Source organism: Mustela erminea, chromosome 9 (genome assembly GCF_009829155.1).
Source record: "Mustela erminea isolate mMusErm1 chromosome 9, mMusErm1.Pri, whole genome shotgun sequence".
NCBI classification, from domain to species: Eukaryota; Metazoa; Chordata; class Mammalia; order Carnivora; family Mustelidae; genus Mustela; species Mustela erminea.
In genome coordinates, this window is record NC_045622.1 from 65,214,845 (window position 1) to 65,359,023 (window position 144,179).

General features: G+C 42.8%; 3 protein-coding genes across 11 annotated transcripts in view; 1 reads left to right on the top strand and 2 right to left on the bottom strand.

The window, feature by feature from the left end:
• The first annotated feature begins 24,368 nt into the window (after window positions 1-24,368).
• AMPD3 (adenosine monophosphate deaminase 3) lies at window positions 24,369-70,535 on the top strand. 7 transcript variants are annotated; one of them, XM_032359487.1, is made up of 16 exons: window positions 24,369-24,454; window positions 34,179-34,404; window positions 44,555-44,759; window positions 48,339-48,501; window positions 50,685-50,904; window positions 52,831-52,960; window positions 57,069-57,263; window positions 58,604-58,735; window positions 59,251-59,414; window positions 60,149-60,275; window positions 62,427-62,477; window positions 62,891-63,054; window positions 64,215-64,335; window positions 65,654-65,827; window positions 67,401-67,511; window positions 68,592-70,535. In XM_032359487.1, exons 2-16 carry the CDS (start codon window positions 34,184-34,186, stop codon window positions 68,766-68,768), a joined length of 2,355 nt encoding a protein of 784 aa, XP_032215378.1. In that variant the 5' UTR covers window positions 24,369-24,454; window positions 34,179-34,183; the 3' UTR covers window positions 68,769-70,535. The 7 variants fall into 7 exon arrangements, with proteins under 7 accessions (XP_032215378.1, XP_032215377.1, XP_032215381.1 ...); XM_032359486.1 differs by having other exon boundaries at window positions 24,375-24,718; XM_032359490.1 differs by lacking the exon at window positions 24,369-24,454 and adding an exon at window positions 24,727-24,832.
• A 1,695-nt stretch (window positions 70,536-72,230) lies between these two features.
• RNF141 (ring finger protein 141) lies at window positions 72,231-108,732 on the bottom strand. Of its 3 annotated transcripts, none has more exons than XM_032359494.1 (6): window positions 108,623-108,732; window positions 97,086-97,278; window positions 94,500-94,608; window positions 86,100-86,281; window positions 80,695-80,802; window positions 72,231-75,384 (listed from the first exon to the last, which is right to left on the bottom strand). In XM_032359494.1, the coding sequence occupies exons 2-6, from the start codon at window positions 97,226-97,228 to the stop codon at window positions 75,234-75,236; spliced, it is 693 nt and encodes a 230-aa protein (XP_032215385.1). In that variant the 5' UTR covers window positions 97,229-97,278; window positions 108,623-108,732; the 3' UTR covers window positions 72,231-75,233. The 3 variants fall into 3 exon arrangements, with proteins under 3 accessions (XP_032215385.1, XP_032215386.1, XP_032215387.1); XM_032359495.1 differs by lacking the exon at window positions 108,623-108,732 and adding an exon at window positions 108,380-108,616; XM_032359496.1 differs by lacking the exon at window positions 108,623-108,732 and adding an exon at window positions 108,256-108,372.
• A 22,825-nt stretch (window positions 108,733-131,557) lies between these two features.
• Window positions 131,558-144,179, bottom strand: part of LYVE1 (lymphatic vessel endothelial hyaluronan receptor 1) — a 16,002-nt gene continuing 3,380 nt past the window's right edge. The window contains exons 3-7 of the mRNA XM_032359493.1: window positions 143,098-143,269; window positions 142,852-142,991; window positions 136,371-136,685; window positions 133,502-133,580; window positions 131,558-132,961 (exon numbers count right to left, since the gene is read on the bottom strand). Of these exons, the coding sequence (XP_032215384.1) occupies window positions 132,775-132,961; window positions 133,502-133,580; window positions 136,371-136,685; window positions 142,852-142,991; window positions 143,098-143,269 (893 nt within the window). The 3' untranslated portion in view covers window positions 131,558-132,774. The remainder of the gene's footprint in view (window positions 132,962-133,501; window positions 133,581-136,370; window positions 136,686-142,851; window positions 142,992-143,097; window positions 143,270-144,179) is intronic.

The window sequence follows — 144,179 nt, forward strand, 5'->3', positions numbered from 1 at the left end:
ACTGGCTAAGATTTACCCGGGTTAACTTTCCAGACCTGAGTCCTATGGGAGCCCATCAAGTTTCATAGAGACCACATGGATTCATTTAATTTTCATAAATTCTGTGGGGCGATTATTCATTCCACTTTTTTTCCACTTTAAAAAAATTAGTAAGCTTCATTTTCTAGAGAGGTTTTAGGTCCACAGAAAAATGAATGGAAAGTGCAGAGAATTCCCATATACCCCCTGCTGCCACCCATTTCTCCCACTATCAACACCCCCCATCAGAGTGGTTCATTTGTTACAACTGATAAACCTACATTGATGCATCATCATCACCCAACGCCCATAGTTTAGGATTCACTCTTGGTGAACCCCACTCTATGGGTTTTGACAAAGTATAAAGATAGGTATCCACCATTATAATATCATGCAGAGTAATTTCACTGCCCTGAAATTCTTCTATGTTCTCCCTCTGCCCAAGCCCTGGGAACCACTAATCTTTTCATTGTCTCCATAGTTTTGCCTTTTCCAGAATGTAGTTGAAATTATATAGTGTATATAGCTTTTTCAGGTTGGCTCCTCCAGTTAATAATATACATTTGAAAAAAATATGCATTTCCAGGGCGCCTGGGTGGCTTAGTGGGTTAAAGCCTCTGCCTTTGACTCAGTTCATGATCCCAGGGTCCTGGGATCGAGTCCCGCATCGGGGTCTCTGCTTGGCAGGGAGCCTGCATCCCTTCCTCTCTCTCTGGCTGCCTTTCTGTCTACTTGTGATCTCTGTCTGTCAAATAAATAAAAATTAAAAAAAAATTAAAAATGCATTCCTCCCATGTCTTTTTATGGCTTAATAGCTTATTTCTTTTTAAAGCTGAATAATATTGCATTGTCTGGATGTATCACAGTTTACTTATACGTTGATCTACTGAAGGACATCTTGGTTGCTTTCTAGTTTTGGCAATTACGAACAAAGCTGCTATAAATGTTTGTGTGCAGGTTTTTGTATGGATAGAAGTTTTCAGTTCACGTGGGAAAATACCCACAACTACTAGGTTGTATAACATGAGTATGTTTAATTTTGTGAAAATCTGTAAACCATCTTCCAAAGTGGCTGTACCATTTGGCATTCTCACTGGCAATGGATGAGAGCCCTGATTGCTCCACGTCTTTATCAGTGTTTAGTGTTTGGATTTTGGCCATTCTATACATGCGTAGTTGTACCTCACTGTTCTTGTTTTTGTTTTTAAAATATTTTATCTATTTATTTGAGGTGAGGGGAGCACAAGGGGGGAGTGAGAAGCATACTTCCAGTCAAGCAGGGATCTTGATGGGGAACTCGATCCCAGGATCCTGAGATCATGATCTGAACCAAAATCAGAAGTCAGATGCTTAACTGAGCCACCCAGGCACCCCTCATTGTTGTTCTAATTTGCAATTCCCTGATGAAATGTGACTTTGAACACCTTTTTATATGCTTCTTTGCCATCTGTGTTTGGTGAGGTATTTGTTAACATCTTTTACCCATTTTTAAATTGGGTTCATTTTCTTATTGTTGCTGGGATAACAGTGCTTTATCAGATACGTCTTTTGTAAATATTTTCTCCCAGTCTGTGACTTGTCTTCCCATTCTCTTATTAGTTCCACTTTTATAGATAATAAATGCTACAAATTACTGGGAGCTTGCCATACACTAAGCATTATGCTAACCACGCCACATATATTACCTCATAAAAATTCTATGAGGTATTGTGTTTATTGAGGTTCTTTGGAATATAAGCAGCAGAAACCAACTCAGGCTTGTTAAAGAAGAAGAAATGCACTGAGAAGATGGATAATAGGATATCTCATGGGATAGGAGGAAGAGTTGAACAGTCAAAACTTGAAAGGATAGGATCTCACTCTTGCGTGGTTTTGTAGGCTCTTTAGAAGGTGGATTTGGGGATAAACCTAGTGCAATCCTATTGGTTTCTAGTTGCTGCTGTGTTTCAGAAGCCGCATTTTTTTTGGAGGGAGAATCTAATTGGCCCATCTTGAGTTAGGTGTCTAGCCTTGAACCAGTCGGGTTGAAGGGGACACGTAGTACAAGGTCGACCACATTTGTATATGAACAGTTCTCAAACAAAGAGACTCACTGTGAACCTGTTAGCTGCCCAAAGGTATATCTACTGTAAGCATGTAGTTGTACCAGTCGAGGTCCCGGCACTCAAAAGTGGGTAATTGAAGAACACTTAATAAGGGGGTTAAATAGGAAGAGTTTAGGGAAAGCAACAAGGGATGTTAGAGTATCCTGGGGCTAATGATAGTGGGGAAGTGTTCCCATGCCAGGCCTGAAAAGGAAAGAGGAGGTGGTGGTTTTTGGAACCTGTGGAAACAGTTATAAGGAAAAGGCTTCCTGGTAAGTAGCTGTGGTCTTTGGGAGAGGGTTACAACCGGCCTGCAGCAACCCAGCGATGTGGGATGTAGGGGAATGATACCAAGATTTCACTCTCCTCCCACCTGCACATTTCTTGGACCCAACAAGAAGCCAGAGAGCAATGGAGTCCCTTGATTCAGTTGTTACGGGCCAGCCTCCTAGGACGTAAGTCAAGGTGTGCCGGGGCAAATAGAAGCCAACCAACAAAATAACATAAATACCCGCTTATGGATAAAAACTTGTAGGTGTAGAGGAGTTAGTGACTAGTTTAGGCTCACACAGCTAATGCAGGGTCGGAGATGGAGTCTGACTCCCGAACCTATGCTTTTAACCACGGGGCTCTACCACCTCGCAGATGAAGATGATGAATTCAAATACGGGATTGACCACACTGGGCTCAGGTCAGTCCTTTATTTCTCTGGGCTCCTTGCTGATCCACCTCTGCTGCAGCTGCAACAAGAGTCCATAATCCAGCCCCCTCAGAGGGAAGTGGATAGAGTCACACTCACTGGGCTCCCTCCGGTCCCTCATTCCAAGCTTGGCTGAGCCATGGGGTTTGGAGTATCAGAGGTAGTTGAAGTGGAGTCCAAGTTTCTTGCCACTGTGCTGGCAGCTCTGTTCTTCGGGGAGGGTTGCGATGAGATTTCAATTGTACTCCAATTAAGCTTTTCCACTCTAAGTCCTCAGGGAGCATTCACAAGCTTGGACCATGCACTTGTAAGAGCTAATACCATTATCAGACGCCTGTTCATCTCATATAAATAAGCCCACTAGTGCCTCTTCTGTCTGGCCACGTACTTTCCTGCCACTGCTTGGAGCCTCCAGACAAACACATTCCCAATCAGGCAAACAGAGGAAAATATGAACAGCAATAACATTCACTGTAAGGTTTTATTTCCTGTCTCATTATTTTCCAGCTTTTTAACTAATAATCGGTAACATCTATTACATACTTACCATGTGTAAGGTACAGGGCTGTTTTACATAGTTTGTCTCATTTCACCTTGACAGTAGATCTAAAAGGTAGGTACTACTTAATCCTCACTTTACAGATGGGCAAACTGAAGTTTACAGGGGTTAATTTGGTATCTTTGGTGACGTAATTATATTAAGTAGTAGATTTAAGATTTGAACCCAGACATCCTATCCTGACTCTAGAGCCCACACCACATAACCATGATACCAACTTCAGTTCTGGATGGCCTAATTTATAAAATAGTGGGTTCTGATCATGCTTCTCCCCTTTCAAAGGTGAAATTCTGGTATGTTTAGGGAACAGGAGTATGGTAGAGACTACTGGCAATTGTCAAGTATCGATGGGTTCCCATCAAGTTTTCATCTCTGTTGCAACTGAGTTGGGGACATGTGACTATGTCCGGCCCATTAGGTGTGGGCTGAAGGGATATGTGTTATTTTCAAGCCTGGCAATAACCCCCACCCCCACCCCGCACTATCAGCCACTCTCTGTGTCTCATAATGGGTCATAATGAGATGGTAAAATTGCCACCTGTAAGTTGCTCCTTGCTCCTTGGAGAAAGCCATGTTGGACAGTTCCCTGACCTGCATTGATTGGATGGTGACATGAGTGAGAAATAAACTTTTGTTAGGTTGGACCACTTAAATTTTGAGGTTTATTATATTGTATCTTATCATACTCCAAATAATGTAATTATTTTACAGAAGGTTCCTGTCTTATGGTGGTTCGACCTAGAATTTTTTGACTTTACGATGGTGTAAACATACCACCATACTTTGGATTTTGAATTTTGACCTTTTCCCAGGTTAGCAATATATAGTACAATACTCTCTCATGACGCTAGGCAGTGGCAATGAACCATAGCTCCCAGTCAGCCACACAGTCAGAAGGGTGAACAACTGATACACCAACAACCATTCTGTTGTTCACTTTCAGTACAGTATTCATTAAATTATATGAAATATGTAACACTTTACGGTAAAATAGGCTTTGCGTTAGATGATTTTGCCCAGTTGTAGGCTAATGTAAGTGCCGCTAACAGTCGGGGATGAGAGAACAATTAGGCACAAACAAGTCAGCTGCAAAAGACTGGGAGCAGGGGACAACAGTCAAAAAGGACGGCTGCCCCGAGCAACTCCACAGTCTCACTTTTATTGGATAGAAAACAATAGCCAACAGAAGGATTGATGAAGGTCAAACATTAGTCGTGTCTTGCAGGCAAGCAAGGAGGAGGGTAAGGTTTATAGTTAAACAAGCACATTCAAAGGACTCATCTAACTAACAACGGGCACTTCTGGGATGAGAAAGGAGCGATAAGGGATAAGGGAAGCAGGAGGTTTTCGTTCCACCCTGAGCTGACCGGGCGTTCCCGGGTGCTTGGCTTCCCTGAACCAGGCGGCGTTCGGCCCTGGGCGGGCCAGGCGTTCCCGGCAGCCCGGCTTCTGTGAAGGGGCGGCCTTCTGCCCTGAGCGAGTCGGGCATCCCCAGCTGCCCAGCTTCACGGTCGTATATCGTCCTTCTCCCCAAAGACCTGTTGCCAGTATATGTATTTCTTAAGGCCATATCTAAATGTGCTTGGTAACCAGTAAAATCCTCCAGGGGTTACAGTTTAAGTAACAAATTGTTCCGAGGGGCAGCAGCGTGTAAGTGTTCTGAGCACATTTAAGGCAGGCTAGGCTAAGCTGCGAAGTTTGGTAGGTTACATATAGGACATGCATTTTGACTGATATTTTGAACCTACAATGGGTTTATTGGGACAGAACTCATTGTAAGTTGAGGAAGATCTGTAAGAATACACAAAGTGGTATCTCTAAGGCCACTGCTATAACAGCTTATTGGTCTGAGAGGAAAACTAATGTTGGAGACTGGAAATATCTCAATGCATGCCGGGTCTTAATAAATAAATCAAACTACTTTTATGAAAGTAGTTTGATTTATTTATTTATTAAAAATATTTTATTTATTTTACAGGAGAGATAGCAAGAGAGGGAACACAAACAAGGGGAGTGGGAGAGGGAGAAGCAGGCTAAGCCACCCAGATACCCCTAAAAAAACTACTTAAAAAAAAAAGGATAGGGGCACCTGGGTGGCTCAGGTGGTTAAGCATCTGTCTTTGGCTCAGGTCATGATCCCGGGGTCCTGAGATTGAGTCCTGCATTGGGTTACCTGCTCAGCAGGGAGCCTGCTTCTCCCTCTGCCTCTGCCTCTCTCTCTCTCTCTCTCTCATGAATTAAAAAAAAAATCTTTTTTCAAAAAAAAAGAAGATATAGGGACTTGAACAACAGCATAAACAAACTAAGCCTGGGGCGCCTGGGTGGCTCAGTGGGTTAAAGCCTCTGCCTTTGGCCCAGGTCATGATCCCAGGACTCTGGGATTGAGCCCCGCATCGGGCTCTCTGCTCAGTGCAGAGCCTGCTTCTCTCTCTCTCTCTCTCTCTGCCTGCCTCTCTGCCTACTTGTGTTCTCTGTCAAATAAATAAATAAAATCTTTAAAACAAAAACAAAAACAAAAACAAACTAAGCCTAACATAATAGCAAAAATATCTTCCACTCAACATCAGAATATACATTCTTATCAAGTGCACATGGAACATTCTCTATAATGGGCCATATGTCAAGCCATAAAACAAGTCTCAATAAACTTAAAGGTTTAGAAGAATACACATTCCCTGACCACAATAGAATGAGATTAGACATCAGTAACAGAAGGAAATTCGCAAATATGTGGAAATGAAACATATTTCTTCTGAATAGTCAATGGTCAAAGAAGAAATCAAAGGGAAATTAGAAAATGATTTGAGATGAGTAAAAATGAAAACATAGCACACTAAAGTCTTATGGGATATAATGAAAACAGCGCAAGGAAAATTTATAGCTATAAACACCTTTATTGAAAGAGAAAAAAGATGTCAAATCAAGAACCTAAGCTTTCATCTTTAGGAATTAGAAGAAGAGCAAGCTAAACTCAAAGCAAGCATAAGGAAGGAAATAACAAAGATTGGATCAGAAATAAATAAAATATAAATAAGAAAAAAACAATAAAAAGGGGCTCTTGGGTGCTCAGTCATTAAGCGTCTCTGCCTTCAGCTCAGGTCATGATGCCAACATCCTGGGATCTAAAAAAAAATAAAGAAAATTAACAGAAAAAAAGGTGGGTGTTTTTTTTTTTTTTAAGATTTTATTTATTTATTTGACAGAGATCACAAGTAGGCAGAGAGGCAGGCAGAGAGAGAGAGGAGGAAGCAGGCTCCCTGCTGAGCAGAGAGCCTGATGCGGGACTCGATCCCAGCATCCCGAGATCATGACCCGAGCCGAAGGCAGTGGCCTAACCCACTGAGCCACCCAGGCGCCCTGTTTTGTTTTTTAAAGATCAACAAAATCAACAAAATGACAAGCCTCTACTTTGAATGACCAAAAAAAAAAAAAAGAAAAAAAAAAGAAAACTCAAATTACTAAAGTCAGGAATGAAAGAGGGGTCATTACTGCCCACCTTACAAAAATAAAAAAGAATATAAAGGAACACCATGAACACTTACATGGCAACAAATTAAATTACCTAGATGAAATGAACAAATTTCTAGAAAGGCATAAATTACTGAGAACATCTCAAGAAGAAACAGAAAGCAATTTTTAAAGATTCATTTATTTATTTGAGAGAGAAAGAGCACATTAGCTGTGGGGAAGGGCAGAAGGAGAGGGAGACAATTGCAAGCAGACTCCCCATTGAACACAGAGCCTGATGAGGGTCTTGATCCCAGGACCGTGAGATCATGATGCTGAGCCGAGATTGTGACATGAGCCGAGATCAAGAGTCTTAACCAACTGAGCCACCCAGGTGTCCCAAAAAGAAATAGAACACCATAATAGACTTCAAACAAGTAAAGAGATTGAATTAGTAATTAAAAAACAAAATGAAACAAAACTTGCCACATAGAAAAACAGTGGACAGATGGCTTCACTGGTAAATTCTACCAAATGTTTAAAGAAGGGTTAACTTCAATACTTCACAAATACTTCCAAAAAATATAAGAGGAGGGAATATTTTCAAAGTCATTTGATGAGGCCAGTATTATTCTTATAGCAAAGGCAGAGTAGAGTAAGGTATTCCAAGCAAAGAAAACTACAGACTAATATCACTTATGAATATAGATGCAAATATCCTGAACAAAATACCAGCAAACGGAATCCAGCAGTATGTACAAAGTATTATATACCAAGTGGGATTTATCTCAGGGGTGCAAGATTGGTTCAACATACCAAATCAATAGATATAGTATACCATATTAATAGAATAAAGGACAAAAACCATGTAATCATCTCAACAAATGAAGAAAAACATTTGACAAAATCCAACACTTTTTCATGATTAAAAATGCTCAACAAACTAGAAGGGAATTTCATAATCTGCTCAAAAGCACCTACACCCCCACCCCCCCACCCCCACCCCCCGGCTAACACAGTACTTAATGGTAAAAGAATGAAATCTTTATCCTTAAGATCAGGAATTAAAAAAAGAATGTCCACTCTTGTAACTTTTATTCAACACTGTACTGTGGGCTCTAGCCAGGGGACTTAGTCAAGAAAATGAAATGAAATGAAATGCAAAGCATCTAGATTTGAATAAAGGTAAAATGATCTCTGTTTGCAGATGACATATTCTTGAATATAGAAAATCCAAAGGAATCCACAAAAAATCTCTAGAATATAGGGTATAAGATCAATATACAAAATTAGTTTGTATTTCTATATATTAGTAATGAAAAAATGAAGTTAAGAAAAATGAAATTAAGAAAACAATTCTGGGGTACCTGAGTGGTTTTAGTTGGTTAAGCATCGAACTTTTTTTTTTTTTTTTAAAGATTTTATTTATTTGAGAGAGAGAGAGAGAGTGAGCAAGAGAGCTTTATGGGGCAAAGGGCATAGAAAGAGGGAGAAGCAGGCTCCCTGCTGAGCAGGAAGCCTGATGTGGGGCTTGATCCCAGGACCATGAAATCTTGACCTGAGGTGAAGGCAGATGTTTAAGTGACTGAGCCACCCATGTACCCCAGTTATATTTCTTTTTGGGGTGATGAAAATATTCTGAAATTAGATAGTGGTGATGGTTGCACAACTCTGTGAATGTACTAAAAACCACTGAATTATACATTCTAAAATGGGGAAACATTACTGTATGTATAAGATTTAAATTTAAAATTTAAAATGAAAATGAAAAAAGATTTATTTAAAATGAAAAAAGAATGTATTTGGCTGTTTTGTCAGCAGAAATTAAATGGTATAGACAAAGTCCAGAATACTGAGGTCAGTCAACTTAGAAAAGCTGGCCGTGTCTAGGTCCCAAATAGTAAGAGAAGGAAATTTAAAAGGCTTTGCGTGACAAAGGCCCAAGAAGATGTTTCAGCTGATTAAAGTGAATCATGGAAAATATCTGATTAAACGTGTGTTCTTTATTTTAGCTAGCTTCAAGAAAATCACTATCACGTTGAAAGAGAGAGCCTGGGGGCAAGAAGGCATAAGAATAAAGCAAATTTGAAGACTGAGTGTTACAAAAGAACACTGAGTATGGATATGGGCAAATAGAATGGTCTGGATGCCAACAGACTAGAAGCTTTACAAGTTTTTGAGAAAATTGTATTGTTAAAGAAACCCATGTTTGTGTAAAAAGCCTGAATTTGTTATTTAAGCCTTAAAACAACCTCTGGCAGGAAGTTGCACAGTCCCTAGGGACAGCATTCTCCCCATCTCTCTCTTTAGATGTAGCCAAGGAGAATAAGGGTCCAGGAAGGAGCCAAGGATCACAAAGGATGAGACAGCTCGTGCCCCAGGCTAGGCAGCTTTGATATCTGCCCTTTGGTATTTCAGAATTTTAATACCAGTGTGTCTGTGGAACAGTGACCTCTGTAGGTCTCTCAGGCAACCCCTGCCCTTTTCTTTTTTTTTTTTTTTTTTTTTTTTTTAAAGATTTATTTATGGGGTGGGGTGAGAGTACGTGTGCATGAGTTGGGGGCTGGGGGTGGAGGGGCAGAAGGAGAGGGAGAGAGAGAGAGAATCAGGCTCCATGCCCACATGGGTGCCCTGTGGTCATGGGGCTCAATCTCATGACCCCGACCGAGATCATGACCTGAGCTGAAATCTACTAACCTACTGAGCCACCCATGCGCCCCTCAGTCTTCCCCTTTCTGAATGGGAGCGTTTACTGAAGTTATCCTATTCCTGATCCATTATTGTACATTTGTGTGTTGGCATGGGTTTGAGGCAGACGACTTGCCTTTTTAGTTCCCAGGGCTTCAGCCCAAGAGAAACTGCATCTGATCTTGATGGAGAGGACTACGAGAGGCAATGGCAGATTGGACTTTGCATTGTCTTCCACAAGGACCAGTTGAAGGTGTTTTACTTGTAGGAAGAAGAGAACAAACAAGTGTTTAAAGACCAGAAGAGTATACTCTGGTGGAGACTGTTGTCGCTTACCACATGGGTTCACCGGGGACTCCTCTACATTTCCCGGCCTGCAATATTGGCCAATAATTTTCTTTACTTGTTTTTACTTTCATTGTCTTTCTGATACCAAGGTATCAAGTTTGGCAAGCCTTATAAAAATGAGTTTGGATATTTCTTTTCCTCTATTCTCTGGATGCATTTGTTTAGATCAGCATTATTTGGACTAAATTTTTGTAAAGCCATTTGGATCTGCAGTTTTCTTTGTGGGAAGAGTTTTAGTTTCAGATTCAATTTCTTTGATAGATATAAGACATTCGGCATTTTTAAATTTCTTCTTGCAGTAATTTTGGTAAATTGGTTTCTAGGGAATTTGTCTATTTCACCTTAATCTTCCAGTTTATTGGCATAAATATGGGCAGAGTGTCAATTTATTAACATAAAGTTGTTTATGATATCCTCTCATTGTCCTTTTAATGTATGTAAGATTCATAGTGATATCCCATTTTCAATATCTGATTTTGGTATCTGTGTTGTCTCTCTCCCCCCCTTTTTTCTCCCCTCTAGATTTGTCTTGCTAAGGTTTTTTTTTTTTTTAATATTTTATTTGTTGATTTAATTTAGAAGGAGAGAGAGAGAGAGCACGAATGTGATTGGGGGAGGGGGTGAGGAACAGAGCGGTAGGAAGAGGAAGAAGGAAAGAATCCCAAGCGGACTCTGGAGACTCCCCATTGCTCAATCTCACAACCCTAGAGATCCCAACCTGAGCTGAAACCAAGAGTTGGAGGCTTAATCGACTGTACCACCTCGGTGCTCCTTGCTAGGGGGTTATTAATTATATTAATCTACTTAAAGATTAAGATTTTGGCTTTGTTGATTTACTCGATTGTGTCTTTTTTTCTTAAATTGATTTCTGCTCTTACCTTTTTGCTTCCCTTCTGCTTTTTTTGGGTTTAATTTGCTGTTCTTTTTCTAGCCTTTGAGTTGGAATCTTAGATCATTGGTTTTCAACCCTTCTTGTTTTTTAGAATATAAATTTAAAGGTTTATGCTTTCTTCTAGGTACTGCGTTAGTAGTGTCCCTGGCCACACATCAAGTAGTCAGGGGCTCCTAATGGTGGAAATGTGGGTTGGGACCTGCAGGAATCTCTGAGTCATTGGAGGAAAGCCATGCAGAAGAGCTGCCTGGCCTGCATTGGCTTGTGATATAAAAAACAACTTTGAGGTATCTGGCTGCTGAGTTTTCCATCTGGTTTATTTGTTTGTTTTGTAGTTTGCTGTAGCTTGGCCCGTCTTACCTGATACAAGAGGACTTGTCTTATATCAGCGCCTGTGTTGGTCCACATGACAGTTTTCCAAGACCTTTTCTCTTTTACATCCCCAAATATCAATATTAGGAGATTCTTGCTGTCACACAATTTTACTGAAGATGGGGGAGGGTAGTGAAGAAGTATTAATACAGAAAAAATCCCTAGGAAAGGGAGGGGGAGGCATGTTAAATTTATCAGTGTTTCCATTATCTTCTGTACTAATACAGTACAGTATTAGTACAGTATTAGTATCTTCTGTATTAGTACAGAAGATAATGGAAACACTGATAAATTTAACATGCCTCCCCCTCCCTTTCCTAGGGATTTTTTCATTGTCTTTTCAGTCTGACCCCGCCCTGTTGTCAGGTTTTGGGGTTCCCTTCTCTGTTTAGACTCTTGCCATCCCTCCTATTCCAGAGCACCCCAAACTCTCCAACTTTTACATATAGCTTTTCCTTACCTTGGATAAAATAAAATTCCTAGTAATGGTGTCTTTTCTACTGATCAAGGCACACCCAGAGGTCTGGGACAGAAGTGTGGCTGGGGGCCGCCTGACAGAAAATCAGAGGAGGCACTCTGAGTTGAGAGGACTTTCCCCCAGAACCCAGAGTTGTATTTAAAAAGGTTTTCTTGGGGCGTCTGGGTGGCTCAGTGGGTTAAGACTCTGCCTTCGGCTCAGGTCATGATCCCAGGGTCCTGGGATCGAGCCCTGCATTGGGCTCTCTGCTCAGTGGGGAGCTTGCTTCCTCTTCTCTCTCTCTCTGCCTGCCTTTCTGCCTACTTGTGATCTGTCTGTCAAATAAAGAAATAAAATCTTAAAAAAAAAAAGGTCTTCTTACCACCTTTTTTTACATGCTCAAGTTTTTACTTATTTCATTTGTTTTATTTTTCACTTAGTTGAAATCCTGCCCTGCACCCTACTTTTATGGCTTAATGTTCTATCATGAGTATTTACTGTATTACTATATGATCTTGGTAAACATTATTTTACATTCACATTTTTTTCCCATTTAAAAACCCAATGATCAGTCCTAAAGGGCGTAGGCGGGAATTGGCAACTTCCTGAAATCCCAACCACTGGACAGAGAGCATTTAACAAATTGGGCTGCATGACTTTGGCACTGACAGCTGATCCGAAAGAATATTAGAAAGTCTGTGGGACAGGACACCTGAGTGGCTCAGTCGGCTAAGCCTCTGACTCTTGGTTCCATCTCAGGTCATGATCTGGCAGTTGTGAGATTGAGCCCTCCATCCAGCTCCTGGTGGGACAGCCTGGTGTCCTGAGAACCAGGATTGCCAGATTCAGATGCATCCGGGTATGTCTGGAGCAGTTTTTTTTGGCGGGGGTGGGGGGTGGGGTGGGGACCAGGCAGCAGTCTGTTGTCAGAAGGGTTTCCCTAGGAACACCTGGGAAAGGGTCCAGCTTGTGAATGTGGCTCGCATGGCCCTGACCCCGCCTCAGAGGCAGGGGCTCTATAATGGTGAGTGAATAAAAGCAGGGCAGCTTCACTGAAATTTCTGTGGGGGTATCAAAACTTCTTCTTTGGCGTTCTCTGCAATAGTGACCCACAGAGGAGGGAAGGGATGGTGGAAAGATCCTCCACCCCCAACCCCCACCCCCTTGATGGATAAGCCTGGGAAACAAATTGGATACAGCTGCCGAAGCTGTCAACGGAACCAGCCTATGGAAAAGCAGGGTCTCTGAAGAGTTGCCTTAAGAACTGGCAGGATAGGAGTGCCTGGGTGTTTCATTTGGTGAAGCATCTGCCTTTGGCTCAGGTCAGGATCTCAGGTTCCTGGGATGGAGTTCCCCACTAAGTGGGGGAGTCTGCTTCTCTCTCTCCCTCTACCCCTCCCCCCTAGCTCATGCTCTCCCTCTCTCGTTCTCTCTCTCAAAGAAATAAAATATTAAAAAAAAAAATCAACCAACCAAAACCAAAACCAAAACAAAAACCAAAACCAAAACAAAAAACCAACTAACCAAACTGGCCATGACTTCCAAGTTCAGTCTGATTAAGAACAAGTCACCAGCTAACCAAAAGGCAAGGGAGGTCAGAGGACCAAAGTGGTAACTCAGCACCATTCCCAGATCCTCAGCTGAGGAGGAGAGAGAACCTGGGAGGGGCAGGTGGGCTCAGCCAGGTGCCTGCAGCCATCAGGTTCATAGGAAGGCCTGAGGTTAGAGGCAGGAAAACCCCATGCAGAAGAGTAGGGGTTTAGCGAGGGGTCTGCATACATAGACAAGGCTGTGAGGAGGAGAATCTGGCTTGGAGTCTGGCTTTCCTGGAAGCCTGCCATGTAATTAGTGCCGCTGCTCTTCAGACTTGTTCTTTCAGGCCCAGGAAGGTAACACCTTGATGTTACTAGCCCTTGAATGTTGTACAAATACTCATGGTTTCCTCCACCCTTCTTGCATCTTTGTCAATAGTCCCTCTATTAAATTATCTGTTAAATCAATTATCCCAATATGAATGTACCATCCATTTGCTACTAGGACTCTACTGATACAGGGCTATTCTGTTGATGGCACCTGGAAGGCCCCCTGGGACTCTGGTTCTCAGCAACCAGCTCTGGAGACAGGATGAGGCCGAGGTTTAAGTGGTGGACCCCTGCAGGGGAGTTGTGTGAGGAAGACACAGCGGGTAAGGAGAGAGACTGATTTCATTGTCATACTCCAGAGATCCCTGTTAGGAATGGAATTTGGCAGTGCAGTTAGGCAGGACACATCGGGACAGGTAGAGATTAGATAGATCCATTTGGAAGCAGGGTGAGGTGGTGCTATTAGGAGGCAGTGTAACCGTCCCTCAGAACAACGTACTGCCTAAAATATAACCCATGAGAAACTATACTAGCCATCAAGCATGCTTAGATTCAGCCTTAAGAAAAACATGTACTGGCAACAGGCCTCTGGGGGAGAGGACAATAGATGTCCTTGAAGCCAAGCAGCTGGGGACGCCTGGCTCGCTCAGGGTGGAATGCCGCCTGCTTTATTTTCCCGTTATCTCCCCTTCCCCAGAGAGCACCTGCAGTTAGTCAGACAATCCTTCCATTTGGGCTTGCTCACTGCAGGTCATGTACTATGTGACCAGACATGTTTTGCCTTTCTTCTTACGTATCTACAAGACTCATGGCCAATGTCTAATTAACTCCGGCTTCTTTGTTGGTTGTTACCCACTTTCTAATAAATTTGAGACCAAGGAGTTGTTCGGGGGACAGACTTTTCTACTGTCGCCCCCTGCTCCCTTTGTCTTGCAGCTGACTTGTTTGTGCCTCATTCTTCTCCCAAGCACCTTCTGGAAGTGGCAAGGCAGAAAAGCTAATGAAGCAAGACCACAGCCCAGGATCACTGGTCACCCAGATTTTATTCCACTTGCTCTCTGGAGAAGAGCTGAGCAGAAGGCTAGACTTGGGTTGGATGAGTGATTAAAGTTAGAGCTCATGAGGAAGGAGTAGGGTGGGTTGGCAGCTCCCTGAGGCTGGAGGTCCTGCACGGGGTCTGGCATTCGTGGACGCCTCTGCAGATTTGGCAGAAGAAATGAAGATGCTTAGGGACACCTGGTTGACCCAGTTGGTTAAGCATCTGCCTTCGGCTCAGGTCATGGTTCCAGGGTCCTGGGATTGAGCCCTGCATCTGGCTCCCTGCTTAGTAGGGGGTCTGTTTTCCCTCTGGCTGCTGCTCTCCCTTCTTGTGCGTGCTCTCTCTCTCTCTGACAAATAAACAGATGAAATCTTAAAAAAGAGAGAGAGAAATGAAGATACGTACAAAACAGCATAGGGAGGACATTCTTCTCCACTGACTACAGAATATACTCTCATGGAGGAATGTTTGAGACAGTTACTGGAAATACTCAGAAAACCCAAGGGGTTGGGGAGGGTGGGCATGAGGAATTTTAAGACAGCTTTGTTATAAATTTAATAAATGCTGGAAAAGTGACAGGATTTAGAAAAGTTAATTTAAAAAAACACCACCCTGGAGCACTAAATCTGGTTTTATTTACCCAGGCCATGTGGTACTTCCCTTAGTAAACTAAAGAATTTATAGACATTGGAAATGGAGGTTTTATTGTGTAAACTTAGAACATGCCATCATGAATACATGACAGAAATAACTTGGGGGGGAAATGGCTGCAGTATTATTCCCTTAAATTCTCCCAGGGCCTTTGCACATGCTGTTCCTAATGTCTGGAACTTTCTCATTCCTCAGGTCAGGGTTTCTTGTTATGCCCTGATATAATTCTTGTTCTTTTCCTTTAAAGAACTAGCACTATTGGAAGTCATGCTTTTTCTTTCTTTTTTTTTTTTTTAAGGATTTTATTTATTTGCCGAGACCCACACACACACACACACACACACACACACACACAGAGCACAAGCAGGAGGAGCAGCAGGCAGAGGGAGAAGCAGGCTCCTTGCCGAGGAAGGAGCCTGATGCAGAACTTGAACCCAGGACCCCAGGATCACGACCCGAGCCAAAGGCAGACACTCAACCAACTGAGTCACCTAGATGCCTGGAAGTCATGCTTTCATGGGGTTGTTTGATCAGTGGCATTTTTTACTCCATAGTCGATAGCCTCCAGGAAGGCAAGGGCTGTGTTCTGATCACCATTGTTGCTCTAAAACCCAGGGCCTGACACCTGCCAGATGCTTAATAGGTATTTCACAGATGACTGCCTGAAGAACTTTTAAAGCATGCCAAGTTAAGATGGGCTTCCCAAGTAAGAGAAGGTAAAACATAACATAATTTTGGTAACCTGGGCCTATGTTGTCTGCATTTGTCCATGTAAAGACATTCTTCTGACACCATACTAGTAAAATGGGAGCATTTTATACCAGCATGGTAACTGCCTACACTGGGACTTGATGAGGTGAGGGTAGAATCCTGCCCTTGTAGCATGAAACACAAATAACTCCTTTGATTTCCCCCAAATTGCCAAAAGGCTTTCACTTGACTCAGAGGTCTTGGATCTTGGAATGGCTGCTACAACTATGCAAACATCATGGCGTCCTGACTGACCCAGAGAAGTTCTGAGGTGGTGAGGAGATCAAACTGCACTGTGTTGGTACGTTTCCTGCTTTCTTTGATGTGAGATTTTAGGCCTGTTATCATCTAGTTAATCACGAAAGTCTATGGCAGTTATATTTGGAAAGGAAGGCTATGCCTGGGCAGAGTTGTATGTGAAAGAAGAAACACCAGGGTCATTGGTCAGTGATGCTACGAAGCTGCTCAGTGTGGCCCATGGGAGTTAAGCGGACGTGTGATATGGTGGCTTCATTAAAAGACATTTGGCATATGCCTTCTGACTTTAACTCTCCCTTCCTTCCATCTCCTTTCCTCCTCCCTCCCTCCCTCTCTCTCTTTCCTTCTTTCAAGAACACTTACCATGAGATTTACAGTCTTGACAGGTTTTTAAGTGTACAGTACTATTATCTATAGGCACAATGTTGAACAGCAGGTCTCTAGAATTCTTCTGACTTGCATAACTGAAATTTTAGATATGTAGTATTTGTCCATCTGTGTCTGGCTTATGTCACCCAGCCCAGTGTCCTTAAGGTTGATCCATGTTGTTATCCATTTCAGAATTTCCTTCTTTTAAAGGCTGAGTAATATTCCAGTGGATGTGTATATCATATGTTCTTCACCCATTCATCCCTTGATGGACATTTAGATTTTATCCGTATCTTGGCTATTGTGAGTATCGCTGCAGTGAACATGGGAGTGCTAATATCTCTTGAGATCCTGATTTCAATTATTTTGGATAAATATGTAGAAGTGGGATTGTTGGATCATATGGTAAAAAACTTAATAACAACCCCCTCCCCCCTACCAATAACCTGATTTTAAAAAGGGCTAAAGACTTAAATAGACATTTCTCCAAAAAAGACCTCCAAAAGGCCAACTTGTAAAATTGCTCAACATCACTAATCATCAAGGAAATGCAAATCAAAACTGGGGGGATTCTCTGGAATGTGATGGAGACATGAAATATGCAGATGGGCCAGTGACTGGGACTTGTCTTTCAGGGACAGTTAACAGATGATAGATACTGGTGACTTCCAGATGATTTATTTTTCTTTCTCAAAGGCTCAATCTTGAGAAAAATCACGAGTGATGGGAACTTCTGTCCACCTTGAGCTGTAAGGGGCTTGTCCAGTAATCTGTCCAAGATTTCTGAAGGTTTCTGGGAAGAGCTTTTGTATCATAATGACCTTTGGATTCTCTTTCCTTGTTATGTGATAAGTCTTTTTTCTTCTGACAACTGCCGTTTGTTTTCTGGGTTCTTTCAGGGTGGAACAGAACTCTTCCTTCTTTGTTCCCTCAGAGATTAAGCAGCTTTGCCTGAAGGTTTGTGGAGTCAGACGGCTGACAGAGAGCCCTTTGCCTTGTTCACACTTAATGATGCAAAGCTGTGACGTAACAGTTTTTTTAAAATTCAATTTTTGATTTTTTTGTTCTTTCACCTAGTTTTTCAACTATTTTTTATTGTAGTAAAACATATAGAACATAACATTTGCTATTTTTAACATGTACAATTTGACATGCATAATTCAGTGGCATGAATTAGGTTCACAGTGTTGTGCAACCATCACAATTTTTAAAAATATTTTATTTATTTATTTGACAGAGACACAGTGAGAGAGGGAACACAAGCAGGGGGAGTGGGAGAGGGAGAAACAGGCTTCCCGCTGAGCAGGGAGCCTGATACAGGGCTCAGTCACAGGATGCTGGGATCATGACCTGAGCTGAAGGCAGAAGCTTAATGACTGAGCCACCCAGGCATCCCAACCATCACAATTTTTAAGTTATTGATTTCCCAAATCAAATTCTTTTCTTTGGAAGATTTATTTATTTATTTGAGAGAGAGAGCGAGAGCGCGTAGACGAGCAGGAGGAGGGGCAGAGGGAGAGAATCTCAGCAGACTTCTTGTCCCACTTGGGGCTTGATCTCATGACCTGAGCTGAAATCAAGAGCCAGTAGCTCAACCAACTGAGCCCCCTAGGTGCCCCTCCAATCAAATTCTCATACAGAGTCCTCCTTTCTCACCCAAGGTGTTATTATCCCTAGTGAGATCATAGTTAGGCTCATTCCAATGACAGGAATTCAGGAACTGGAAAAATCCCTATGCTTCCCTCTGATAAAATTTTAGCTACTGCCATTCCTCCGGATGTTCCTGGTAGCACCCACGGAGCTGAGGGTGGATTGGGTGTTGAGTACTGTCTGGAGTTTGATGCTCAGCTGGTAAGCAGACATGGAGGGAGAGGATAGCTGCACACTGGTGCTCCCGGCTCAGCCTTTGACCCTGTCACTCACTGAATGGTTGGGTGGGCAGTTCCAAGCCAGGGATTGGGAAGGGTACAGCCTGAGTTAGCAGAATGCTAGAAGCTACAGGCAGGAGGGATCTTGGGAATGAGTATGACCTAAAGGAAAGGGGTGTGTGTGTGTGTGTGTGTGTGTGTGTGTGTGTGTATGCATGTGCAGGGGGCAATGGGGAAGTCTTTATCTCTGGGAGACCGAGGTCACAGCCTCATCTGAGACTATTCTGCCCACCACCCTCTTACCCTTCCCAGATAATTCTAGAGGACCACAGTCATGCTAGAATTTGACATTTGACTTTCAAATTATAAGGTAAAAGATGAAGGGAGTTGGGGGCAGATGATTTGGGGAGTTCCGACAATCGGTTAAATGTGCAAGGCTGTCTGAGGCTGTGACTTTCGTTGTAGAAGTTCAACTGCAGAGTCTCACCAGAATGGTGTTATGGCTCATGGGGGAGTTTTGGAGAGTGTGAAAGACACACGACATGGGAATGAGCTAGGGGTGAGCTGGAGCAATTGCTTAGGAGTATTTTGTACAGAGTCTTGGAGAGAAGGCAGAGACAACAGGCCATTCTTAGATGGGGAAGGGAACTGCTAATTGCCAGAGATCATGTGTCTATGAGCACATAGGTGTGTTCTGGGGAGTGTCATCCCCCTGACTACTGAGAGAGAGAGAGAGAGCATTCTGTGGCCATATGCTGGGGGCTCGCGCCTTAAACACCCACTAAAACACCCTCCTTACTGCAGTGCCAACAGGAGTGACTCTAAGCCCAAGGTCTCCAGTCACCCCCAGACTCAACACCAGTCCCACCCCTGAACTCTCCCCTCTCCCTCTTCCTGTCACAACAGCTCCATTTCCACGACTGAGTACATGTGCTCTGGGTCCAGGGCCCAGCTCTCATTCACACTAGTTTTTTGAAGTACTCAGTTTTGACTCTCTCCTTTCTAGAAACCCATTTCAGAAAGAAGGAACCAGCTGTTAACTGTAAGGGGACTGTTCTGCCAACTGTCCATCTCCAGCTTGCTCAGGGCTGATTGATGTCCAGAGACTTAAATTCCTGGGGGAAGGATATGAACCTCAAATTGGAGCGAGAGGCACTGGCACGACACTGGCAAGGGGCCACAAGCCCCTTCTGTGCCCAGAGCCAGGAGAACTGCCTTGGGCACTCTTCTTCCAGCCTCCATGTACTCCTGATATACCTATTTCTGTCCGTTGTTAGACCATATGCCATGATTTCAGTCCACTCAATGAGTAGTAGGAATAAGCTAGGGGTGAGGCACTTGGTTTGAAAACTGGGTGTATTTGATGAGGCTCTGTTAACACACTCGGAAGCAAAGCCCCTTTCTCACTGTCCCCTGGGGGGAGGTTTTGGCTTCTATAACCCAGGAGACTATAAAATGAGACAGAGAAATTGCGTATTTGGAGGCTGGTACGGCCATCTTGGATGTGGGTGTACGTTATGTAACAATCACCCAGAGGAGAGCATTAGTGGGGGTGGAGGGTGGAGCCAGATCCCAAACACCTCTGGGTTGCCAAAAATGCTCGAATAACACCCACCCCCCAGTGGTATTAGGACTCAGAGCACTGTTGGAGGTAATCCGCAGCTCTGATCCCAGTGCTCTCCAGGACGTTCAAGTCTGAATGACTGGAGCAGATGGGAAGAGAGCAGGAGAGGACTCCAGATGTCTGCCACTGGTGGCAGAAGCATGGAGAGAGACTGGTGGTGGGTCTGCTAGGGATGGGAGAGGGGGCTGTATGGGCAGCGACTAGTTACGTGGTATTCACATGGAACCGAGGCAATGGCAGGGATGGATTAAATCAATGGTCTTCAAAGTGGGTGTTAGGATGATCCACTGGCATGTAAAAGAAAAATTAAAGCTTCTATTTATATTTATGTTTGAGACTCAAAATAAATAAATAAATAAAGGTTCACCTATACTTACTATGTGGATTGACATAGGGGCCATAACTTATCCCTTGCTTCCGGTGGTGTCCACATCATGTAGTTAAGGTGTCCTCAGGGAAGAGGGGGGTTCTATTCCCCAGGGGAAGAGGTGACTATGGTGCTTTCACTGGTTCAGTTGCTTTTAAGTGAATCCTGAAGTATGATGAATTATTTGTATCCCAGGTGGTAGAAAGATAGATTATGTCATCTAATTATCATTTAACTAAGTTAATTCTCACAAAAGGAACAAGTGGCTTGAGAAGAGTACTGCAAAGACATCCACAGATTGAAAATAACATGAACAGGGCACCTGGGTGGCTCAGTGGGTTAAAGCCTCTGCCTTCGGCTCAGGTCATGATCCCAGGGTCCTGGGATCGAGCCCCGCATCGGACTTTCTGCTCAGCAGGGCGCCTGCTTCCCTTCCTCTCTCTCTGCCTGCCTCTCTGCCTGCCTGTGATCTCTGTCTGTCAAATACATAAATAAAATTTAAAAAATTAAAAAAAAAAAGAAAATAACATGAACAGTGTGAGCGAAATCAAACTCAGAAACATGGCAGGGCTAACAGTTTCCAACTACTCCTATGAGATCCATTATGATATATCAGAGAAGGGAGTAGACCAGAAAAAGCTGAAATTTATGAAAGAGACTGCTTGGAATACTGATCTACATCACTGTGATTAACTAACCTAAGGGTGTATTGGGCCCTGAGGTATCGGCTAATAATATAAATGCTCCACTCATAATCAACAAGACGTGTGAATTCTACGCGACCAGAGCTTGAAGACAAATCTCTACAATTTAAAAAAAAATTTTTTTAAAAAATTTATTTATTTGACAGACAGAGATCACAAGTAGGCAGAGAGGCAGACAGAGAGAGAGGAGGAAGCAGGCTCCCTGCTGAACAGAGAGCCCGATGTGGGGCTCGATTCCAGGACCCTGGGATCACGACTTGAGCCAAAGGCAGAGGCCTTTTAACCCACTGAGCCACCCAGATGCACCATAATCTCTACAATTTTTTGAGGAGGAATATTCCAAGTCCTGTAGCACTTAGTTGTGTACTTTGTGAGCTATCATTAAATGCAATAAACATGTCTAAAAATCTCTTTTGAGCAAAATCCCTTTTACTTAATAGTAAAACGCAAAATGTCAGTTAGTGTCATTGGGAAAAACCTCTGTTGTATTTGCCATTGTTAAGGGGGATGGAATTAGTACAGAGAGAAGAAAGTGATACCAAAAAAATGTGTTCTGTTGAAAGACACACAAGAAACACTATTGAAGATTTGAAGAAAAGGTTTAGAACACATGATGTGTGTACACATTGCTGACATGTTTCCCCTTACCCTTTTGCCATACTTTTCAATGATGATATTCATAAAGAAATACTTTTTGTAACCTACTAAAGGAAAGATGTTTACAACCTGAATGGCTTAGAACATGCTGTGGGTTTTTTTTTTTTCTTTTAAAGATAATTTCTACATTTGAGAGAGAGAGAGAGAGAGAGCAGCAGCAGCAGGGGGAGGACCAAAGGGAGAGAATCTTCAAGCAGACTCCCCACTGAGCCCAGAGCTAGAAGCAAGGCTCAAACCCAGGACCCTGAGATCACGACTGAGCCAAAATCAAGAGTCAGACGCTAAACTGACTGAGCCACCCAGATGCCCAACATGCTATAGGCTTTATGTGTAATAGGAACCACTGAGGGAGTGGCTGCCCTGACTGGAACACAAAACTGGGAGTTAGGAGCAGCGAGGGTCTACACACGAAACTCATCCACTGCATTACTCATTCATAAATTCTTGATTGTGGGGACGCCTGGGTGGCTCAGTGGGTTAAAGCCTCTGCCTTCGGCTCAGGTCATGATCCCAGGGTCCTGGGATCGAGCCCCGCATCGGGCTCTCTGCTCGGCCGGGAGCCTGCTTCCTCCTCTCTCTCTCTCTGCCTGCCTCTCTGCCTACTTGTGATCTCTGTCTGTCAAATAAATAAATAAATAATCTTTTAATAAATAAATAAATAAATAATTTCTTGATTGTAATTGAAGTTGGAAGGGCACATAATACTATATGACGTCAATCACATGGCTAATTTGAACAAAATATATTTTTTTAAAATTTTATTTATTTATTTGAAAGAGAGAGATCACAAGTAGGCAGAGAGGCAGGCAGAGCGAGAGGAAAGGAAGCAGACTCCCTGCTGAGCAGACAGCCCGAAGCGGGACTCGATCCCAGGACCCTGAGATCAGGACCCGAGCCAAAGGCAGCGGCCTAACCCAATGAGCCACCCAGGCGCCCTGAACAAAATCTTAAGTACAGTAGCATCTTTACAATACTTCGTAATGAAATATGGAATGAGACTATGAAATCCTTCATATTACTCAAAGGTTTACTGATTATCTCAGGGTGAAGAACTTAAACACTGTGGAATTTAAGATGAGCTTAACAGAAGGACCAAGGATTCCAAATGTGCTGACCTTTGACGTGTGCTGGCTTGTGACTGTCACAGATACATGCATACACATACACACACAGAGTGTATCGTTTCAGATAAAGGTGATATTTTTGCCGTGAATATAATTGTGTTTTAAAGGAATCATGTTATAGGGAAAGACTTTTGAAAACTGATGTTTGGAACTGTTTCCATTGTCATGTGATTTTAGTGCGTCTACTTATCTTTTGAGCTATCTTTTTTGGGGGGGGCAACAACAGCATTAGGACTAAGTATTGACATTAACTGAACTTAAGAACATACTTTGTAGATTCACAAGATATTAAACTAAGATTTATTAAGACCATTTTTAATCACGTTGCTCTCCCTCAACAGATTTTTGCAAATAACTTTAAAGTGAAAGGAAAAAGGTCTATTGTACCATTCATTAAACACGAAGTATTTTTTTTTTTTTAAAGATTTTATTTATTTATTTGACAGAGAGAGATCACAAGTAGGCAGAGAGGCAGGCAGAGAGAGAGAGAGGAGGAAGCAGGCTCCCCGCGGAGCAGAGAACCCGATGCGGGACTCGATCCCAGGACCCTGAGATCATGACCTGAGCCGAAGGCAGCGGCTTAACCCACTGAGCCACCCAGGCGCCCTGAAGTATTTTTTTTTTTAAACATGAAGTATTATCTTAACCACATTCTTTGACATCCGTTTTAGGTATGCTGCATAATATTAATACAGTTGCATGTGCATATCATTTATAAATAAGTAAACTGTAAATACCAGTCTGTGGGGGAGAAGGAATAAAACTGGGTGCTTAAGGGAGGCCACTTTGTGACAGCAGTTGGCACAGGGAAGACACAGTGGGTGCTCACTAATGACTGGTTCCATCTCCTCCCTTGGTGATAGGTTTGATGGGAGAGATGATAAGCAGGGAGTCAAGGATGGCTTGGAGAGGAGGGCCGGGAGAGGAAGGTGGTGCTATCATTCACTAAGACTGGAAACACAGGAGCAGGAGCAGGTTATGGCACATTCCTGGGCGGAAATTGGGAGTTTGAGTTTGGGACTACAAATCTCCAGTGGAGATGGCCCCCAGGAAGCTGGATTTGCCACCTGCAGCTCTAGGACCTTTTGTGTTGGAGGTGAGGCTCAAAAGTCATTAGGCAGAAGGAGGTTGCTGGGGAGGCCTGCAGAGTGATCGAGGGGACAGGCTGCGCAGGTACCTGGCGGAACACCACAACGAAAAGCTGGGCCTCCAAGGCCGAGAAGGTGTAGTCACCAAGGTATGTAGGAAATTTGGAGAGAAAGCGGCGGGCGCCAACTCTGGAAACTTTTGTACTTCAAGCGTTCCAGAAAGGAAGGCGTGGTCAGCAGGCTCAAACCCTGGAGAGAGCAGAGGGGCTACAAGGCACCCGCTGGATTTAGCAACTAGGAGGTCAGTCGGGACTCGGAGGAGCAGGTGTACAAGCTGGAGAGCAGGGGAAAGAGTAAGTATGGGAGTGTGAGGGCGTGTGTGTATTCGCGCGTGTGTGTGTGTGTGTGTGTGTGTGTGTGTGCGCGCGCGCGCGCCCGGGCGCGCGCGTGCTGGGAGGGGCAGGAAGGTGATCCAAGGAACTAGGCTGACACCCGGCTGATGCTTGCGGGTTCGTTCAGCTACAGGGAGTAAGTCACCTGTTTGGGGGCCGTGACCCCAGACTCTCACCTTGGGAAACGTCATGGCGAGGGAGGAGGCTCGGGCAGGTCCAACCACCGCGGTGAGCGCTCTCTGGGCCCGGCGTGTGGCCGCGGAGGCGAGTTCGAGGAGCCGGGCTGGAGGCTGACCCCGGGCTGCGGCGGGCGCGCTTCCGGCCGGCGGGGGGACAGGGCGGCCAGCGCGCCCCCGGCGCTCTCAAGTTTCCTGTTGGCAGCGCCGCCCGGGCGCCTCAGGTAGCGGCGGGCAGGCCTGGTTGGTGGGTGGCGGGCAGGCGGACCTGCGCGGCTGCGGCGGCCCGGCCCGCGCCCTTCTGCTGCCCGCTCGTCGCCTCTCGGCTCCGCGCCCAGGTAGGGCACCGACCCGGGCGGCGCGCGGCTGGCGGGCTTCTTCTGCGAGGAGGCGGCTCACCTCTTCCCGGCGGGCCGGCCGGGGGTTCAGGGATACGGGGGTGCGGGCGCTCCGGCGCCGCGGCGCTGAGCCGGCAGAACACTGGGTCCCCGCCCCCGCCGCGGGCTGCACGGCCAGCGCCCGCTCAGCTGGCTGGGGGCGCGGCCTGGCCCCGGCCGGGCCGGTACTGGCTGCGGTGCGGGGCAGCCCCTCCGCGGCGCTTGCGGTGCGCCCTGCCCGGCGTGTCCAACTGCCCTCCAGCCCCGCGGGCCGCCCCCTTCAGGCCCACGGCTGGGCCCTGGCCCCGGCCCCGGAGCCCATGAGTGCGCGCGATGCTGCATTGCTGACCTTGGGCCAGCGGCCCGCGGCCCCTGCTGCCCAGGACGGGAGCCCGAGCCCCCGGAGGTCGGAACCTTGGCTCTGGGTTTCCCAGGCCACCCTGGCGGCGGCGCCAACCCCGGACTCAGCCCTGCCCTGGCTCTTCTCTGTGCTCCTGCTGCTGTCTCTGCGGTGGCCTGGGCTCCAGACACCTCAGGTGAGCCAGCCTCATCTCAGTTCCCTGGCGGCCTACGTTGGATTCGAGAGGTTTATAGAAATTAAGGGACCCGGGACAAGCTGCCCCTTAAGGTCCGGTACAAGTTTCTAGGTGTTTGACGTCCAGCCAGATGCCCACTGCTGAGGTCGGCTTTCCACCTAAAAGGCAGGGGGATGGACAGAATGACAGGGTGTGGGTTCATTTGAGGCCTTCATCCTTACCTCTTTGGCTGCCTCCCAGCATGGGAGGTGTACTGGTCTATGAAAGTCTGCTTTCTGCCCTTGAACTTCCTGGTAACTGCTTTGCCAGCAGAGTTCCTAATGGCTCCTCTCCCCTGGCAGAGGCCTCTGGGGGAAGTTTTGAGAGACCCTGGAGTAGGAGAGGCTTGCCAACTACCGTGTCATTACCCCAGACTTTTAGGTCCTTGCATGTGTCTGGAAGCTTGGGGATGACAAATTAGCAAAGGAGCCAGGTGAAAGCTGGAAGGAAAAAAAATTAGCATGGTCCTGAGCCTATGATGTGGTGGCTAACATTTGGTCAGCTTCAGGGAAAAGCTGATGGTGGCTGAAGCCCTCATGGGAGAAATTCCTCCCCTGGCTGTGAAGCATTTTGGCTGAGTGGTAGTTGAGCTACTGAGTCAGAAAGACAGAGCTCCTATTAGCTCTCACCTCTCCGAGTGTTGGCAGCAGGTTTGGAGTCATAAGCCTGGGCTGGCTACTTCCCTGGGTGAAACTCTGAGGGGCTGGCTTGCTGTGTAGTTGATGGAACTGGGCTGACCTAAGAATCATGGAGTTTGCATGAATGGGTTCCTGGGAGCCTCTTGGATCTCTTGGCCCCAGCCTCAGCACACCCTTAGTCCTTCTGAGATCCGAGATGATGGATGAGTAGCTTTCAGCTAGGTCAAAAAGTTCTTTGAGAGGTGAGGCCTCTTTTTCTTGTCCTGACACTAGGTAAATACATAGCTCTTCAAATGGCCTCAAAGTCAAACCCAGATCGTCAAAATATCACGAGCAGATAAAATATAGATAAAATATAACCATGGGATGAAGCAGGAAGATATCTTTTCTCCCCTAAAGCTCATTGGCCTTTCTGGTTCTTCTCCCAAATATATCAGTCCCTTAGATCTTCTGTGTGCTGGCTGCATAGGGAGGAGAGGAGACCCTATCTTTGGGCTTTGATATATAAGGGGCCTGGGGCGTAGAAAGAGGGGCTTGTGGCCGGAACACTGGCCATGCAAAGTCAGCAAGAAGTATCAATCATGGAGGAGAAGGCTGTTTCTCCTGATCTGGTTTCACATTTAAACATGGTTTCCTTCTCTTTGCTCCCAAATAAGAGCTTGAGAGAGTGCCTGGCACATAATAGTGCTCCATAAGTAATATTGAATAAAAGGATTCAGTGCCTAGATGAAACTTCACTTTTGGTTACTTGTACCTGAAACCATGATGACGATGACGTTGATAAATGATACTTATAAAACATATACTATGTGCCAGGTACTATTCTAAGCCTATTCTAGCATATTTGCACATGCTAACTAACTTAATTGCCATGGCAACCTACAAGGTTGGTACTGTTATTATCCCCATTTTATAGGGAATAAAACCGAGCCAGAGAAACTGAGTAACTTGCTCAAGGTCATGCAACTAAGCCGTAAAATAGGACTCAAACCTGGGTAGTCTGGCTTGAGCCTATATACTTAACCATATACTGTACTGACTCTTGAGATTGCCATAGATAGATTAATCACTTAACTCATTCACTCATTCATTCATTCAATGATTATATTGATACCTACTGTTTTCTAGGCAAGAGAGAGAGAGAGATATAATAGTGAATGAGGTGGTCAAGGTCTGCCATGAAGCTGGTATTTGGCCGTTAAGCCCCTTTGTCGCACTCCCATGAGAGTCATGCACACCTCAGAAAGATGAGAAGGAAAAATGAACCCTTAGAGGCAAGCCCAAAGCATCCTTTCAGAGGAAGTGAGAGTACTATCTTCCTCGGTGAGACACAATTCGATTCCAGCCTTTCCTGTCCTGGTGTTTGTAAGGGATACGTAAGCGGTAAAAGTGAATGCAGTCTGGTTTCCTGGGCAGGAGATACAGGCCCTGGGCCCAGTTGTCACATCTTGCCTTAATTTTTGTTCAAAAAGGAAATAAGGCTTTGAGCTTGGGACCCGTGCTCCTTAGTCCAAGGAGACTTCTAGGCCACATGTTGGGCTCAAGATGGACTTGTGAGGTCATGAGCGTAGTTTGCCCTCCCAAGGCAGAGTCACAGTTGGCTTCTACACTGCCACAGTTCTGGAAGCTCTTCTATCTCTTTGGCTCTAGCAGGACCCTTGGCCATTGTCCCAACCTCTATTATCTTTTTTTTTCTTTTAAGATTTTATTTATTTATTTGGCAGACAGAGATCACAAGTAGGCAGAGAAGCAGGCAGAGAGAGAGGAGGAGGTAGGCTCCCTGCTGAGCAGAGAGTCCGATGCAGGGCTTGATCCCAGGACCTGGGATCATGACCCGAGCCGAAGGCAGAGGCTTTAACCCACTGAGCCACCCAGGCGTCCCCTAACCTCTATTATCTTGACTGAGCTGCTGCCCATCTCTGTCCAGACCTGATGGTGTGGATCGCACATCCATACCTGAGTGTCAGGAAGGCAGCTTTCTCTATGCTGGAAAATGAAGGCTCAGGTGGAAGGCATTTTCCAAAGTCTGTGCCACAGATATTAATAGGTCTTTTTTCCTATGGTGGCAGTAGTGAGAGGCTCAAGTCTTAAGTATGTTGGGCTCAACAGAGTCAAACAGCTTGCTTTACTAAAGGACTTCTGATGTTTAGAATCTGCTAGTAGAAATTGTGCATGAATCCCGATAAGTGATCATGGTATGCAGTATTTTCTAAGCCTTCTGACCTTATATGTTCTACACACCACACTTTGGAAAGTGCTGGTTTAGACTGAGGCTGTCCACGGTCCGGTTACAGGTGCAGAATAGAATTCCCTGAACTGAATCCAGGTAGATTCTCAGATGCATGGGCTAGAATGCTCCCACTGCAGACCCCTGTTGTACCTTCCCCTCCCCACAACATTTCAGCAGAAGGACTCACTTGCCCTTCTTCCCTTCTGGCAGAACCGTACTAAGGACCTGGATGTTTTTCCCATATGCTTTAAGTTCGTTTAATTATCTAATGAATAAATATTACTCTCCCTCTAGGTTGCTTGTAGCTTGCTGATCTCACTGTTTGTGAAACAGCTGTGAGGACAGGTGGGTTGTAATCTCTGGGTAGCTAAAGCCCAGCGGCAGCCCGAGGATCATGTGTCAACCCTGTAATCCCACTCTGCTCACACAGGAATCATTATGTGGGCTCAGGAAGGCGCAATCTCACGATTGGACACGAGGAGGTGACTCAGGTCCAAGTCAGGGCTAGCACTAGCCTCCTGGTAAACAACTGACCCATCCTTTCTGGGCTCTTGTCCCCAGGATGTCAACAGCATCACAGAAATAGCTGTTTTGCTCACGGTTACTTCTCAGACCCACACCATTTGTCTAAGTCACGGTACCGTTCTAAGCCTTGCTTTCAGAGGACTGCCTCTGTGGCTTGCCTGAGGCCACACCGCCGTCCCCAGGGAGAGTAGCAGCCGCGGTGGCCAGGGGGTCGAGGGCAGCCAGTGCCCAGAAGGCTTCTCAGAGCTGGAGGCCCACGTGGGAGTCAAGAGTGGCAGTAAGAGGAGGAGGACGGGGTGGGGGAAGCAGGTGGGTCAGGAAGGATGGCCTTCCGTTCTGGTGCGTGCGTATGTGTGTATGTGTATGTGCGTGTGTATGTGTGCATGTGTGCGTGTGCACGCGTGCGCTGCTGCACTCATGCTCTGGTAGAGCCTGTCAGGCTGCCCAGTCGCCTGGGACGTCAGGTCCTTTCAGGGAAGAAAGGAAGCAGAGGGACAAGGCATGCCAGCCTTTTATCCTAAGCCTGCTCCTGTACTGAGGAGTCTCCTCTCCCAGAGTCCCTGTGCTTTCCCGGGAACCAGGGAGCAGGTCAGAGTCCTCGGCTCTTTTAGAGGAGCAGGGGAAGGAGGAACTCTGTTGGCAGCTGGGCTCAGCACCTCCCCGTCAGTCCTGGGGTGCTTTCTGGGAGGTTGCCTGGGGGGGCCTTCTGAGGGAAGGCGGGGCAGGTTGTGGCCTAGGCCATCCCTTGGGTAAAATGAACCTGGTGGCCAGGCCAGGCCTGCCGCGGGGTTTGAATGGAAGCAGCCGAGGGGCCGGTTCCTGCCAGGCTGTCAGGGGTCTGGTCCGCAGAGGGAAGCTGTGGCTTCTGTGCTTGGTCAGGAAGGCCAAATGCTCAGCTGGGTCGGGCAGCAGCGGCTTTAGCTTCTGGCTCCGGAGAGGGCCACGAACCCGGCCAGGATGCCGCACGCCCCACGCAGCCGCTGCGGAGAGTTGGCATCACTTGGGCCCTTTAGGACCTTTGGAAATTTTCCACTTACATTTCGTATTCATGGAAGAATTTCCAGCCCGGACGTTTCCTGCTCTTGCTCAAGGCTGCGCACAGATATGCAAAGCAGAGACCTCCCACCCCAGCCGGGGCAGGCAGGATAGGCTAGCTGCTGTCACACTGACTCAGCTCAGCCTCCCGGGTGCACACGGCCCATGGCCCGAGCGTGTCGCCCGTGTGGCATCCTTGGGGCCAGCCATGGAGACTCCAGCAGCAGGCTCAGGTCTGTGTCATGGGTGCTGACAGTGGGAATATGGCAAGAGCAAGAGACGGCTTCTTTTGTCAGGAGGGGACTTAAGGGGTCCTGTGCTTCCTTTCTGGAGGGGTTGTAGAGCCATGAAAAAGCTGTTTCTTGACACTGGTGGCATTCTATAGCTTTCTAACCTTGGGCCACTTCTCCAAGCCCATCAGAGGGTGTCATTTGTAACAATGGGATAAGCTATACCCTAGCTGATTGACTTCACAGTTAAGCCTTCCAAGCCGGTGGCTTCAGCTGACAAACGGTTGACAAACGGTTGAAAACCAGGCTTGAAGAAGCAGCTGTAGCTGAGCCTCTGCTTAGCATCAACACAGCTGGCTTTCCTGGGCATGTCTGCCCTGCCAGGTGTCTGTGGGTCTGCGAAGAGAGACGAGCCATGGAGGGAGGGGTCAGCAGGTGGGAGCTGTCTGCCCACGATGTCCAGAAGACAGGGTTATAACTGGCTCCTGAGGCCCACTGACTTAGCCCAGCACCCCAGCTGGGTTCCTCGGTCCATACTGTGGTACGGAATGAAGTCTCCCCCACTTACTTAAGACACTGGTAGTAATTCTGCAGGAGATTGTTATGGGTTCTGCGACAAAAGGGATCTAGATGGGGAAGTGTCCTCGGGCCTTTGATGTGTCTTGGGAATCCAGGGTCAGGAACTATGGGATGGAGCATCTCCCTGATAATTGACCACAAGACCTGTTTCACCAGCAACAAGTATCAACTTTTCATGGGACCCACTTTGGAAAAGGCTGATTTAAACTATTTAAAGAAAAAAGAAGATCTTTTGTAGAAAGATGCCTCCAGGAAAGTATGTTTAATTGACTTCAGCAAGGTAAAAATGCTTTGTGGAAATACATGGCAGGATCTGGCAGAAGAGTCCTCAGACACGAAGAACCACCCCCACCCTAACCCCATTTCTGAGGAGGCCTGGTACGCTGTGGCTGGTTCATGCCTGGGTGTGTTTGTAGGGTAAGGGTTAGGGGTAGGAAGGTGGTGGTGGGCAGGTTCTGTCCAGGGCAGAGATGGGTCTCAATGGTATAATTCCCTTAGCTGGCCTGTTTCTGATGTGAGTTAAGTGGAAGAAGACCTTAATTACCAAAACCTGGGATGTAGAAGTTCACAATTTTTTTCCTATTTTCCTTTCTCTTTAAGAAACTCTTTAGGCTATTTTCTCTCTATCATCTTTGTGTTCGTTAAAATGACATTTTAACAGTGTTAGGGGCACCTGGGTGGCTCAGTCGGTTAAGCCTCTGACTCTTGATTTTGGCTCGGGTCAAGATCTCAGGGTCCTGAGACGGAGCACCCTCATCAGGCTCCCTGCTCAGCAGGGGTTCTGCCTCTCCCCAGCCCTCCCCACCCCCTCTCATGCACACTCTCTCTCTCTCTCTAAAATAAATAAGTAAATCTTTTAAGAAATGGCATTATAACAACATTAGTGATAAAAATCAGATATTGCCTCACACACAGGCAATCCTGCCATCTGGTCATTTGAGTGTCTCTCCTGCAGCCCTTTATCCTTAAGGGGAGGCATTTTCATATCACTGTACTCAAAGCATGGGTACAGTTTTATGTATTAATTTTTTCATGTACTGTCATTTCACAGCACTTTTTTTTATGTGATTGCACTTTCCTCATAGTTATAATTTTGGTTGTTTAACTTTTTTTTTTTCCCCCAAGTGAGCATGCTCTCATTTGGACATTTTAAAGCTACATACGAATAGTGCAGGTAAACGTCTTTGCACTTTCCTTCCTGCAGATTCTTTTCTTAGAAGCCATTTCTGGACGTGGGTTTACTCTATCAAATGGCGTAGATGCTTGATGGCCCTCGCTGCCCCTTGCCTGGGGCCTGTTTGATGTCTACTTCGGAGATGCCCTGTGAGGTTTTGGAATTCTGTAGTTGACCCGCAGCCTTAGGGTAGGGGGGACAGGGGTCCAGCTTTGTTCTCACCTACCAGTTAGTTCCTCCTGGCTCTAGTTCTTTGTCTTCCTCTCTATTTCTCTCCTGTCACCTTCCTCTCCAAGCCCCATTCTGATGGTTTCCAGCTTCCCCTTCTGTCTGCTATCAGGTTGTGGACATCTTCACAGTTAGCCCTGGTCCCCTTCCTCCGTGCAGGTCAGGCCTTTGCTGTTTTGCTTTCTGCCCCCACAGACCGATACAGTTGTGTGCCAACTTCCTTCCTCCTCAGCAGTGCCCTCCCACTGAACCCGCTGGAGGGGAGAGAGGCCCAGGAAAGGCATGGCCCTGTGGGTGGAAGGAAGGAGGAAATTGGCTTCGCAATCAAGGGACCACAGATGTACTTTGACAGGTGTTGCTAGCCTGCTTTCTTCTTCCTGTCTGTATAATGAATGAGGCCCAGTGGCCACAGAGAAGACCAGAGCAGCAAGCCTCCCTGAGCTTTGGAAACCCCTCTGGTACCTAGAAATTACAGCATTTAGAACTGAGAGGGCCTGGGAGACTGACTGCTTAGTCTTTATCTCACAGTGGAGAAAACTGTGAGGCCCAGAGAGTGACTGTCCTAAGGTTGCTCAGTGAGCCCCTCCTCCCCCGTAATTGCTTCCCCTCCTGGCCACACAGCATCTGGGTCCTGCCTTACCCTCAGCTTCCTCTCTCACTAACTAAGCCACCTCTCTCTTTAAACCATCCTCAGAGAAACTGTGGTAATAGGTAGACAGGACACTCCTTGTCCAGAGCTGCTCTAGTGAAGGGGGCTCATTGACGGGATGCAGTATTCACCCATTCCATAAATGTGATGCTGGGGACAGTGAGGAGACCTCCCTGATGCCCAGGTGGACAAGGAGAAGCTCCAGGGTGCAGTGGTTAAGAAGACAGACATGGGAACCAGGTGCCTGGGTTCAAATCCCTGAGCAGAGGCTCAGAGAAGAAAGGGGGCGCGGGGCGTGGCAAAGGCTGAGAACAGCACAAGTCCGCCGGCTTAATGAAAGTGTGACCGGGCACATTAGCTCTCTGTGCCTTCACTTTCTCATCTGTAAAATGTGAATAATAGGATTAACCGAATGAATAAATAGAAAGCGTTTGGCAGAGTGTACTTAATACGTCCTATGTACCCGTCGAAAGAAAGGAACCACCCAGGTAATATAGGCCACCTACTGATAGTAAGGAAGTAGTAGGCAGATAAGGCAAGCTTCTTTGAGGAAGTGAGTTTTCAGTTGGGCTGTGAAAGGTAAAGAGTATTCCTGACTCGAGAACTTTCTTTTATTTGTTGTGTCTTCTTCAAAGTTCCACAAAGTCTCGGAGATGGTAGACCCATGGCAGTAGACTGCTGCTTTTCAAAAAAAAGGCCTTTTTGCATGTGAGGAAGAATGAAGCTATGGATTCCCCTGAGCACTGTGGTCATCTAGTAGGACCTTAGGCTAGTTATTAGACCTTTGGGTTTAGTCCTTCCCTCTGTGCAGGAGGGAGTGAGGTTTGGTCATTGCTGTTCCCAGACGGCCTCTGGACCATCTGCAGGAGGGAGCCTAAACTCTCCTCTCCCTTCCCGGTCGTGGAAACAAAGCCGGGAAAGGTGGGACTGCCCAGGTGCTGTGGGTTCCTTGAGTTCTGGAAAAAAGAAGCGCACATAGACAATTCATTCTTGGACTTCTGAATTTGCTTTCTCATGAAATGTGAGTGGTGCTACCCTCTTCAAATCCAATGACTTATGAAGCTAGTTTTTTTTTTTTTTTTAAGATTTATGTATTTATTTGATAGAGACAGAGAGTGGGTGGAGGGACAGAGGGACAGGGAGAGAGAATCTTAAGCAGACTACTTGCTAAGCGTAGAGCCCAATGCGGAGCTCAGTCTCATGACCCTGAGATCAGGACCTGAGCCAAAACCAAGGCTCAGAAGTTTAACGGGATGTGCCACCGAGGCGCCCTATGGAGCTAGTTGTTAAAATTGGGCTGTTGAGTTTGTTCTGGGGAATTCCTGAGCAAGACAACTGACCTTAAGGGTCAGGCCCTTATTTTAGTACCTTCTCCTCCCCCACCCCGCTGACTCAGGCCACCCAGGAATTCAGGAAGGTTAACGCTTGTTTCTCTTTCTGCCAGCTGAGATGCCGCGCCAGTTTCCCAAGCTGAACATCTCTGAGGTGGATGAGCAGGTCCGGCTCCTGGCGGAGAAGGTCTTTGCTAAAGTGCTCCGGGAAGAGGACAGCAAAGATGCCCTGTCCCTTTTCACCGTCCCTGAGGACTGCCCCATTGGGCAGAAGGAGGCCAAGGAGAGGGAGCTGCAGAAGGAGCTCGCGGAGCAGAAGTCTGTGGAGACGGCGAAAAGGTCTGTCCCCACGGCCCAGTGCCCATGTGCACAGTTGTGCAGGCCCCTGCAGGCTGTGGGTGTGTGTCCTGAGATGAGCTGGCCACTCCCTGGGAGCTGAGTTTGTTTCTTAACCAAGACCACTCAATTTACCACTCATTTCTTTTTTTTTTTTTAAGATTTTATTTATTTATTTGACAGAGAGAAATTACAAGTATACTGAGAGGCAGGCAGAGAGAGAGAGAGAAGGAAGCAGGCTCCCTGCTGAGCAGAGAGCCCGATGCGGGACTCGATCCCAGGACCCTGAGATCATGACCTGAGCCGAAGGCAGCGGCTTAACCCACTGAGCCACCCAGGCGCCCCTTACCACTCATTTCTTGAAGAAAGTTTCAGTGCCTGGGTTAAGTTGGAAAGATCAAAACCGCCATTTTCTCTGCTGCTGTTTGAATAACAAATCAAGTGCCTAAGCACACATCATTTGCAAATGATATTTCCACATTCTTACTGGAATTTGAGGATTTCTTGGGAAACACCAATTTCACTTCTTTTCATCACTTGACAAGTGCTTGGCGTTTTTAAATGAGTCCATTCGCTATTTGCCAAGTGCTGTGCTGGGCACTGGGGATCACTAAAGAACAAAATAGATACAGTCCCTGCCCTGTAGAGCTTACAGTTAGTTGGTCTAGACCATAATTAAGTAAGGGGACAAATTAGATAAAATATAGCAAGTTCTGATAAGGGCTGTATCAGTGAGGGTCTAACCAGAAAAAACAGAAGCCATGGAAGTACTGGAAATAGGATTTTAATGCAGGGGATGGGTACGGAGGGGGTAGAGAACCGAGAAGACAAGCAGAGGACAGAGAGGCGGGCCAGAGACCAGAGACCGTAGGAAGCAGCTCCAGTCTCGGCTGCAGGGATGATGGGAAGAGGTGGTGTTGCTGGTGCCCAGGGCCCGGGGTGGAGAAGTTGGAACTGTGGTGGCCTTTTCGTGGAAAATGAGCTAAGAAGGAGAGGCCACAGCTGCGCAGATGCCTCGAAGACACGAGATGCTTCCAAGATGGAAGCAGGAGATACCTGGCTTTAATCCTTCTGGCATCTTCCAGTCTCTCCCAGTGGTTACCATCAGTCAGATCAAGCCAGAAGCCAGCTGACACAATGCTGGAAACACAGGGGAAGATGAGGAGTGGATCTGAGGACAAACAGGCCTAGTGTGGGTGCTGTGATGTGGATTAACAAGGAGTTTAAGGGGTGCCTGGGTGGCTCAGTGGGTTAAGCCGCTGCCTTCGGCTCAGGTCATGATCTCAGGGTCCTGGGATTGAGTCCCGCATCGGGCTCTCTGCTCAGCAGGGAGCTTGCTTCCCTCTCTCTCTCTGCCTGCCTCTCTGTCTACTGTGATCTCTCTCTGTCAAATAAATAAATAAAATCTTTAAAAAAAAAAAACAATTAAAAAAAAAACAAGAAAAAAAAAACAAAGAGTTTAAGGATAGAGAGAGAGAGAGAGACAGACAGACAGAGAGAAGGAGGGAGGAATCTCAGGCTGGAGGGAGTGTCAGGACTCAGGTCAGGCTGGCCTTGGGCTCCCTGAGAACAAGTTTGGATCTTAGTCCAAGGGCGATGTGAAGTCCTCATTCTTTCAGTTTATCTCACCCAGCAGAGTGCGATTGAGGAAGAAAAGAGCTCTGAGAAAGCGTCTGGTGGGGTTTTAGCTGGGTGCTTGCCCAGCCAGCAACGGCAGACCCCAGAGCTAACGAACATAGTGGATATTGAGCCCTACCTGGGACCTCATAGCAATCAGGTCCTTCCTAACATGCCTCCTTATTTTCAAAGGCAAGCCCCTTGCTTTCTTGGTAGTTGAGAATTTCAGTCTTACCTTAATGTGTTGGGAAAGAAGTGAAAAGCTGAGTACTGGTATAAAGGCAAGAACAGAGCTTCACCGTGCAAAAGAAGTGCTTTCCTTCCTCTGAGGGGCTCTGAGCCCCCGAAGTGAAGGGGTAGAGGGTGCCATCTGTCAGCTGTGAGTGCCAGCCGGTGCTAGGTGGGGGGGGGGGGTGGCTGTCGGCCCCGCAGTGTGCGCATCCCAGGAGGGTCAAGAAGAGCAGGACTGTGGAGATCCCCTCCCCCCCTGCACTGGCTTAACAGAGGGCTGGCTCTAGGAACTGAATGGTGTGCAGGGCCCTCTGTGTTTTATGAATCGTGCATTTTAGACCCTTAATAATGAGAAGAGAAGAAGTCCTGGCATTTTTTTGTTATTAGGAATAGTGGGTTTCTGAGGCCGCTTTCCATTACAGGGTGACATCTGCAAAATGAGGTGGTTCTCTTCTTATGGATGCCCAGCCTAACAGCAAAATGGAAACCTTCTTACTCCGGTCCCCATGGTGCTTCGAGGTTTCCAGAAATTCTTCTGTAGGCTCCTCTCCAGAAATCATGTTCTGTCCCTCCTTACCAGGATCGGTGGTCTCAGTTTGCATCTCTCTGGAAGCTCCTTGAGATTGGCCTCTGGCTCCCACTGTATCCCCAGGATCCACCCCGGGACTTAGCGAGCATGGTGGCGAGCAGTGGAGGGTGGCAGAGAAAAGATGTCCTATTCCTTCACTGCTGCTGCAGATACCACATGAGAGCAGCTACAGCTCTCTGGACCGCTGTGTTCTGCCACTCACTAGAATTTTCTGTGACTTTGGAAAATTAGGAAAACTCTCTGTGCTCTAGTCCCTTCCTCTCCTATAAAGTGGGAATGGTAACAGTAGCTACTTCTGTAGGGTATTGTGAGGAATGAGGGGATTGACATGGAAGGGGCTTAGGACAGTGCCTGGGTCACACACAGCAAGCCCCATGTCGCTGTTCACGGCTTGCCCGACTCCCTACCGAGGAGATGATGGCAGTAGATGCTCGGTCCTGGGTTGCTCAGTGGGCTTTGCCTTCTTTAACCCCCACATCAAGCTGATTAGCTGGATGTTCTTACTGACTTCCATTTTATAGATGAGGAAACTAGGGCTCAGAGAGGTGAAATTAACCTGCACGAGGATGTGTAGCAAGGAATTGACAGCAGGGACTAGAACATGTGTCTTTGGAATCTAGAACCCCAACTTCGATCACGAGGTTTTTCCATCCCCGGCCAGGGGTGAGGTCTTTGTTTCCACCTATAGGTGCTGGAATGACACTGGGTACCCCTCGCCAGGGTCTAATTGCTGGGTTTTGAATGAAAGGAGGGGAAGCTGGGCCAAAGCTCTTCACTGCCCACTGGCTTTTCTCCCAAAGGTTGGACTGGTCCCTGCACTTACCGGTGGGAGAGTCCAGTGGTGTTCAGAGTTGTATGGCCCTAATTCATCTTTCAGCTTGGCTGCTCAGAACAGGCACCGTTATGCAAATACTCATAGGCGAGCCGTCCCTGGAGGAACTCTCTCCCCAGCTTCCTCTTTCTTTCTGGTGCCTCCCTGACATTCTGGGATATTAATGGTCATATGGAGCCATCCTGCAAGGAGCCCACAGGCCCGGAGCCAGCAGCACATCTCCAGATACCCAGAGTCTGTGGCTCTGTGTTTCGAACTGCGGCATGAGAAAGGGCATCCAGTTCGGAAGAAGCCCTTCCCCATCCTGGCTCCTCCGACAAGCCTGAATATTTCTGGCACTTGATGAGAAGGCCTTTCTTTACAACCATTGCCTTTTTCTCTCTTATTTAAAAAAGAAAAGAAAAGACAAGAGAAGAAAAGAAAAGGACTAATTGTAGGTCTCATGTAAGGGCACAAACTAAAACCAAGACGTAAACCAGCTTCTTGTAAAAGAAGAAAAACTGGGCGGTGAGTAGGAAAGATGAGGTGCTGCGGCCTGGAGGCTGGCTGTCCAGGATGGCAGCGGCTCTAAGAGCCGAGCTGGGTTCAGGCATCTCCCTTCTAGGAGGGGGCCGACTCCAGGAGCCAGTGCTCTGGGCTGCTCAGAGAAGCTCTCCTTTTGCCGGCTGGACCGGACGAGGAGAGCAACGAGGACAGCTTGCCACGGGCCCTGCCTCCTCAGGAAGATGACATTGGGACTGTTGGGAGTCCCAGGTCCCTGTTGGTTCTTGGGGGCAGGTCAAGGTGAGATGGTGGGGCGGACAATCTATGCAATCAAAGTTGGGGGGCAGAGAAAAGCAGACAGGAGAAGCGAGAGGTACCCGGAAGCTGTCCCTTTGTCCACACGGAATCCTGTCCTCTCCCTAGTCAGAGCTCACCTACTCGGGGAAAGTACAAAGTTGCAACTTAGGGCAACACTGATGGCCACACGAAGAATATGCAGCCAAAATGTACATTAGTGCTCCCTAGCTCTCCTGTTTCTTCCTTTTACGCAGCTTTATTGAGATATAATTCCCATACCATACAATCTACCCATTTAACCTGTACAATTCACGCGTTTTATTATATTTGCAGACTTAGGCAGCCATCCCCACAATCCACTGTAGATCATTTTTATCAGCCCCCAAAGAAACCCTGTCGTTTTCAGCCGTGGTCGCCCCAATACTCCCTTCCCATCTCCTATTTGTTCTTTACAGAGAGTTCTAATAATCTTGGTTGTCTTGTTTCTTATCTTGTGACAGATTTAAGGGGGGAGATTAGAAGTGGGGAGAGGGATCTCCATGGGCAGGGGCGCAGAAGGGGCATGTGGGGATTGTGAGCTCAGGCGTGGCAGTCAGGCCTGGGAGTTCAGATGATGGCCCTTCTCTGACTACAGAGTGGCCTCGGGGCGAGGCTCTTAACTGCCAGGCCCCAGTTTCCTGATCCGCACAATGAGGATAGTAAAGCACCTACTTTGCAAGAATTAAGTGAGCTAATACGCATGACTACTTAGGACAGTGCTTGGAACATCATCAGAGTTCTTGGTTTGGTTTTGTCATTGTTATTACCTGACAGTCAATAGTGAAGGAGGAAGTCATGAAAAGCCACACAAGAATTCGAAGCACAGCAGTCTTGGGACAAAATGCCTCTAAGCTCATGACTGGGTAACACAACGATGACTATGAGTCATCGAGAGAATTTTAAATTGTGTTTAGCATACACTGATTAAAATATAGGAAATATGAATTTCATTAAAAAAAAAACCCCACACCATAACTGGCTTTTTTTTTTTTTAATTGAGTATAAGGGGACTAGATTTTGTCTGAAAAATACAGCTTTCTAGAACAGCTACTTTCCCAAGTCAAATAGATAAACCAGTATTTGTTAGGAATTAAGCGTAGTACAGCTATGGTGTTATTAAATCATTCTGTTTAATGAAATTTCTAAAATTAGGGGTAGGTAACTTTTTAAATTCAGGGCTGTTAACAAAGGAGCTTCATTTATTTTTATAAAAAGTTTTTTTTTAATTAAATTTTTTATTTTTTATAAACATACATTTTTATCGCCCAGGGTACAGGTATGTGAATCACCAGGTTTACACACTTCACAGCACTCACCTTTCTAAAAATGTATTTATTTGAGAGAGAGAGAATCTTATGCAGGCTCCATGCCCAGCATGGTTCCCAACATGGGGCTCCATCTCAGGATCCTGAGATCAAGACCTGAGCTGAAATCAAGAGTCCAGTGCTCAAATGACAGAACCACCCAGGTGCCCCAAGGAGCTTCATTTAAAACAGTTTGATTCATTTGTTTTTGACGTTAGGAATAGAGAGTATTAGGCCTGTTGTAAAAGATAGCAAAGATTGTACTTCATTTTGACCTCTGAGGTCTTTTGGGAGGAAAGGCAGCTGGGAAAGACTGGGGAGAGGGAAGAAGGGGGCAGGCAGGCAATGGAGACCCACATTTGGTCAGGAGGGAGCCAAGGGAGACAGTGACAGGTGAGGGCAGGTTATCAGAGGGAAGTGAAGGGAGAGACCGTCTTTATGCCTGACAGGCTTCAAGTGTGCAAACCAAAGCTACACCACTTGGGCAGGCCACTGGCCATTTGGTGTGTGCAAAGAGTAAGAGCTGTCCACGGGGCCCAAGGGCCTGGCATCCCTTCTCACAGTGCTCGCCCCTCCTGGGCATGCACCAGGATAGTCAACTGTATCAGCTTTCTCTTTTCTGGATAGACTGTGACCTCAGGTCCCAATCATTGCTCCCCTTTTTAGACCATGGGTCCCCACTTCCCCAGGAATCAGTGCAGTGATGGTGGAAGCAATGGGGGACAGTGGGAGATGCCTGTCCACCTAATGGCACTCAGATTCATACTGTTAATAAATCTCCATGTTGTTTGGGACTAAAGGTTTGGGGCCAAACCTTTAAAAGGGTAATTCTCATCTGGAGGGGTAGAGGCTGCCAGAGTGATCTGAGTATGTGTGTGGGGGGTTCAAACAAGCCTGCGCATTCTGAGTATTCTCCTCTCCCTTTGAGAATGAGGTAGGGAGACTTCTCTGTCCCTGCTGCTTTACTGCTCTCACCCCCAGTCTGACCAGGTGTCTCCTCTGGGATCCCCAAATCTCCAGAGCATCTCACACACCAACCATGTTGTGTGATGACAGCCTGTTGAGTGGTCTGGCCATCTATGCCATCATCAGCCAGCCCCCTGGAGTCCAGGGTAGAGTTTCTCTGTCTACCCCTGGGGCCTGGCACTTGGTACTTGATTGAGTAAAGTGAGGTCTGCATGTGGCCCCCTGACTCACTGTACACAATTGAGAGCCTTCGGGGAAAGGTTTGTTCTGCTGACTGGCCCTCCCCGGAAGCCCTCTGGACAGACCACACAGGGCATGTGCTTCAGAGGGTCCCTGGCTGTTCTCTAGAAGATTGAGGAGGGCCTTGAGTTCTTAACTTGGGTTTAGCATATGAACCAAATGTTGTTACAGAAAGGTTTTGGGGTGCCCCAGAGCTAAGGAGGGCTGGAGAGTGGCACAGGGTAAGGGATAGAAACACAGTGAATGGCAGGGGCAGCGAAGGACCATAGAGCTGGGATAGGAAAGGTACCATATAGGTGCTGAGAGGTGCTGTAATAACAGCCCATGTGACCAGTTCACGTCCTTGTGTTGAGGGCCTCTTTGGGCAAGAAGGTCTCTGTGGCCCAGGAGGATCATCCATTTCCAAGAGGACAAAGCTGCTCCTGGCCCGACTGGTGTCCTCCCAGTCCCACACCCTGCCAGCTCTTTGGTAGGACTGAGTCTCTGCCAGGTGGATATGTGGGTGGGGGAAGGAGGGGGCCTGCCAGCTGTGACAGAGCTGGCTGGCTCTGGTGCCCCAAGGGCTAGCACGAGGTACAACAGGTGGGACTGTGGACAGACAGATCTTGGCCCATCGTAAGGAAGTGCTTTCTAACAGTGACAACAGATCATGTTTTGTTCACCTTGTTTGCGTGCTTAGCACTGGCCTGACCCAGAGTGAGTGCTTGGTGAATATATTTTGAATAAATGATTGATGGCTGATGTCTTGTTCAGAAATGTAATGAGCTGTTTGTCAGTGGAGGTGGTTAAGCAGAGGCTGCCTTAGTGAGGGGACTGGGATGTGTAGTTTAAAATCCTTTTCAGCCCAGACCATGGTTCTCTACTTCAGATAAAGCTTATGCCTTCTTCTTTTATTATTGTTATGCGTGTGGGGCTTCAGATGGTCTTGAGAGGGAGAGAAAGACAGGTGTGGGGACACACACACACACACACACACACACACACACACACACACATTCAGTCACACAGTTGCTGCTCTCCACCTTTGTTGGCTGAACCTTGGTTGGCTGGAATGGATGTTACATATGGGCCTATGGTAGACAGAATTTCTGAAATGCCCCTGCCATTGATGGTCTTCTCTAATCTTCAGACCCTCTGAACATGATTAGACTATAGAATACAGCACAGCAGCCTTACAGCCGTACAGAGCTGGTTTCTGCCAACCCCGTGGGTGAGCAGGGAAGTGGCTTCTTTTCTCCAGATAAGAGCTCAGTGAAGCCAGAATCTTGACTTTGGCCTTTTGATACCCCAAGCACGGAGCCCAGCCAAACCCACCCAGACTTCTCACCTATAGAACTGTGGAGCCAATTAAGGCTTGTGGTGATTTGTCATGCAACAATAGAAAATAAATACAGGTCCTCTCCTTGGTATCCATTTAGCTTTTCCAGTTTGCTGAGATACAAGCTTTGTGCGTGGCTCTGGTTACTCTAAGCCCTTGCCCCATCCATTGACAAACCCGTCCCTTGCACCTATACATTCGGAGCTCTCAGCCCAGGGATGTTCACATGTGACAATCTGGTACCACTTGAAGGCCTAGCAGAGCCATAATGATGTCTTCAAGAAGAGTCTTTGGGCAGCTAGGGGGTAATGGCTTCCCCACTATGGCAGAAAAATATGGATATTCCTAGGACAAGCCTGGTGGGCTCCTGGCTTAGGCAGCCTTCCAACTTCCTGAATGCAGCAGGCTTTATTGCTTTTCTTACCTGTTACTCACCTCAGACGTCATCTTGCTTCTGCTTGGTGAGACCAGCCCTCGGGCGGTGTTGGCTGAGGCATGGGGGTGCGTGGTAGGGGAATGTTGGCAAAGAGATAAAAACCATGAGCTGGCAGGCATGTGAGTGACACAAATGCCAGAGTCTCATGGGATCCAGCTGAACAGGTCAGAATGTTAGAGGGGGCCCAGAGTAATAGCTCTTCCTGTAGGTATGAACGTCCAGAAGTTGCCAAAATGAGAACTTTATTGCTCAAGGTGAATCTTGAGGAAACCACTGAGGAATGATTGACTGGCAAGAGTGGACATCTTCCTTGGGGCAGGATGCTTAGCTCAGCTCTGTGGAATGCGTGGATGGCAGGCTGGAGAGAGCCTGAGCTGGAGGCTCCTAGAGTTAGGCAGAGTTTCTGGAATGACTCAGTGCCTCTGTTGTGCAGGGCCATGGGATGGGCAAAGTACAACTCCGGAAAAGGGGCTGCCTCTACTTTCCAGGTATAAACAGCCTGGCCCCAAACAAGGGATGACAACAGGTGGGAATATAAGGACCAGGGAGCCATGGCAAGTGGTAGGTGTGTAGACAGAGGAGGGCAATGTGGTTCCTGAAAAATTGGCAGTGGGCCTGTGAGGAGAACTGGCCAAGTGTCAGGAGGAAGATAACTGCTTCCAGGTGACTCATAAGGCCTCTTTGGAGATCAGGCAGTTTCCCCACCCCTTCTGGGTAATCATGGTGTCTGGAGAAGAGAGCGGTTTTATGGGCTCTGATGGGTCTTTGGGTCCTTTTCTGGTGGCTATGGGCCCTGGTTCTCCTGCTGGGCCCTTAGCTCATTCCTGGCATTGGATACTCCTGGGTGGCAGTGTTAGGGGACCGGGGTCATTAAAGACAGAGAAAAAGACAGGGAGAGGGAGTGCTCATGGCTTCGCCTCATTCCTTCACTTTTAACTCCCTTCCTGGAGATCCTAGGACTTGGGGTGATGTCTTTAGTTAATGAAGAAGGTGAGTTTCATGAATCACTACAAATAAGCATAAGCTTGTGGCCTTGTAAACCACCTGTGCCCACTTCCCCAAGAGTTGGTGAAATCGTCTTTTTGTGCTAAGGTGACAGGTCCAGAGGGCCCTGAACTTGATGCTGACCACTCTCTTTCCAATAATAGAGATACAGGTCTCTGCCTGCCCGGCAGTGGGAGTGGCTAGGATGGCCCATGTCAGGCTTGAGGAAGGAGCGACAGAGGTGACAGGATGGAGCAAGGTCCTTGGGAGGCTGAGGGCTAGCTGCCACCTTGCCGTGTGACCTTGAGCAAGCTCTCTTCTATTTCTGGGCCCCTAACTCCTTCATGAAAAAAAGAGGTGGGACTAGTGGGTGGTCATGCTCTCTCCTGGTTCCAGTTTCAAACTTTGTGAACTACAGGGTGGGTGTCACCTGTGACCCTATTCACTGTCCTTCCTGAGGCTGTTCATGTGCTGGGACTTAGAGTTTGGGTGACTTGACCTGGTTGTTTGGTGTGAGACCCTGGCAGTGTGGTCTGTCCTCTGTCTCCCAAGACAGTTGCTTTCTCCAGGGTTCTGTGTGCTGTCCAAACAGGCCAGGGCCATGCTCAGTGATCCCAGGGAGGGGTGTCTGTAGGGCTGTTCTGTATCTCAGGCGGCGATGTGTGTGAGAGGAAGGCATAATTAGCAACTTCTTCATGGTAGGGCCAGCACCAATGACGAATCAGAGGAAATTCTCCTGCATTGTACATAACAAAGACTGTAACTTGCCCCAATTCCTGGCTGATGTTTCCCACTTTTCCTTGTCCTTGGCTTTTAGAAAGAAAAGTTTCAAGATGATTCGGTCCCAGTCCCTGTCTCTGCAAATGCCGACGCAGCAAGATTGGAAGGGCCCCCCGACAGCCAGTCCGGTCATGTCTCCCACGACTCCTGTGTTCCCTGGTGCCACTTCCCAGCCCACGCCGGCGCCCTATGCCATGCCCGAGTTCCAGCGGGTCACCATCAGTGGAGATTACTGTGCCGGGGTAAGGCATCTCCCGCTCCCCACTCTCTCCCTGCGCATGAAGGCCAGTGTGCCTGTGCAGAGGCCAGGGTCCTTGGGCCACCGGGGACATCCCTTGTGCTGAAGCCTGGTCCACCTGCGGGGGCCTGGGAGGTGGTGGGCAGGAGGCACAGGAGTCTGAAGACAAGGAGGGTCTTAGTGGAGGTTGTGAGGTGCAGGTGTGGCTAGGGCACTGCTCATCCCTGTGAGGGGGGCTGAGGGCTGTGGGCTGGCATGCTGTGCCTGTGGCCTGCAGGTTCCTTGTGTTCTGTGGGTCCAGAAGGCTGCTCTCTGTCCCTGCAAGCCACGGAGGAAGATGCCAGCTTGGACCCTTGAGTGTTTCCAAATGTTGAGTGGACTCCACGTCCAGGCGTTGGCTTGTTCGCGTGGAATCAGTCATTGCCGGTTCAGCTCCTCCATGAGATTCGGCTCAGTATCCTTAAATACAGGCTAGACCCTCCCAACCAGGAAGAGGGGGTCCTGATGAGAAAGTGAACACGTAACCAAGTCGGTTAGCTCAGTCACTGAAAATGTACTAATTTTCCTGGTTGGATGATGCATTTTTATTGCTTCCTTCTTGAAGAGAAGTATGACTTAGTGCAGTTGTAAGTTTGGTTCTCTCTTCCTGGCCCTCAACCTGCTACCTGCACCTCCCCCTCCCCCCTCCTTCTTCTCCTTCCTCTTCCCCGCCTCCCCCTCCTCCTCCTTCCCCACCCCCCTCCGCCTTCCCTTCCCCCTCCCCCTCCCCTTCCCCCTCCTTTCTTCTTCTTCTTCTTCTTCTTCTTCTTCTTCTTCAGAGAGGGTGCACACACATGAAAGGTGGGGAGAGGGAGAGAGAGTTCCAAGCAGACTCCCTGCTGAGCGTGGAGCCCATCGTGATGCGGGACTCCATCTCACATCCCTGAGATCATGACCTGAGCTGAAGTCAAGAGTTGGACACTTAACTGACCATGCCACTCAGGCGCCCCTGAAATATTTTATTGTTTGAGGCTACCCTTGGTTTTGGTTTTCTTATGTGTATCTACAATTAATTGGGCATGTATAATTTGTTTATCTTTACATAAATGGTAGTTTACTATACACATCATACTGAGTCTAGCTTTTTTCACTTAACAGTACATCTGGGAGATAATGCCATATCAATAGATAAAGAACATCCTTGTCCTTGTTCTTTCTTTCTTTTTTTTTCACAAGTGCCTAATATTCCACTGTGTGGGTATACCACACTTGAAGTTCCTATGGATGGGAATTTTGTTGGATTGGACACAATGCAGGCCTTCTCTGAAGTCACAGCCTCCTGACCAGGAGTCCTTGGTGTCTGTCTGGCCCCTGACATGTGGGCAGGATGGGAGAAGGAGGAAATAGAGGCAGGCTAGCAGCCAGCTGAATGGGATGATGTTGGCCTGGTGCAGTAACTAGCTTCTTTCCATCGATCCCCTGGCACAGAGCCCCTGAAATGGACAGTTGGTCCCCAGAGAGCTATGAGCAATGAGAGATAGGCTGACCTTGCAGATCACCTTGACTCCCAGTGGGCTTGCTCCCAGGCATGGGGCCCGTGTATCTATGAGCTGGCTGGTGGCTGCTGGTCCACTGGGATCCTTAGCACCCTTTCTGATGCCTTTAGCCATGGTCTGAGCCCCTTGCCCTGCTGAGTCCATTGGCTCTGCCAAGTGTTTGGCTTTGTCATCGGCAGGGACATATTTTTGTCTAAGGTTCTAAGATGTGTGTGTCTATTCACCTATTCCTGCTGCTCTCAGAAGCCATCCACCAGAAGGTCTAAAATGGAATTAACACGCCCTCATGGAAACAGGAAAGGAAAAGCTACTTTCTTTCTTCTTTTTTTTTCTTTAAAGATTTTACTTATTTACTTATTTGATAGAGATCTCAGGTAGGCAGAGAGGCAGGTGGGGGAGGGCAGGAAGCAGGCTCCCTGCTGAGCAGAGAGCCTGAAGCGGGGCTTGATCCCAGGACCCTAAGATCATGACCTGAGCCAAAGGCAGAGGCTTAACCCACTGAACCAGCCAGGCACCCCAGGAAAAGCTACTTTCTTAACAAAAGCTAGGAGCAACGCTGAGTGAAAGTATAGAAACATGCATGGGAAAGCTATGTACCAACTTCCTTCCTCTGAGCCCGGAGCGGGGTGAAAGAGCGGGGAGGGGAGGGTTTTAGCTGTATCTGTGATTTATTTATTCAAATATATAAGAGGTCTGGAACAGTCATGAAAAACATTAAAAGTTTTAGCTCTGGAAGGTAGACACGTAGGTGTCTGTTGTATTATCTTCAGTGCTTGTCTGTGTATTTAAACTATTTTCAAACTAAAAGTGATTTTTAATTAAAGCAGTGAGGAAACTTCCAGGAACCCCTCTCCCCCACCCTGTGCTCCACCAGCATCTTGGACCTCCCTCTGCTGTGGGTCGCTTGTGTCCTGTTATGTCTGTCTGTTTAGCTTCTTGTCTCCCCAGACATGTTTGGGTTTCTGCCACATACCTCCTTCCCAGACAGACGGGGATGAAGGAGCCCACTAGAAGGTGGGCATGTATCTCTCTCTTCCCTCATTGAGAAACAGGCAGCTCCGGGGAGACAGAACATGCTTAGGTGCTGGGAGCCAGTCAGATCAGAATCTGAAGTCTGACTTTGTAACTTCCGGCGAGTGATTTATCCTTGCTGGCTCACAGTTTCCCCCTCAGTAGGATGGGTTGCCGTGAGGACCCAAACGAAATCCAACACTTAGCCATAAGTGCTTGTGGACTGGGTGAATTGGTGATTCACAGACGAAGCAGAGGCCAGGGGATGGCAAAGCAGCAGACTGAGCCCTGCAGAGTTTTTATTTTCATGTCTGGGGGACCCCTGGTTTTTCGCAGATGAAAGTGGTGAGCCTCACCCTCATCAGGGATGTGGTCCAGGCCCTTTTCATGCTCAGGGTGCATCAGCGGGTGGCTTAACCAGCGGGTGGCTTAACCATCTGTGGCTTAACCAGCTGCATTTGAGGCCTGTCTTGGGGTTGCAGGCCGGAGCACTTCTGGGTCTCCAGCAGCCCTCATTCTCCACCTGGGCCGGGGGTTCCCGGGCTCAGTCATTCACTAGGAGGACACCTCGGACCCAGCCCAGAGGTGCTCAGGACTAGGATTTATTACAGTGATCGGATGCAGAGTGAAGTCAGCACAGGGAAAAGGTACAGAAAAGGTACAGACAGGAGAGTCTGGAGGAGCCCAGGCGCCTCTCCCTGTGGCATCACCAGAACACACTTCCTTCCTTCACCATAGACATGTGACATGTTCGAGGTGTCGTCTACCCTGGAAGCTCATCAGAGACTCAGCACCCAAGGTTAATAACCTTGTCTTCCAGACTCCCAGAGAAAACCAGGTGTTTGGCATAAACCGTAGTGTTTGTGCAAACCACTGAGGCCAGATGAGCCGCTCCTGTTAGTCAGCGAGTGGTGGGCATACACCTGAAACGCAAGTTCTCAGCCGTCAGCTGAAAGCCAACTTCGCAGGAGATCTTGCTATGGACAGTCGTCTCAGTCCTGCTATGTGGACTCTTCTCTGCCCACCCCCTTCTGCAGATCACTGTGGAGGACTATGAGCAGGCTGCCAAGAGCCTGGCCAAGGCCTTGATGATACGGGAGAAGTATGCCAGGCTTGCCTACCACCGCTTCCCACGGACCACTGCCCGCTACCTGGGTCATCGGCGGGGAGACACTGTGCCTCCGGAAGAAGGCCTCCCAGGTAGGGCACTGTGGGTGTGGGGCATGGGGGTCCTAAGTGGGGCACAGCTCAAGAGTTGGTCAGGACTTCTTACTGGCTGTATGTATTTGGCCCAGATGGTGTTTTAAGGAGAGGGCCCTGGCTTGGGCTTCCTACACCCATGTTTGCTGGTTTCCCCCAGCATTGCGTCTGCACGCACTGTGTGCTCTGCTCTGGGTAGAACTGAGCTATAGAAGTTCAGAGAGAGGTGAAGGACAGTCCCTGAGCTTGATAGTCCCCCAGAGAGAGGCAGTCTCATCCTGGATATTTACAACAACACCATTAGACAGTAAATGCTGAATTTGCCGACGGAGTGGGATGGGGGGCGGTAGATGCAGAGTGCATGTTCTGGGAGCAGGGAAAGTAGGCTCTGGAGTCGAACACACCTGCATTCTGGTCTTAGCTCCACAACTTTCTTGGGCAAGGTATTTCTCCAAACCTCAGTTCCTCAGTCTGTAAAATGGGACTGATATCTCTGTCCTGGGTCTGTTCTGAGGATTGAATGAGAGAGTGCACGTGAAGTACTTAGTGCAGTACTGGCATGACTGAACACTCTGAGAGAGTGTTCAGTCAATGGTAACTGCATTTATGCTGAAGAATTTGGAGAAAGAAGAGATCAGAGATAGGCAGGGTGGTTGCTGGGGGACTCTGCCCTGAGAAGGACCTAGGAGCAGTAGAGGCTGTAAGTTCGGTAAGATGAATGAAGACAACAAAAAGCCACCATCTACAAAATTGGCACCGGAGGATCAGGCAAGGGCCTGCTGGTCTGTGCCTGTGCCCAGGACTCTGGCTGCCCTCTGGGTGTAATAGGTGCCAAGGGGTCTCCCGTCTGGGTTTTCCTTGAAGCTCTGAGACCTGGATGTTGAGCATCTGTGACTTCCTGGGACCCTGATTAAATCTCAGCCCTTCTGGTTCCATTTCCCTGAGGCAAGTCGATGTCGCCTGCCTCAGTCTTGACAAGGGCCAACAGAGTACCCAGGGGGCCTGGGAATGAGTCTGGTGAGGCCGAGGCTGTGTCTTCCTGCAGGATCCTGGTTCACGTTAGGGAATCCTGAGCTGGCCGGAGGCTGTGCCTAATGTGGGCACATGCTTTAGCCCCTGCGATGCCTCACATCTGCTCTGGGGTGGTCTGTTCCTAGCAGTGCCCGGGGGATACCCAGGCAGGTCACTCGGCCTTGGCTGCTTTCTTTGATGAAGAGTCCCAGGCTTCCCCCTGCCTGGGCTGGCAGCTGAGCAGCTGGACCCTGTGGAGGGTTGGCTGGTGTGCAGAGTCGGAGCCCCCAGATCTACTGCCATCTAGCATAACCTCTGTTCCTTGGCCAAAGGCAGAGCTCATCTAGAGTCAGGAGAAATCATGGGAAGAGTGATGAGAATAATGTTGTCTAACTGATGGGTCAGGAATTACTGTTACAAAGCCCCTCTTATACCCACTTTTGCAGCCTTCACAACAGCTGGTGAAGGCAGCGGGTGTTAGTCTCAGATGAGCGGGGGCGGGACCAGAGAGGTGAAGTGCTTTGTTGAGTCTCATAGCTGGCAAATGGCCAAGAGGCATTTTCGGCTTCCCCGTGGGCTAACAGCCCTGGGGACTGAGAGCTCTGTACTTGCCATTCCCCGCTCTGTGGGGGGGATGGGCTGCCTAGTCTGTGCTTATCTGGGGAGGAGGGGGACCCCCCTTCTATTTAGCCCCGTGGCTACCCCGGGCTCAGGAAGATGTGGGAGGACAGAGACAATTATTCCCACTGGGCAGTCCCAGGTGCTGCCTGGGACTATTTTATTACGAGACACAGCGGCCCTTTCTAATGTGCCTGGTGTCCCTCTCATGCCCAGGAGGCTGAAGCTCATTTCAGTTAAATTAAAAACATTTACTGCCATGCCAGCCATGTGCCAGGGACTGTTCTAGGAAATGGGGATAGAGTACTAAACCAGACAAACAGATAGGTAGGTCCAAGATTAGTAAGTGGAATTATTGCCCATAGCGGCAAATGCCACAGAGACGATACAGAGGAGGGAAGGCTACAGGTGATGTCAGGGCAGGTAGGGGTGGCTGGGGTGACGAGGTTTTAGCTGAGATGATGAGGATAGCCCTCCCCGAGTAGGTGACTTCTGAGCTCATGTGAGCACATGAGGTCAAGGGCACGTTGCCATCACTCAATCCTGTTTTGCAGATTTCCACCCTCCCCCTCTGCCCCAGGAAGATCCTTATTGTCTGGACAATGCTCCCCCGAACCTGGGCTACCTGGTTCGCATGCGGGGGGGCATCCTCTTCGTGTATGATAACAAGAAGATGCTGGAGCGCCAGGAGCCCCACAGCCTGCCCTACCCTGACCTGGAGACCTACACCGTGGACATGAGCCACATCCTGGCTCTCATCACGGATGGCCCCACGTAAGCCCGCTCTCCCTGAGTCCACCTCTCTGCATGGCGGCTGTCCTATAGGAAGGGGCTGTCAAAGGCCAATCAGGTCCCCTCTTACTCCTGGCTTTCCTGCACTTAAATCACCCGCTTTCCCCCGTGCTTTGTGGGTTCCCGTAACAGTTTTCCATCATAGGCTGGCGTGTTCTTAGAGTCGGTACTACCTGTCTCTTCTGCATCCTGGAGCTGGAGCTTCTGCTCATCAGGGCCAACCTGTGCACCTTACAGTGGCGGTTCTCCCTCTCCCCAGGCAGGGTGGCAGCCTTGCCAAGATCCAGCCCAGGGCATCATAGATGGTGGAGGAGAGAAGACTGTTGCTTTGGTTGTTGGGTTTTCTGTGTTTCTGGAGGGGAGAGTGCAGGGAGCCTGGGAGCTTTGTGCCTTGACCCACAGGGTGCTTGCAGGCTCGGCTTGAGCTAAGCTGGCAGGCTGTTGTCTCCCTACATTGGGCCCCTCCCTTCTTGGTGAGCACTTCAGCTCATCAGTAAATGAGGTTTGGCAGGCCTGGCTCCTGAACCAGGGTGTGGCTGTGCTGAGTGCTGGGCTGAGTGCTGGGCTGAGTGCTGGGCCGAGTGCTGGGCTAGGAGCAGGAAGGGGGCAGGGAAAGGGTGCGGTCACTGCCCAGGAACCTCTCTTGCCCTGCCTTCAGGGTTTGCTGGGTAAGCAGTGATGCCAGTTTCCAAGTGAGGAGAGTGGGTCCCAGGGGGGTGGGCAGAGTGGGTGTCAGGCCTCACTGATCTGAGGGCAGAGCTAAGAACCAGGGAGGAAAGAACAGTTTTCTGGAGGCTTGCCTCTGCCATGTGAGGAGGAGCTTTGCTGGGAAGCCTGGGGAGGGATAGGAGGGGCAGGACCTCGGATATTCCAGGAGGTTTGGTGTGTGTGTGGTGGGGGGGAAGGGTTGTTCTATCCAGGAGGTTGTCCAGGCCAGTCCAGCAGGGAAAGGGACTAGGTGAGATGGCCTTTGAAATCTCTTCTGACTGCCTCTTCCTGCTTCCTCTGAGCTCTGCACTGGGGCTTGGCTCGGTCGCCATGACGACACTGTCCCAGGGTGGGCAGCTGCTCCTTATGAAAGGCTGAGTGATTTCATGCCAAGAGAGCTGCTGTTTGTTTGGGGGTCACAGGAAGGAGGGTGGCGTGACTTGCGGTTGAAGGTTCCGTGTGGCTGTGGCACATGGCCAGGCCCCTGGGCTGGGTGTGGGCCTGGAGCTGGCCAGGAGCCGTGAGCCTTCCCACCTTTGGCGGCCTTTGCTGGCTGGCAGGAGCATTAGTCCCTGCAGAGGTTTCCGTCCTAGGAACAAACATCTGTACGTTCCTCATCTGCTCAGGATACAAACACCTCCTCCCCTTGTCCTGAAACCTCAGAGCTGAAGGGTCTTCAGGTCTCGGGTTTGGGGAAGGTCATTAGGTCACAGGATGCTTCCTCCCCATGCCAAGGTGGGACTCGCCTCACAGTTTGGCTGTATTACTGAGGTTCTGGCAGAGGTGGAATTCCTTTTAAGGACTTAAAGGTGGCTGAGGATTGGTGGGAAGACAGAAGGAAGGAAGTTGGATAAGGAGGGAAAGCTTTATCGAGCATCCTCTCTGCTCAGTCCTGGGTACTGCCATCTCCATATGTGTTCATGGGAAACAGAGGTTTGGGATAAACTGCCGAAGCTGGAAGTCAGAGAACCTGGATGAGGTCGCAAGGTCAGCTTTGCGATGCCCCGAATGGACTGTCCACTCCTGTCACAGGGCACAGTCCAGCTGGGTCTGCCGAAAGTTGGAGTGGCCACACCCCTCCCTGCTGCCCCCTGACCTTCCACCTGAGGGCCCGTCCCCACAGCCACCGGAGATCTCCGAACTGAAGAGCTCCGTGAGACTTCTCCTCAGCTGTGATTTCTCCCCCTTCCCCACCCGCAGGAAAACATACTGTCACCGGCGACTGAACTTTCTGGAATCCAAGTTCAGCCTGCATGAGATGTTAAATGAAATGTCTGAGTTCAAAGAGTTGAAGAGTAACCCACACCGAGACTTCTATAACGTGAGAAAGGTGCGTCAGTAGCCCACTACTGAGAGCCACCCCTCCTGGGTCCCCTCCCAACCCAGTGGGATGCCCTGAGTCAGTCTGGGGCTGGTCCCCTATGTGGCCTTCCTTGGCCAGAAGATTGTGACGTATACGTGTGGAAGCTAGACTGGTGGGTTGCCTGCCTGCTGTCAGGCCATGCCTCAGACCGTACTTGGTATGACTCTAGGTGGGAACTTTTGTCCGTGTTCTTTATCTGTTGCAGTGCACCCTGTAACTTGAAAAATACAGTACCGTCTGTTAATTGCTCGTAAGACTTGAGGCCAGGCTCCTTTTAAGGTGGAGGATGTATTCATCATGGAGAGAAAAGGCTGTTAAAATATCTTTGGACTTGGGAACTTGTGGTTTCCTTCCTTCTGGATAGGAGTAGGGAAGGATCCCATGTGCTCCTGTCTTGCCCCTCCGCTAGGGTGCGTGAGCCGTAGCCTGGGCTCGGGTGTGTGTGTTAAATAGTCCTGGCCTCCAGCTTTTCCATTTTCTTCCACTTAACTAATATCACTGATAAGCCTGGGGTGTTTGATGTTGAACGGGAGTCACTGCCTGTTCCTGAGAAGTTCCCAGCCCAGTCCTGTCAGTGTGAAGTATTGTGGCAGGAGTGGCTTCCAGGAAGAGCCTAGAACTGAGCCAACTTGAAGAGTGCATAAGACTCAGCCTGGGCAGGGGCGGAGGGCAAGGGAATGGAAGGGATGGCGTTCCAGGCAGAGGGCACAGCCGAAGACTGAGAGGAGAGAGTGCTGTGCCATGGGAGAGGACAGACTATGTCCAGTGGTGTCACAGGAGCTCAGGTGTGAGTGACAGTGTGGTGCTGGGCAGTGGGGAGAGCGAAGTGAGAGGTATGTGAGGTTCTGGACCATGTGGGGGCCCCTGGGTTTCTCAGAGGAAGCAGGGAGGGGCCATGGTCATACTCTGGGAGAGAAGCTCAGGGTGAAGGGTAGGGATTAGGCTTTGCCTCATGGTCCAACCTGAGCTGACTCACAGTGGGCTCCTCATCTCTGGAGGGGACTCTGTTCAAGATGTGACCCTTTGATGACTGCCCCTCCCCAGGGTCAGCTTTGAGAAGCGGGTGTTAGGGGAGGATATGGCTCATCTGTGGAACCCAGGCCTCCCTGACCTGATTGAGAACACTCAGCAGTAATGAATAGACAGCCTCCCCGAGGTAGGCCCCAGGGTCACTTCTGTTAAGCATCATGGGGTCTGGCATGGACTCCCACTTGGAAGGGACCTTAAGAGGGGGAGGTGGCTTCAGCTCATGGGCTGTGAGGCTTATGGAAATGTCTCAGGCGTTCCAGGTAGAAGTGAGGGGCTGTGTTAGAAATCAGCCACCTGGCATTCTCACCCCTGAGCACTGTTTGCTCCTTCTCTGTGAGGCTTAGGTACTCAGACAGGTAGGTGCTTCAGGCACCATGCCAACTCCTCTCAGCTCTGCTGAAATGCACTACAGGCCCAGGTGGGTGCCTGGAGAAGCTCCTTGCCTGGCCTGTGCAACCCCGCCCTCTGCATGAACACTCTGGTCCTGGCAGCTTCCTGCTTTCTGGGGCTAAAGGGCTCCTTGCTAACTGCACTGGCTCAGACACTGTTTGCTTCTGAGGTGGGGCCCCCGTGGGTGTTCCTAGGCCCACTAGCTACTCTCTGGCTGTGATACAGGAGCGAGTCCTGGTTATGAACCCCTAGGTGTTCCCTGTCAGTCTGGGGTGAATGTGTTCTCTGGATAGGGATGACCTTGACCCCTGTGCTGTGACTCATTGGCCTGTTCTCTGGCACCACAGCAGTCCATAAACACGGGCCCGGATCTGCTCCAAGTCAGGCCTCCGCCTGCCCTTGCCTGCATCCTGGTTGCTGGCTGCTTTTTCTGGCCCTGGAAGCTTCTTCGGTGGGAAGAGAGCCGGTTTTCTGAAACTCAGGGTGGGCTGCGAGGGTGGCTCTGTATTTCCAAGGTAGCTGTCAGTGTTGGGAGGGCAGGCTGGGGCCGTGCTCGGAGGCAGAGGCTCTGAGTGGCCACGGGTGTGTGGGGCTGGTCTTTGTGAATGTGTCTGTAGCATCACAGCATCACAACACCGCATGGCTTAGGACACCACGTGGCCCAGCTGGCGAGACTGTGTAACTGAGACATTTGTTTTTTGCTCAGAGCTAAGAACCAGAGCCTAGTGTGTTTACTGCCGAGGACTTGGGTAAGATTGGGTTTTCTCCACGTTGGTTTAAGTGTCATATCAGGCAGAGCAAACTGGCTTCATCTTCTGTGCCAAACTTGACCAATCAGCCGTGGCTACTCCTACAGCTTAGTGAAAATGCTGCATTTGGTTACCGATGTCTGACATGGCTGGGGGAATGGCCAGTGTTGACTTAGGGACCGGGGGCCGGGCAGCCCTGTTTGTAAACTGTCCTGTTGTGAAAGCCTGGACCCGATGTGAAAGCAGGAACACACTGGTATCTTCCGGTGAATTGAAAACACGGACATCCCATGACGGGCTCTTTTGCGTGTTCCTAAAATAATCACCTTGGACCTTCTAAAGTTTGGGTTGGATGCTTTCTGGATTGTCCAGTTGTTTTTCTCCCTCATCTTGTGACCTGTGGGGGTGAGGACAGCCTGCACCCCCTGCCATGTGTCACTGGTATGCGAGAGGACGGAACCAGAAAACCCAGAATGTGCTATGTCATGCCGAGGTGGTTGAGTCCAGCTGTGTCCGGCTGAGCTAAGCCTGGCTGGCTACTTGGACGTCCCACAAAAGCCCCGCCTGTCCCTGAGGTGACTGAATCCCTACATGGTGTTTTGGGTGATGTTCTGGCTTTTGTTGCTTTGAGTGATTTTATATCTTTAATGGCTAGTGGTCTGTCTCTCTTGTTGGAAGGGCAGGATGAATGGCAGGAAGGGCCCCGATGAGTCAGTGATGTGGCCAGTGACATGGGCTGGCTTGTATAATGTTCACAGAGACTCAGTAGATCAAATGTCCAGTTTGGCATGACTTGGAGATGCTGGCCAGCTGTGGACCACATTCTTTGGCCACAGGTCAGCCGCCTGCCTATCCCAGCCATGGCAGAGTGCCCAGCTGGCTGCAGCAGGAAGGAATAGCACAGTCCTGGCCTGGCAGGCTGTTGCCATCTCCCTGGGCACCTCTCTGAGGCCCCCTGGGCTCAGGCCAGGGGAGTCAGGATGCGCACTTCGACTGTAGGCCATCCCTCAGCCTGGCCAGGGCACCACTGCATCAGGGCTACCCGCTGAAGGGAATGTTCCAAGAGGGGTCAGTGGGAAGGATGGCATTTTGTGGGGCATTTGGCGGGCCCTTGGGGTTACATGAGGATGTGGATATCATCATTTGTTCATTTGTCCATCCATTGATTCAACAAATAAGTCATACTAGGCTCTGGGATAGGCGTTGGAGACTTAGGTGCATCAGCTGAAGCCCCTGTGCTTTGAGGCCTGGGCTCCTGGCCTAGTGGCAAAGTCGACTAGTCTGTAGACTGAATTGGGAAGACATGTACGGTAATGGGAGCGTGTGTGCTAGCTTTCCTGGCTGGGCGGGGGAAAAGCTGGTCAGTGTCCTGGGGTGATCAGGACTGGCTTCCAAGTGGAGGAGGTTGTAAGGAATCCCACGTGGTGGATGAGACTGGTGAGGGGCTAGAAGGCCTGCCCAGCAGAAGAGACATGTGGGTCAAGTGACACAGCGCAGAAAAGCATGGTGCCTCGGGCCCCTGTTAGTGCTGGGTCATGGCGGGAGCACAGGCTGGGAGCAGGAAGGAGGGAATTAAGGTTGGAAGTCAGCCCCAGGCGAAGGCGTTTGGTGTTTCTCTTGGGGAGACCTGGGGGCCACTGATGACTCGTTAGCAGGGGAGTGGCCAGATCCAATCTACATTTTAGAAAGATCTCTGGCTGCTATAACGAGGTCGAGAGGGCAGCAAAGCTAGAGGGAGGACCAGTTTCAAAGTCTAGAGGAGACTGGGGGGAGGGGTGCAGGTCCAGGTATCGGCGGGACTATGGGTGCTGAGGTTTCGCACACGACTTTGAGGCTGGGACTCCCCATCTCCTTGCCAGTGGGCGTGGGGGTGGGGCTGGCTCATGGCTGGTGGCGCTGTGCTGCAGGTGGACACGCACATCCACGCGGCGGCCTGCATGAACCAGAAGCACCTGCTACGCTTCATCAAGCACACGTACCAGACCGAGCCCGACCGGACCGTGGCCGAGAAGCGGGGCCGCAAGATCACCCTGCGGCAGGTGTTCGACAGCCTGCACATGGACCCGTACGACCTCACCGTGGACTCCCTGGATGTCCATGCGGTGAGTGAGCCTCCCACCATCCTGGGTGGGTGTCCCGCCCCCAGGAAAGCGGTCCAGTGGCTATACCTGGGAGATGCTGCGGCTCTGTGGCTTCCAGGCATGGAGAGGTGAAAGGGAATTTGGCCTCAGGGAATCACAGGGCCATGAGACAGGGGAAAAGGGTATGCGACCTGGGGTCAGACAGGTCCCAGTTCTAACTCCCCTCTGCCAGCTGGGAGTTATAGGCCCTTAAGCAATTCACTTACGCTTTTATTGCCTTGCTTATAAAATGGGGAATTCCATGTGCCTTGTTGACGGGACGGTTATTAAAAGACTAAATGATGGTGCAGAAGACAGTATGGAGTGTCCTAGGAAAAAGTTAAATACAGAATTGCCATGTATTGCAGCAATTCCATTCCCAGGAATATACCTCGAAGAACTGAAAGCAGGGACGGACACACATACATGCACACCCAGGTGGACAGCAGCATTGTCTCCAATGGCTGAAAGGGGGAAACAACCCCAGTGTCCATCACTAGGTGAAAGGGCAAACAAGATGTGGTAAATGCGTACAATGGAATATGATTCAGCCCTGAAAAGGAATAAAGTACTGATACTCTGATATGGATGAGCCTTGAAAAACATGACGCTAAGTCAAAAAAGGCAGACAGAAGAGGACACTTAATGTATGATTCACCTGTACGAGGCACGCAGAGTAGGCAGATTCATGGAGACAGAAAGGAGAGTGGTGGTTACCAGGGGCAGGAGGAAGGAGTCATGGGCCGTCATGGTTTAATGAGCACAGGGTTTCAGTTTTACGAGAGAGAGAGTTCTGAAGACGCATGGTGGTGATGGTTGCGCGATGTGATGAATGCATTTAATACCATTGAACTGTACACTTGAAAATGGTTAAGGTGATAATTTTGCGTTAGGTATATTTTACCACAATAAAAAAAAAATCTTTGTTAAACAAACAAACAAAAAAACATGGAATGAGGTGATGTGGAGAAGGTGCCTTCCGAAGTCCAAGCAGTAACAGACACACTGTGTTACTGACTGTTCAGTCGTCTGGTGTTTTCTGCTCACTCAGCCAGCTGGGCTCCTAGCCATGGTGCCTTGGAGCACGAGGTCCCTTGGTCCCCACAGAGGGCCCCACTCGAGGACTGGCTCAGTGAGGACAGGCTGGCTGAGTGAGGACTCACGGCCTGGCTCCGGGACCTCCCACGGGCTCACGCAAGAATGGACAAAGAAGACATTGGTCAGCGCGGCCACACATAAGGCCACCTCTTGAAGGCCTGGAGGGGGAGACGTGCGTGAATAGGAACAATATGGCGACCTGCCTGGTGGTCTCCTCTCTCCAGGGCCGGCAGACCTTCCATCGCTTTGACAAGTTCAACTCCAAATACAACCCTGTGGGGGCCAGTGAGCTGCGCGACCTCTATTTGAAAACTGAGAACTACCTGGGAGGAGAGTACTTCGCTCGGATGGTCAAGGCAAGTGAGCCCTGGGCCTCTTCAAGCCTCCCCGCTGACCCAAGATGCCGGACAGCACCTGCCTGTGGAGGATGGGGGCGCTGCAGGCCTCCTGTTTTCCCCTCCCCGAATCCCTGCGGGTCCACCATCCAGCGCGGGCAAGGCCCAGGTGCCTAGGGTGCCCTGGCTACCAGCTCCTGAACACAGGCGGGCTGGTGCTGCAGGTGCCCACCGCAGGCCGCAGGAGGGCAGGGTACTCACGGTGTCCAGGCTCACCGCCCTGTCTGTCTGCAGCCTGGCTTTGGCTGGGGGCATCTGGAGATGCTTCTGCTGCCTGGCCTGGTTATGCACAGCACCGTGCAGAGGCCTTCCCTCCCCCAAGAAGGAGCCTCTCCTTCCTGGGGTGGAGGAGCAGTTACATGGCAGCTAGGGGATACAGATCAGGTCTCCCCAGCCTGGGAGCTGGTGACAGAGGAAGCTGCTGGATCCAGCAGCTGGCGTGCTCTTGGGCTGACCCGAGCTCTTCTTGGTGCTAGGAGGTGGCCAGGGAGCTGGAGGAGAGCAAGTACCAGTACTCAGAGCCACGGCTTTCCATCTACGGCCGCAGTCCTGAGGAATGGCCCAACCTGGCCCGCTGGTTCATCCAGCACAAGGTCTACTCGCCCAACATGCGCTGGATCATCCAAGTGCCCCGGATCTAGTAAGTGAGGCGGCTTTCTGTGTGCTGTGCCCTCTGGGGACACAGCCCATCGCTCATGGGCTGCTGGGTCTGCACTGTTCTGGTGGGGCTGGTGCTGGTACCGGCTTGGACATTGTCCCATAGCAAGGGGTAGTTGGCAAAGCTCCTTGTGTCACTTCAACCCTTGTTTGTTGACAAGCCTGTGCAAGGCCTAGCAGGAACCACTACCCATCTTCTCACTGGGGTTTGAGGGTGGGTGATCCTTTTGCCCGAGACCCTGGGTGTGAGAAACTTAGTGGTAGCCTACACTGCTGGCTCTCTCCATGGCTGTGATTCAGATGACCACTGGCTTCTCCCATCCGGCCGGTGTGGGGCTCATGGCCCCTCAGTGGGCTGGGATATGCAGTGTAGGGGAAGTGAGCTGAGGGGCAGAGAGTCTGGATCACTGATACATTGGTGAACTCATCTCTTAGACATTGGGGCAGCCTGCGTCCCCAGACCCCACTCCCAGCATGGCCTGTAGCTTGGGAAAGCTCTTGGATGGGCAGGGGTGGATGTTGAGCTTCAAACCAGTGCCTGGTGTTGCAGACCTTGCTGGGAGCTAGAGAGGAGAGGAAGGACCTGTGTTCAAGCTGCATCTCTGGCTCTGCTCTGGGTGTTTCTATGGGAACACAAGCTGTTTGAGCAAAGGATGGGGCTGTCCTCCCGTAGGCCAAGGGGTTCACTTTAATTAGCAAGTCTCTGTTTTCCCCCAGTGACATATTTAGGGCAAAGAAGCTGCTGCCAAGCTTTGGGAAGATGCTGGAGAATATCTTCCTTCCCCTCTTTGAGGCCACAATCAACCCCCAAGATCACCAAGAGCTTCATCTTTTCCTCAAATATGTAAGTGTGGGTGGTGCTGCAGGCGATGTGCACAGTGGTGGATGGGAGAGAGGATTCCAAGGGGGCTGGGTCAGGCTTCCCTTCTCAGATCCTCTCTCTCATGTGCTCCGGAATGGGCAAGAAACGGAATTTTTAAAATAATGAGTTTGCTCCAGGTAGCGGAAGTCCCCTTCTCGTCAGGGGCAGCCCTGGGGTGTGGGTAGGGTGTCAGGGAGACGGCAGTAGGGAAAGACTGGGGTGGAGTCAGTTCCTGGCCCGGTGGAGCTGGAAAGACTGGTTCCTGTGCCCTGCAGCACCCAGCAGCTGCCCCAGGTCTTTAGAAATGCAGACATTTCAATGCTCCTGCTTTTACCTTGAAATAATGGTCCTCCCATCTAGTTTGGTTGAGTACCGGAGAGGGACAACATTTGTTTTTCTTACTAGTTACGGGAGAGGGAAAGAAGGAATGGAGAGGATACCCAGAAAAGGTATGAGTGGAGCAGGAGCTGATCCCTCCCTCTGGGTTCCCAGAGTGGAGGTGGCTGTCACAGTGAGAAGTGAGCCCAGAGTTCCATGGAGGTTCTGGGCGTCTGACGGGGAAGAAGGAGAGAAGATTCCAGAGAGCTAAGTGGATGGGGGAGGGCTGTTGAGTCTGTGTTTGTGTTGAGTCTGCCAGGAATGGTTTACGAGACCAGTGCTCTAACCCCTGAGCTACGGAGCCCCGCTGCCAGGAATGGTTTAAACAGGCCGGGGGACATCACTGAATTTATATTTTAGACAAACATCATTCTGGCTGTTGTGTGGAGAAAGGCCTGGAACAGAAGCTGGCTGGCGATGGGTGGAAAGGGGCAAGAGCAGAGTCAGGGGCCCCACTCCAGCCCTGGAGAGAGATGCTGGGGGCTTCTTGCCGCGATAACAGCTCATGGTTGTTGAGTGTTTGGTGCCTGCTCCCGGGGTCCTCGCTACAACACGATCTCATTTCAGTCTCAGGACAACCTTATGTCACGTCCTTTTGTTGGTATTAGTGCTAAGCGGAATCCTCACGTGCTTGCTCTGTGTTAAGCACTGTTAAGCGCTCTCCATGGACTGTCTCATTTAATTCGCACGGCAGTCCTGTGAAGCTACCAGCACCCGTTCACACAGGAGGAAGAGACATGAAGCTAGGAGCTGGCCGAGCGGGCATTTGCAGGCGGGTGTCTGATCCCGAGCAGGGTATTGTCCATGTGCTACAGGGCCTCCCACGTAGGAAAAGTGAGGCACAGGCGGATGGCAGGCTAGGGCCTCTGGGCATGAGGTGGGCATCACTGTAGTATTGACAGGGCCTGGGCGAAGCTTGAAGGTGGGCTGGGGGAAGAGTCCAGGGTGCCTTTGGGGGTCACTACTACAAGTGGGGGAAGAGTAGGCTCATAGAGCAGGAGTTGGGGGTTGGACATATCTTGTGCTTGGGGACACTGCATCTGTGGGATACAGAGCTCGGGAGAAGGGCTGATGTTACCTCCATGCCAGGTCCTGGAGAGTCCAGATAGGGCATGGGGCTAGTGAGGGCAGGGCGGGGCTCCCCCGGCCTCCCTGGCCCCCAGCCCCATCCAGGCTGTGCTGGAGCTGTGGTGGCAGTCCTCTTATTGCCTTTGACACGTGTTTCAAGACAAAGAAGTCTGCCAAGGCCTCATAGGTTCCTTGTTCTCGAGGCCCCTACTGCCCATATAGGAATGGGAGGGACTGGCAGACCTGGCTGGAGCTCCCCAGTTTGGTCCAGCTGTGGAACAAGGTGGACAGTCTTCCAGAAGCCCCTTCAAAGTGCCGCTGTGGCTGAGAAGCTACATCTTTTGTGGGTTCACTATGGTCAGGGTCTGGGACCAGGTGACCAGGAAGCCAGTGACTAAAGGCAAAGTTTGGGTCCCAGCTGAGGAGCAGCTGCTGTGGAAGGACAGAGGGCTCAGAGGGCAGAGCGCCTCCCTCCCGGGGACCACAGCTCAGCTTTCCACGGGGCCCTCTTGGGTGGGACTTGTCTGTGAAGCATTTAGACTGGTTTCCTGTGGGCCCAAATGTGCATCACAGGGGTGTCCTCGACTTACAGTCCCAGAGTCTAGACCTGGAGCCCATTTAGGCTCAGAGCCTGGTTGTCTTGTGAGGGCAAGATCCCTGAGCATTTTGGGCCTGGTTTGTTCACAGGCAAGACCTCCCTCACAGGGTGGCTCTGACGGTTACGTTAGCTGTTGTGTGGTAAGTGCTTAGGGCCTGGCATATAGTAGGCTAATGGGAAACACTGGTCCCACTCCCCTCATAGCCATGCTGCTGATGACCGTTTCTGCTAGCTGCCCTGCAGTGCTTCTCCTTGGCACAGCAGAGAGGTGGGTGGTGGGTATGGCTTCCACTGGTCACTTGGTGCAGCCTGAGTTTTCCCTTGCCATCACCATGATCACACCAGGGCTTGGTACTCTCCAGGCTGGCCTCCTGGGTACATTCAGAAGCCACGGAGGGACAGACTGTGGGCTTGTGCCCACTCCCTGTCCTGGGATGACATGGCCTCAGGCTGCACAGTCCTCAGCTGAGGTATGAGCCTGGGATGCCAGGACTTCAAGGCCTCTGGCAGCTCATCGGCCTCAGCTTGAGACAGGACTGCTCTTCCCGCCCAGGTGACAGGGTTTGACAGCGTGGACGACGAGTCCAAGCACAGCGACCACATGTTCTCAGACAAGAGCCCCAGCCCGGACGTCTGGACCAGTGAGCAGAACCCGCCGTACAGCTACTACCTGTACTACATGTACGCCAACATCATGGTGCTCAACAACCTCCGCAGGTGGGTGGGCCCGGCCCGGTCCCGCACACGCCCGCATGCCCCTCACCTCACACCCATGATGCGCCCGGCACACGACACGGGACTGCGAACACGATCGTACACAGTGTGGCCAGGCTGTGCCTGTACACACGGGTGCATCCGTGTGCCCCCCAACTCCTGTGTGTACTTGTCTGTCTCTGGCCTCTGACACAGACACAGGACATGCCAACACACGCCTGCGTTCTTTCCACGATACCAGCGGTGTTCATGCACGATGTGTGTAACAAGTGTGTACCTTCTATGTGACAGGCGCTGTCCCAGGCACAGGACATGGAATAGGGAACAACACGGACTAAACCCATGCCCACATGGAGCTCCCGGCCAGTGGCCTCACCTGCACAGTCTCCCACCAGTGCGCGCGCGCGCACACACACACACACACACACACACACACACACACACACACACACACGGGGCTACTCTGGCAGGAGTCGGGAGCCCGGGGCAGCCCACACGGACCTGTTCATTACCCCTTGCAAGTCTAGCCTCCCTCCTGCCCCCTGCTGGGCCATGGGGCCTCGCTGGCTCAGGCTAACCCAGTGTAGTCTGTGAGTAGGAAGGTTCTGGATGGACCGGGATTGAAAAGAGATGGCCTTGTATGGGGGAGGGGCAGTCCAGACTGAGCTTCTGGAGGTAGGGGCTTGAGTTCTAGCTCTGCTGCTGACCTGTCCAGGGGTTCCTAATGCCTGACTCCACCCTCTGGGTTTAACCAGTTTTATGACCAAGAAGTGGGACTTGACGGTTTCTCATGGCCATTGCTGCTCTGAAGGTCTGTGAGAGCCTGGGCTCCAAGGCCTGGTGAAGAGCAGAAGGTGAGGAATGAACGGGGACAGAGCAGGGTCTCTTTCCACCATTCCGTCCCTTACCTGTTCCCCAGGGGCAGGGGGAGGGAGGTGGCATCCCCTGGTTCTGAAGATCCCTGGACCTGGCACTCTATATTTTGGAAGAGGTGGTTTCCAGAGTGCCTGTGACGGCTGTGTTGACTCTGCCATGGGCAAGTCTCTCCCCCTGGAGCAGGCCCTGAGCTAGGGGTGCAGGCCTCAGGCCTGTGGGTTCCTAGTAGGGGCCCCTAGTAGGTTGAAGCAGGGGGTCCTTGCTGACCAAGTGCCTCACTTCTGCAGGGAACGGGGCCTGAGCACTTTCCTGTTCCGGCCTCACTGTGGGGAGGCTGGCTCCATCACCCACCTGGTGTCTGCTTTCCTGACCGCTGACAACATTTCCCACGGGCTGCTCCTCAAGAAGGTAACCAGGCGACTCACAGAAGCGTACCCTGCAAGGCTGGTCCTGCTCTGGCCTCCCCCCGGGGAGGATTGGGATCACCTGGGTTCCTGTCTGCCCCTGAGAGGCTCTGGCCAGTGATGTTAAAAGGCTGGGGCTTTTTTCTGGGTTGGGCTGCCCATCGTCATCTTGGTTTCATATTTAATTATGAAAGGAATATAATCAAACACATTGCAATTTGGATTTTCCAAAAGATGGAGAAACGGGAAAAAAATCCTTATTGCTATTACTTCAAAAGAAATAGCCATTATTAGCTTTTTGGTATTTAGAATTCCCATCTTTTTTTACCAAAACATATTTCTTTCTTTTTTTTTTTTTAAGATTTTATTTATTTATTTGACAGAGAGATCACAAGTAGGCAGAGAGGGAGAAGCAGGCTCCCCGCTGGGCTTTGAGACCCATGCAGGGCTCGATCCCAGGACCGAGACTGTGACCTGAGCTGAAGGCAGAGGCTTAATCCACTGAGCCACCCCGGCGCCCTCCAAAAGCACATTTCTAACATGCTTGTTATTATGAGCACAGGTTTTTTGTTTGTTTCTGCTCTTTGAATAAGCATTTTTCTGTGCTGCAACATAGTACTTATGTTCATTCTAAAGGCGGTTAGAAGGATGGCCCACTGCTTGGACAGTTTATAATTGATTCAACTAGTCTCCAGTTGTTGAACAGAGTCCATCCAATTTTTCGCTTGTGTAAATAATGCAGCTACGAACTCTGCCCATTTGGTCTTCTCCATAGTTTGGATCACTTCCATAAGAAGGATGTTTGCTCAGACTCTTCTTGTGCCCTGATCCTGGGGAGGGGGGTATCCCAGTTCTGTGAGGGGCAGGTAGTACATCAGAAAACCACTCTAGCCTCGTCAGGCCTGCCCTTCCCATCTCTGAGGAGCTGGAGTGTTTACAGACTCAGCCTGTATGTCTGTGGTCAAAGCAGCAGAACCACCAAAGTTGGGATCTCTCAGGCGGACCCACTGGGGGAAGTCCTGGGGGAGGAGGAGCAGAGTGTGGGTGGGCTGGGGGCAGCCTGGGGCCTCTCAGCTGCCTTCCTGCCCTGAGCGGGATCTTGTTGGGAGCCAAGACGGGGCAGAGGGCAGCCCAGGAAGAGAGGGGCACGAGATGAACTTGCAGGGAGGGAGGGGTGGGTGGGGTCTGCGTGCCCCGCCTTTGGGGAACTCTGGGCTTGGTGAGGGAATTGCACAGACACTACCCAGACCCCAAGGCTCCTGCCCGCCCTTCCTTCCTCCCCTCTCTGGCACTCATCACTGAGTTTGGTGGTTCTTTTGCAGAGTCCGGTGTTGCAGTATCTCTACTACCTTGCTCAGATCCCCATTGCCATGTCTCCTCTTAGCAACAACAGTCTGTTTCTTGAATATTCCAAAAACCCTCTGAGGGAATTCCTGCACAAGGGACTGCATGTTTCTCTCTCCACCGACGACCCCATGCAGTTCCACTATACAAAGGTGAGGATGTCAGTCGCCCCAGCAGGCCCCAGTCCTGGCCTGTCCCCCACCCTGCAGGCCCTGGAGCGCAAACTCAGTTCTGCTTTTGGGGTGGGGCTTGGTGCCCAGTGAAGGCAAGAGGTAAGCTCCTGGTGAGCAAAAAGTGTTCCTTCCAGGAGCCTTGTCTTTGGAGTTCTTGGACCCTTGAAGGCACAGTTTAATTTTTTGCCCTCTCAATTTTCCCTTTCTTTAGCATTTACTATCTCTGTGATCTTGGTTAAGTTACTTGATCTCTATCTTATTCTTCATCTGTAGAACAGGGATGCAATTGTCTCTATGTCTATCTCTATTTGATTGTGAGGATTCATAAGATAATGAACCATAGTCTGTTTAATAGAGTGTCTGAATATAGCACATACTAAAAAAGCTAACATTTGGTTAACACTATTATTATTAGAATACTTGGGATTTGCAGGGCAAGGGAAGAGGAAGGGAGAGATGAGGCCATGCCTGGGGACCAGCCATTGACTAGTGAAAATAGAAGTGCCTCAGTCTTCTAACACAGGCTCTCCAAGCTTTGGGGCTCAGGACCCCTTTATACTCTTAGGACCTTAAAGATCTTCAGAAAGCTGTTGATTACATAAGTTATATCTAGTGATTTTTAAGTGTATTATAGAAACTAATGCAAAACTGAAAAATACCAACTCATTTAAAAATAGCTTTAATAACTCTATTACATGGTAACATAAATAGCAATTTTTACGAAAATTAGTCACATTTTCCCAAAACAAACAAACAAAAAAATGGCATTGGGAATGGCATTGTTTCACATTTTTGCAACCCTCATTAATGTCTGGTTTAATAGAAGACAGCAGGATTCTCGTCTTTGCATCTGCATTCAATCTGTTGTGATGCCTTGTTTTTATCAAAGCATATGATGAAAATCTTGCCTCACAAAGATAATGGTTGGAAGAGGGATGTCCTTTCAAAAGGCCTCGGGGACCCTGGATCTCACTTTGAGAACCGCTGCTCTCGGTTACAGAGGCAGTGGGGTGTCCAAGAGCTTGTGACCAATGGCAGACATCTCAAATCCTAGGGGATAAAGTGAAAGCACAACTCAAACCTAAATCCCCTTGGATTACTGTTTCACCGCCTGATCATTTCTCATTCTCTGCTTGTCATACTTTATTCAGATTAACTTTGATTTTTGGACAATCTTCAGAAAGTGATGTGAAAAAGCAAAGCTACAGAGCACGTACTTAACGTGTGCGTGACCAGGGAGACTGTCGCAGGAGAGCAGAGGCAGGCATCCCCAGGCCTGCCCCAGGGCTTCAAGGATGTGCCGGTCAACAAATCCACGTGGAGGCATTCTCTAAGACATCTCTCTTGGGAAACCTGCGAAATCTGCCAAAAATGCTCTTAGGAGTTCATCATTAAAGGGGGCAGTGGGGTGGAAACGTTTGGTTATCCAGGTGCCAGACTTTAAAGAAAAAGTAGAGCTGCAATGTCTGTCTGATGTTTCTAGCTTTGGAGATGTGTGAAGGATTGAAAGGGGATATCCTGTCTAATACATTTCCTTTCGGGGGGGATCTAGGAAGCCCTTATGGAAGAATATGCGATTGCTGCTCAAGTGTGGAAGCTGAGCACGTGTGACCTGTGTGAAATCGCCAGGAACAGCGTGCTGCAGAGCGGACTGTCGCATCAGGTATGGGCAGTGACAGTGCTGTCCTCCATCCCTCCTGTCCAACACACATTTGGTGGGTGCCCGCGGCAGGCCTGGCACTTTCTAGGCGCTGAGATTCCGTGAAGACAACAAGCAGTGTGTCTGTCACACTGAAACTCATGTCCTAGATAAACCTGGGGAGACTTCTGAATTTTCAGGGCAGCTCTTTGACCCGTTCAGACCTCTCCTCAAACATGACCTCCTCTGAGAGGCCGTCCCCGGCCACCGTTCTATAGTAGCCCCATACTTGCCATTAGTCTCTATCCCTTTGATCTGGTTTCCTTCAACATTTATTACTACTGACATTGTAATATGTAGTTACGTGTTTTGTCTTTCCTTCCAGAAGGTGAGTTCCATTATAGTAGTTCCATTGGACTGTTTTGTTCAGCATTATATCCCTAGGACCTAGAATAGGCACATAGTGCACACAGAAGACACTCGGTCTTTCTTGGATAGTGAATAGTAGTACCTAGTGAATAAAAAGTTGTAGGGATGGAACCTGGACATCAGTATTTTTACAGCTCCTGAGGGGATATGATAAGGAGCCAGGTTTGAGAACATGGTGTCTTTGGCTCCCGGGGCCCTTCCCTGCGTGACATCACTGGTACAGGAAGAAGCTGCTTTGGTGCCACTCTTATCGGATGCTGATGCAGAGAAGAGCTAACGGTTCAAGATTCAATTGTGCAGACCTGCTTCTTAAGACCGGGCCTCCCCAGAAACACCTGTTTGGCCCCATCGGCTCTCAGGAGGGACTGAGTCTTCATGCCTTCATCTTGCCTTCTTAATTGCCAGCAGCATTGGGGGGAGGGTCTTATTTTTGTCTCCTGATCAAGGAAGGCACAGTCAGAAATGAAGGGAATGAATGTGGGTGTCAGGGTGACATCCTTGAGGACACAGAGGCCGGGAGAATTTTTAAGAACCCCATGGGGAACCATGTCCTGGCGGAGGATTGGCTTCAGGGGTTCTGGTTTCATTTGGCGTGGCCAATGTCAAAGCTGCCATGTGGTTATAGAAATCAAACCTAAGGTTTATGGTTTCATTTGTACTTTTCTGGTTCCACAGGAGAAGCAAAAGTTTCTGGGACAAAATTATTATAAAGAAGGACCTGAAGGAAATGATATTCGAAAGACGAATGTTGCTCAGATCCGGATGGCGTTCCGATATGAGACCCTATGCAATGAGCTCAGCTTCCTGTCTGATGCCATGAAATCAGAAGAGATCACGGCTCTGACCCAATAGGTCCAGCAGTGGACATGCATCTTAACTTTTTGGTTTAATTTCAAGTCTGCTGCGATTAACGGTGGTCAACATTTTACCAAACTAGGACCGCCCTCCACGGAGAGGAGGCCTCTAAAGAACTTTCAAACTAGTGATTTTGGTTGCACCGTTCACTTTAAGATCTAACATGCCCACTTCTGTTAGTATTTCTGAGTAATAGATGGTGACTCCTCCTTGGGGATATGGGAGCTGGACACTTGTCTGTACTCATTCCAAATTTTCCAAATATTTCTCTTGAAACCGCTAGTGCTTGCACTGCTGGGGCCAGGATCTTCCAAGGTCCAGTGCCTACTGACATGAGGTCTGTGTGGTTTTCTGCCAAAATCCTCTATAGACCCTGCAGGCTGGTTGGTAGTTGTTCATTTCAGCCTCTGGCTGGCTGGCTGCCTTAAACAAAACCAATTTCAAAGCTCCCTTTCATAAAGGAACTACTTTGAAAGAATGAAAATAGAAAACTTCCTTCTTGACAATTTGCATTTTTTATGAATTTCGTACACTGTTTTCTTTAGCCCTCCACCCTCCTTTCTATTTAGGAAGCCAAATGTGCACACCGAACCAATCGCTCCTATTCTGTGTCTTGGTTTTCTTATCTGAAAAGTGAGGGTTTGGACTAGATGAGTCGTTTTCAAATGTTGTTATGTGAATCCCCTCCAGGGCTGGGGGAGGTTCTGGGTGCTGCCTTCTTCAAAGCAACTCTGCTGTCATCACTGTTACACTGGGCCTTCTACATATTTTCATTTGAACTCAGGACTATGAAAGACATAGGATTAGATGATCTCGGTTCCAATATTCTGATGGTAGCCCAATTACTATTTTACTTAAGAAGAGTGAGGGCCAGGGAAGTGAAATCTGTTTGAGGTCACACAGATAAGTAATAGGAGCAGAACTAGTTTCCCCACTCCTTATCCAGTCCTTTCCCCACTATTCCATTAGATCTCACAGATGTTAGAGTTGTTTTAATCACTATTACCTCTGCATTTTTTTTTTTTTTTAAGGTAAAATGTCTCCCTTCTCTAACATACAGACTTCTTCAGAAGACATAGGTGGTCCCAGGGGCCAGGTAGAAAGCACTTCTTTTTTTTTTTTTTTAAATTTAAAATCAATTGATTAACATATAGTGTATTATTAATTTCAGAGATAGAATTTAGTGATTCATCAGAAAGCATTTTTTAAGACCAATCTGAATTTAAGCTTTACCAATGTACTCTTCATCTGTGTTACTAGTGCCTAGTACATAGTAGGTGCTCAATAAATGTACATTGAATGAATTTCTCTTTTGGCAACTTTTTAAGGACATGTGCTCCAAGTATTCAACAAGCTGCTCAAAGACCTTTCTGTCTATTTCTGTGGGCAAATGCAAATTATGAGAAGCCCTTCTGAATTATTATAGACTTAGAAGAATTCTATTTTTGCTTGTGAAGATGCTTCTTTGACTTTAGATTGTCTTGTCCTGTGACTTTATAATGCTCATCCCTTCCACTGGTTAACTTAGCATACAGAACAGTAAATGTAGTCTTTTTATTAGGCAGACATGTGTGCTCTTCCAGCTAATGATGAAACTGACTGAAAACCTAGCATTTATCTTACACATTATTTTTGAAAAACCCCCATTTGTATACATTTGTCCTAACATAGCAATTATTGTACAGTTTTTAATTGTCATTTTATCTGTACCAAGTATTTATTTTTAATTATTAAATAAAGTCTGTTAGGACTGTGGCTCAATAATTTAAAGCTATTTCAAGTTAATAAGTACTATTTAAAGCAAAACAAAACAAATGAATAAACAAACAAAAAGCAGAATCAGACCATTAAATACAGAGAACAAACAGATGCTTGCCAGAGGGAAGGGGTGGGAGGGTGGGTCACACAGGAAAGGAGTGTGGGAGGTACAGGTTTCCAGTTACGGAGTAAGTCACAGGAATAAAAGGCACAGCATAAGGAATATGGTCAGTGATACTGTAATAACATTGTATGGTGACAGATGGTGGCTGGCTGTACTTGTGACAAAGCATAATGTACAGAGAAACTGAATCACTACCTTGTACACCTGAACTAATGTAACATTGTGTGTCAACTATATTGAGTAAAACATTAGAAAAAAGGGACATCATGAAAAGTTACCAGTAACTACTAATTTATCTTTCACTAAGACTCAGACATGGATGACTTTCACAGTAAATACAAATTTTAAACTGAAGTTCACTAGACCCATAAGGTAAACCTTTACCATCTTTCTCCTCAAACGTCAGCCCTCTTACAGTTCCTGAGCAAAGCCACATGTGTTCCTTTCCCTTGGATATTACTTTAGTCTATTCAGCTAACACTTGTTCGATTTTACCTGTCCTACAAACTTTTCAGATACCTTTTTCAATAGCACTTTGCATTTTTATCACATCTTTATACCTAATTGGCGTTTTTTTTGGGGGGGGGGGTAAATCCCTACTTTCTTTTGTGTTCACAGTTGGAATCAAAGGCAAGTGTACACTAGCTCACGTTTCTAGAAGAACAAATTTTGAGGCATGTATCCCTTACTCTAACAGGCTCAGGTTGATATATGTGTTCCTTCAGACTGCACTGTTTGAAATGATTGAGGATACTGCTCTTTGCCACATGAAAACAAATCACAGCTCCTGGGTTGGTATGTATCGAGGCCTGTCCTGGCCTTTACTTCCTCTTATCCTGGATTAAAACAGAGTTGCAAGCACATCCTTCTGGCTTCCTCTTTATTTGTTTCTGAGCGCTGCACTGGTGAAACAATATTCATCTTTTTTGGGGTTTTAGACACGACTCAAAGTGGAATGTTGGTAATATACCTAAGCACTCGATGCCTGACTGTGACTGTTCCAAAGGACAAGTGTAACTAACTGCAATGAAAGGAACACTAATCAAAAAAACAAAGTTTCTTGGAAATTTTAAAATCCTCAACCTTTAAATAAGCATTTTATCAGAAAGATCAAGGATGCCAGACAGTAAGGCTATACAGAGCTGCAAGATTATCAATATATTTCTGAGGAGGCTTTTATGTCTCTTGATACCAAAATGTGTACTTCTTCAAGATGATGTACATCAGCAAATTCAATTATAAACTACCATTCCTTCTTATAAAAGGCTTTCCTCTTCTCAGTACTAAGATTCTACCTTGCTTCTCTAATGATATTCTTTATAATCATTTTGAAAGTGATTTTACAAGGTAAACATTAAAACTAATTTACGGTGGAGTATTTTATCTATAATTTTCTCTGTCCTACAAATGAAAGTCTGTTGCCAACTATTTATATTACATTGTCATTATGTTGCCCATCATAATGTGGGTGATCAGCTGACTTCCCTCATCTCCAACTAGTTTTTTAATTCCTGGGTAGACAAAGTAAGCCTGTCTTACTTTCTCTCATGAAGAAAAAAAACAGTTAAAAATGCAAATTTTTCAGACTGCCTTTTAATGAATCCAACTTTCCAATGTTAAAAATCATGGAACCAAAAGATATTTTCAAGCCGCCTTATAACCCAGATATATATTAGGTGTAAGGAAATTGAATCCAATTTGAAATGAATTTTAAAACATAGCACACAAACATTACAACTCCCCTGACCACAATACAAAACGGTCCTCTAAGAAATATAAACATTTAGTATATAAGAATGTGAAACTATGTAAGAAAAAAGTTTCTCCAGTAAGCTAAAATTTACTTGCTAAAGACTATTTATTGCACAATATATCAGTTTGTTCTAAGAAGAAAGCAGATACTATTATTCTCAACTTCTAAATTCAGTACCTAGTCAAACTAAATTTTCTCAAACTAAAGTTCTATAGCATTACAGTATGAGTAAACTTCTTGTTACTGAGTTAGGATAGGGAAGACTTCATAACTTACAAAACAAATTCCTTACAGTTCATGAAAACATTTCACAGATCCTACAAGGCACACATCATATTTCCTATCTTAGTGCATTTAAGTACTTCATATTTGGAAAAGACAAAGCTGTACAGAATACAAAAAGTGTACATTTCATCCATTAAACAAATTTACAACTTTTATGATTAGTTATAATAGTAGAACCTACCTAACATTCACATCTAAAGAATTATCACCCAGTTTAATGGAGTGAGCAAAAAACTGTGCTCATTTATTTAATAAGACTAATAAAAACACTTTCTATTTCACAGTAGATCAGTTAGTATCCTGGAACTCATATTGGAAAGTAAAAAGGTTTGGGCAACATCAAGTCACTGGGCTTACTTAGTGCTAAATAATTCCTCGAAAGGTGAAGGATTCTGGGGGATAAGATCATTGGCTACACCTGGAAAGATCCAAAACCACGTACAGCAACTTCGTTCATTTTCAGAAACATTCTTTACTTAGGCAATCTGAGTTAGACTCAGCAAGTCTAATCCAAAAGGACAGTTTAGAATCTTAGAGCTGGAAAAAGATCTCAGACAACATCTACCCTAAGGTTTTCAAAATATGTCCCATGGAATACTAAGACTTCATTGAGGAGAGTCAAAGTTCTGCAAATCTGACTTGAATTTAATTAAAACAATTAAAAAAATATTTTAAAAAACAACTCCTATCATATGACTACATAACTCACTAAATTTGAATATCCTGGATATTGCCAATACATTCATAAATGTTTTTATCGGTTGACTTTATAATATTTATTATGGTATATAAAGTTTACATAAGGAAATTTTTATCAATAAAATATGACTTTCATATAGAGGGGTGGTGTGTGTGTGTGTGTGTGTGTGTGTGTGTGTTGGGGGTATAGCATGTGTGTGTAGGGCTTCTGAGTAAGATTTTATCTGAAAAAAAAAAAAGGCTGTACTTCTGAAATAAAATAAGAAGATACTACAGATGAAATCTTAGTTTCTAAAGGAACCTACAAACCAGCAGGAGGGACTTTTTTTAAGGTCACACAAATTATCAAGTGCATTGCCAGGTTGGTATGCTAGAGCCCCTGGTACGCTGCCTGTATATACATCCATAGTGAGTGTTCAGCTATTTGATACTGAGCTGTCCCCATCATAAATGTCAACCAATTATCAATATTTTTTGGGTAAAATCAAGCTACCTTTGGTCAGACATTCTGACATTAAATAAATGAATTATTTAATCTGCATGCCTATTAAACCCCTAGTATCCAAAAATTCTGCCATCAATAAGCAGCAACTTAAATTGCATACTTTGGTATTTTGGAAAATAGTATCACAACTTAACCAATAATAAGTCAGAAAAGTTACATGGAATTTAACACACCTTTTAAAGGAGACATCAGGTTCTAGTTTCATTATATGCTAAAATGTTAATGCTTAACATAAAACAAAGATTTTACCTTATAAGCAGAATTTAGTAAAAAAAAATGAAGTGTCACTGAAAATCATAATCCATTATGACTGTACTCTCTCTGAGTATTTCAAAGTACCATGAAACAGCAGAAAGCCAATTTATCTCCTCATTTTCTCCATGTTTATGGTACATATGTTTAAAAGCCTACACCCTATTTTCTCTCTTAATAATATTAGAAATTTGAAGACTTGGAGACCTCAGAAAGATGCCTTCAAGTTAAGAAAATAAAAGCACCATGAACCAATATTGAATGATTTATCATAATTTGGAAATACAAAATTCAGGATCTGAACTGAAGAAAAATTTCCTTCTGAAACTCCAAGGTGCATGAGCATTATCAAAAGCTACTTAGAACAGTTTCCCCGCTGTGGGAAAGCATTTCCAGAATAGCCAAGAAGATTCCCCGCAGAAATCCATTTACAAGGCAAAACCACGCCTCACCCAAATTATACAGCATGAAAAACAAACAAACAAAAAATATTTGAGTAACAAACATGTAGTTCCAAACACACTGCTAAAGTTATGAAACAACTGTGGATCATTTCAAGTAAAAATTATTAAAGGAGCAATAATTAACCACAAGGGGGCACACACACTCCTTAGATTCCAGCAGAAAGACTAATTTAAGTAGTAACCTGCACTTTGATGTAGTCTACATTTTCAGTCACTTCAAATTTTCTCTCAGTTGGCTACAACTTTTTGACATTCAAGGTTTATTTTAAACCTAACTAAATAGATTCCAGAATACTCCTGCCCTGAAAAATAGTGTTTCAGAAGTCTCTGGAAATGTTGCTGTTACCTCAGCAAAGAATTCAAGAGCTATTAGTTCTAATATATATTAGAACAGATAAATAATAGAAAAATATGGTCTAAAACAGTAGCAAATTTTAGTTTACTATAAATGGAAGACATGGAAAGTTTATCAAAAGAAATGGAACAAATCGTCAGAATAGCGAAAATAAGAGGGAAGGGAAAATTGATTTCTCTGTGTCTGTACCACAATATCCCTGCATTCTTCTCCCATGACCGAAACGTTTGTAGCTCATAATAGCAAAAGAAGACCTTCACCCCAAGGTCATGGCCTATGGGGCTGGCCTGCCTCATCGGCCATGTTAAGAATATAGTTAGCCATATCGTCTTCAGTGGGCGCATCTGATACCACCCAAGATTCATTTGCTCCAGTCATCTGCAGGCGACAAATAGGGCAATTCCTGTGTCGATCACTCCTATCAGAGAAGTCAAATAAAGAACAGTTTGTTTTCTTTTTCTTCTTTTTAAAAAAACCGGTGTGTTTGAAAAGTAATACACGTACAATGTACATGGTTTAAAAAAAAGTGGTTTTAAAAAAAGTGAACAGCAATAAAAGTATACAGTGAAAAATAAATCTCTTCTTTCCACCCTGATCTTTAATTCCTATCCCCAGGGGCAACTACTGTTAGTAGTTTCTTACATACTCTTCTAGGAAAAGACTAAGCATATATATATATATATATATTACTGCTTTTTTTTTTTTTTAAACTTGTCAATATCTCTTATAGGCCATTATGTAGCAGTACATGTTAAAGCTATCTGTTCTTTTTAAACATAACACTGTACGGACAAGCCACAATTCATTTAATTAGTCTCCTGCAGAGGACATTTCAGTTTTCCCCTATCTTTTGCAGCTACAAATAAGGGAATGGAAGCATTCAAGGTTTAAAATAGAAGATGAATCTTAAATGCAGAATAATTATGCCAATAGGGAAAGAACTTATACATGATCACTTGAATGAGATTATGTTTTCTGAAGGGATTTTTTTTTTGTCTTGACAAATATTATTTTGGAAATTTCAAAAATACCACATTTGAGCCAGAAACATGTCATGCAGGGAAAATGTTTTTCTCCTCATTTCACAGTGAAATCTGAGACCAAAGTAATTAAATTATATCAATTGCTTTGGCTTTTGTACAAAAATTTAGAAATCTGTTCCAAAAACTAAATGTGAAAGCTAGAACTGGCATATATTATTCAGATTCATTTCTGGTTCCTCAGAGATATTTTATTAAGATAATTACATGTTCTTCTCTATGCATAAAAGTCACAATTTTGATGGTTAACTTCTGCTTCTGGCCAAAAGGGACCAAATTTATCTTCCCACTTAATTAAAACACTGGAAATAAACATGAAACAAGACTTTCAACACTGGACATCATCAACAACACAGGACAGACATCCCTGAGGATGAGAAGCAAGAAGGTGAGCCCCAATCACTAGCTTATTGCCTTGAGAGTTTTTAGGCTGTGGAGCAAGCAGGAGAAGCCCAGATGAAGCCTGGCAGACTCTCTGAGTTGAAGAGACACAGCTGAGACTCTCAGGAGGCCAAGGCAGCTAGAGTCCATAGGAGAGAGTACTGAAGTACTTAAGTGCAGAAAGCTGCACAAAGGGAGAATTCTGGAATCTACTAAAGTTCCCCCTAGAGTACATTTGCATGTAAGGAAACTACTTGAGGCTCAAGAATCATCCAAAAGGACTCGAAGGAAGAGTACTCAAAACTCACATAGGGTTTGGGATATTGCCTTCTCTCACCAGACAGACTGGAAAGCTTCCTAACTCCTGGAGCATTGAGCAGAGTGACTCTGAAGGGTCCTGCCTCGTTAGTGGGGCATAAGTAGCTCTCAACTAAACACTATTCAGGTCCTGCCTAATGAATCACAAAAGCAAGACCCAAAAGGATCAAACTGTTTCCAAGTTACTATATTCCAGAACAAAGCTCAAGGATATTTATAGGAATACAAAAATACCTAGTACCCAAAAAGGTAAAAATCACAATGTTTGGCACTCCGTCAAGAACTACCAGGCATTGGGTGGGGGCAGTGGGGAAGAACTACCGGGCATAAAAAGAAACAGAAAAATACAACCCCAAATAAAGAGGAAAAAAATCAATCAAAACCAATCCAGAGCAGACACAGATGTTAGAACAAGCAGGCGAGAAAATTAATGGTTATCATAACTGTATTCTCTGTATTAAAAACACTGGAGGAAAGACCCAACATATGAAGTAGAGATATGGAAGATATTTTAAAAGCTCAAATCAAACTTCTTGACATGAAAACTATGTCTGAAGTAAAAAATATACTGAATGGAACTAATGACAAGTTAGACACTGCAGAAAAAAAGACTGGTGAGTTGGAAAAGACACCAATTGTAACTATTCAAAATGAAATACAGAGAAAATGACTTCAAAAAGGAAAATAGCAAGAGTGAGCTGTGGGACAACTAGAAATGGTCTAATATATGTGTGTAACTGGAGTCCAAGAAGAAGGGAGAGGACAGAAAAAAATATTTAAGAAAATAATGGCTGTAAATTTTTCAAAATTGGTATTACAGTAAACCCACCAATCCAAGGAGCTCAATGAACCCTATGCACAAGGAACACGAAGAAAACTACTGAAAGGCATATCATAATTAAACTGCTCAAATCAATGATAAAGAAAAACCCTTTAAAAGCAGCCACAGGAAAAAGGGCAATATTAACAGGGGTGCCAGGATGGCTCAGTCAGTTAAGCCTCCAACTCTTAGTTTCAGCTCAGGTCATGATCTCAGGGTCCTGGGACTGAGCCCTACGTTGGGCTCTGTGCTCAGCAGGGAGCCTGCTTGTCTCTCTCCCTTCCCCTCTGCCCCCCCATGATTTCTCTCTCCCAAATAAATAAAATCTTAAAAAAAAAAAAAAAGAAAGAAAAGATTACCTACAGAGGAAAAAAGATTAGTGTGATAGCATATTTCTCATGGGAAACAAGGCAAGAAAAATGAGGGTGGAGCAACATCATTAAAGTACTGAAAGAAAAACATTATCAGTCTAGAATTCTATATCCAGAAAAAATTATCTTTGAAAAAGGATGTTCAGACATTCAAGAAAGTCCTATGAACTCTACAGAAAAGCTATCAGAACTAGTAAATGGACTTAGTAAAAGTTCGTAGAATACAAGATTGATACACAAAAGTCTAATGTATTTCTATACACTAGCAACAAATGATCAGGAATTGAAATAAAAAATATATTTAAAATAGTATAAAATTCAAAATAATTAAGGATAAATCTGTCAAAGATATGCAATACTGAAAACTACAAAAACTGATGAGAGAAATGCAAGAAGACCTAAATAAATGAAGATGTATACTGTTTGCGGACTGAAAGACCCAATATTGTTAAGAAGTCAATACTTTCCAAATTGATTTATTTATTTAATGCAAAACCTTTACAGGTTTTTTTGGTGGATACTGAGATTGATTCTAAAACTCATTCTGAATGCAAAAGAATCAGAATAAAATGACAAAGAAGAACAAACTAAAGAAGAACTCACAGTCCCTGATTTTAAGACTTAGATCCAGAAAGCTACATTAATCAAGGTAGTGTGGTACTTGTATGAAATAAACAGATCAATGGAACAGAACAGAGTCCAGAAATAGACCCATGTGTATTTCAACAACTGACTTCCAATAAAGGTGAAGGGGCAATTTAGGGAAGAAAAGAAAGTCTTTCCAACAAAACGTGCTAGAGCAACTGGATAGCCATAGGCAAAAAAAAGAAATTTAATTGGTACCTCAAGCTATATACAAAAAAGTAACTCAAAATGGATCATAGACCTAAATGTAAAACCTAAAACTATCAAACTTCCCAAGAACAGAAGAAAATCCTTATGACCCGGGTTAGACAGATTTCTTAGATAAATCACTGTGCATAAATCACAAACTGATAAACTGGACATCATCAAAATTACTCTTTCAGAGACATTCTTAAGAGAATGAAAAGACAAACCACAAAGTGGGAGAATATATTTGCCGGTCAGATATCTGATAAAGGACATGTATTCACAATACAGAAAGAACTCTAAAACTTAATATGAAAACAATCCAGTAAAGAAATGGGTAAAAGATGTGAATGGACACTTCACCAAAGAAGACATACAGATTTGGCATATACGATGATGCTCAACATCATCCGTCTGTAGGGAAAAATAGACTATAACTATCATGAGACAACACTACACATCTATTAGAATGGCTAAAATTAAAAGGACTGACCATACTTACCAGAGAGGTATGGGTGGGGAATGGTGAAATGGTGAAGGGGATTAAGAGCACACTTATGTTGATAAGTACTGAGTAGTATATGAAACTGTTGAATTGCTATATTGCACATCTGAAACTAACACTGTTGTTAACTATACTGGAATTAAAATTAAATAAAAATAAAGAAAAAAAAAAGATTGACCCTATTAAGTATAAGCAAAGCTGTAGAACAATTAGAACCCTCAGACATTGCTGGTGGGAATGCAAAATGGTACAACCACTTTGGAAAACAGTTGGCAGTTTCTTAAAAAGTTAAACATATACCCACCACATGATCTAGACATTCTACTTCTAAGTATTTAACAACAACAACAAAAAACAAAAACAAAAACCCCAAAATAAATGTCCATGAAAAGACTTGCCTACAAATGTATATAGCAGCTTCATTTGTAATAGCCCAAAATTGGAAACAACCCAATGTCCTTAACAGGTGACTAGATAAATAAACTGTGGTATATCATACAATGAATATTACTCAGCAACAAAAAAAGGGAGCTTCTGCGGGGAACCTGGGTGGCTTAGTCATTGAGCATCCAACTTTTGATTTTGGCTCAGGTTGTGATCTCAGGGTCATAAGATTGGGATTCTCGCATTTTCCCTCTCCCTCTGCTCCTCCTCCCACTCATGCTCTTTATCTCTCTCCAAAAATAAATAAATAAAATCCTAAAAGTAGGGGAAACTACTGGTAACATACTACAACATGGATAATTCTCAAAATAATTACACTGAACGAAAAAAAAGAGCACATGCTGTATGATTTAATTTATAAAAATTCTAGAAAATCCAAATTATTTTTGTAGTGACTGAAAGCAGATTAATCCTTATCTGGGGACTGGAAGGAAGGGCTGGGAAGGAGACTTTACAGTGAGGCACAGAGTCACTTTTGGGGTGATGAATTTGTTCATTTATAATTGTGATTTTTTTTTATGGGTGTGTACATGTGTCAAAACATATCAAATTGTAATTTAAACGTATGTAGTTTATGGTATGTCAATTATAAAGTCATCTAAATGCTTCATTCTTATTTTATAAAATAATGAACTTGACTAGCTGATCTCTAAATTTCCCTCCCGGTCCAATAATCAGTATTCAATGATTCATATTATTCCTTTTAATCAAAGATAGAGGAAAAATACAGAAATGAGGAGAAAAACGAAGAAAGAGGGAAACTCGTGATTCTAGACTCAAGTCAGGCACAAATCTTAGACCAATAGTAAACTGCCAAAGCTAAGACACATTGCCACATTTTATAAACTTTAAATATAAAAGTATTTTTAAACAGAGAAGGAAGCATGTCATACAATTCAAAGTACTAAAGAACAAAATCTTATACTTAAATACAATATTTTTGTATTTTTTGGAGTTTATTCATATACACTTTCTCGTTTGACCTTTGCCTATCCCATGACAGCAGCAGATAACTTACCATTTATCAATGCATTTCTGACAAAAGCTGTGAGCACAGGGCAGGATGAGGTCAGCTCGACCATCCATGCAGATACAACACTCCTCCTCATCAGTCAGCTGCTTCACCCTGCAATGTGAAAGCATAAATCTTCTCTGTTGTCATTATGCTTTAACTTTGTCTCCATTGCCTTAGAAAGCATTATCAAAAACCAATGTAACCCTCAATATAAAGCAAAACATGACTCATGCAAAATCAGACTAAATTTTAGGGTTAACAAATATGTTTAGGGAAGAAGTACTAAGAGGGACAAATTTCATAAAGAAAGGCTGGGTCATAAATACTGTGAAGATCAAAAAGAATATACAAAGAAAAACTGGAAATACTCAAGTCTTTCTGAAAATAATAGTCCATCTTAATCATATCACATTTATATAAATGAACTGAACTGACAGAAGACTTATTTGCCATGCAGAATACAAAGCTCTCTAAAATATGGACCTTGCCCTTGGACATTACCATGCTGATGCTGATAATGGGCATATACATGAAAGAATAACTTAGTCTGAATAATTGGGGCTATAGGAAATACAAAAGATAGGAGGTTTGCTTCCTATCTTTCTCTGTCCTTAAGGAGCTCTTTCATCTTAGGAAGAGATATTGAACCTTCTACTCCAGCCCCAGTGTTCGGCACCCCCAAGTCAGCAAAATGCCTTTGCATGTGGTATTTCCTTTTCCTGGAATACCCCTGTGAGTCTGGTAAACTCTAACCCTAGTAACTCAGCTCAGAATATCTTCTCTCCGCTCTCAAAACCAATATTTACCTAAATTAAAGGACTTTAAAATATTGCATTAAAAAATATATTGCATTTTAATTGGCTGCTAATTGATTGGTCCAGCTACAAATTCAAAGTTCTTTGAATACAGACAGTTTGTTTTAGGTTCTCAATAAATGTTTCTTTTTTTTTTTTTTTCTTTGACAGACAGAGATCACAAGCAGGCAGAGAGGCAGGCAGAGAGAGAGAGAGGAGGAAGCAGGCTCTCCGCGGAGCAGACAGCCCGATGCGGGGCTCGATCCCAGGACCCTGGGATCATGACCTGAGCCGAAGGCAGAGGCTTTAACCCACTGAGCCACCCAGGCGCCCCTCTCAATAAATGTTTCTTAAAGTGATTTTAATCTGCTTTTATCCTTCATGTTGTTCTACAGTTTTTAGGTTTTCTTTATCAAGCATGTATCACTTTCATAATTATGCAAAAATGAAATGTTTCAAAGTATAGTCACTAGACTATAAATTTCTTAAAGGCAGAAGGTATCTCTGACATGTTTTGATTCCCCGCTGTGCTTGTACTACTATATACAGGACACTGAAATACCACTGTAGTTGGTGGGAATGCAAGCTGGTATAGTCACTCTGGAAAACAGTATGGAGGTTCCTCAAGATGTTAAGAATGGAGCTACTCTACGACCCAGCAATTGTACTACTAGGTATTTACCCCAAAGATACAGAGGTGGTTTAAAGAAGGGGCACAGGCACCCCAATGTTCATACAGCAATGTCCACAATAGACAAACTGTGGAAGGAGCCAAGATGCCCTTCAACAGATGAATGGATAAAGAAGAGGTAGTCCATATACACAATGAAATATTATTCAGCCATCAGAAAGGATGAATACCCACCATTTGCATCAACATCGATGGACCTGGATGGGATTATGTCGAAGTGAAGTGAAGTGAAGTAAGTCAAGCAGAGAAAGACAATTATACGTGGAATATAACCAATAGCACAGAGGACCACAGGGTAAGGGAGGGAAATCCAAAGCGGGGGGGTGGTATCAGAGAGGGAGATGAACTATGAGACACTATCGACCCTGAGAAACAATCTGAGAGTTTCAGAGGACAGGAGGGTTGGGGGAGGGGATAACAGGGTGATGGGTATTGAGGAGGGCATGTGCTATGATGAGCACTGGGTATTATACTTAACTGATGAATCACTAACACTACATCAAAAGCTAATGATGTACTATACAGTGGCTAACTGAACACACACACACACACACACACATATAAGAATTACCACTTTAAAATTTGTCAATTTGAACATAAGAAAGAATATAAGCAAATGTCAAATATGCAAGTAGTAAGTGCTAACTAAGAAGGAACAAAAGAGTATTAATGAGCATTTCAAATCTGTTGGAAAGATGAGGTTGAAAAGTGACATACCTTTGACAGAGGACATTGTGGGTGAATAAACAAAGTTGTTGAGGTAGGAAAAAAAATACTTCTGGAGTATATATGTAACAATCTGATCCCTGAATGTCAAAATATGTTTAAACTTATTCTGATTGGCAAACTAGAATCAGAGTTTGATCAAAAGAAAAGTGAACCGCCACTGAAATAGTATTTAGGAAGACTAATTGGGAATGCAGTATGGGACATTCTAGAGGGAGGAAAATCATTCAGATCCTTACTTCAGCAATTCACTTGGGAGATAGCGACCAGTAAAGGGACATTACAAAAGACAAATCGTCAGGATGTGGGTAATAGGTTAAACCTCCAGGCAAAAGAAGGAAGCCCCTGAATCAAAGTGGGGAAACTGAATGAAATGTAGATGGACACGCACCTCATTTTCTAGATATATTCAGTTCAATGTTTCCGTATCTCTTAGATGCTACATTCTGGACCAGACCCAGATAAACTGGGGTCTCTGCTTTTGAGCAGCTTACAATTTGTCTAAGGATGTGTCAGTAGCAGAGACTTAACTGAATCCAAAAAGAGGGACAGAGTTCTGAAGGTTAGAAGGCTGTGAAGAAGAGCACTGCTCTGGACAGAAGTAAAAGAAAGCACAGGAAACACAGAAGCAGCCAGCAGAACCTGTACAATGTTCACTTAATTTCTTGCTACCTTCCTAGCAGTACACTAACTAGAAGAAGGAAGGAGAAAGGGTCTTGCTCTAGTTGTCCTTGTTACACCGCTTGTAGAATGGAATATTGAGTTCTATGCCCTCTACCCTGAAAGATATATTGACAGATAAAGGATTTTCCAGGAAAGCTTCTGGGATAGGAAAGAGACCCAGAGAACAAAGGCCAAAGGAAGTGGGGGTGCTCATCCTGCAGAACAGAGGACCAGTGAGAATCTGATTAATGTTTTCAAATATTTGAAGGGCTGAAGAGAGAACAGATTTGTTTGGTGGGATCCAGAGGGCACTGCTACTGAAATAAGAATACAGTAGTAAATTTAAAATAATGAAAAAAATAATAACAGTGAACTCTTACATATTATTACATGCCAGGCCCTGTTGTAAGCATTTTACATATCTTGACTCACTTAGTTCTCTCAAGAATCCTATGAAGCAGGTATTACTGTTATCATCCTCTCTTAAAAAAATGAGGGAAAAGAGAAAAAATTGCTCAATAACTTGTCCAAAGTCACACAGGAGTAGAGCCAGGATTTGAACACAGGCAATTTCATTCTAGAATCTGTGCTATGCTGCCTTGAGAGAGTCAGATTTTAGCTGTCCTGAGGAATATAATGCGAAAGGGAACATTTCACAGTGATTAGTGCCAACTGTGTAAGAAAAGGCTTGTGTCTGTGTGGCACTGAGTCCCATATACCTTCAGATGTTTAAGTAGAGCTGGACAAAATGTGATAAGACTACTACTCAAAGTCTTACTGGTGGATCAGCAGCAGTGACTCCATGTGGGAGCTTGATGGACTCTCCAGCTCTTCCTCGAAACCACTGACTACAAAATTTAAGAAGCTCTGTGGTACAGTCTTTACTCATTAGAGAGTAATAATGCAGAGGTTAGGGGCATGGTTGTATTGCCAGCCTCATCTGAATGTGACTCTCAGCTAGGTTAATTTCTAGCCATGTCATTTATTTGTCTAAACCTCAGATTCTCTGAAATGGGCCAGTAATTGTATCCCCATGGGGTTGTTTTGAGGATTTAATGAGTTTATATGTAAAGCACTCATCAAAACGCTCAATACACTGTAAGTACTCAATAAATGTGCCATTAACAAACACATGTATGAGACAGAAGACTAAACCAAATAAATATCCTTTAAAACACCTTCAACTTGAAAAGTCTGTTTTTCTATGAACTAGAGTATCAGGGTAGAACTCAAAACCAAAAAACATACAAAGGCAAGAAGCAGCCCTAATCTACCAATGAGGCACTGAGTTTCCAGGGATAACACCCTTACATCTTTCATTGAGATGACTACAACAAGAAAAAAGTATTACTTTCATTTGCTACCACACAATTTAAATATCCTGGTAAGTCCTATTCTCAGCTTTCAAGATACTTAAAACAAAACAATAACAACAACAGCCACAACAACAAAAACTGCCATTCTGAACAGGGAGAGGAAGAAAAGCAGAAAATCAGACACCTGTCTGTGAAAGATTAACTTTACAAAATACAGAAAAGAAAACCCTAAACACTGCCTATCATGTTCTAAAACTCACTTGGCATTTCAGTACCACTTGTACAGCCCAAACCCAGAAAACCAAACAATCCTATAATGATAAACAGAAAATGACAAATGAAGATACAGATTTACCACAATATAGTTTTGGAAACCAGTTGGCTAAGAATGGACCAGAAAATGCAACTGTAAATCAAGCAATAAAAGAGAAATTCTTGCTAAGCATACTCTTAATTTTAAGGTAAAAAATACTGTCAATACAGATTTTTGCTGTCCATTCAGTATGACAATAAGACAGGATGTCAACATGTCTGGACCCACGTAAGACTTTTTCCAATGAGGCATTTACAATTTAAATTATGGTCATGGTTGTCAAATGGCAACAGGTGGAAGCTTTCACATGCCAAGAGCATTACAGAGAAGGAAAAGAAAGTTTAGATAGAACAATAATACATTAGGCCTGAGTAAACAAGTGCCATCAAAGAAAACTCTGGCTGATTTCATTTCCTTCTGGTAATTCAGTATATGCAGTTCGTACACCAACTTTTTCATTCCTGAATGGTCTGCCAATATTTACAATTTTTAATGCTCCAATTAGTCAGATATTTTAAAGGAAAACTGGAATGATTTTGCCAGATTCTTAGACCTAATTCCCTGAAAAGCTTTGACTGTCTAATAACATAAATACCTATTATAAGAGAGTTATATTAATATCCTCTGTTATTAAATGCAAGCATGTAGAGTGGAGAGTGCATTCATGGAAACTGGGTTAAAAGAAACATTAGCTGGTGCGAGCCACTTTAATTTTTCTTTAATTTAGCACTCTAAAAACATCCTGAAGCACAGAATAATCCAAAAGCTTATCTGGTATACAATACAACTGAGATAAAAAGTAATGTGATTCAGAAATCACAAGGGGACCAGCAAACGTATTACTGCGATTTCAGTAGCTTGTGTATTAGAAAACAAGAGAAATATGGTTCTTATGCATTCTATACCTTCCCATCCAAAGACTAGCCTGACAAGATGTTACAGATGATGAGTTTTCATCTTGGTCTTCAGAAGTGGAGCTCTGGGCCAATACTCCTGATGCTTGACTTGTGATGTCTTTATAAAGCTGAATAAACTGGTACAAATTCATGATCCGTGATGCTTCTACAATGCCAGTGCTTTTGTTGATCTAAAAATAAAATTTAAAAAAAAAGGGAAAGAAGAAAAAAAGTTCATAATTTCTCTGGCCATTTTTTAAAAGTTTTTATTTAAATTCCAGTTAGTGAGCATACAGTGAAATATTAGTGTCGGTGTAGAATTTACTACATACAACACCTGGCGCTTATCGCAAGTGTCCTCCTTAATCTCCATCACCTAATTCACCCATCCCTCTTCTCTGGTCAATTTTTCCCAAAAAGGGGGAACAAAAATTTAGTCAAACACCGTAGGAAATAAAAGTTTTCAAAGTTTGCAAATTACCTAACAAGAGAAAGAGTCTGAGCAAATGAAGTGGAGTTCAAAGTACTTGCACACATTTATCTCATTTGATACTCAAAATAACCCTGTAGGGTTGACTAGGCATAACCCTGTTTAGAGTTGATGAGGTCAGATAACTCTCCCAGACCTAAAAAATGAATTTTAGAGATCAGTATTGACAATTCTTTTTAATTTCTTAAAGAATTTAACTAAAAGATTTGAATCCAACACTCACATGCCATTCTACTATACTTGAAACAACTACTAGTTTTCTTGAATATCATAAGTTCTAGTTTTTGCCAGAATTTCCAAACTAAAGCAAGAAAATTACATTAAAGTAAATATTAACAAAAAGTGGTTGAATTCTTCCCAGGAGGCTATTTTGCATTTTGGCAAGCACCCCTCTTTGTTTTGGCAAAAAATTCATTTAATACGAAGTGGAACCAGTGGCCTACAGATTGTACCTCTCCTCACTTGAGCTTACATTCTTTTTTTTTTTTAAGATTGTTTTTATTTGACAGAGAGATAGAGTCAGAGAGCACAAGCTGGGGGGAATGGCAGAGGGAAAAGGAGAGGCAGGCTCCCCGCTGAGCAGGGAGCCCAATGCAGGACTCAATCCCAGGCCCCTGGGATCATGACCTGAACCGAAGGCAGACACTTAACCAACTGAGCCACCCACACAAATCCCTGGAGCTTACATTCTTAACCCACTGAGCCACCCAGGCGCCCCTGGAGCTTACATTCTTAATGTGAGGAGATATTTGGGGCAAGTGTGAGGTACAAGGTAAGGAGAGAAACTATTGCTTTCATAAGACTTCGGGAGTCATAGAGTGGGTCATATATTTTCTTTTGAAGTGATCAAAGTAAATAGGGTTGAAAGGGTACTGTTCTTGGAAGAACCTGAAGTAATCAGTGACAGGCTAGTGATGTTAAAGACTTTTTTTTTTCGTCTATATTATTACATGTAGTATGCTTTATTCTCCTTGCTTTACAATATTCCATTGTGTAAATATGCTTCACTTTACTCATTATAATATTCAATTTCATATATATGTATAGTTATATACATATACGAATGTTAGGGGTGAAATTATTTCATCATACAGTGTGCATATGTTCAGCTTTATTAGATACTCTCAAGTATTTTTTGAAAGTGGTAAAGTGAAAATATACCCTCAGCAATAGTGTCTAAAAGTTTGTATTGCCTCATGTTCTCACCAACACTTTGTTATTAATCTATTATTGTTATTATTCATTTTAGCCATTCATCATGTTATTTTATTTTCTTAGTTAACTCACTACTTATGATCCTCTACTATGTTATTTTAGTAACTGCTATATGGTTTATTGCTTTATGCTTTATAGCTATGCATCTTTATCTCACCAGTCTACATTGATGTGATGGTATGACACTTCAGCTATGATAACCTTAAACAGTACACTTTCATTCTCCCCCCCTTTACTTTTATGCATTTGTTGGCATGCATTTTTCCTTTGTGCAAGTTATAAACTCCGAACTACATTCATATTATTTTTGTTTAAAAATCAATTATCTTTCAAAGAAACTTTAATAACAGAAAATATTCTTAAATTTTTGACATAGCTAACATTTCTAGTACTCATTGTCCATTGTGTAGATATATATGTCCATCTAGTATGATTTTTCTTCTGCCTTAAGGACCTCCTTTTAGATTTCTTGCAGTGTGGGTTAGCTGGTTATGGGTTCTTTCACCTATTATATCCAAATTTAGTCAAATTTGGAAAATTTTTGGTTATTTCTTTTTCAAATATTTTCTGTATTTTTTTAAAGTGTTTCTTTCTTGCTTGCTTTCTTTCTTTTTTTTAATTTCTTTGCAGCGTTAACAGTATTCATTGTTCCAGGTGGTGGGTATTAAGGAGGGCACATATTGCATGGAGCACTGGGTGTGGTGCAAAGACTGTTTTTTTAGCACAGGGGATGGTAAGGAAGACTATGGGAACAAGAAGCAATGAAATCTACTAAGTACATATCAAAGTTAACAGGACAAACAATATCAGAAAAAATTTACAAAGAAATGAATGCAAGAAGAGGGAGAGAAGGCCTTAAAATTGTGCAGAGTAGGTTTTGAAATGTGTTCATGGAACTGGGCATATGGGAAGGTGAAGTAGATAGGTTACATTTAAAAAAAATTATATCAACATTTCAATTTGGAATGAAAATAATAATAGTTGTAACTAACATGTATCACCTGTTTATTATTTGAGAAGGCAGTGAGAAAAAAACTAAGAATCAATTATGAGTCAGATTCCGTGGAAGATAGTGAAGATAGTGGAACAATCTCTAAAACTGATGACATTTTGAGAAGGTAAAATCTATCTGGAGATGCAAATACGTATGATTCTTTGTAATAAAAGATTATATGTGAGATAGAGGACAAGAATAGAGAATCAAAGGTGACAGGAAATCATAGAGGCCATTACAACCGACTTTCAGAGCTGAGGAAAATAGACGAGACCTCCTTTGGAACTGCAGAGTTTGGAAGAAATAAGGGAATAATTCCTATAAACTTGGCATTTAATAGCAAGATTGATCAAACTAAGCTACTATAATCATAGGATTCATGCAACGAATATTTACTAAGTACCCATTATATGGATATTATGCACATAACTATGTACTGTGTGCACTGCTCTAGGCACTGGTGACCTACTGTGTATAAACAAAATCCCTGCCCTAACGGAGGTTACACTAAAGGCAGGAGAGACAAAGTACAGATCAGATGAAATGGAAATAAGTGTTATGGAGGAAATTAAATGGAAAAGATACACTGAAGGGTTGTAGGGAAGGCCTCACAGAGAAGGTGATATTTAAGAACTGGAAAAGGAGCAGGAATGAGTCATTTGAGTATCGGGGGAGAGATCATTCCAGGTTGGAAGAATATTTCGAAGTGTGAAGGCTGTCACACAGAAGTGCACTAGGTGAGGAACACGAGGAGTCCAGCCAGGAGTGCAGGGGTGCTGGACTAGAATGAGAGAGGGAATGAGAGTGGTAGAGGATAAGCGTGGGGGGACGAGGTGAGACAGAACATATAGGACTTCACTAATCATAGTACTAACTTTGGTTTTTATTAAAAGTGCATGGAAAGTCACTGGAAAGTTTTGAGCCAAGGACTAGTATGATTTGATTTCATTTCAGATTATACGTGGAACAGACTGGTTGCTGTGCTGAGACTAGACAGAATTATGGGGGCAAGGGCAGAAGCAGGGAGACCAGTTAGGGGGTTATTAGCATAAGCCTTGTGAGAGCTGATGGTTGCTAAGAATAGGGCAGTAGTAGTGGAGATGGTGACAACTGGCCAGATTCTGAATATATTTTGAAGAGAAACCCATCAGGATTCATTTATGGATTGACTGTGGGATAGGAGAAAAAAAGAGAAGACAAGGATGGCTGGCGCCACGGTTTTGGTCTAAGTAACAAGATGGATGAAAATAGTATAATTTATGAAGTTTCTTAATAGCCATCTTAGTCTATAATTTTAATTAAACCATTAATTTTTCTAATATTCCCACAAAATATTTCATTCAAACATCATTTAGATTATTTTTTATAATGAATTAAATATTGTTTGAGGGTAATAATGATAGCCGATGACAGTAGAGAAAAGGTCTTTTTGTAAATACAGAAGGTTATAGTACAATTGTTTAGTTGCTTAAGATTAAGAAATTAGAAATTTCCTCTCAATCAGGTTTTCCTATAGGATTTCAATTTTTTTCCTAATGTTAACATTGACTTCTCATAGATTCTTTCATTAAGAACCTAGGGAATGCAAATAAAACACTTCTTTGGAGTAGATCTAAAAATCAAGAAAAATTACACAAATGAGAACTCTGCCTGCCTACTGAGGGAGAGAGAATCTCAAGTAGACTCTGTCAGCGTGGAGCCTGTCGCCGGGCATGATCCCATGACCCTGAGATCATAACCTGAGCCGAAATCAAAAGTCAGATGCTTAACTGACAGAGCACCCAGGCACCCCTGTATAGGTCTTTAATATTTGTGCTTTTCTATTTAGAATCTTACGGAAGATGTTTAAGTGCATACAGATGTAATGGTTAGAGATACTGAGGTGACAGGAATTTGACTAACAGTAAATTAACATCTTAAATATTAATCCTATGTTTGCCAAAGAGGAGTAACAGAATACCAAGGGTTAGAAAGCCTGATATTCATATTCCCACAGTTCTCTACAGTTTATACTTGTGTCTTCAACATGAGCTGAGTACTTTATGAGGTAAAGATGGAGAGAGAATGTAATTTAGGTATTGTACTCTATCAATCAACAAGGAAAACTTCAGCCTATCCCAGTCATTTAAAATGAGAGTACTTCTACAGATTTTTGTTCACTCAACATATACTGAGTTCCTACCAGATGCAAAGCAGTACAGGCCATAAGAGATAAAAGGATAAATCTAGACAGAGCTCCTGCCCTCGGGAACTTACTCTTTACTAGGGGAACTTAGAACCTAATTAATTTTATTCTTAATGTAGAATTTAGTTTATGAAGTATAAATAAAATGCTATTGGAATTTGGAAGAGGCAAGAGAATTTCTATTAAGGAAGACTTTATGGATGAGATGGTATTTGAGTCGGACCTTTAGAGACATTAAGTCTAACCATGCAGGAATAAAAAGATGTGGGAGAAACTATCACCTGATTACCCACAAGCCATTCCCACTTTTCATTGCCCATTTTCAGAGCCCTGATTTTGTTTTTGTGTCTCTCATTCCCTGAAATGACTCAAGTCAGTCCTTGTTAGTCTAACCTAAACCAATCATGGTAATCGTAGCTCTTGGGTCAATGTATAAGAAGGGGACACGAGCTGATAGTGATCCAATAAACTGAGAAGAGGGATCTGCTAGGTCTTTGAATTAACCAATCTGGGAGCCACTTTGTATAAGGATTTCTTAAAAAGTGAGAAAATTCATAGTGTTCTTCTTTAAACTAGTGTAACAGGAGTTTTCTGACTTGTAACCGATAGCAATTTAAATGAGAGAGGAATGACTTTCTAGCTGAAGGAACCAATGAGCAGAGGCTCATTTCCCACCGGGTGGGAAAGTAACAGCTATACAACCTTCAATTAGTTAACCCTGGTGAGACTGGAGTGCAAAAGGTGATAGTGGTAACTGAAACAGAAAAAATAGTCTAGGTTGGTAGATTGTTCAGGACCTTGAATGTCAGGTCAACAAGCTGGGACTATTTTGTTGCCAGTGAAGAACTCTTGCTGAGTTTTAGCCAGGAAAGTGATCTGATGAGAGCTGTGCTTTAGAAAGGTTATCTTAGAATTAAGAGAAGAGTCTGGAAGTCTGGTGATTAATCACAGAATCTAAGGTAATCTGGATGAGAAGAGAAGCCTGAACTATAGTTACAGCCCCCTACAGGGCATGGAATCTGTCTTATGGATAATCTGAAAGTGAAACCCGGTAGAGAGAAAATTGACAAGATCAGAGAGCTAATTACTGTGGATAAGGCAAGAAAAGGAGCCAGAATGTTTGTTTTTCAGAAACAACCTTTACAGCTAGAGTTCTTATAAATTCACCCTTGTGTCCTTTGAAGTTTACTTTCATATAATCCTGAACATTATGTGCCATGTAAATTTGCAGCTGTGGGATGATGGGAGTATGGAAGATACTGAGCCTGTCTGAATATATTTTACAGGTTTTTAGCTCAGTTCTTCATTTCTTCTTTACTTTATTCCTTTGCAAAGTCAAAAGCTGAGGATTCCCAGAGTTCTTTAGAAAGTATGTGAATTAATAACACTGTAAAAAGAAAAAACCCTAATGAATTTAATATAAATATAATATAAACCCAATAACAAAAACAAGCAAAAAACCCCCCAAAATGGACATAATATGTGGTTGGTATACAAGTTTTGAGTCTAGGAATCCAAGTATAAATAGCAAACAGGATGTTGGATCAAGTTGTCGGTATTTCAGTGTGAGTTCTGTTACTATGATTTGTAACATATTATACACTGTATAAAGTTACACTGCTGCCCACACTAGTACCACATTAGCTACCTCTGTAATAAATACAAAAATTTTTAATGATGGTTCTCTGACAGCTATCATATTGCTCTTTAACATTTGGATTTTAAAAATAATCAACATAAGGAAAACAGCATGGCAGTTCCTCAGAAAGTTGAAAACAGAGCTACCCTACAACCCAGCAATTGCACTACTGGGTATTTACCCTAAAGATACAAATGTAGTGATCCGAAGGGGCACGTGCACCTGGATGTTTATAGCAGGAATGTCCACAATAGCTAAACTATGGAAAGAACCTAGATATCCATCAACAGATGAAAGGATAAAGAAGATGTGGTATAGATATACAATGGAATACTAAGCAGCCATCAAAAGAAATGAAATCTTGCCATTTGCGATGACATGGATGGAACTAGAGGGTATTAAGGTTAGCGAAATAAGTCAATCAGAGAAAGACAACTATCATATGATCTCCCTGATATGAGGAAGTGGAGATGCAATGTGGGGAGTCTGGGGGATAGGAAAAGAATAAATGAAAAAAGATGGGATTGGGAGGGAGACAAACCATAAGAGACTCTTAATCTCACAAAACAAATTGACGGTTGCTGGGGGGAGGGGGGTATGGAGAGGGTGGTGGGGTTATGGACATTGGGGAGGGTATGTGCTATGGTGAGTGCTGTGAAGTGTGTAAACCTGGCGATTCACAGACCTGTACCCCTGGGGCTAATAATACATTATTTGTTTATAAAAAACAATCAACGTAAGTAAATGTTTAGTGTGGATAGACCGAGCTAAATGGTATTAAACTATGTTGTGTATTCTCTCTAAATCAACTGTAAACTTTAACAAGTGCCATTCACCTTCAGGCACTTAGCCAAGTATGGAATTAACATCTCTCTGTCTTTGCTTCTCTAAACTCTTTAAAGTTCTTTTACTACTTAAGTTGATTAGAACATCTAATTTGATCAAATATCCATAATCAATCCTTCTACACTTAAAGCATAGTACTGGCAATCGACCCACTGGGAAAACATGGCATATTATTTGGGTAACCTCCAGGGTCCACGACACTAAAGAAAAAAAATGTTCTTACCCAGTAGTTCTTTACAGATTGATCAGGAATGGAATTCAGGGCACTCATGAATGCTCAATTTATTATTTACATGCATATGGGTCGTTTTATTGTTGGCTTTAGGGCAGGAGTTGGGGTAGGAGAAGGCCTAATAAAATGCATTGCTTCATTTTCAACAAAAGGTTTATGGCCTCAAAAAGATTAATTACCACCTCTCTAATCTACCCATTGGTGGATGAGTCTTACTCATACTCTATGACAGCTGCTATTATGTTTTTTAGCAATACTCAATCACCTAAGATTTAAAAACCAACTAAAAGACAGTACACTGATGGTGAAAAATCCAGTCTGTAACTTAAATATTTCTAAAAACAGAAATGAAAAATCACACAAAAACCAAAACACAAAACTTTAAAATACTCAAATCTTTCTAATGGATTTTTAAATTATTAAGTGAATAAAGCTATTCTTCTTAAAAGAAATGATCTCCCAAGGTAACTTTAATTTTTAAGGAGTCATCTTAGAGCTGAGTAGGGTATTACCTTAGGATTCCACAGCCAGCTAAAATCCGAAAAGAGAGGTAGAAGGGTAAGAGGTTACTACCACCTCCTTTGATTATAAAAATCTCTGCTATATGGCAACTGTATAACCAATGAGATTCAACCAGTTAACTGGGAAGGCAATAACACTAACAAAACTGTGTTTTATAGAGTTTTACAAATAAATGTTAATAATTAACAAATTATTAACATTTACTTCTAGTATACTACACTATTAAATGTGGTTCTAATCACCAAAAGAATTTAAGTTCAGAGTTGGAAGTCTCTATCATTCTCACCTTGGTACAGACCACACGTACAACGACTTTCCAAAAGGCAGAGGAATCAGACCCAGGTTGTACCTCAAAGAGAAGATGTTTTTCCTGGCCAGAAGCCACTTTAGCAGTTCTGCAAAGAGAAAACACATTTGCTAATTTTATGAAAAGTCTTATAAAACAATGGAGCTACGAAACCAGATTCAAGAAACACTTTAAAACAGAGAAAAAAATTTTGAAGAAAATACAGAGATAGATAACAATAATGATCATAGTAGATTCTTAAACACTGGGATGGAAATGTTTTGATTATAAACATACAACTAAGTTTTTAACATCAACAGCATAGCTGACAGGATATTTACAAATCTTTTTATGCCCTTTCTTAATGATTTTTACTTTATTTATTATTAATTATTATTATTTAAGATTTTATTTATTTGAAAGAGAGAGAATAAGACAGCATGATACCAGGTAGGGTCAGAGGGAGAAGCAGACTCCCTATTGAGCAGGAGGCCAATGTGGGACTCGATCCCAGGACTCCAGGATCACAACCTGAGCCATAGGCAGTTGCTCAACCAACTGAGCCACCCAGGTGCCTCTCTCAACGGCTTTTAAATGTTTAGCAAAGACATCTAGAAAAAACATGTCCAAGGAATCAGATACTTAAAGAAGAAATTTAGCTAGTTTCACTTACCTACATTTTGACTATTGCCTTAGATGTATAAAGTGTGAAAAAATCTTGCTCTTGGTTGAGTCCTAATTTAAACAACACACACCACTCTGAAATTTTTTTTTACAATTTGGGACTGGATCAAAGCAAATGATTTTGAGACACCTTAAATATAGCTTTGCTGTTTTCCTCTAGCAGAGTAATTTTAATTTAGAGAGCCATAGGATTCTAGCATAAAAATATAACTTTTAGAAGATGATTCAGTATCTTCTTATTAATACCAATTTAAATTAGATCAAATATATACTTAAGTATTGTGGCTCCCTTTTATCATTAGTCACATTTCTCTTTGAGCACCAGTGGCGATATCACCTTTGAACTAAACGATGTACAGCTAACTAGAGGCCACTGACAATGAAGCAACTAGCTCTAGGTAGCAAAGTCTGCCAGTGGAAGTAATTTATCTGTGCTAGTACCCAGCTATTTCTAGCTATCAAGCCATGTTTTTTCTGTATAGATTTAGCTTTATAATTCTCAGGCAGCACTGCCCTTGTGAAACGCCCAAATATGACCCATGGAAATCAGTTTTAAGAACTAAATCCAGTCAAGGTCCTACGCTAAATAAATAAAAGGAAGATATTCTTTACCGTCATTTTTGTACTACACAGTAAGCTTACCTTGTGTATCCTTTTACATGACATACTTATCTGGCATTTAAAGCCAAAAGGCAAAAATTTAAAGAACAGATGGTTTATGTATATAAGTTCCAAGACTCTAAAGGGATGGCAAATGTCATTGACTACTCTTCATCAGAATCAAAATAATAAACTTAAAAAAGCATTCCATTCACGATACTATTAAATTCTTAATCCATTTTTACTCCTTAAGAATATGGTCCCAGAAGTAATGCCTCAAATATTACCATTTGGATAATTTAATAAATAAATAAAATGCCAGAGTTTTATGACTATATTTTTATTATAAAAGATCAGACAATACACAATTATACACAGTAAAATGTACAATCTCCCTTTCCTGCCTCCCTTTTCACCAATTTCCCAGAAACTTAGTGTGTATACTTAACAGTTCATTTTCTATGAATTTATATGTATATTCATACAGGATCCATCCATATATCCATACAGGATTTCTTTCTTTCTCCTTTTTTTTTTTTAAATGAATGATATCCACTGTTTCTTTTTATTTTTTAAATTCTTTAAAAAAAATTTAAATTCAATTAATTAACATTAATGTATTATTAGTTTCAGAGGAAATCTGATGTTTCTAAAAGAAACTATCTTCTAAGATAACTAGCTTTTAAGACATTCTTTATTCTTCATGACTGGATAGTAACAGTAGATTCTATTTTAATAGCTTCTATAGAGATCAGTATAAAAACTGATATAATAAAGGAAAAATTCACAAAGAAAAGGCAAAGTTCTACTAGAAGGCAGAGAAATTTAAATTTAAATTCCATCTTAGAAATCTATTTAAGTGTTAAAGAGATTTGAAGATGGTATAGCTAATTAGAAAATATTAATTAAAAATACCTTATTCCTTGGTGGTGACAAATGAATTATTACTATTTATGTGTTTCTCTGGCAAAAATAATGCTCAGTGAACAAACACAGAAGATTTATTTATTAACTAGATGAATTGGCTGATGTATAGAAACCTGAGTGCCCTTTGACTATAGCAAGAATCAATTTATAAGCCTGTGTTTAAAATTCAATTTGAAGTTTGTTTGGTTCATTGTTCCTATATATGTTTTAAAATAGCCACATAGCAGGTCTTACCGTAGGTACTCAATATATAATTGTCTGTTGCTACTGAACCATTCAGTCTTACCAATCAATATTTCTGGTTACCTCTTACACAGTCATAGCATGTGGGGCATGTCAGGTAGAAAAAATAAAATGAAAAAGAGCAAGCCTTACATATCATTAAGTTCTGCTACTCTCCCAAGAAATTCTTCATAAGTTAAGGAGCCACTTTCTCGAACCAATATGACATGTTTTGCTACTTTTTCTGGTAACTTGTTAAGAACCAACTGTGTCTGATCTGAAAATTGCTGTCCCATGATGAAAGGATGTCTTGAAATCCAGAAACAATGTTGCTTCACATAGTTATCTGTCAAATATATACAAAAGTTACTTTTATATACACTATAAAAACAGCAATATACTCATCACTTCAAGAAAATAAGAAAAACTAGGAATACCTTTAAGTGAGAGTTCAGTAGACTTAAATGTGTCTAAGGTGGGATTTATTTAAATGACTATATTTTTATTTTTTAATGATTTTTAAAACAAATCTTATTTACTTGTTTGACAGAGAGAGAGAGTACAAGCACAAGCAGGGGGACTGCAGCGGGAGAAGGAGAAGCAGGCTTCTCTTTTTTTTTTGGCTTGAACACTAATGACCACAACCAGTGTTTATTGAACACTTGCCGTGTACCAGGCAGCCCTCGCAGCCACATTGAGAGGTAGATGCTATCCCTCTAAATGTGGAGAACTGAGTGTAGAGTATAGAAAACCCACCCAGAGCTGCAGAGAGGAAGTGGCACAGCAGGAACTCCCACCCAGACAAGGGAGCACCTTGCATTGGCAAGGGAACTGGCTTCAGGGGGGGGAAGCTCTTTCCCCACTCCAAGAAAAGCATAAAGGAGGTATCTTCAGATATCTGCAGGCACGGGGACTTCCTGCCTCCTGGGGATAAAGGGAGAGGCAGCTCTGAAAGCAGGTGCCCCAGGTCTAACCTCATAGCCACTGTTGTTTTAAAGAGATCACCTCCAGAAACCCCCTCCACCCCCACCTCGCCCCAGGCCTCCCTCTGGGGCTTGATCCAAGGATCATATTATGACCTGAGCAGAAGGCAGACGCTTATTGGACTGAGCCACCCAGGTGTCCCTAAATGACTATATATATGTATGTATGTATAAATATATATATTAAAATGCATATATATATTTTTAAATTAACATATAATGTATTATTTGTTTTAGAAGTACAGGTGATTCATCAGCCCTCACCACAGTACATACCCACCCCAATGTCCATCGCCCAGACACCCAACCCCTCCCACGCTCCTCCACTCCAGCAACCCTCAGTTTGTTTCCTGAGGTTCAGAGCCTCTTATGATTTGTCTCCCTTGCTGGTCCCATCTTGTTTCATTTCTCCCTCCCTTCCTCTATGATCCTCTGTCTTGTTTCTCAAATTCCTCATATCTGTGAGATCATAACTGTCTTTCTCTGACTGACTTATTTTGCTCAGCATAATACCCTCTAGTTTCATCCACATCATTGCAAATGGCAAGATTTCGTTTCTTTTGATGGCTGCATAGTATTTCATTGTGTATATATACCACATCTTCTTTATCCATTCATCTGTTGATGGACCTCTAGGCTCTTTCCATAGTTTGGCTATTGTGGACAATGCTGCTATAAACATTGGGGTGCACATGCCCTTTCAGATCACTACTTTTGTATCTTTGGGGTAAATACCCAGTAGTGCAATTGCTGGGTCATAGGATATACTGTTCATATTCTTGACCACTATGATATATGAAGATATATATCATATATAATTACATCAGCCAGATAACATTTATTGTTGAATTACTTTATTTGTAAATGTGCAGCTTACTTTTGATTGTAAAATATATAAAATTAAACAGGTTTTTGGTTTGAAAACCAAAGAAAATTAAAATATTAGGTAATTTATTTATTTAAGATTTTATTTATTTATTTGACAGACAAAGATCACAGGCAGGAAGAAAGGCAGGCAGAGAGAGAGAGTGGGGGAAGCAGGCTCCCCACCGAGCAGAGAGCCCGATTTGGGGCTCAATCCCATGACCCTGAGATCATGACCCAAGCCGAAGGCAGAGGCTTAAACCACTGAGCCACCCAGGTGCCCCTAAAATATTAGGTAATTTAACCACCTCCCATTTTCTGCTTAGGATAGAAAAAAAGACAGCATTTTTGCTTTTCAACTTTTCCAGGTGTTTTAAACTTCGAGTTTATAAAATTTGTTTTCTAACTATGAAGGTGATATTCTAGTTAAAAGGCTAGATTACTACTTTAATAATCTACTATCAATATAGATCAATAAGTTGTTGAACTGACTTAAAAAAGTAATCACAAAACATTTATTGAACAACTAAAGTCTTGAAAGATGTAAGTCTATGAATTGTGGCTAGAGAAGAACTGAATGTGTTTATTCCACAAAGTTTTTTCCTTTGGTAAATAATGATTTATCAGAATATTAAGTATTGAGAATATGGTTAAAATAGAAAATAAAGTTTAGTATTTTTGTTTATGCTGACTTATTCTGTAACTTAATATGAAAATCCCTGTTCATCACAAATACTACTACTAATAGTAAAAGCAGCTAATACTTTTGATCACTCCCATTGTGGATCTTCTGAAGAGACAATCTTCTAAGCACTTTACATGTATTCATGAACAGTCATTTAAATCCCCATAATTATCATTTCATTGATGAAGAAACAGGATAGTTAAGGAAATAAGCTCAGAGAGGTTAAAATAGCAAAGTCACATAGCTGATAGGGTTTTTTGGTAATATAAAGTTAGAAGAGGAAAAAAGCAGGAGTGCTTGGGTGGCTCAGTTGATTGAGCTGCGACTCTTGATTTCAGTTGGGGTCATTTTCTCAGAGTGGTGAGATCAGCCCTGCTCCCCAGCGGGGACTCTGCTTGAGATTCTCTCTCCCTCTGCCCCCGCCCCTGCATGTTTGCACGTGCATTATCTCTCTAAAATAAATAAATAAATATTTTTAAAAAGAGAAGAAAAAAGAATTACAATTAAAATTATCTGATTCCCCTCCCCAAGAAATTCCATTTTATCTACTCACCAAAAACTATCATTTTTATTGCACACAAATTAATGCTCATATAAAGCTGGTTAAATAGTAACAATTTTATAGGAAAAGTTTACCAGGAAATCTGTGTTATTATTTAATTAAAAAATAATAAAGGTCTAACTCTTTTTAATACCTATTCATATTTTATTGATTTATATTTTTATTTATATTTTATTTAGTTACAATAAGTAAATAAAATTTATTTATTTATATATTTTATTTATTTATATTTTTATACATATTTATGAAATGTGTTTAACTCTAAAATATAAAACCATTTACAATAAGAGTTTTCAGTAACCATAAATATGTAAATTTGCTTTTGGTATTAAAATTTAAGTTACTGTTCTTGAGATTTATTCTTTCAGTCACATTAAATAAAGGAAAAGTAAAATTATACCTAAAAAAGAAAACCCAACAATTACTGTTTTGAATCTGAACCTACTTGGCAACAATAAATATCACATTACAGAGTTAAATGAAAGGAAGTCATTGAGGAAGACCCATGTCACCAAAAAAATCTCTGAAGGCAAAATTATGTATTTTAAATATAGCTAAGTGGATTCATAGCAACTGTATCCAAAGAGAAAGATCTTAGTTTAGAGATGGTCTCTAGGGTATTCAACATTAATTTCTGGTTTCATAGTCTAGTAAAATACCAAAGTCCCATAGTTTACACATTTATTTTTATTCTCAGTAAAGATAATTTCCAAAAATAGACAAAATACCCCAAAACTTAACAAAAAACTTAAAAAGAACCATTTATAATTTGTAAAGTAGAAGAATGTTAAAATAAGTCTTTCCCAAGAAGGCAGTAACTTCACACTGACATATACCACACATATACATGTACATTTTGTCCTTATTTTTCTTGTTCTAATTTCAAATGTATAAAATATAAATGTATAAAATGTGTTAAAACATCATTAGGAGTTGGGGTTGTAAACTGGTGTTGGTAAATGGCCTTTTTAAGGCCATGGAGATACAATAGTGAGAACAAACAAACAAACAAACATGGTTCTTGCCATCATGGAACATATGATAAAGCAGGGAAGAGACAACAATCACACCAATAAATACATTATAAGATGAAAAAAGCTAAGCCAAACAAGTACAGGGTGCTACAAAAGCCTATAAAAGGGAGGTCTGACCTAGTGTTTTGTCAGGGAAATCCTTAAGCAAACATTTTACTTGAGATCAGTTAGCCAAAGAGGGGCAAAAGCAGGGAGAGGAAAGGACATTTTAGGCAGAGGTTATAGGCAGAAGTATAATGTATGAAGGAGCATGGTGCCTGAGAGTTAATAAAAAGGGCTAGAGTGACTAAAGCAGAGAGAGAGGGAGACTGGTACCAAGAGATGGTTTACCTTTTTACTGACGACCTGAAACAAGCCTGCAAACCTGTCCATCAAAGTAGATGGCTAAAATTGGTCTGAATGAATAGTGTCCACTGAGTCCTAGGATCAAGATTGAAACTGATAATGATTTTCTGAAATGGAATAAGTTGTGTCATATATGACTAAAAGTTAAACCCTGAATGTTTTGAAAAGTCAACTGCACAAAACCACACAGATAACTTGTGCTTAAAAGCAATTAAAATATAAAGTCTGAAGGTTTCAGTTAAAATAAGTCAGCAGTAAAATAAGGACAAGATGATGTTAAAATAGCCCTAAACTCTTGCTAGAAGCAGATGTCCAGATCAAGACCCTAGTCCTATTGTGCTCTGTAATGGGTCTACTACAGTAAAGCACTGTAATCAGCTCTAGGCAGTTAAAAGTTTATTTATTTATTTATTCACTTTTATTTTTAAGGCAGGGGCAGGTGAGGGAGGGACCGAAGAGGAGGGAAATCTTAAGCAGGTTCCATGCCCAGTCCACAGCCTGATGCAGGGCTTGATCTCACAAACCTGAGATCATGACCTGAGCTGAAATAAAGAGTTGGCCGACTGGGCCACCCCAGGCAGTCACATTTTTAAAGGACATTAATCATTTTAACATAACTGGAAGAGTATACAAGATGCTATGGATCTAGAAAAGGGGAAAAAAAGTGACTTATTCTAGATAATAATTCAGTAACAACCAACACGTTTGTTCTAACATTTGGAGATATTTCATGTAGAAGAGGAAGAAAGATTTATTTTATATAGTTACAGTGAAAAGAATGGCAAGTGTGAATTAGGCAAATTTAGGTCAAATAAAAAGTTCCTATCATCCACAATTATCCAAAGGTATTAAGGGCCCTCTTATATGTCAGTTTGTTTTCATTGGAAGTGTGGAGGTGTTTAAAGATTAGAAGTTCATCTAATAAGAAAGTTTTAGAGAAGATTTTTGCTTGGGTGAGAAATAGAGTAGGTGACTTCTAACCTAGTATTTCATTCCCAAAGTGAAACTTAAATTCTCTCCAGCTTTCATGTACGAATCCAATCCAAATGCTGTAAAAAATTCTAACTAACTAGACTGAAAATTTTAAATTACACCTACACACTTAACAAAGAAAAAAATTAAACTTTTGAAATACATGATCTTAATATTTAAGAAAACATGTAATAATTTAACCAATGTGCCTACCAGACAGATATTTAAAAAGAAGCCACGGTCACTTATTTATTGAGTTAGAAAATGATTCCTTTGTTTCTGCATTGTTTTGATCTGATGGTCTAACTTTGAATAAGGTTTAAAATTTGAGGCAGCATATTAACTTTTTATCCCGTAATTGCAGTTGGTATCTGGGAAACCTAATCACTAACTCCTTTGATTAAAAGGTGACACTATTTAGACACTAAGAGAGCCTGAGCAGTGGTTCTTAACCTGCTTCAGTGGACAGGGTCTGGAATTTACAATTCATTTTGAATACCATAGAATAATGATAATGATTAATTTTAATATGCATCACTAGCATAAAAATATGGCTCTGTGATCTATATGCATTATAAAAACAAACCAAGGGGGCATGTTCACAAAAACAGTCTGTTGTGGCCACCCTCTAGCCACCCGCCACAGGTTTTTCAGTGCCCCTCTTTGGTGACTCGGCACATTCTTTTATAAAATAGTTAGGTCACTTGACCATCCCTCTCTGTGGGCTTCCTGAGGACAGAAGCTGTGTTCTCTCTTCTGGTAGATACATAAACATACAATAAATGTTTATGAACAGATACAATAAATATTGTTGACAGTTTTTTATTATTGTTCACTTAGTATTCTTTTGACTTGCTAATTTGTTCATTCATCTATTAATCAGTTGGAGAGAAGTTGAAATTTTAAAAATATAAGAAAAATATAAAATTGAAAAAATATATCACTAAATTAACATGTATATAAGTTGAGAAATATTCATTATTTGATATTATCAAATAATTACCTCTAGATCATGCAGCAGATCATGCTATACAGCACAGGAATATAATTTGCCAATTACTGACATAGAAGTCAGCAAAAGATAAATCTCCAGTAAAAAGATTCAAAGAACTAGCAGGTCTCATACTACTATGCCACCTATAATTTTGTACTTTCTGGCAGGATATAAAAGCACACCTTGCTTTACTGCATATGGCTTTACTGTGTTTCACAAATATTGCCTCTTACCCCCCACCCTCAAGTTGAAGGTGTGTGGCAACCCTGCATTGGGCAAATCTATTTGGAGCAAAAGCATTTGCTCACTTCATTTCTTGTAACATTTTAGTAATTCTTGCAGTATTTCCAATTTTTTCATTATTGTTATATTTGTTATAATAATCTGTGATCAGGGATCTTTGAAGTTACTAATGTGACTGTTTTTGGGTGCCATGAACTGCACCCATATAAGATAGCAAACTCAATTGATAAATGTTATGTATATCCAGACTGCTCCACAGACTAGCTGTTCCCCCATCTCTTTCCTAGTACATTAGCCTCCCTATTCCCCGAGACACAACAATATTGAAATTAGGCCAGTTAATAACCCTACAACAGCCTCTAAGTGTTTAAGTGAAGGAAGAGTCACTTGTCTCACTTTAAGTCAAAAGCTAGAACTGATTAAGTTTAGCAAAGAAGGCATGCCAAAAGCTGAAACAGGCCAAAAGCTAGGCCTCTTGTACTAGTTAACCAAGCTATGAATGCAAAAGAAATGTTCTTGAAAGAAATTAAAAGTGCTACTCCAGGGAAAACACAAACGATAAGAAAGTGAAACAGCCTCAATGCTGATACAGAGAAAGTTTAAGTGGTCTAGATGGAGGATTGAACCAGCCACACCATTCCCTTAAGCCAGAGCCTAATCCAGAGCACAGTCCTAACCCCCTTCAATTCTACGAAGAAGGCTGTGTGTGGTGAGGAAGCTGCAGAAGAAAAGTCTGAAGTTAGCAGAAGTCGGTTTGTGAAGTTTAAGGAAAGAAGTCATCTCTGTAACATTAAAGTGCAAGGTAAAGCAGCAAGTGCTGATACAGAAGTTGCAGGGAGTTATCCAGAAGATCTCAGGTAAGTCATGAAGGTGGCGGCACTAAACAACAGACATCCAGGGTAGATGAGACAGCCTTCTCCTGGAAGAAGATGTCAGCTAGGACTTTCATAGCTAGAAAGGAGAAGTCAATGCCTGGCTTCAAAGCTTCAAAGGACAGGCTGACTCTCTTATTAGGGGCTAGTGCAGTTAGTGACTTTATTTCCTTTTTTAGATTTTATTTATTTATTTGAGGGAGAAAGAGTACAAGAAGGTGCAGCTGGCAGAGGGAGAGGGAGAAGGTCAATCTCAGGACCCTGGTATCATGATCTGAGTGGAAGGCAGATGGTTAACCAACTGAGCCATCCAGGAGCCTCTGTAGTTGGTGACTTTAAATTGAAGCCAGTGCTCATTTACCTTTTCAGTCATCCTACAGCCCTTAAGAATTATGCTCAATCTACTCTGCCTATGCTCTAAAAATGGAACAATAAAGTCTGGATGGCAGCACATCTGTTTACAATATGGCTTACTGAATATTTTAAGCCCACTGTAGAGAGTTACTGCTCAGAAAAAAAGATTCCTTTCAAATTATTATTGCTCACTAACAAAACACCTGGTCACCCAAGAGCTCTGAAGGAGATGTACAGTGAGATTAATATTGTCTTCATGCCTGCTGACACAACATCCATTCTATAGCTCATGGATCAATTAGTAATTTCAAGTCTTATTTGTTAACATTTTGTGAGGCTATAAGACAAGACACCACAAGACAGCAATTCCTCTGATGGATCTGGGCAAAGTCAAATGAAAACCTTCTGGAAATGATTCACCATTCTAGATGCCATTAAGAACATTCATGATATGTAGAAGAGATAAAAGTATCAATGTGAACAGCAATTTGCAAAAAGTTGATTCTAGGGGCGCCTGGGTGGCTCAGTGGGTTAAGCCACTGCCTTCGGCTCAGGTCATGATCTCAGGGTCCTGGGATCGAGTCCCGCATCGGGCTCTCTGCTCAGCAGGGAGCCTGCTTCCTCCTCTCTCTCTGCCTGCCTCTCTGCCTACTTGTGATCTCTGTCAAATAAATAAATTAAAAAAAAAAAAAAAGAAGTTGATTCTAAAGGTCATGGATGATTTTGAGGGGTTCAAGCCTTTAGTGGAGGAGATAATGCAGATGTGGTGGAAAGAGCAAGAGAACAAGAATTAGAAGTAGAGCCTGAAGATGTGACTGAACTGCTGCAATCTCACGACAAAACTTCAGTGGATGAGGAGTTGCTTCTCATGGATGAGCAAAGAAAATGGTTTCCTGAGACAGAATCTGTTTCTGGCGAAGATGCTGTGAAGACTGTTTAAATGAAAACAAAGGATTTAGAATATTACATAAACTTAGTTGGTAAAGCAATGGTAGGATTTGAGAAATCAATTTGAAAACTGACTCCAATTTTGATAACATTACAAGCTAGAGAGAAATCATTCATGAAAACAAGAGTCAATCAATGAGCAAACTTCATTACTGTCTTAGTTTAAGAAATAAACTATTTCTTAGTTTAAGAAATAGCCATAGCCATTCCAACCTTCAACCATCACCTTGACCAATCAACCGCCATCAACACTGACGTAATACCTTCCACCAGCAAAAAAAAAAAAAAAAAAAAATTATCACTAGCTGGAAGCTCAGATGATGGTTAGCATTTTTTAGCAATAAAGTATTTTTAAAAATAAGGCATATACTTTTTTTTTTTTTTAGACATAATGCTGTTGCACTTAATAGACTATAGTATAGCATAAATGTAAGTTTTATATGCACTGGGAAACCAAAAAATTCATTTGACTCGCTCTACTGCAATATTTGCCTGTGGTGGTCTGTTACTGAACCTGCAATATCTCCAAGGTATGCCTGTAATGTGCTTTCAAAAAACCAGGATTGAAGGATTTTCTAAGTAAAGAATAAATGTTATTTTGAAACTCATAAGAATATCAAGAATTCCAAAAATGCCACATTCTCTAGTGGGTGGTAAAATACACTTGATCACTTCTTTTTCTAACAAATGAATTGTTGTAGTTCAAATATTCATTACAAAGATATAAAAATCACATCATGGGTAACTGGCAAAGCAAAAAAATGAAACAAAGCAAAAAGCTCCATGAATGTTTAAACCATATCCATTCATAAAAGGATTAAAGCAAAGCTAAGAAGCCTGAAAGTACAGTAAAATGACTAGATGACAAGTACTGTAGTACTTAGAAAACCTCTCTGAAACCTGTTCTCCATGAATTTTTGTATCTACTTCTTTATTCACAAAAATGATATTTATAATTGAAATAATCATCAACTATATTCATTGTTAAGTTAGCTTTAACATCAGTGGTAAAAACTAAGTTCTAAAAACTAGATCCTTAAGGGTATTATTTATTTTACTACTCACTGCTTAATCAAATTCTAGATCTGTAACCAGATATTAGCTGGTCTGCAAGAGAAGAAATTAATAGCAGCTATTAACAGGTTCATAAGGTAACAATTAGACCAGTTACTATAGGAGCTGGAATACTTGTTCTGGGCTCAAAGATCTTTTTTTTTTTTTTTTTTAAAGATTTTATTTATTTATGTGTGAGAGAGAGAGAGAGAGATCACAAGTAGGCAGAGAGGCAGGCAGAGAGAGGGGGAAACAGTCTACCCGCTGAGCAGAGAGCCCTATGCAGGGCTCCATCCCAGGACCCCGAGATCATGACCCAAGCCGAAGGCAGAGGCTTAACCCACTGAGCCACCCAGGTGCCCCTCAAAGATCTTAAGAAAAAAAAAAAAAAAGAAAGAAAGAAAGAAAAACTACCAAAAGAGAGTACTTGAGATTAAGACTATGGATTTTTGATAGCATTGCTGTGCTTGCTAAATACATTTCATATTTAGAAAAACACACTAACTAGACTTGTAAGAACTTTCTCTGGACCTCCCCTGCCTTTTTGGGAGAAGGGGAACAGAAGTGTGTTAAGTGTTTAGACATGAAGTAAGAAGGATCAGGATCAGTTTACACAGTTCACTTACACCAAATGACAAAGAACACATTTTGAAACCTAGGATCATATTCTGGAGGAAACCACGTAGAAACCACAGTCAGGGAGAATAAAAGGGAAGGACAAAAATCCATACTACTTTTGAGTTTTCAATTCAGAAAGCATCATTTCTTAGGAGTGACTTCAGTATAGAGGTTACTTATTTAGGATTGTTGATCCATGGCACCTCATAGCCCAGGTGAAATTCTGAATGGACAGACAAGAGCAGAAAAATAACTATGCAGAAGATCTAAGACTTACAAACCACAATAAGTGTTAAGGCAGCTTTATAAATATACCAGAGGAAAGAACTAAATCATTTGGCAACATGAAACAGGACAGGGCTGGAATATGAACATAGACTGTAATTTAATAAAAGGGCTAGGGATAAATTTGAATAACAGCAGTAAATCCACGTTTGGTAACACAATACACATAAAAGAATAAATCACTGCAAACGCTAACACAGAAGGCTTCCTTTCCAAGAATAGTTACTACAATTATTAGCAAGATAACTTTTTGTCTCCGATCGGGCCAAGGTAGCCGGTTCGATCAGGCAAGCCCTTTGGGAGGACGGGCAGTGTAAGGTAATTTAGCAACCGGGGACCGGCTACGCAGACCCACCTGGCCATTTCTGAGCTATCGCCCGAGGCAAGGGTTTCTAATCTGGGGTGTCGAGTGCGGCAGGGGCACACAGGTTTCCGCAGCATCGGTGTGTTTGCTAAGTACACCCGCCACCCTCTGGCCATCCTAGCCGCCTGTGCCCCTCCTCAAGCGCACCTGCACTTTTAACCAACAGCTACGTCCGCTGGCCCACTGACTGCGCCGGCGGCAATATTCAAAAACGGTTCCCGGCTCGAGGAGGACACACTCTCTCCTGGTTCCCCAGAATCACCCTTCCTACCGCACAAGACATCTGCAGCCCCGGTCACTGGAAACTGGTTGGGGACATAGCGTCCACGGAAGGGCCTCCCAAGCCAGCGCTGCGCCCTAAGCCGAGGCCTAGGAAGGGTGGCGGGGCCAGGCCTGTTTCCCCAGTGAAGCGCCTCCCGGCAGCAGAGGACCGGCGGGAGTCTCTCTTCCCAGCCCTAGGGTCTTGGAGCAACAAGGAAGGGAAATGGCGAAAGGACGGCCCTGGGCAGCTCACCCCAGGTTCAAGGCATCGCGCTTCCGGCAGTGGCAGCTCCGCCTCAGCCCGCCGCTCAGACCCGCAGGCGGCGGCGACTCCCCCTCGGCCTGCGACCGGGTCGCACCTCAGTGACGCAGCAGCTCTGCCCCCGCCCCCCCCCCAGCGTGTTGCCTGGAAACGGTGGCCAACCTCTCCCGACAGTCCTTGGCTCCCGCTCTCTCGTGCCGCTTTGTCTGAGAACCTTCGACCCCAGAGCTCCCCGAGTCCGTCTGAGTGGGGAGGGTGGCGGCCCAGGAAGGGGCGGGTGAAGCCTCGCCTGGCAGGCTCCTTGAGGCGCGGCCCTGTGAAGTGGACTTGCCTCTGGCCTGGCCGGCTGCCGCCTCTCCTGGAGACATCTCCCCAGCAGCTGTCGAGGGCCCAGCTGTTGACAAAGGCCGCACTGTAAATCCCGGGTTTGGTCCGGGGTTGGAGTCCAAACCCCGCCGTATTAGGCCTCCAACCTCCCACTGGTCATAGCTACACAAAGGTAATCTTGTTACTTTACCCGGAGTGGGCCGGTTATACTCACCTAGCTGCAGTTAGGAAGCGTAGAAGTCTAGAAAAAATTAAAATTCTAGAAAATCCAATTTATACAGTAGAAGACTGTATGGGAAGTAATTAGCACAGGGTCCCCATCTCACAGATGGCATCTCATAGGTGGCAGCGATTGTTATGAACACATGCTGGTGATACTGTCGCTGTCCGTTAAACATGTATAGTATGTGTGTGTACACACACACACACACACACACACACACACACACAGTGTGTTGTGGGCCACAAACTATATACTAGGTCACCTTCCAGGCATTGCTCTTGTTTAAGTAGTTTGCTCGAAGTTACATAGCCAGTAAACAGAAGAGCAAGGACTTAAACTCAGATTTACACTACTTATGGTAGATTAAACTAAATTAAGCTACTTAGCAGCTAATTTAAACTATTTATAATTCTTAATGTTTGGGCACCCGTCCTTCAGTCATTTGTAGATTTAGCCTGTGAAGAATTAATCCTGCCCTCTTATAATGGATAATATTTATTGATCATTAGAACAAGACCTATTCTAAGTACTTTAAATGTATTAGTTTAAACCTCATAACAATCCTATGAGGTAGGTATTATTATACCTTCACTTTACAGTTGAATAAACAGGAATATCAATTAAATTCTCCAAATTCTAAAACTCGTAGACAACAGTATAAGAAAAAAAACTCAGTTACTTTGGATTTGGCAAAGATTTCTTAAATATGGCACAAAAAGCATAAATCGTAGAAGGGAGAAATTAACAAATTTTACTTTATCAGAATTAAAACTTCTTTTCAAAACATGAGTAAAAAGGCAAGCCATGGAGTGGGAGAAGTTATTTGCAAGGCATATATTTGATGACTTCTATCAGAATATACAAAGAACTTGTAATTATAAGTCAGTAAGCAAAGAACCAAAATTTTAAAATTGGCCATCAGATTTAAACAAGACACTTCATCGGAGCACCTGGATGGTTCAGTGGGTTGAAGCCTCTGCTTTCCTCAGGTCGTGGTCTCGGGGTCCTGGGATAGAACTCCACATAGGGCTCTCTGCTTGGGGAGGAGCCTGCTCCCTCCCCACCGCCCCGCCTGCTTCTCTGCCTACTTGTGATTTCTGTCTGTAAATAGATAAATAAAATCTTTAAAAAAAAAGACACCTCATTGATGAAGATATATTGATGACAAACACATGAGAAGATGCTTAGCATCATTAGTCATCAGGGAAATGCAAAGTACCATGAGGTATCACTATGCACCCTGGTCACAGAATGGCTAAAATTTAAAAGGCTGATCATACAAATTGTTGACAAGGATGTGGAACAATTGGAATTTTTATATACTGCATTTTAAGAATATAAAATCATGTAACTATTTTGGAAAGTTGGACCATTTCTTAAAGTGGAAATTTGGCCATTTCTTTAAAAGCTAAAATAAACATAACACCTACCATATGATACAGCCATTCACTCCTAGGTATTTACCCACAAAGACTATAAATATTCATTTCGGCATTATTTGTGATAGGTCCAAACTAGAAACACCCCAAATACCCATCAACTGGTGAATGGAAACAAACTGTGGTATATCTATACAATGGAATCCTACTTGACAATAAGAAGGAATGACCAAATGATAGACTCAGAATAGATTTCTGAGTGAAAGAAGCCAGGCAAAAAAGAATAATACAAACTGTGGGATTCCTTTGATTTAAAATTCTAGAAAAATCCAATTTATAGTGATAAAAGGAGATCAGTGGGATGGGAGGGATGAAAAATGAGGTGTTGGGATGGGAGGGAGGGCGGAATCACAAAGGGGAAACATTTTATAACGATGGACATGTTAATTTTCTTGATTGTAGTGATGGTTTCACAGATGAATACATATGTCAGAACTTCTCAGATTGTATATTTTTATCATACGCAGTTTATTATATGCAAATTATACCTCATAAATTTGGGAGGGAAAAACAACCCATTTAAAGTTTAAAAGGCTTTATGTGACAGCCTAATCTGAGCCTGGGAGTCAGAATATCCCTGCATTGCTTTAAAATTCAAGTAGTCCTTTTTATATTTCATAGAGAGTATAGTGAAGATTGCACTATAGGAGAGATTGCAAGATTAATACATTTTAAAATTAGTATTATTATTATCAACATCTCTAGATAATTTCTTCTCATCATAAGAGCTTTTCCCCCTGAATTTGCCAAAGCATAATGATTTAACTAAAATAATAAAACCTTAAGACAGTAATAAGGATTATCTTAAACATTGTAATAGAAGAGATTAGAAATTCTGAGATAGGAATTACAAAGTCATTTTGTAGCAAGCTAAGGAAACCTTTATTTTTCCTACATATAAAAAAGGTATAGGAAAGTGTTTGTAGGAAACTGTAAATATAAATAGCAAGAGTTATGGAAGAAGAAACCACTAAGTTAATTCTTTTATAAGAGGAATGGATCCTTTTGCAATGAATATTATAATTTGTAATATGTATTCAGATTTTCGTATTTTACACAGGTATTTACCCATTAAAATACGGAGGCTTCAGGATGCCTGGCTGGTTCAGTTTGCTAAGTGGCTGCCTTCAGCTCAGATCATGATCCCAGGGTTCTGGGATAGAGTCCTGCATGAGGCTCTCTGCTCAGTGGGAAGCCTGCTTCTCCCTCTCCCTCTGCCTGCTGCTCTCTCTTCCTCTGCCTGCTGCTCCCTCTGCTTGTGCTCTTTCTCTGTCAAATAAATAAACAAAACCTTTAAAAAATATATAGAGGCTTCAATAAAATTGTAGTAAACACAGCCCTGTAGTGAAGACCAGGAAAATCTGAGAGACTTTTGAAACTCTTTTTCTAGGAAAATATGTTGAATGCTTCCTGCTTTTTGGGTTATTAAACATCTGTGACAGGACCGTGAGAAAATATGAGGAAGGCCCTGAGTGATTTTGGATTATAAACATTTTAAACTTCCTATATTTATTCATAAAAATCATGAAGTTAAAAGAACTAATACATCATTTAGTCCAACAATCTTCCTTTGTAGATGAGGAAACTGAGCTCCAAAGATGACAAGTGATTCACCTAAGGAGCACAGAGCAAATTAACTAAACTGGATTAGAATCCAGATTTCCTGGCCACTAGTGTAGTGCTTTTCCTCAATACATTACTGCTTTTAATTATATTAGTGTAGAATACAGAGGAACAACTGGCTACCTGTAATTAAGATTAGAACTTCATCATATTCTGGGATGATGCATTTTGAGCTTTTTAAAAAATTTATTATTTTTTTAAAGATCTTATTTATTTGACAGAGAGAGAGAGAGATCGATCAGAAGTAGGCAAAGAGGCAGGCAGAGAGGCAGGGGGAAGCAGTCTCCCTGCTGAGCAGAGAGCCCAATGCGGGGCTTTATCCCAGGACCCCGAGATCATGACCTGAGTCGGAGGCAGAGGCTTAACCCACTGAACCAGTCAGGTAACCCCCTTTTAAGGTTTTTATGTCTTTTCTGGTTGTTTCTTCTCAAGCTCTGTCCTCAGTTTTCTGCTTTTATTTTTGAAAATTTGAGGAACTCAGGCACTCATAACTTCAATTTTCATCTGTATTCAGATAATTTCCTAATCAACATTGCCTGTTGTTATCCTTCATCAGTGTTCTAATCCTATTTATATGGAGTATCTCCCAGAGGAATGAATAACTACAGTAATGGGCACCTGAATTCAACAACCTCCTTATCAAAGGAGCTTCAGTATACCTTCTGGTCTCCCAGGCTAAAACTTATGAAGAGATTTCTTTCTGTCTCCTAAAGCATTCTGTCATGCTGTTCTGTACTTTCTTTATAATTTCTTTAGTTCTTAGTGTGTACCAGGTACCAAAAGTATTCTATATGTATTATCTCACATAAGCCTCACAATAGCCCTAAAAGATAGATATCAATATCATCTCAATTTTATAGAAAACAGTCCTACAAAGGTTAAATAAATTGCCCAAGTTCATGTAGCTCATAAATGGTAGAGCAGGGATTCAAATCCAGTATCTGATTTCAGAACCACAAGTTTTATTTACTTCATTATATTTCTACTATTGCGCTTAACCCATTCCATATTACCATCTCAATATAAGTTCCTTGGTATCTGACAGATAGATTAGTATAACAACATCTTAGCCAATCAACTTATTCTGAAACATATTTATTCAGTCCATCTTGTATCTTGCTGCCAAACCAAGCAACTTGAAACATTGTCTTTATTAAGTCTATACCATAAAGGTGCTGGTGTTCAGTATTAGGCCAGAACATATCAAGAAAATGGAACCCAGTGTTTGGGAACTTACTTTAAATGGATGATTTTACCATCCCATTGCCTCAAAGATCTACCTGGATCTTGAGGAGAGTCATTCTATATACTGCCTATTCCCATTATTACCATGTCATTTCAAACCACCTCCTAACACTCTCCCCCACAATCCTTTATTGCTATGGCCTACGGTCACTGATCTCTGCAACTCTTTATAGTTCACTCTGCTTTGGCATACCTCATCTTCACTCACTCCAAACTAGCTTCCTCTCTCCCTTAGCTACCTCAGTTTGACCTCAGGAATTCCCATTCTCCTGCCAACAACTCCTCTGTCCTTACTTGCTTTTCCTTTGAACACTTTCTGCCTTACTGAAATCAGAGGAATCTACTTCTCTGACAACCTTTTTTGGCTTGGAGACAAGTTAACATTCTCTTCCCTAGCTGTCACATCAGTGTTGTAATACTATCAGTCGGCTGCCTCTCTCCTTTAAAATCTTCTAGCTGGAAGTCTGTTTTTTTGTTTGTTTGTTTTTTTCCCTAAGCCAGGAAGGCCTAATAACTGCAGAGCAAAGAAGTCATGTTTCTCCTTATGCAAATGCAAAACTCAAAACTTACCTTTATCATGTATAACGCAAGGAAAGATCAAGCCAGTGTATACTGACAGGGCCAGGGGTAATGAAGTCAGAAAGTTCAAGAACAACAAAGAGAATACTTACTCCAAGCCTGGAAGCTATCCACCTTGGTCTTTTGGGTCCTTGTTGCCACAGACAGACCAATGGGAAATGACAAAGTTTTCTCCCAGAGACAAAAACCCAGGTCAGCTTATCACTCTGCTACATGGAAAACAAGGACTAGAAGCAGCAAGTTCATAATTATATTTCCCAGGTTATCTAAAATATGTCCTTTACAGGTAATAAATTTGTACTCTCGGGGCACCTGGGTGGCTCAGTGGGTTAAAGACTCTGCTTTCGGCTCGGGTCATGATCCCAGGGTCCTGGGATCGAGCCCCACATTGGGCTCTCTGCTCCTCAGAGAACCTGCTTCCTCCTCCTCTCTCCCCGCCTGCCTCTCTTGCCTACTTGTGATCTCTGTCAAATAGATAAGTAAAATCTTTAAAATAATAATTTGTACTCTCACTACTTTTTGATTGTTATAGTTGAAATTTCTTTTAATTGAGAATAGTCCTTCTCCCCCTCCTTTTTTCATACTAATACCTTCTTGCAGAAACTGGGTGTATTGGGGTTCACCAGAGAAACAGAATAAGTAGGAGATACATACTAAGAGATTTATTGCAAAGAATTGGCTTACTCAGTTTCGAGAGTTGGTAAGACAAGATAGAAATGGAACTCGTGGGCATGAGCTGAAACCACTATGCACAGAATATTTCTGAACATCCTCTGTTCTGCTCTTAAATTCTTTCAACTGATGAATCAGACCCATCCAGATTATGTAGGATAATCTCCCTTACTTAAAGTCACTTGACTATGGACTTCATTGCATAGACAAAATACCTTTATAGCAACACTTAGATTAGTGTTTGCTTGAAATAACTAGGGACTAAAGTCTAGCCACATTGACATGTACAGACTATCACATTAGGTCAGTTGTTGTATAGACTATTCCTACATTCTGGATTTATGTGTTTTCTTCCTTGTAGTGCCATTTGCTTTGTCTCCCCCCTCACCCCATTTTCTAGAAATGAAGCTTGGCTTTAGAGGTTTGATTAGATTCAGATTCCATCAAACTCTTCTGGCAAGAATACTTTATAGGTGCTACTGTGTGCTTCATGTTGCATCAGGAAGCCCACAATATCTGCTTGTCCCACTTTAAGACTGATCATTGGGGTTCTCATCAATATTTTATCTAATAATTGTATCTATTAGGATGGTAGTCTGAATCCATTTTATTAGGAATTAAAAAATGGTGACTCTCTAATTATTTATCAGTGTCATTTCTGTAAAAAACAAAAAACAAAACAAAACTTTTCAATGAACTAGGGCTATTTGGTTACCTTGAAATACTGTCCATACAGGAAAGTCAAGAAAAATGCCAAATTTTTTACTTTTAAGGACTTGGTACCTAATTACTAGCAATCATGTCCAATGTGTGGAATTTAAATTTTTTTTAGTACTACAAATTTGTGGGTTTTATATATTTGATCAATTGCATTTAGTATTACTTTTGTTGTATAGTTCCATCTTTAGCCAACTGTAATAATATCATAGTATCTTTTTTTTTTTTAAAGAAAGATTTTATTTATTTGACAGAGATCACAAGTAGGCAGGGAAGCAGGCTCCCCGCTGAGCAGAGAGCCCGATGCGGGGCTTGATCCCAGGACTCTGAGATCATGACCTGAACCCAAGGCAGAGACTTAACCCACTGAGCCACGCAGGTGCCCCTCATAGTATCTTTTTGACAAGACAACTTTCTTGCATTCTGGTCCCTCCCTGTCTTATCCTCTATCTTCTAGACCTGGAATGAGCCATTCCTCTAAGGAGTTCTGGATCCTTTCAATGAGGAATGATATTTAGAGACTACACTCTGGTTTCTAGATATATTTCATAGTTATTAGATTGTCCTTACTTCTAGTCCTTTTCAAAGGACAGAGCTAGGGAATATATATTTTTTATTTGCTTTTTGGGAATATATATGTTTGAAAAGAAAATAACAATTTAGAATTCATACTATTATTCCTAAATTAAATTTAATATTACAGGGTTTTAAATATAACACTAATTTTAATAGTTTTATCTCTTTAATCTCACATTGAAAATATTATTACCTAATAACATTAAGTAATTATTTATACTATAAGGTGTAGAAAATAGATTCAAAATAAAAATAACAGTATTGCTACTGACTATTTGGTTACTGAGTAAAGGTTACATGTACTTACTGCTCTATTTGTCCTTAAAATATGTATTGCTAAAATATAGAGTCAAAATAGCTGTGTTCTAGACCCTTGGAATAATTCTTTTTTTAGTGGTTCCGCAGTTTAGTTTTTTATTTTTAGAAATTGCTTCTTAAGTTTACTTCACTTTTGAAATGTTAAAGTTTTCACTGTTTCCAAAGTTAGAACTACATAATAAGGCACATTTTGAGAAGTATCATGTCTATTTCCAGTCCTCTACCCTGTTAACCTCATTTTCCTATATTTAAACATTTTGGTCTTTCTTTACAAGATTTTTGCAAATATAAACAAATGCATACACACACAAATAAAAATGGAAGTAAAAACATGTTTGTGTTTTCCACACCATTCCTACAGAAAGTATAGTGTTCAGTGACTTCTTTTTTTTTTCACTTAGTGATATATCCTGAAGATCACTTAGTAATTAGAGTAATTAAAGAATAGATATTTTAGAGATTTGCCTCATTTTTTGACAACTACATAGAATTCCAACATATGGATTTATCATAGTTTCTTCAACTAAACCCCCTTTTGATGGACATGATTGATTTTACCCATTGAGTTGAACAGTGAATGATCTTTTATGTAAGTAATTTCACTTTTTTTTGCCAGGTATTACCAAAGTTCTCTCTAGGGGAAGAATTCTCAGCAGCAATGTATGAGAGTGCTCTGTGCACCTGGGTCAGAAGAATATTCTGTCACATTTTTGAATTTGTGCCAATCTGTAAAATGGTATAGCAGGAATTAGTTTTAATTTTCATTTTTCTTATTATGAGTGATAGTGAGCTGATTTCTTATATTTAAGAACCATTTTTGTTTTTATTGTGAATTGTCTATTCTTTTGTCTATTTTCCACAGTGGGCTAAATTTTTTTGTGTGTTTAAGAGCTCTTCATGTATTAAATATATTAGCCCTTTACTATGTTTTAAATCACAGGTACCTTTTCACACTTTATCACTTGTCTTTTGACTTTGGGATTTGGGGCCATGCAAACTTTTTTATTTTTATGTGGTCAGATTTTTCAAAATATATATATAGTCTAGGCTTCATAAAGATACAAATCATGTCCTTATTGCTTCTGGATTTTGCGTGATAGTTAGGAAGATTTTCTTTTCTTCTAGATTATAAAGGAATGCACCCATATTTTCTTCTAGTAGTTATAAGGTTTCATTTATTACATTTTCTTTTAAAGATTTTATTTATTTATTTATTTGTCAGAGAGAGAGACAGAGAGCACAAGCAGGAAGAGTGGCAGAGAGAGGCATAGAGAGAAGCAGACTCCCCACTGAGCAAGGAGCCCAATGCGGGACTCAATCCCAGGACCCCAGGACCGTGCCCAAGCCGAAGGCACAGCTTAACTGACTGAGCCACCCAGGCATCCCTCATTTATTACATTTAAATCTTTGACCCATCTGGGATTTATCCTGGCATACTATGTGAAAGGTAGATCTGATTTTATCCTTTTTACTAAGCAATTCTCCATTGTTCCAATACAATTTAGTCCATCTTTCCCCCTCCTATCTTATTTGTCCCCTTTTAAAAACCATATATTGGGTGGCCTAGTTGGTTGGTCTTCTTCCTTTGGCTCGGGTCATGATCCCAGGGTCCTGGGATCAAGTCCCATGTCAGGATCCTTGCTCAGCGGGGAGCCTACTTTCCCCCCTGCCTACCGCTCCCCCTGCTTGTGCTCTCTCTCTCTTTCTCTGACAAATAAATAAAATCTTTAAAAAATAAAATTAAACCATCTATTGCATTCTTATACAAATTTAGGTCTATTTGTGAGATGTCTATTCTATATACTGGTCTTTTCATGCACTAGTGCTAGTGCACTTGTTTTGATTATAGGTATTTTATAATACATTTTAATATCTCATAGGGATAACTTCCCCCTCTATTGCTCTCTCTCTTTTTTTTTTTTTTTTCTTTTTTCCTCCTTGGAAGAGAGGTCATCTGAAGGGAAAAAGAAGTCAGGCCATTATGAATGACCATGTAATAAAGACTTAGATGAGGAGTAAATCCTTAGATGAGTTAGATGGAACAAGGCAATTTTGACTAAATTTTGTCCATGAACCAATTCCCATGAAACTAAATCTAAGTCACAGATTTATCGAGGGATGCTCGTAAAATCTGCAAAGCTGTCTGCACTAAAATGACAGTATATTAGCTTATGGTAAGTACTGCTATAGTCCAATGCAGGGCTGGATCCCAGGACCCTGATGTCATGACCTGAGCCAAAACCAAGAATTAGCCACTTAACCAACTGAGCCACCCAGGCACCCCTGCTGTGTCCATTTCTAATGGAGTTAAGTACAAATGGAACAAGAAGTACTAATTCTTATCTTTTCATACACTAGGATTGGTAGATAAAACACATGACATTCAGTTAAATTTGAATTTCAGGTAAACAATAAATAATTTTTTAGTGTAAGTATGCCTCAAGTATGCCTACTTCACACATGTATATGGGACATACTTACAACAAAATATTATTTGTTATTGACTGAAATTCAGACTTAATTGGATGTTTCTGGTATTTATTTTGCTAAATCCCACAAACCTATCTAGCCACATTTCTTAACTTTGGGAACTCAGAGATTCCAGTGCATCAGCACTAGTGTCAGGCAATGGTAACTGCAGTAATACCTGGCAGAGGTGGCAGTGCCTGAAGGCTTTTGTGGTAACTGAAGGGAAAGGCAGCAGTCTCTAGTAGACAAGTCATCATCTGGTGAAGCAGCATTGTTACTTGGTAGATGCGAACTAGAATATAACCAGGGAAACAACAGAAGAATTTGGCATAGTCAGTGGTTCCTTGTGAGTGTGGCAGTTCCCAGAGGGTATAGAAGCAGGGATTAGCAGAGGCAGTGGTACCTAGTAGCTGTGGTGATACCTAGAGGAGATAGTCATGATGTTTGGTCAGAAAGAAAGTAACAAGCAGACGTGGTGAATGCATCTAGTAGAAGATATGATAGTACTCACTGGAGTGTAATTAGGCCAAGAGCAGTGGGAAGAAACTTAATGCCATGTAAAAGGTGACCATAGTTGCTTGTGAGCACATCTGAGTGTCCTACTTCTGGAATAACCCAGAGAGTTACTCTTTTTCAAGAAGCAGGATTCTGCTTTAACAGACCTAGAGAAATGCAGGTTACATTGGTGCTTCCCAAGTCGTCATTCTGGTAAAAGAGAATAAAGGAAATATAGGCATTATAATAAGGGTAAACCTACCCAGACTTGGTAGATATCAGCCAATAACCTCCAGTTCAGGGCTGTCTGCAGAACTTTTGAGCATAGGGCTTTAAACCTGGAGGCTTATGTAGGATCCCAAAAGAGAAGAACACAATAAGAACAACAAGTCCACTTATCTAATCACAAAAATAAAGTGGAAGCGACAGACGAGGATGGGTACCTGGCCTCTAGGGACCAGGCCCTGCCAGGGTCTGAGACAGAAAGCAGACCATTGAGTGCTAGGGATAGTACTGGGTTTTAAAACAAAATAACTCTACCTACCAGTGAAATGTGATCCAGAAGAGATCTTGGCTATTACCAATTGGGTTTCCTATGGGGGAGTGGTATTAAGAAGGGGACATATAGAAGTGGGAGCAAGGATGGGAATATTCTCTTGCTTATATTAAAGATTGAGTTGTTCCTCAACTCTGGTTGCCACCACATGACTTTTTCCTCTCACAGATGCAGGGGACCCAGCTTACTCTAAGTGTTATTAAAGTGAAATTTGACGGAGTATTTTGATACTTTGACCTACCTGCACTGGGGTGTCAGAAATAGGGCTAGATTCCCCATAGGCAAAGCCATGTTTCAGTCCAAATTGGGATCAAGTTTGCTTCTTCAGATACTAGTCAATACCCATGGTAAGTTCACATGGTCTCTGTTGTCTACTAACAGTATACACCTTGTGCCATCCTCTCTAGATTTACAACCCAAACATATTTTCTGACTTGATCCAATTAGATTGAGACATCGCCTGCCCATAGCTCTACTACATAGAAATTTCTGTTAAGTTTTTCCACTTGATAGTATATCTTTAATAGATTTGCTTTGTTTTTGTTTTTTAAATTAAATTTAGAATTCTAGTATAGTTAGCATACAGTGTTATATTAGTTACAGGTGTAGAATATAGGATTCAGCAATTCTATACATTGCTCAGTGCTCATCATGATAAGTGCACACTTTAATCTCCATCTCCCTTGGAAATTAAATTTAATATTACAGGGTTTTAAATATGGTGGAAACCCATCCCCCTGCCCACCTCTCCTGGTGGCAAACTGATGGTCACCATCAGTTTGTTCTCTGTAGTTAAGAGTTTGTTTCTTGGTCTCTCTCTTTTTCCTTTGGTCATTTGTTTTGTTTCTTAAATTCCACATATTGTTGTTGTAAATGACAAGATTTCATTCTTTTTTATGGCTGAAAAATATTCTAACACACATGCGCGCGCGCACACACACACACACACACACACACACACACACACCATATCTTCTTTATCCATTCATCTATTGATGGAGACTTGGGCTGCTTCCATAATTTAGCTATTGTAAATAATGCTATAAAAAATAGGGATGGTTCAGGGTGCTTGGGTGGCTCAGTCGTTAAATGTCTCCCTTCAGCTCAGGTCATGATCCCAGGGTCCTGGGATTGACCCCCGCATTGGGCTTCCTGCTCCGTGGGAAACCTGTTTCTCCTTCTCCCACTCCCCCACTTGTGGTCCCTCTTTCACTGTGTGTCTATCAAACAAATAAATAAAAATCTTTAAAAAAATAGGGATGGTGTAGGTATCCTCTGAGTTAGTGTTTTTTGTATTTTTGAGTAAATAACAGTCATGCGATTACTGGGTATTTTTAACTTTTTGAGGAACCTCCATACTGTTTTCCACAGTGACTGCACCAGTTTACATTCCCAGCAGCGCCCAAGGGCTCCTTTTCATCCACATCCTTGCCAATACTTGTATTTCTTGCGTTTTTGATTTTAGCCATTCTGACAGGTGTGCGGTGATACCTCATTGTAGTTCTGATTTACATTTCCCTGACAATGAGTGCTGTTGAGCATCTTTTCATGTGTCTATTGTTCATCTGTATGTCTCTTTCAGAGAAATATCTGTGTGTGTCTTCTGCCCATTTTTATTTTATTTTATTAAAGACTTTATTTCTTGGGGCGCCTGGGTGGCTCAGTGGGTTAAGCCGCTACCTTCGGCTCAGGTCATGATCTCAGCGTCCTGGGATCGAGTCCCGCATCGGGCTCTCTGCTCAGCAGGGAGCCTGCTTCCCTCTCTCTCTCTCTGCCTGCCTCTCCGACTACTTGTGATTTCTCTCTGTCAAATAAATAAATAAAATCTTAAAAAAAAAAAATTAAAAAAAAAAAAGACTTTATTTCTTTATTTGACAGACAGAGATCACAAGTAGATAGAGAGGCAGGCAGAGAGAGGAGAGGAAGTAGGCTCCCTGCCGAGCAGAGAACCCACTGTGGGACTCGATCCCAGGACCCTGAGATCATGACGCAAGCCGAAGCCAGAGGCTTTAACCCACTGAGCCACCCAGGCGCCCACTGCCCATTTTTAAATTGTATTATTTGGGGGTTTTTTTTGGTGTTGAGTTGTGTAAGTTCTTTATATATTTTGGATACTAACTGTTTACTGATATGTCATTTGTAAATATCTTCTCCCATTTAGTAAGTTGCATTTTAGTTTTATTGATTGTTTCCTTCTCTGTACAGAGACTTTTTATTTTGATGTAGTCCCAATAATTTATTTTTGCTTTTTTCCCCCTTGCCTCAGGAGACATATCTAGAAAATTGTTGCTATGGCCAATGTTAAAGAAAATGCTGCCTGTACTCTCTTATAGGATTTTATGGTTTCAGTTCTCACTTAGGTCTTTTTTTTTTTTTTTTTTTTTAAGATCTTATTTGTTTGTCAGAGAGAAAAAAAAAGAGAGAGAGCGCACAAGCAGAGGGAGAAGCAGGGAGAGGGAGAAACAGGCTTCTGGTGAGGATTCCCATGGTACTTGATCGCAGGACCCTGGGATCATGACCTGAGTGGAAGGCAGACACTTAACTGACTGAGCCACTTAGGCGTCCCTCACATTTAGGTCTTTAATACATTTTGCACTTATTTTTGTGTATGGTGAGAAAGTGGTCCAGTTTCATTCTTTTGCATGTAGCTCTCCTGTTTTCCCAATACCACTTGTTGAAGAGACTGTCTTTTTCCCATTGTATATTCTTTCCTCCTTTGTCGAAGATTAATTGGCCATATAACTGTAGGTTTATTTCTGAATTTTCTGTTCTGCTCGATCCTAGGACCCTGGGATCATGACCTGAGCCAAAGGCAGAGGCTTTACTCCACTGAGCCATCCAGGTACCTCTGTGTCTATTTTTATTCAAGTACTGTACTGTCTTGATTATTACAGCTTTGTAATATAATTTAAAGAAGAGTGGAATTATGATACCTCTGGTTTTGTTTTTCTAAGATTGGCTATTCAGGGTCTTTTGTGGTTCCATACAAATTGTAGGATTGTTTGTTCTAAATCTGTGAAAAATGCTATTGGTATTTTGATAGGGATTATATTAAATGTGTAGATTCCTTTGGGTAATATAGATATCTTAACAATATTTGTTCTAGCCCATGAGCATGGAATATCTTTCCCTTTCTTTGTGTCATCTTGAATTTCATCATTGTTTTACAGTTTTCAGAGTACGGGGCTTTTACCTCCTTAGTTAAGTTTATCCCTAGATATTTTACTGGTTTCGGTGAAATTGTAACTGGGATTCTTATTTTAATTGCACTTTTTGCTGCTTCATTATTAGTGTATAGGAATGCACCGGTTTTCTCTACAATGATTTTGTATCCTGTTACTTCACTGAATTCACTTATCAGTTTTAGTAGTCTTTTGGTGGAGTATTTAGGGTTTTCTATATATAGTATATCATCTATAAATAATGAAAGTTTTACCTCTTTATTACTAATTTGGATGCATTTTATTTATTTTTCTTGTCTGATTGCTGTGGCTAGAACTCCAGTACTATTTTGAATAAGAATGATGTCCTTGTCTTGTTCCTGAACTTATGGGAAAAGCTCTTAGTTTTTCCCCATTGAATAAGATGTTAGCTATGGGTTTACATATAAGACCTTTATTATGTTGAGGTATAGTTCCTCTAAACCTGCTTTGTTGAGTGCTTTTATCATGAATGTATGTTGTACTTTGTTAAATATATAGCAAATATATATCTGTATATATTTGCAAATCAATGGAACATTTTCCAGAACAGATCACATATTAGGCCACAAAATAAACTTCAACAAATTAAAAAATATTAAGTCATTCCATGCATCTTTTCTGACCACAACACCATGGAACTAGATATCAACCATAAGAAAAAAATCTGGAAGAAGCACAAGTACATGCACGTTAAATAACATACAACTTACTAAACAATGAATTGGTCAACCAAGAAACCAAAAAAGAAATTTAAAAAATTACATGCAGACAAATGAAAATGAAAACACAACAGTCCAAAATCTTTGGCATACAGCAAAAGTCGTTCTAAGCGGGAAGTTTATACCAAGACAGGCCTACTTAAAGAAAAAGAAAAATCTCAAATAAACAATCTAACTAACTCTACACCTGAAACATCTAGAATCAGAAAAATAAACATAACCCAAAACCAACAGAAGAAAGGAAATGATAAAGACTAGAGCAGAAATAAATTATACAGAAACTAAAATAAATAAATAAACAAAAATAAAAGATCAATGAAACCAGAAATTGATTCTTTGAAAAGATCAACAAAACTGATAAACCTCTAGTCAGATTCATAAAAGAGAGAGAGAGAGGACCCAAATAAACAAAATCAGAAACAAAAGAGGAGAAATAATCAACATCGCAGAAATACAAAGAATTATAAGAGAATATTATGAAAAATTATATGCCAAAATATTGGACAAACTAGAAGAAATGGATAAATTCCTAGAAACATATAACCTACCAAAATTGAAGCAAGAAGACATAGAAAATTTGAACAGATCAAATACCAGCAATGAAACTGAATCAGTAATCATAACGGCTTCATAGGTAAATTTTACAACACATTTAAAGAAGAGTTAATAATTCTTCTCAAACTATTCCAAAAAATAGAAGAGGAAAGAAACCTTCCAAAATCATTCTATGAGGTCTGCATTACTCTGATACAAAAACCAAATAAAGACATCACCAAAAAAGAGAACTATATCTCTAAACAATGAATTGGTCAACCAAGAAACCAAAAAAGAAATTTAAAAAATTACATGCAGACAAATGAAAATGAAAACAATCTTAGAAAAGAGGCCAATATCTCTGATAAATATAGATGCAAAAATCCTTGACAAAATATTAGCAAACCAAATCCAACCATACATTGACAAAATCATTCATCACAATCGAGTAGGATTTATTCCTGGGATTTAAGGTGGTTCAGTATTCACAAATTAGGGGTGCCTGGGTGGCTGAGGTAGTTAAGCATCTAACTCTTGGTTTTAGCTAAGGTCATGATCTCAGGGCTGTGAGATCAAGCCCCATGTAGAGCTCCATACTGGGCGTCAAGTCTGCTTAAGATTCTCTCTCTCCCTCTCCCTTGCCCCTCCCCACTCTCTCTCTAAAATATTTGTCTTGCTTCTTTTTAATAGATTCTTTTAAAAAACCTACTAATGGAGATTAACATAATATGATTTTAAGATATTTTGTTATGATACAGGAGTTTTATGCAATTTGTAATATCTAAGTCTTTGCTATTATTATTATGATTTATGATGTTGACTTTTGCTGAAATGATGATCTTTATAGATAAAGAATATGTAATGTATATGGAGGTTCTATTAGGTCTTTTCATATTCATAGAGATTTTTACTTTTAATTTTTTCTTTTTTTATCACAAAAAAATTGACCAGAATGTCTTCAACTTAGCTAAAGACCAAATCCAAAAAAATAAGAACACAATTGGAGTAGTAAAAAATAAAAGTGTGGAAATATTCCAAAGGAGATCTAACTTCTAGAAAATGATTGTATTAAGTATGTAGAATTCCAGATTGCCAGGAAAACATCCTAGATTTCAAAGACTAAAATAAAAATCTAGAGATCAGGAATCCAATTTTTTGTCAATACTTATTGGCTTTGTGGTTGCTGAGGCACCTCAGCTTTCTTTGACTTGACCGCAGTTCAAAACACATTGCAGTTTAATTGTTAAGTACTAAATGAGATTGCTCATAGCAGTGAGTCAGTAACCTCCTCAAGAGTTAAGTTCAAATACAATCGCCTTTATGTATTCTTCTGGTTTGTTCACAACTGCATTCTATACTAAAGGTAAAACATCAAGATGAACAATATTTAGGTAGACAGAAGCAGTTGGCCCTATAGTGAATGATCTTAACACTCAGTATAGATAGCTGGATAAAGGTAAGACTCAGAACTCATGAAATCCCAAAGAATATATGCATTCATTCATTTAGCAACTTTCACTGAGAGCCAACTAAGTAGTGCTAGCTTAGCATGTACTACACAAGTGCTAGAGATAAGAGGAAAAAATAAAATACGTATATAACTTACAATAATACAATATAGCATTATATAAACAAATTGCAAAGAAAAGGAATGAGAAAGATTCATTAATGTGGTGGGAGGCAGCCTTATAAAATGGCTCCCAGTGATCCCTGTCTTCTGGTATTTATGGTCTTACATAATCTCCTCCCCTTAAGTGTGGTCTGGACGTAGTACGGCTTGTAATGAATAGAATAATTGCTAGAGTAATGGGATGTCACATCCAAGATTAGGTCTAAAATATGATTTCCTTCATGCTGTTACCCTCTATCTTTGGCTCTTTCTCTAGCTGGCTTTGATGAAGGAAATTGGCATTTCCTAAGCTGCCCCAATGGAGAGTTCCACATGGGAAAGTACTGAGGGCAAACTCTGGCCAACAGTAAAAAAAGAACTAAATCTTGCCAACAATAATATGAATGAGCTTGGGATTGATTCCTTTCAAATAGATCCTTGAGCTGAATATAGCCCTGGCCAATATTTTGATTGCAACTCTGTGAGGCTAGATTCTGGAACTTTGCTGCAGAAAAGCCCAGTATCTCCATGATCATGCTTGCCTGCAGCAGTGGCTGAAGTAGCATGAAGTTGGTTCTTCTGTCTCCTTGCTCATGTGGTCATGCAATATTTGGTAGAACTTATTTGATTTCAGAAGTCCAACTATAGACAGTCTGGGAAGAGTAGTTTCAGTTTTTCATCCTCTCCAGTTTCGGAAGGCACACACTTGAAATGGATGCTGAATGTCAACTCACCAATCTCCTTAGTATAGTAATGTGTTTGGATTTGCTTCTGGAAAAAATGGGGAGCCCTCAAAGGTTCAAGGAATGGCATAATAAGTTCTGCATCTGAGAAAATTCATTTATGTAGTATAAGAGGGTGGACTATAGGTGTGACAGAGAGCTTGCTGAGACTGGAAACAGAGCAAGAGTATAGAAGAAAAGTGATAGATAAGAGCTTGAACTCAGGTTTGGGAAATAGCAAGGAGAGGTCAAAGAATGTGTAAGACAAAATAAATTAAATTCATTCCAATACAGTTACTATCTAATGCCACCATTTAAACTCTGTCCCTTATTTCATGTACCCTCAGTGATACTACTCTAGGGATTTTTTTTTTTAATGTAATAATAGTACAGGAATAATACTTAGTTACTCTATTATCAAATCTAATAATTCTTTATCCTTTACTAAGTATAGGTCTCCATGATTCAGGCTTGCAGTGATGCTGAAGTGAAAGAAATACAGCACAACAACCAAAATTAACTTCAAAATAATCCTGTTTTTCCTGTTTCTCAAAAACTATGATCATACATATGCCACAGCAAAGTTTGTAATAATTTCCTTCTGACCCTATCCATTTCCATCACGCCCCCAATGACTCTGGGGCATTACCTTCCATAAATTCCCCCAATCTCTCTTGACATCTACCCTCCTGTGATTCTTTCTTTACCTCATTTCCCTTTTATCCCTGCCTCTTTCTCATTCCTAAGATTAACTTAGATTCTCTCCAGCAAAGTAAGCCTTTCCTTTTTTGAGAGGGAGATGCAGGGAAAATTAGACTGGCAATTGGAGAAGTAAAGTTTGCATGTTAGTGTTTGTCTTGCGACAGTTTTCACCATCAGCTATTAGATATTTTTCATTGTTTTTTTACCTCCAAACTAATTTCTCCTTTTCCCCTACCAAAACACTTGCATGTTAATGCCTTTTAAAAACTTTATCTTTAGTCCTGCCTTTCCCCAAATCTAAAGATTTAGTTTCTAGATACTTCCACCCAGATATTCTGTTTCTGTACCAGAAACAACACATTCTCAAACCAAGATTATTATCTTCTAATCTCAAATATACTTTCTCCTCATACCCTAACTAGGCTAGTGAAATAACTATTTGTGTAGTTGCCCAAGTTGAAAACTCCACTGTCATTTTTGAGTTCCTTTGGTATCTCATCAATGAGCCAGTATTTCTGGCTAGTCTCTAAAATATCTCTGGAATCCATTTTCTATCCTATCTGTGTTGCCATAGTCCAAACCCTTATCATTTCACATTGGCATTCTTTGTCTTACTGTCTCTAATCCCTCTTTTGTGTAGTTCAGCAATTCCCATTCACTGATCCTGGGGCCAGCTAGATTAGAGTCTCTGGGATTTTTTGCTTTTGTTTGTTTGCTTCAGTACAGCTCTCTAGGTCCTAAACATGAAAACAAAAACAAAAACAAAAAAAAAATTGATTCTTTTGGGCTGGGTTGGGGGCCCACGATTTTGAGCTTTTACAAATCTCCATTGTTTGATGATCAGCTAGGTCTAGGTGTGCCTAAACAATTTCTTTAGTCCATATTTTATACCACTACTACTAGAATCATTTCAGAATCCCCCAAATCTTATTATGTGTCTGATGACTTTAATGCCATGATATTTTCCTTTGCCCATCAGGAGCCTAGGAATGAAAACACTGCAGTACTGGTCACTTGCATATCTTCCCAGCTTCATTTTTCCCCCATCTCTTCCCTATTACCATGAAACCTTAGCCTGCAGCCATAATATATAACTAGTTATCTGGGCCTAAATTATGGCATTTAGTATAGTTAGGTTCAAAGTACTGTGAGTTGCAAATTGTCTCTCCTTCCTTCCAGACTTGGAACTCTTTCTTTGCTTAATGGTAATGGTATGTGTATGTAGTGGGCAAGGCCGGGGTAGGGGGATGGAATGTGGAAGGAGAGACAATTGGGAGGGTAGAAGGATTTAGATCCCAATTGTAGGACTTGTTTACTTGCTCTCGGCATGTTTACTTTATCCTAAAAGGTTATCTTAAGTACAGCTCAGAGAATTATTTTCTCCAGTTGATTGCTAAAGGACACTCCTTTGATTGGTATTTATCAATGAGTAAATCGTCACTGGTAAAATGAGGAAAATAAGGTCCATGTAGTCAGCTTTTTAAAAAACTAGACTTACTTAGTGACTTCTTTATTCTGATCTTTATATCCTTGCTCTTTGCTATCTTTTGTAAAATGATAGAAATGGAAGTATAATTTTCAATGTCTTTATCTGAAAACATTAAAAAGTTAAAAAGCCCATTTTGACCCCTAACTTTAAAAAAGAATCAATGGTCTATGAAATTATAAACTACTGGGACTGCTATTGCCTGGGTGTCTGGGAGAGGGCCCAGTAACAATTTTTCTTTGTTTAATGGAGTATAAAGTGAATTTGATTAGGAAGAAGGAGACTTTTAGACCAGGCTGTACTTCTAGCTATCTATGACATTTGGCTTCATTTTTTTTTTAACTTTGTGAAGAATTTTGAGAAACTTATCTTTGACCCTTGTGAGACACATATTTTCTGGCCATATGAGCTGGACCAGGTAAGTCTTTGCTGAAGTTGGTGACTACATCAATGAAGGAACAGTTCTTTTTTTTTTTTTTAAAGATTTTTATTTATTTATTTGACAGACAGAGATCACAAGTAGGCAGAGAGGTAGGCAGAGAGAGAGGGGAAAGCAGGCTCCCCACAGAGCAGAGAACCAGATGTGGGGCTTGATCCCAGGACCCGGGGATCATGACCTGAGCCGAAGGCAGGCTTTAACCCACTGAGCCACCCAGGTGCCCCGAGTGAACAGTTCTTAAAGGTTTTTAGTGGTTCTCCTTTTTTCCTTGTTATTGCAAATGGATTTAAGAAAAATTCTCTGAAGTTGGGATGGGAGTCCTGAGTTATTTTTCTTATTTGTTTTTGGCATGTGACTGATTTCAAGCTTATGTCCTGGAATAGCTGACATCTCTATATTGTCAGTTACAGAAAAAGTGTTGTGTAGGGAAAGGAGTATGGGCTCTGTGATCATTCTGACTTGGGATTAAATCCTACCTTTTGGTGCTTAAGTGGACCTGTGACCAAAGAAAAGTGATTTAACTCCTCTAAATCCAATTTCTAACTAATTAAAAAAATGACAGTAATAATTCTTCTCAGGAGAAACATAATGATTAAATAGGACAACATGTGAAAATGGCCACTATGGGGTGCCTGGGTGGCTCAGATGGTTGAGCATCTGCCTTTGGCTCCGTCATGATCCCAGGGTTCTGGGATCAAGCGCTGCGTCAGTCTCCCTGCTCAACGGGGAGTCTGTTTCTCCCTTTCCCTCTACAGTTCCTCCTGCTTGTGCTCCCTTGCTCTGTCAAATAAGTAAATAAAATCTTAAAAAAAAAAAAAAAAGAAAATGACTACCACTTAGTAGTTACTCAGTAAAAGTTTTTCCTCTCTTTCTTCCTCTCCACCCCCCCCTTTTTTTTTTTTTTGAAGATTTTATTTTTTTATTTGACAGACAGAGATCACAAGTAGGCAGAGAGAGAGGGGAAGCAGGCTCCCTGCTGAGCAGAGAGCCTGATGCGGGGCTAAGGCAGAGGCTTTAACGCATTGAGCCACCCAGGTGCCCCTCTTCCTCTCTTTCTTTCCTCCTTTCCTTTCTTTCATAATAATGACAATTACATTTCATCAGTATGTTTGCAATTGGCACCTGGGCTATCTAGTGGATAGGTGAGGTTTTTCTCCTTCCCTCTTCCTCCTCCTGAGTAGGGCATATACCTCTCTAAATTAATAGTAGATGATAATATCCTGACATATAGTAGATGTCCACAAGATGGCAGATCTAGTGTGGAAGTTCTGATTATTTTTCAGCTAACATACATAGAAGGAAAGCCATTACTTAGGCTCTTTCTGCTTTTTTTTTCTTCACTCCTTAAGAACTAGATGAGGCTGATAAAATTTAAGGAATGACAAACCAGAATTTCAGACTCACAGACCTCAATGCCAGGAAGACTGTGAATGAGTGAAATGGGCTAGACGTGAAGGACAGGGGAATATATTTGAGATCCACAGGGCACCTTTGGTTTGGCATGAAGATGCAATAGAGCATGGAAGACTGTGGTAAACTGAAGCAAGCAAAGCCCTCTTAAAGAGGACAGCCACTGCTTAGTCTGGGGGAATATGGGTTCTCTATCTCCAGATCTTCCCATTTTTTCAAGGGAACCAGGAATATAAGTATGTGAAAACTCTTGACTTTTTAAAAAGATTTTATTTTTAAGTAATCTCTACACCCAATGGGGGGCTTGAACTCACAACCCCAAGATCAAGAGTCACATGCTCTATTGATTGAGCCAGACAGGCACCCTTTGATTTTTCATTCTTGGCAACTAAGCCAAAATTTAAGATAATACTCTGTGGGCCAACAGCGAAAGGCTATGCCAGCAGTTCATGGCCTGTGAGCTGAAAGGGTCATGGGGCTAGCTAGCTGTGGTGTCACTGGTGAGGGGAAGATGATGTTAGTGGTCCAAAAGGGAAAACCAGAGAGAGGGAAAGAGAAGGCTAGAGAAATGGGACAAATAACAATCCTGCATCCTCAGCTCCCTGTGAACTATGAAATGGATTATAATGTAGGACCCAAATGCTAAGTAAAGGACTGTTTATGTGCATGTTACTTGACTGACTTAAAATAAGATCATAAGCAAGAATAGCCCCATATGGTGATATATGTCCTAAGTGGTTTATAAATGTTCGTTTTTCAACAACGAATATTTGTTCGTTGTCCCTCTTTTGTTTTGCAAAAAACAGATTACTTCAATTTTGTGTGAAACGTATAATGTATCTATATAAATAAGAGAGCAAAGAAATTTTCTGAATACTTTTATTTTTTTGACACAAATATCTCTGTATCTCTTGGGATTTTTTTGCTGAAAAAGGAGAGCTGGTGATACATTTGTTAATGACATTTAAAAAAATGTGCTTCAGTGTATAGAGGTAATAATGTACTTTTTAGGTATGTTAATAATAAATTAAGGTTATAATGGCTGCCATGTTAGAGAAAATAATGAATAGATTAGTCTTAGTAAAATATTAGTTTTGCAAGAAGATAAGCTAGGGGTATCAAAACTGAAAAAATTAGCTTCATACATTTTACTGTATACAAGTTTTTGATAAATAACATTCAATTATAGAATGTAATACCTTACCCAGCACCTGACATATTCAATAAATGTTTGTCAAATTTTACTGCTTTTTAACACAGTAATTTTCCTCAGTAATTTCTCAGATAAAACTCGATAAAAGTAAAAAATTATAATAGATTTGTTTTGGTTCCTTATAAAAGTGTATGCTTCTAGAGAAAATAGCAGCAAGAAAAAGAAAAGTGTGTGTGTATTCTAAAAAGTGATTCTGATTCAGATTATTTAAAGATGACTACTTTGACCCTATCTGTAGTTTTAGTCCCTGCTGACAATACGCTGGCAACATCCTTGGCCTCATTCTTTTTTCTCTACTTATTTTGGCTTTACAGAGATCAGGTCTCAAGTCATGGGAATCTCCCTGGCCTTTAGCTGCTGAACTTTTCTTTCCTTCTTTTGTTCTTGCCTGGCTCAGAAGGGCATGCCAGATGATGTGTATTACGTTTCCAGAGTGAAGAAAGGATCTGGCCTGTGGAATCAATAGAGAAAGCCTTGGTCTAGGTGGTTTCTTGGTTTTCAACTCACCTATTCTCAGCCAACCAAGAAGCCTCTTTATAAATGTGTTCTGATTAGCTGTTTTAGGTCCCTGTGCTTTGCGAAGCTCCTTTCTCCCACAGAGATATTATTAGGCCATAGCCAGGCTAGAAAGGCTGTCGGAAGCTTTGGAGGTAGGAGGATAGGATCCAGAAAGGATTGCAGTAAGAAAAAGGGAATTTCATTTGGTGAACTCCATAGTCCAAAGGTAAGCTCTGAGTTGATTCCATTTAGGAACCAAGGGTGGACTTTCTTGTTTGGTTCTTCAGCCCTTTAAGTTTCCTCATCTGGGGCCAGGATATGTATCAGGAAAGAAATCAGCCTTGGTGTGTCCTCTCATTTCTTTCTCTTCTAAACTTCAGCTTCCAGGCATCGTACTGTAGTTTTGGGTGGACTCTTGGGCTCTTCTGGCTTTTTATCAGTTTTCTTTGATTCCTCATTAGAGTTGCTATCATCAGCCTTCTCCTCCTTTACTACTTTGGTTTCAATCATTTCCTTCTGCTGATTCTTGTTTGTAAAAGGAAAGTTCTTCACATACCTATACGCATAATTATAAAATTAAAGTGAGAGATTTATATGTAACACATATGGCAATAGATAACACTTTGTCATAGCCCGTATTAGCACAGTACACTGGATACCTTTGTTTCAGAGAGATTTGAACACATGCACACTCAAATACATTAATGCATCCCCACTTTAGTGGATTCATTTACATGAGACAGTAAGTTTGCAGGCCATACTTGAGGCTGACCTCATAACCCTCTCACCAAGAACAAAGAATTGAGAATCAAAACAAAACCTATGTTTTTCCTCTAGATGTCAGTCTGTCCCTTTTATCTCTTGATTTTCAAAGGGGTTGCACTGACCTGTTTGTAAAGGCTGGGTGACATGCGTGAGCTGAAATAGTAGGAAAGATTGGGTGGTGGGAGGAAAGGTGAGATGAGGGGGAAAATTTACAATATAAGAAGACTATCATTTCTGTTTTGACCAAGAAAATGCTAACAACAACCTTAGAAAAACACAAGATAGGGATGTGACATAGATTATAAGGCCAACAATGTGCCAATAAACCCACCTTTTGACGTAGCAAATTGCCAGACCAGCTGCAGCTGCAAAGAAGAGGAGTGCGAGCACTAGCAGAGCTGTGGGGACACCTGGAGGAAACAGACACATGGCCTATTGGGTCCTTCGCTTATGCATTGTTTTGTGTTGTTGTTCTTTTTTTTTTTTAATTTTTAAATTTTTTATTTACATAAAATATATTATTTGTTTCAGGGGTACAGGTCCATGATTCATCAGTCTTACACAAGTTACAGTGCTCACCATAGCACATACTCTCCCCAATGTCCATCATCCAGCCACCACATCCCTCCGCTCCAGCAACCCTCAGTTTGTTCCTGAGATTAAGGATCTCTTATGGTTTGCCTCCCTCTCTGCTTTCATTTTGTTTCATTTTTTCCCTCTTTTCCTCAATGATCCTCTGCCTTGCTTCTCAAATTCCACATAAAAATGAGATCATATAATTGTCTTTCTCTGATTGACCTATTCACTTAGCATAATACACTCTAGTTCCATTCATGTTGTTGCAAATGGCAAGATTTTAAATTTTTGATGGCTGCATAGTATTTCATTGTCTATATATGCCACATCTTCTTTATCCATTCATCTGTTGATGGACATCTAGGCTCTTTCCAAAGCTTGGCTATTGTGGACATTGCTGCTATAAACATTCGGGTGCATGTGCCCCTTCGGATCCCTACATTTGTATCTTTGGGGTAAATACCCAGTAGTGCAATTGCTGGGTCATAGAGTAGCTCTATTTTCAACTTTTTGAGGAACCTCTACACTGTTTTCCAGAGTGGCTGCACCAGCTTGCATTCCCACCAACAGTGTAGGAGGGTTCCCCTCTCTCCACATCCTTGCCAACAACTGTCGTTTCCTGACTGGATAATTTTAGCCATTCTGACTGGTGTGAGGTGGTATCTCATTGTGGTTTTGATTTGTATTTCCCTGATATTGAGTGATATTGAGCACTTTTACATACGTCTGTTGGCCATTTCAATGTCGTCTTTGGAAAAATTTCTTTTCATGTCTTCTGCCCATTTTTTGATTGGATTATTTGTTCTTTGGATGTTGAATTTGTTAAGTTCTTTGTAGATTTTGGATACTAGCCCTTTATCTGCTATGTCATTTGCAAATATCTTCTCCCATTCTGTCGGTTGTCTTTTGGTTTTGTTCTGGGTTTTTTGCTGTGCAAAAGCTTTATATCTTGATGAAGTTCCAATAGTTCATTTTTGCCCTTGCTTCCCTTGCCTTTGGTGATGTTTCTAGGAAGACATTGCTGCGGCTGAGGTCAAAGAAGTTGCTGCCTCTTCCTCAAGGATTTGAGGATTTTGATGGATTCCTGTCACACATTTAGGTCTTTCATCCATTTTGAGTCTATTTTTGTTTGTGGTATAAGGAAATGATCCAGTTTCATTCTTCTGCATGTGGTTGTCCAATTTTCCCAATACCATTTATTGAAGAGACTGTCTTTTTTCCATTGGACATTCTTTCCTGCTTTGTCAAAGATTAGTTGACCATAGAGTTGAGGGTCCATTTTTGGGCTTTCTGTTCTGTTTCATTGACCTATGTGTCTGTTTTTGTGCCAGTACCATACTCTCTTGATGATTACCACTTTGTAATAGAGCTTGAAGTCCAGGGTTATGATGCCACCAGCTTTGGTTTTGTTTTTCAACATTCCTCTGGCTATTCAGGGTCTTTTCTGGTTCTATACAAATTTTAGGATTACTTGTTCCATTTCTGTGAATAAAGTTGATGGTATTTTGATAGGGATTGCTCTAAATGTGTAGATTGCTCTAGGTAGCATAGACATTTTCACAATATCTGTTCTTCCAGTCCATGAGCATGGTATGTTTTTCCATTTCTTTGTGTTGATCTTCTAATGATTCTTTATACAGATCCAGACAACAGATAGTGCAGGAGAAAATCCTTCTCTGTGACCACAAAGGGGCTACTTAGAATGTTGGGCCCACATCTGCTTCTTTGCTTCTTGCCTATAGAAATCCTTGGCCTTGCTTCTCATCCTCTCTATATTTTATAAATTGCAATATGACGGAGTCCATTTCCTCTCTGTGACCTTGAGATGATATGTTGGAGCTAATCAAGTGTAAACCCTTCCTTTTAAATAAGACAAACTTTTAAATCATAGGCCTTTAATGTACATATTTTTAAAAGAACTTTGATGTATTAATAGATAGTGATTTATTTTTAAAAGGCTTTGAGTTTTTAAAAGTGAAGCTATTTCATGCTATGCAGCCATCAAAAGAAATAAAATCTTGCCATTTGCAATGATGAGGATGGAAGGATATTAAGGATAGAGGATATTATGCTGAGCGAAATAAGTCAATCAGAGAAAGACAATTATCATATGATCTCTCTGATATGAGGAATTGGAGAGGCAGGGTGAGGGGGTTGTGGAGGGTAGGGAAGGAAAAGGTGGAACAAGAAGGGATCAGGAGGGAGACAAACCATAAGAAACTCTTAATCTCAGGAAGCAAACTGAGGGTTGCTGGGGGGGTTAGGGGGGCTAGGGATAGGGTGGCTGGGTTATGAACACTGGGGAGGGTATGTGCTATGGTGAGTGGTGTGAAATATGTAAGCCTGATGTTTCACTGACCTGTACCCCTGGGGCAAATAATACATTATATGTGAACAAAAAAAAGTGAAGCTATTTTATACTCATGATTTTTTTGTTTAATCATTAATGTTTTTTAGAGCCCTCAAGTTCTACGACTTTATGAAAATTGAGTTTGCGTTAAGGTTTTACTTGTATTTGGCAGGTCCTGAGTGCCTACTCTGGAGACAACATGGTTTTTATGTACTGTCTGTTATACATAAACACACAAACACACACATGCAGTGCAAACATAGAAAGTTTTTACCTCCAAACCCAGTGGCCCCATTCTTGAATGCTGCTTTATTTTCGATATATGACTCAGTTTCTGTTGCTGTAGCTATAGTGCTAGTTTCCACAAAAACTTCTGTTACACAAATCAATTTTCTTTTCCGTTTAGTTGTAGTGGAAGCCCGAGCAGAAGTAGGAGCAAGAGTAGGTGTAGCAGAGTAAGGTACATCAGTAGCTGAAGCGGAGTATGCATTGTCACTGACAGTTTCTGTTGTGTATGTTGCCTCTTCACTATTGAATATGGGATCATTGGTGGTGATAATTTCTGGAAGGCATGAGTTAATCCAAATATCTGTTGGGGGAGGGAAAAATAAGGTAACAAGTAAGTATTAAAACAGTCTCCTAATTTTTATTCTTGCCTCTAGTCTTAGTCCTCTCTAATCTTCTTCCAGTGCAGCCAGAATGATCTTACAGAAATACAGATCTAATCATATCATTTCCTTCCTTAAAATTCTTCAGTGACTGCCTCTATTGCATGACCTATAACGCCCCCTGTGATCTGTCCCCTGCTGACATGGTTAGCCTTATCTGATCAGTGTGTCTTTCTTCCTACCTTCTCAGATTTTTTTTTCTGTTCTTTAATACTCTTTCTTTCATATCCAAGGCTTTGACCATGATGCTTTCTTTACCTGTAAGTCTTTTTGCCCCTTCTTTACTTAGCTCTTACTTATCCTTCAAGTCTCAGATTGAATGTCTCTTTATTAGGCAGATTTGATGACTAGATTGTGTCCCTAGGCATGTTTTTATATACCTCTTTCTACTTCCCTTGTCAAGGTTCTCATTGCACTGCTCTGTACTGGACTGATCTCATCAGGAAGCAGGAACCCTGCCTGTCTTAGTCATCATGGTATGCTTTCTGTGCCTAGCACAGAGTTCATGCTCAATCAATAATTAATGAATAAAGAAAGGATGGAGAAGCAACAGGATGGAAGGAGTAAATGACACCAAATATACACACATGACAATGTACACTTCAGGACAAAGATCTAAAAAAAAAAAAAAAAACAGATTTCTCTGCGCTCTTCAAAATAAAAAATTGTTTTAAGGAGGGGAGCAGAGGAGGGATATAGATTTGCTTTCCAATCTGTTGAAAGTGATAGAGAGGAAACAACATTTTTTGAGTCTCATATCTGAGTTGATCATGACACTTCATTTAATCATTTTATTCAACTCTCATTTTATAGGAGGAGACCAAAATTTAGTGAAACTGAATAACTTGCCCAAATTCACATAGCTGGTAAATGACAGAGCCATGTAACATCTTATAGTATGATTTTGCATCTATTTTAAATTCCTTCTTATTTCTGGCAGTAGGTAACATCAGCTGGACTGTTAGTTAAGAAGAAAAAGTTATTCCATTCATTTTTGAAAAATATAATAAATTACCAATCAAGGTCATGGATACTACTGATAAAACATTTTGACTGCACACATTCAGAATTTTATAATTTTTTTTTTTACTTTGAAAACATCTGTATTCAAACACATATCATCCTTGAGTTTTGCCTTGAACTTTTAGTTTCATTTCTTATTCTTGAGCACATGCTAAGTTTTTCCTTCAAAAAATGAAAATTTTTAATATCAGGGGAAAGAAATACTGGATACAATAGACCACATTGGGAACTGAAAGTACAGAGACATAGAGTAAAGTTTCAATTTCCAAGACAGACGTATTTTGATAAAGGTGAGAGGAAATCACTGGGGATTCACAGAGGAGATGATATGGAGGGTTAATATGTTTGTTCAACAAATATTTGTTGAGCCCCAACTATGTGCCAAACAATGTTCTAAGTGCTAAGGTCATGGTACAAAGAAGTCAGAGTCCTTACTTTTAAGAGGCCTATATGCTAATGGAAGGATATATTACCAAAAAAAAAATTAATAAAAAATTAAAAAAAAAAAGCAAGCCAGGATGTAGGTGGCTCAGTTAAGTGTCTAACTCTTGATTTTAGCTCAGGTCATGATCTCAGAGTTTTGAGATTGCTCCATGCCAGGCATGGAGCTTGCTTAGGATTCTCTCTCTCCCTTTCCTTCTGCACCATCCCTTGACCCTCTTCATCTCTCCTAAAAAGAAAAAAAAAGTCAGGAATTTTAGAGGGTGATAAATGTTAAGAAGAAATTAAAATAGGATAAAGATTAAACCAATAGGGGTGGGGAATATGAGCTGGATACTTCGACTAGGATGATGAAAGTGGAGAGGTGATACTTAAGCTGAGACCTAAATGTTAAAAAGTAGTCAGTCATTGAAGATCTAGGGCAAAAGCTTTCCAAGTAAAGAGAACAGGAAGTTCAAGAGTCCAAAGTTGAATGAACTCAGTGTGTTTGATGAATAAAAGACCACTATGACTGGAACACAGCAGTAGCTCCTCTAGAATGGAAGAGGGAATAGAACATTCCAGTCAAAGGAATAGCATGATGCAAGAATCCAGAAAATGTGGTATGAAAATGTAGTCATACCAAATAATGACAAGGAGTACAGTGTGGTTGGAGAGTAGGGTGTGTGTATGGTTGGGAGCATGAAAGACTGCAAGCAGGAGATGACTGGTAAGATAGGCTGGAGCCAGAGTTTTGAGATTCATAATTGCCATGTTAAAGCATTTGGAATGTATTTTGTAGGAGATGGAATTTTCACCTGGGTCCAAAAATCTCCCAACTAATATATAGGAGTTCTCATACATGCTCACTTTTATGTGTAAAAGGCTTCATAATTTACATCATATTCTCAAATAAGAAGTCACCCAAGGGCTGTGGAACAGAGAAGTAATGTAATTTTCAGTGGAGGCATGTGGAGGATGAAATGCAGTGGGGAGAGAGTACAGTCCAGGAACAAGAAAGGAGATTATTGCAATTGCAAAGAACTAGAGGAATCTAGAAGTACCTGGAATCCTAAAACTTAGATCTTAGAGATCTCCTAGGAAAGAGTGATTTTGAACTCTGGCTACACGTTGGAATCATCTGTGGAGCTTTTAAAAAACACTGATGCCCAGAACACCCAACCTGGGCCTGGTATGTTATTGATGTATAGTCATGGAAGGAGCTATGCGGAAGTAGTATGACTCAAGGTTTAAAGCCTGGCTCTTTCCCTTATTGACTATGAACGTAGCAAAATACATGCTAAGCATCAGTTATTTCTCCTGGGAAATATAAATGATACATTTGTGTCATTTCACTGAGGATTAATGAGATAATAAATGTGTGGGGCTTAGCATAATGTATGGGCATGATAGATAGGCTCTATCTAAGAATTTGTTTCCTTTGCCTCTCTGTTTATTAAATGTAGCCCAGAGAGCCCCAGTGTGAGGGAGCAATAGCAGTCTGATCCTGTGATCCCTACTGGGTTGAGGGCACACCTAGAAGTGTTAGGACCTAGCTCTCCTTCCCCTCCAAACTATGAATATAATTTTTTAAAATATGCCAAGTACTCTGACATTAAACACAGAGGGTGGTTGGACTCCAAGAGGAAAGATAGGAGTAAGGGGTATGGGAAGGCTTCTTGAAGAGGCTGGCATTTGAAAATTGAGTAGAGTAGCAGTTAGCTAAGTGGGGAGGAAGATAGGCATTGTGGCAGAGGAACAGCATGAAGCAGATGGTGCATGCCGAACTGTCAAGGCACTTCGGTCTGGTCTCCCAAAGAGAGCAATTAAAAAAGACAATTAGGATAAGGTGTTAGGGTCAGGTTTAGGGTTATTTTAATCCTCAGACCTCACAAGATAGCTATAAAAAAAAAGGTTACAAAAACAAAGAAACATAGGGTAAGTTTAGGAGTAGAGTTTGGATAAGGGTTAGGTTAACTCTGACCCTCACAAAGATGGCAAACAGAAGCAGGTGAGCCCAATTTATTTGAAAATGATAATATAACCACATAGATTTGTGAATTTTTCTAGTCACATTTGCACATAGTTGTTTGCTTGTTTTTGTTTTTGTTTTTGCACATAGTTTTTTCGACAATACGCTGTTAGAGGGCTATCTTCTGGAGATTGAAAGAAATGCAAAGAAATATCAAATTTCATTCAATAGGTTCATTATTCCTAATAATATTTGTTTTATAATTTTGGAACTATTATAGGACAAGAAAGTATATTACTGTTATTTATTGGGAACTAAGATCTGTGTAAGAGAAAAAAGATGCAGGTGTAAAACAAACTAAGAAAAATTTGAATTGTTAAATTTGAGTTGGAAATATCAATACAAATTCATGATTTTAGATATATGTATGTATGTGTAAATATATGGATAGCTATTCACTAAAAATACTGAGAAGCAATGAAAACTCTTTTGGTAATGAGAATTACTTGAATTCAGATCTTGGTTTCTACTTAACATTTTCCATTACAAAGAACCTGGGCTTCTTGGAGAAATAAATGGCTGATTCCACCAGGGGCAGAGAAAGTACAAAGTAAGTCTGGGACATGCTATTATTATGTTAGAAAGAAATCGCTCCAATACTAATGGAATAAAGGGCACAAAGGTCACCTGGGGGGGGCTCCTACTCATCAAATTTGAGACAATTTGAGCATCAGAAAGAATAGAAGGATAATAATTATAAAGTTGATAACATGTTGAACACACAAAATAAGTAAAATGTCATGTGTCCATAGTAGTATAAGGAGGAGGGAAGTGTGCGTGTGTGTGTGTGTGTGTGTGTGTGTGTGAGTCAGAAAGAGAGAGAGAGAGAGAGAGAGAGAGAGAGAGAGAAATTCTTCTTTATCAAAGAATGCTGGCTAACAAATGCAGAAGGAAGATTTAGAAAGTCACCATCTTGTGGCCCTACATATAATAACTGATTCTAGGAATAATTACCAATGGCTGCTTAAACTACTAGGTACAAGATGGTTGGGGTCAGAATATTTGCATGGTGCCAAAATACCACAGTGTAGATTACCTACTCATTGCAAGGGGGAAAAACATATCTTTATGACTTCATTTAGAAAGGTCTAGCATCTTATTGAAATGATCAAAGTTAGCACATTAGTAATGGGACATACTGGTATTAAGTGACTTTTGTTGAGAAGTGATCTAAAGTACACAGTATCATCTATGAAGTCTTTTAAAAAAATTATTATCAGTTAGCTACTATATAGTACATCATTACTTTTTGATGTAGTCTTTTTGCCAAAAATATTGAACAAGAGTTGAATCAAGCCTCCAGATCTAACTTCAATTATACAGGAAATATAGGGGATGGAAGTACAAGTTAAATGAAACCATGAGGAAACACTCAAATCCAAGTCCTCTTCCTGTGACCCCATTTTGTGACGTCCAGAGGACTGGGTATCATATCATCACTGACAGGTAGGAGGAAGAAAGAAAGAAAGTTAAAACCCTAGGTCATTTGTCAGGCATGAGCTGGCTATGAGTGATACAGGCATGTGAACCACCAATTCCCCAGCCAGAAGTGGTGGGCAGAAGAGGCAGAGAAGAGGATAATGGTGAAGCAAATGTTGGAAGAAGCTTTATGTTCCAGTCTTGACCCTGCCACCAACTGAACCAGCCAGATCTCCAGTCTGAGCTATCATTTCATACATGAAATGAGGAAAGTGGACAAAGTATCTTTGGAGTCCCTTTCTAGATCAAAGCCTCCTGATTCAGAGAACCTGCTTGGACCCTTTGTTGCCTTTGTGCAACATAATTTTGCTAGTGCACATAAGATCTCTTGGATCTTAGAGTATGACTTTGGAATCTATCCTTGTATGTGACCACTTAGCTGTCTGACCTTTAGAAGGTCAGATTTATGAGTAGGTGTGAAGGGTAATAAATCAGCAGAGGTTCTTATGATAAACTGAGAACAAGTATTTAGTGAAGGAAAAACTTTCTGAGATGTTCCTTAGGTAGAGCACTTGGGTTAAAATGGTTGTGGTTTCCAAGCAAGGTTAAAAGAACAACTGTGTGACCAAGAGCAAACCAATTCTATTTTCTAGCTTTAACTCCTTCCTTCATAAAATGATCTTAATCCTTGAAGATGTCAGGTGTACCATCTGAATTTCTTCTCTAAAAAAAAAAGAAGGTTAAAAGAAAGAGCATGGTTTGAGAGTTAGATCTCTGTTAAAATCTTCGTAGTAGTGAGAACTTAGACAGATGTACTTATGTCCTCTGAGCTTAATTTCCCCCTCTACAAAATGGGGGTGACAAAGTGTACTCTAGAGAAAGATTGTCAAGTTTCAGTGTGATAACTCAATACATTGCTTTGTCTAGAGTGGGTATTTCCTTACCTTATAAGATGGAGGGCCGTGGGTAATGGAGCCTCCTGAAATACCCTCTCCCTATATTGCCATTTAGTAATACTTTCCCTAACTTTTTCCTCTGAGGGGCACATGGCCACCTCTAGGTTGGTCACCGAGGCGTTCTTGGGAGTATTAAATGACCATCACCATGATTTCTTCAGTGCTGTTCAGGGTTACTCTTCTTAAGACGGATCATAGAGCTAGAGAAAACATTCAGAGGCTGTAGATTTGACTTACCAGATGAGTTGTAACAGTAGGCCAAAAACTTTTTGCTGACTGAATTTCTCCAAATCAGGACACCTGTCCCATTCTTCCCACACTTGGGGTTTGGCAGAATCCGAGGGATGACCAAAAACTTATCTGCAACCCATCCATAGCTATAAGAAAATACACATTATTTGAATGGATACATTTATTTCTATTGCTCAAGAACACAGTGCTCAAAGAGCTCCAGCAGTATTTATGAATCTAGTTGTTTCTCACCTGCAAGTCTCAAAGCCAAACCTCCATGCTGCTTCAACCTGGTCTTTACTGGCCAAAGTTAGTCCCATCAGCCTACAGGCCTCCTGGGCTTCTGCAAAATTCAGCTGCTGGGCTGCCCTTTTGTTCACAAGGGTGACCCCCATAATTCTGCATGGCCCTGAGGTGGAAAGTTCTGGAAAGGAATCACAGAAACCCTTAATTTGCTGCTGTCCTTGTTCCCAGCCTTTAGGCTCTTCTTCCTAGTAGAGCATTATTGTCTTGATACAGCAATGAAGCCCTTGTGGCTGAGACTGAAGTTCAGAAATAATGGAACATAAGCCAGGCATTTCCCACAAGGTAAATACTTCTGGGTTAGCGGGTGCTTGCTCTTGTCCAAGCTATACCTCTCATCAGTTTGGAGTCTATCATGCCCCACTGCATAGTTGCCTTGTTCCTTATGTGGAGGCTTTGGCTACCAGTTCCTGGGGTTAGGTTTAGGTGATGCAGTTGTGGCAAACCATTTTGGAGTCTATAAAAAAAAAAGGTTTGAGACTTTGAGAAAGATAGAATTCGGGGCTCTGGTTAATAGAATAATTAACAATACTCCAAACCAATGTGGCTTGGGAATACCACTATTTCTGAGATGGGCTGAAAAATTTTGCACTTGGTATAACAGAATGTGAGCCTTCTCAGTCCCAGGTCTTCTCTGACCATTGGGGGGCAGGCTTACTCTGAAGTTCCTGGAGGAACTGGGCAGTAAACCTTGCATGGTGAGGAACCTAAATTAAGAAAGTTGAGTTTTAGAGTTAGACTTGTATTTAAATCTGGCCTATGTCAGAGCCTTGCTGGCTCTGTGATCTTAGGCTAGTTACTTCATCTCTTTGAGCCTCAGTTTCCTTATTTATAAAATTGAGAAAGTAACTATCTATTTTATAGGGTAATGAGAGTTGAAAGAGTTCATTCAAATAAAAATGTTTAGCATAGTGCCTGCTGCATAGTAGATGCTCAGCAAATCATAAATATATCATTATATTCTCTTCAAAGCTTTTTGGTTTTAGTCAGCTTATGAATGATCTCCCTGGGGAAGCTGAAGCAGTTGAACA

What these genes read in the sequence shown, in the direction of transcription:
- AMPD3 (XM_032359484.1), top strand. Translation starts at nt 29,594, where the DNA reads ATGAACCTGGTGGCCAGGCCAGGCCTGCCGCGGGGTTTGAATGGAAGC. An exon ending in TCCGGAAGAAGGCCTCCCAG is followed by an intron (nt 48,502 to 50,684) that starts GTAGGGCACTGT and finishes CCTGTTTTGCAG; the next exon opens with ATTTCCACCCTCCCCCTCTG. An exon ending in ACTCCCTGGATGTCCATGCG is followed by an intron (nt 57,264 to 58,603) that starts GTGAGTGAGCCT and finishes TCCTCTCTCCAG; the next exon opens with GGCCGGCAGACCTTCCATCG.
- RNF141 (XM_032359494.1), bottom strand. Translation starts at nt 97,228, where the DNA reads ATGGGACAGCAATTTTCAGATCAGACACAGTTGGTTCTTAACAAGTTA. An exon ending in GTAGCAGAACTTAATGATAT is followed by an intron (nt 94,609 to 97,085) that starts GTAAGGCTTGCT and finishes TTCTCTTTGCAG; the next exon opens with AACTGCTAAAGTGGCTTCTG. An exon ending in TACGTGTGGTCTGTACCAAG is followed by an intron (nt 86,282 to 94,499) that starts GTGAGAATGATA and finishes TTTTATTTTTAG; the next exon opens with ATCAACAAAAGCACTGGCAT.